Source organism: Jaculus jaculus, chromosome 19 (assembly GCF_020740685.1).
Source record: "Jaculus jaculus isolate mJacJac1 chromosome 19, mJacJac1.mat.Y.cur, whole genome shotgun sequence".
Taxonomy (NCBI): domain Eukaryota; kingdom Metazoa; phylum Chordata; class Mammalia; order Rodentia; family Dipodidae; genus Jaculus; species Jaculus jaculus.
Window position 1 is genome coordinate 57,184,333 of NC_059120.1, and position 119,558 is coordinate 57,303,890.

At 49.9% G+C, this 119,558-nt stretch overlaps 8 protein-coding genes, 2 non-coding genes and 1 pseudogene across 23 annotated transcripts; 6 read left to right on the top strand and 5 right to left on the bottom strand.

Annotated features, from left to right (window-relative positions):
- Positions 1-4,752: 4,752 nt before the first annotated feature.
- On the bottom strand, positions 4,753-12,203 carry S100a16 (S100 calcium binding protein A16). 4 transcript variants are annotated; one of them, XM_045138499.1, is made up of 3 exons: positions 12,184-12,203; positions 6,110-6,296; positions 4,753-5,462 (listed from the first exon to the last, which is right to left on the bottom strand). In XM_045138499.1, exons 2-3 carry the CDS (start codon positions 6,260-6,262, stop codon positions 5,286-5,288), a joined length of 330 nt encoding a protein of 109 aa, XP_044994434.1. In that variant the 5' UTR covers positions 6,263-6,296; positions 12,184-12,203; the 3' UTR covers positions 4,753-5,285. The 4 variants fall into 4 exon arrangements, with proteins under 4 accessions (XP_044994434.1, XP_004667244.2, XP_044994433.1 ...); XM_004667187.3 differs by lacking the exon at positions 12,184-12,203 and adding an exon at positions 11,708-11,865; XM_045138498.1 differs by lacking the exon at positions 12,184-12,203 and adding an exon at positions 11,190-11,329.
- A 965-nt stretch (positions 12,204-13,168) lies between these two features.
- S100a14 (S100 calcium binding protein A14) lies at positions 13,169-15,283 on the bottom strand. Of its 3 annotated transcripts, none has more exons than XM_004667188.2 (4): positions 15,175-15,283; positions 14,713-14,821; positions 14,150-14,296; positions 13,169-13,959 (listed from the first exon to the last, which is right to left on the bottom strand). In XM_004667188.2, the coding sequence occupies exons 2-4, from the start codon at positions 14,740-14,742 to the stop codon at positions 13,822-13,824; spliced, it is 315 nt and encodes a 104-aa protein (XP_004667245.1). In that variant the 5' UTR covers positions 14,743-14,821; positions 15,175-15,283; the 3' UTR covers positions 13,169-13,821. The 3 variants fall into 3 exon arrangements, with proteins under 3 accessions (XP_004667245.1, XP_044994556.1, XP_044994558.1); XM_045138621.1 differs by having other exon boundaries at positions 14,713-14,838; positions 15,175-15,212; XM_045138623.1 differs by lacking the exon at positions 15,175-15,283 and adding an exon at positions 14,950-14,974.
- A 4,618-nt stretch (positions 15,284-19,901) lies between these two features.
- On the bottom strand, positions 19,902-32,710 carry S100a13 (S100 calcium binding protein A13). The gene is made up of 3 exons (XM_045138614.1): positions 32,578-32,710; positions 30,294-30,486; positions 19,902-20,081 (listed from the first exon to the last, which is right to left on the bottom strand). Exons 2-3 carry the CDS (start codon positions 30,444-30,446, stop codon positions 19,938-19,940), a joined length of 297 nt encoding a protein of 98 aa, XP_044994549.1. The 5' UTR covers positions 30,447-30,486; positions 32,578-32,710; the 3' UTR covers positions 19,902-19,937.
- Positions 25,205-27,284, bottom strand: LOC123456061 (annotated as a pseudogene).
- A 1,519-nt stretch (positions 32,711-34,229) lies between the features above and the next one.
- On the top strand, positions 34,230-39,451 carry S100a1 (S100 calcium binding protein A1). Its single transcript, XM_004667189.2, has 3 exons — positions 34,230-34,344; positions 37,139-37,292; positions 39,127-39,451. The coding sequence occupies exons 2-3, from the start codon at positions 37,152-37,154 to the stop codon at positions 39,268-39,270; spliced, it is 285 nt and encodes a 94-aa protein (XP_004667246.1). The 5' UTR covers positions 34,230-34,344; positions 37,139-37,151; the 3' UTR covers positions 39,271-39,451.
- Positions 39,452-44,227: 4,776 nt separating this feature from the next.
- On the top strand, positions 44,228-55,667 carry LOC101615095 (chromatin target of PRMT1). 7 transcript variants are annotated; one of them, XM_045138180.1, is made up of 6 exons: positions 44,250-44,542; positions 45,663-45,744; positions 46,982-47,135; positions 50,733-50,973; positions 51,773-51,910; positions 54,539-55,667. In XM_045138180.1, exons 2-6 carry the CDS (start codon positions 45,680-45,682, stop codon positions 54,742-54,744), a joined length of 804 nt encoding a protein of 267 aa, XP_044994115.1. In that variant the 5' UTR covers positions 44,250-44,542; positions 45,663-45,679; the 3' UTR covers positions 54,745-55,667. The 7 variants fall into 7 exon arrangements, with proteins under 7 accessions (XP_044994121.1, XP_044994118.1, XP_044994120.1 ...); XM_045138181.1 differs by having other exon boundaries at positions 44,464-44,542; positions 50,784-50,973; XM_045138182.1 differs by having other exon boundaries at positions 44,464-44,542; positions 50,787-50,973.
- A 2,787-nt stretch (positions 55,668-58,454) lies between these two features.
- Positions 58,455-61,008, top strand: Snapin (SNAP associated protein). 2 transcript variants are annotated; one of them, XM_045138504.1, is made up of 3 exons: positions 58,455-58,621; positions 58,775-58,965; positions 59,707-61,008. In XM_045138504.1, exons 1-3 carry the CDS (start codon positions 58,479-58,481, stop codon positions 59,820-59,822), a joined length of 450 nt encoding a protein of 149 aa, XP_044994439.1. In that variant the 5' UTR covers positions 58,455-58,478; the 3' UTR covers positions 59,823-61,008. The 2 variants fall into 2 exon arrangements, with proteins under 2 accessions (XP_044994439.1, XP_004667250.1); XM_004667193.2 differs by having other exon boundaries at positions 58,775-58,940.
- Positions 61,009-61,265: 257 nt separating this feature from the next.
- Positions 61,266-74,650, bottom strand: Ilf2 (interleukin enhancer binding factor 2). 2 transcript variants are annotated; one of them, XM_004667194.2, is made up of 13 exons: positions 74,591-74,650; positions 74,125-74,167; positions 71,801-71,905; positions 71,023-71,100; positions 70,689-70,791; positions 68,691-68,756; positions 67,880-67,996; positions 67,020-67,098; positions 64,596-64,683; positions 63,146-63,207; positions 62,961-63,075; positions 61,983-62,073; positions 61,266-61,734 (listed from the first exon to the last, which is right to left on the bottom strand). In XM_004667194.2, the coding sequence occupies exons 3-13, from the start codon at positions 71,897-71,899 to the stop codon at positions 61,574-61,576; spliced, it is 1,059 nt and encodes a 352-aa protein (XP_004667251.2). In that variant the 5' UTR covers positions 71,900-71,905; positions 74,125-74,167; positions 74,591-74,650; the 3' UTR covers positions 61,266-61,573. The 2 variants fall into 2 exon arrangements, with proteins under 2 accessions (XP_004667251.2, XP_044994438.1); XM_045138503.1 differs by lacking the exons at positions 74,125-74,167; positions 74,591-74,650 and adding an exon at positions 72,925-72,944.
- LOC123456122 lies at positions 66,386-66,489 on the top strand. The gene has a single exon (XR_006634341.1). It is a non-coding gene; the product is annotated as a U6 spliceosomal RNA (small nuclear RNA).
- A 1,000-nt stretch (positions 74,651-75,650) lies between the features above and the next one.
- Positions 75,651-75,722, top strand: Trnam-cau. The gene has a single exon. It is a non-coding gene; the product is annotated as a tRNA-Met (tRNA).
- Positions 75,723-87,125: 11,403 nt separating this feature from the next.
- Positions 87,126-107,510, top strand: Npr1 (natriuretic peptide receptor 1). The gene is made up of 22 exons (XM_045138428.1): positions 87,126-87,837; positions 89,000-89,199; positions 89,869-89,982; positions 90,392-90,527; positions 90,819-90,910; positions 91,568-91,703; positions 92,278-92,362; positions 93,611-93,731; positions 94,842-94,916; positions 95,138-95,215; positions 95,598-95,702; positions 95,966-96,037; positions 96,153-96,309; positions 97,472-97,627; positions 97,977-98,142; positions 100,065-100,211; positions 100,347-100,470; positions 100,597-100,665; positions 101,043-101,217; positions 101,575-101,673; positions 106,689-106,780; positions 106,896-107,510. The coding sequence occupies exons 1-22, from the start codon at positions 87,126-87,128 to the stop codon at positions 106,956-106,958; spliced, it is 3,174 nt and encodes a 1,057-aa protein (XP_044994363.1). The 3' UTR covers positions 106,959-107,510.
- Positions 107,511-119,558: the final 12,048 nt, after the last annotated feature.

The window sequence follows — 119,558 nt, forward strand, 5'->3', positions numbered from 1 at the left end:
AGGCCCTGGCATGCCCATTCTTTCTCTCTTCCTCTCTCTGTCTCGTTCTCTCTTTGCCTCTCTCTCTCAAATAAACAAAAATATTTTTTAAAAACCCAATGGGCACATTTCATGGTATATGAATTATACTCCAATAATGTTATTTCTAAAATATATGCATACCAAAAAAATAGACCTATCAACCAGGCATGGTGGCACACTCCTTTAATTCCATACTCAGGAAGCGGAGGTAGGATGATCACTGTGATTTCAAGGCCAGCCTGGGCTACAGAGTTAAGTTCCAGGACATCCAGGGCTACAGTGAGACCCTGCTTAGAAAAAAAAAATAGATCTATCATATGATTCAGCAATTCCAATGCTGGCCATAGCCTAAAAAATATTGAAAAGATTATTTTGGGAACCATCTGGCTATGTAAATCAGGCTCTCCTCAGATTCACTAAGTATCCCAGTCTAGCCTCAAACACAAATCCTCCTGCCTTAGTCTGCTGAGGCCTATGTTACAGGTGTGCACCACATGGCCTAGCTGAAAACAAGGTCTTGAAGAGCAGTTTGCACACCTTTGCTCATTGCAGCATTATCCCCAGCAACCAGGAAATGAAAGCAACCTAGATGTTCATCGGTAGGTGGGTGGTAATTAAAGTGTGACATATACATAGATAGACTATTACTCAGCAGGGGATGAAAAGGTATCATGTAAAAATCTGCAACATGGGCCAAGCCAATCACAAAAGACAAATACTATATAATTCAACTCCTGAGAGGTATCTAAAGTGAATAAACATAGAAACAGAAACTAGAAGAGTGGTTAGTGGGAGAGGAAGACAGGGTTGCTGCTCAATGGGTGTAGACTCTCAGTCATGCAAGCTGAGAATGTTCTAGAAAACTGCTGTACCACAGTGTGCCTACAAGCTTGGTGTGGTGGTCCACACTGACAGTCCCTGATATTCAGGAGACTGTGGGAGGAGGATCACTTAAACCTCAGAGTTCAAGGCCAACCAGAGCAAACCACCCATCTGCCCCTCTGTCTGACAGTCTCACTCTGTATAGTCCAGGCCTCCTTAAACTTGCATTAATCCTCCTGCCTCAGCCTTCCCACTGCTGAGAGTATAGGTAAGTGCTACCACACCCAGGAAAATCCTGTCTCTTGGGCTGGAGAGATGGCTTAGTGGTTAAAGTGCTTGCCTGCAAAACCTAAGGACCCAGGTTCAACTCCCTGGTACGCAAGTAAGCCAGATGCACAAGGTGGTACATGCATCTGGAATTCATTTGCAGTGGCTAGAGGCCCAGCATGCCCATTCTCTCTCTCACTCTCTCTCTCTCAAATGTATGTGTGTGTGTGTGTGTGTGTGTGTGTGTGTGTGTGTACATATACGTGTGTGTGTGTGTGTGTGTGTGTGTGTGTATGCCTCTTTCTCTCTCTTTCTCAAATAAATAAATAATATTATTTTTAAATCCTTTCTCTTAAACTGGGCGTGGTGGCGCACATCTTTAATCCCAGCACTCGGGAGGCAGAGATAGGAGGATCACTGTAAGTTCAAGGCCACCCTAAGACTACATAGTGAATTCCAAGTCAACCTGGGCTAGAGTGAAATCCTACCTAAGGGAAAAAAAAATTCCTTTCTCTAGAGCTGAGTGTGGTGGTGCACGCCTTTAATCTCAGCACTTGGGAGGCAGAGGAATGAAAATTGATATGAGTTCGGGGCCATCCTGAGACTACATAGTGAATTCCAGGCAGCCTGGGCCTGAGTGAAACGCTACCTTGAAAAACTAGAAAAAAAGAAAAAGATCCTGTCTCTTTAAAAATGTGCATTTTGTTAGTAATGTAACTGCAATGTGCCATATATACTTTAAAAATGGCAAATTTGGGCATGGTGGTGCATGCCTTTAATCCCAGCTCTTGGGAGGCAGAGGTAGGAGGATCGCTGTGAGTTCCAAGCCAGCCTGAGACTCCGTAGCAAATTCCAGGTCAGCCTGAGCTAGAGTGAGACCCTACCTCAACAAAGCAAAAAAAAAAACAGAAAGTAAGGGCTGGAGAGATGGCTTAGCAGTTGGGGCATTTGCCTGCCAAATCAAAGGACCCAGGTTTGATTCCCTAGGACCCACGTAAACCAGATGCACAGGTGGTGCATGCGTCTAGAGCTCATTTGCAGAAGCTGAAGGCACTGGAGTGTCCATTTGCCCTCTGTCCCTCCCTCCCTCTCTCTCTCTCTCTCCATCTATCTATCTGCCTCTCTCTCTCAAATAAAGAAAATTTAATTTTTTAAAAAAATAAAAACAAAAAAAATACTATAAAAATTGTTAAAAAGTAATCGAGTTCTGCACCACTCAGGCCAGCATAGTTATATGTGGAATAATACAACTTTGTGTTTCACTTTTGACTAGGAGGTTTCTTACAGACAGCCTTTTTTAAATTATTTATTTATTTATTTGAGCGCGAGAGACACAGAGAGAAAGACAGATAGAGGGAGAGAGAGAGAATGGGCGCGCCAGGGCTTCCAGCCTCTGCAAACGAACTCCAGACGCATGTGCCCCTTGTGCATCTGGCTAACGTGGGACCTGGGAAACCGAGCCTCGAACTGGGGTCCTTAGGCTTCACAGGCAAGCGCTTAACCACTAAGCCATCTATCTCTCCAGCCCTGACTAGGAGGTTTCTATGATGTTGGGTGGTGGCGGGGAAAAAGGAGCCTCCAGGACCTTGACTGACAACCCATCTGAGGCAGACCACTTTTTTTGTTTGTTTGTTTTTTTAAGGGCATGCTCCACCACACCTGGCTTAAATTTTTTTTGATTTTATTTTTATTCATTGATTAGAGACAGAGAGAGACAGAAAGAATGAGAGAGAGAGAATGGGCATGCCAGGGCCTCCAACCACTGCAAACGAACTCCAGACGCATGTGTCACCTTGTACATCTGGCTTACATGGGTCCTGGGGAATTGAACCTGGGTCCTTTGGCTTTGCAGGATAACGCCTTAACTGCTGAGTCATCCCTACAGTTCAGACCAGTTGTTTTTGTTGTTGTTGTTGTTGTTATTGTTTTTTGAGGTAGTGTCTCACTCTAGCCCAGGCTGACCTGGAATTCACTATGTCTCAGGGTGGCCTCAAATTCATAGCGATCCTCCTACCTCTGCCTCCCGAGTGCTGGGATTAAAGGCGTGCGCCACCACACCCGGCTCAGACCAGTTTTTTAATAATGAAGATGTATAAGTAGATTCCAATAAAACTTTGTGTCCGTTCTTAAACTCTGAGACCCCCCGATTCCACCCTCTGCAGACGAGCAGGGATCCCTGTCACGTGCCTACTGGGGCCTCCCTTAGTTCAAAGCAGAGAGAAAAATGGAGAAGAAGCCATGATTTCTACCAACTAGCAAGTCATGATTTTCCTTCCCTCTGGGGCTTCCTTCACTCCTCCTGCCTTACACCTGACCCTACGTCAGAGCCTGGTTTGTGAAGACCAGGAGAGAGCAGCATATGGTCGTTGGTCCTTCGTGAAGCAGGAAGGAGGGAGCTGCTGGCCATGGGGTAACAACCGCTGGGACCCTAAAGTTTTGATTTTTTTTTTTTCTTGTTTTTCAAAGTAGGGTCTCACTTTGGCCCAGGCTGACCTGGAATTCGCTATATAGTCTCAAGGTGGCCTTGAACTCATGGCGATCCTCCTACCTCTGCCTCCCAGAGTGCTGGGATTAAAGGCGTGTGCCACCACACCTGGCCCTAAAGTTTTGAAATTTTTTTTAAAGATTTTATTTTTATTTATTTATTAGAGACAGAGAGGAGAGAGAGAGTGTGTGAGAATGGGTGTGCCAGGTCCTCTAGCCACTGCAAAAGAACTCCAGATGCATGCACTACCATGTGCATCTGGCTTATGTGGGTACTGGAGAATCAAACTGGGGTCCTTAGGCTTCACAGGCATGCACCTTAAGCGCTAAGCCATGTCTCCAGCCCTAACTGGAGTTTACAAATGATGGAGGCCCTAGAGCACCAATATTCTCTCTCTCTCTTTCTCTCTCTCTTTCTCTCCTCTTTCTCTCTCAAATGAATAAATGAATAAAAATAAAATGTTTTTTAATCTATTTATTTATTACAGAGAAATAATGAGTGTTCCAGGGCCTCTAGACACTGCAAATGAACTCCAGCTGCAAGCACCATCAAGTGCATCTGGCTTACATGGGTTCTGGGGAATTGAACCTAGGTCCTTAGGTTTTCACAGGTAAGTGCCTTAACTGCTAAGTCATCTCTCCAGCCCTGAATTTTTTGTTTGTTTGTTTGTTTATTTGTTTGTTCCTGTTGCTATTTGAGGTAAGGTCTTGCTTGAGCTCAGGCTGACCTGTAATTCACTATGTATTCTCAGGGTGGCCTCAATTCTCCTACCTCTGCCTCGAGAGTGCAGAGATTAAAGGGGTGCGCCACCACGCCCAGTGGGCTGTTTTCTGTTTTGTTTTGTTGTTGTTGTGTGAGATAGGGTTTCAGGTAGCCCAGGCTGGCTTTGAACACACTTATGTAGGCAAAGATGATACTGAACTCTGACCTCCTGCTTCTTAACCCCGGTACCACCAGATCCTGGTTCTGGGGTTTCGGCCGCGGGTCACTCACTCACTATGCCTGGCCTGAGTTCCGGCTGTTTTCTTGCTTTACCTTTTGCTTGTGAGATTCCTCAGAGCCTTGAAGCCCCAGAGTGCAGGACAAAGACCTCCAAGGCGGAAAGAGAAACTTCCAGGGAGTGTGAAGGGCTTAGTGAGCACCACAGACGGACCAGGTTGAAGGGCTACGAACTCCAAATCCAGCCTTTATTGCCAGCATTTCAGCGGCTGACCACAGCGAGGAGGCTCAGCCCAGTTTAGCTCATTCCCAGAGAGAGGCAGCTCAAGGGGGAGACCCCGGCAGCGCTTCCCCCCCCCACCCCAACAGCCGCTGCTGTTGCCACCTCCACAGCCACCTAAGGCCACAGCAGGGGGTGGGGGACCTCAAGCAGAGAGCTGACCTCCCAAGATTAGGACAAGACCCAGAATCAGACCGTAGCAGCAGGCACCGGCAGGGTGAACAGACTGCGCAAGTGAAAAACCTCTTAGGGCTCACAGAGGGTCCCCAGCACCTGCCGGCTCCAGGGAGCAGAGATTACAAGGGAAGCGCTCCTGGCGCTGCGACGCTCCCAGAGGGGCCCTGACATGGACCCCTGTGCCGGTCCTCGAGGGTAGGAGACGGTCTGAAGGGAGAAGGTAGGAGAGGGGCCAGGAGGGCCTGAGGAGGCTGAGGCGGGGCTGGGGCCTGGAAGGGGTATGAGAAGGGCTCTCTAGCTGCTGCTGCCCGGCTGCTGTTCCTGCTGGCACTCCTGCTGGCGGATGAGGTTGGCCATGGGGCTCGTGATGCCGCCTATCAAGGTCCAGTACTCATCAAAGCTGATGCGCCCGTCGTGGTTGGCATCCAGGTCCTGAATGAGTTTGTCAGCGGCCTTCCGGTTCGCTGTGTCCTGCAAAGGGACTGAGGGTCAGTAAGGCTGGCGGGGAGTGGGGGGGGGGTGACAGACCCACAGAAGCTCTCACGCATGACCCTAAGCAGAGTTCTAGAATCGGTTCTGGTAGCCAGTGCCAAACAACAGGGCCTCTTCTATTTTATTTTATTTATTTTGTTTTTTCTTTCTTTTAAGATTTCTTTGTTTATTTTTATTTATTTGAGAGCAACAGACAGAGAGAGAGAGAGAGAATGGTCGCGCCAGGGCCTCCAGCCACTGTAAACGAACTCCAGATGCGTGCGCCACCCTGTGCATCTGGCTAATGTGGGTCCTGGAGAATCGAGCCTCTAACCGGGGTCCTTAGGCTTCACAGGCAAGCGCTTAACCGCTAAGCCATCTCTCCAGCCCCCTTTTTTCCTTTTGGTTTCTCAAGGTAGGGCTGACCTGGAATTCACTCTGTAGTCTCAGGGTGGCCTCGAACTCACGGCGATCCTCCTACCTCTACCTCCCAAGTGCTGGGATTAAGGGCGTGCGCCACCACGCCCGGCGACAATAGGGCCTCTCTGACTAGGCCATGGGCTGCTGGCAGGAAGGACAGAGGAGTGATAGAAAGGACAGGGGAAGGGCAGAACAGAAGGGAGAGCAAGCCGCGCGGGGGACCGCACCGTCAGCATGTGGTTGAGCTCTCTCTGGAGCATCTTGCGGAAGCTGCTCTTGCTGATCTTGTTCTTGACCAGGCTGTGCCTCGACACGTATTTGTAGAAGTTGTCCACCAGGACAACGACGGCCTTCTCCAGCTCTGTGTAGCAGTCGGCCATCTCACAGCGTCAGTTCCACTCGGGGACGGGGGGCCTAGGTGTCAAGACGAGAGGCAATGAGAAGAGACGCCCCCCCCCACCGCCTTTTCCTGCTTGTCCTCTGAAGAAAGGAGGGGGCAAGTATATAGGTGGTAGAGCGGGTGCGTGGGTGAACCCTGGAATGAGAACCGTGTGGCTTCTCTAATCCACATGCTCTCCAACCCAACTGCCAAGACAGGTTCTCCAAGCCCGTCCTCTGCCCCGGGGCAACTCTGCCATCTGCCAGTCTTGCTATGAGCAGGATATGGTGAGGAGAGGAGAGTCACTATCCTACCACCCAGGGCCCCTGTCCGGGGGTGGGGCGGGGAGACAAACAGCTACGAACTGTTGAGGACCAGGGGTTTTGACTCTCCCACCCTCAGGACCAGCTGAGACCCCAGCTCCAGGAGGCAGAGACCGAGACCTACCCGAAGCCTTTGCAGCAGGCTCCAAGGCCGTGAAAGCAAGGGCTGAACCCACCGCCCTGCCCCTCTACAGAAGAGAGCAAGACCCGAGCCGTCAAATCGAGTGTGTACGGCTCCCCTGTCCTCCGTGTTAGCCTCTCCTGCCCTCTCCACGATCCCTAAATACACAGCGGCACCCGAGGACACCTCAACCCCATTACCTAAGGAGGAGTCCGGGCAAGGACCCAGTTCAGGCCCAGCCGGACACTGACCCTGGACACAGCAGCCGCCTGGCACAGGCCACAGGCGTCACCCCCTCACCCCAGGACAAAAGGCACTCACATTCCCAGCGGATGCCGCCTTCTGAATAACAGGATGTGAGAGGAGCAGGCGGGCCTACTCTGTCACCGCCCATCGCCAGAGCCCCCCAAGTCGGCCTGCCTCCCCTCCCACCCTCAAGCTCAAGCCAGCTGGTACCCTCGAGGGGAGGTGGACACTGCGGGGCGGGGAGGTGGGCACAGCCACAGAGCGCGCCTGCACCCCCGTGCTCTGATTCAGAAGGGAGAACTCCTTCGCCAGGCCCCGCCACACCTCCAGCCCTTGCCACCTGCTTTCCTGACCCTTGCTGCTTCCATGCCCACCGCCCCACACTCTTCACCCAGCTACAGCCTGCCCGCCATTCTGGCCCTGCCCAAAAGGTGCCTCCTGGGAAGCCTGCCTTGACCCCGGCCCTCTTTCACATTCCTGTTCCCTCCCGCTGTCTGGCTTGGGGTCGGTCACCGGTTTGGTTTGGTCGCTGTCTCTTTCTGGTTCTGCTCTCCTTCCGTGATGGTGGCAGAGGGTTTCTTACAGACAGCCATGTTTTCTGAGCCAAACAGCAGGATTCGTCAACTTTTGTTGTTGTTTTTTTTTTTTTCAAATCTTTTATTTATGTGTTTATTTATTTATTTTAATTAGAGGGAGAGAGAATGGGTGCGCCAGGGCCTCTAACCACGGCAAACGAACTCCAGACGCGTGCGCCACCTTGTGAACCTGGCTGACGCGGGTCCTGAGGAATCGAACCTGATTCTTTACGCTCACGCAGGCAGATGCCTTAACCACTAAGCCATCTCTCCAGGCCCCAATTTTCTTTTTTCTTTCTTTCTTTCTTTTTTTCAAAAAAAAAAAAAAAAACTACCCCTTCTAATCTCTGTAGCTTCCCTGGCCCACATAGCCTGGCCTAGAGTCTTGCTCAAGGGAAATGCTATATGCTACCTTCTTCCAGCCTCTAAGGCCAGGAGTCCAAGGGCCCTGACCACCGTTCTAAGGGGTTGGTTTGTTTGCAGACAGGGTCTCTTATACCCCAGGATAGCTTCAAACTCACTATGCAGCTGAACATTCGGGTAGTGCTCGGGATTCTGTAGAATGAACCCAGGTCTCTGGGCATGCTAGGAAGGCATGCTGTCAACTGAGCCGCACCCCTTAAGGAAGGGTGAGATTGGGACGAAGTGGGTCAGGAGGCAAGAAGGAGAATTGAGGGGGAGGGGGTGACAGTGGGGCACCTTGGACAGGGAATCCTCACCCCCAAGCACTCTGGTTTGTGGCTGGAAGGATGACATGCAATGCCAGAACCACAGGAAAATATTCTCTTTCCCATACTGTTGTTTTTTTTTTAAGGGCGTTACTGTGTGGTTTAACGTACCTTTGTAAGTCATTCATACAAATTCTCTAGCAGTCACCAAGAAGGAGAGAAAACTATTCAAGAGCCGGGCGTGGTGGCACACACCTTTTCCCTGGCACTCGGGAGGCAGAGGTAGGAGGATCGCCGTGAGTTCGAGGCCAGCCTGAGAATACTTAGTGAATTCCAGGTCAGCTCAGGCTAGAGCGAGACCCGACCTCGAAAAACCAAAACAAAAAATTGAAGACCCTCCCCACCCAAGTGAGGAGTAGTCAGGGGTGTTTGGGGTGCTCTGTCTCTGCTCCTCTCCCAGATGGCTCGCCTCTGCCTTCTTGGAGTCTTGCTCCTCCACCAGAACCTGCTGATCAGTACCAGGCCAAAGCCCTACCTGACCTCTAGCAGCAGCCGACACAGAGGAGCCCTCATAGATGACGCAGCCACCTCCCTCGGGAGTGCCGGGCAGCCCCGAGAGGCAGGGGCAGGGTCCCCGGGTCTGCTCCCACACTCTCCTCCCAGGAATCTGCCTCCACCCCCAGCTGCTCCAGGTGAAATGGACAGCTCTGAGATAACCATCTGGATACGGGCTCTGGGACCTTCTTTCTGAAGGCAGGCACACCAGAGTCGGCCAGTCAGGTGTCATTACACTCCTCTCCCTCCACCTTCCCCTGGGGGCCAGGAGACAGGCTCCCCCATCCCACCCCACCCACCCACCCACTCCATCCTGACTCCAGCTAGACCTGAGGACCTCCGGGCATGCATGGGGGTAGGGGCAAGCGTGCACCCCTTCCCCAGGCAGCCCATCCATGAGGTAGTTCTTACACTGACTGCCTGAGGATGGGGGAGGAGTGAGAACGGGGTGCCTTCCAAGAAAGCCATAATTGGGCTGGAGGGATGGCTTAGTGGTTAAGGCACTTGCCTGCAAAGCCAAAGGACCCAGATTCGATTCCCCAGGACCCATCTAAGCCAGATGCACAAGGTGGCTCATGTGTCTGGAGTTCGTGCCCATGCTCTCTATCTGCTTCTCTCTCTCAAATAAATAAATGACTTAAAAAGAGAGAAAGAGAGAAAGAGCCAAGCATGGTGGCACACGCCTTTAATCCTCCAGCACTTGGGAGGCAGAGGTAGGAGGATTGCCACGAGTTCAAGGCCACCTTGAGACTCCATAGTGAACTCCAGGTCAGCCTGGGCTAGAGTGAGACCCTACCTGGAAAAAACAAAAAAAAAAAAAAAAAAAAAAACAGAGGGAGCACACGTCCTCCTGGGAAGGGCCAACCCTGAAGGGCCTCTCACCTTGGGTCCGCCCATCCCCCCAGTGTTCTTCAGTCTACTCCAGGGCTGATTCATCCTTGAGCAAGCAGAGGCTCCCCACCCTGCCCTCCCCCTCCCCCTCCCCCTCCCCCTCCCCCCCCACCCACCTGAGCACAGCTTGCTGACTTCTCCAAAAGCCCAAATTGCCCTGACACCATGCCTTTGGACCTGAGCCACTTCAACCCCACCCTCCCACCCCCAGGATCTAGTCTCCACCCCCTTCCAACGACCTGCTCACCCCTCCCCCGTCAGCTCCCCTCCGGAGCTCCACTGTCTACCACACCCTGCCAGGGTCACTTTTCCAGCCCACCACACACGCGCGCGCGCGCGCGCACACACACACACACACACACACACACACACACACACCTTGAGTTGTAAATTACTTCCAAGTGTCAGGGTTCTCTCCAGAAACAAGACCATTTTCAAACTTAACTTTGGCATTCCACGTGTCCCTTTCACCTGCCTTAAGTTACCTCGCGTATTCGCCACTCGTTCATTTGCGCCGCGGTCATCCGCTCACTGCCTCGTTTGTCCACTCATTCATTCACTTGTTCACTGATGCACTCATTCTCTCATTCATTCATTCTGGGGGCTGGAGGCAGGGCTTCCGCCCACCGAAAAGGGATGACACCAGACACGTTGGCATCCCTTTTTGCACCACACGTGGGTGGCTTGGGAATTGAACTCTGGCCAGCAGGCTTTGCAAGCAAACGCCTTTCACTGCTTAAAACCAATTGTCCCCAGCCCCATTTGGCTGTTTTTGTTTTTGTTTTTTTTTTTGAGGCAGAGTTTCACTCTAAGCCAAGGCTGGCCTCAAATTTACTGCAATCCTCCTACCTCAATCTCCCAAGACTGGGATTAAAGGTGTGAGCCACCACGCCCATTGTCTCCTGTCAATATGCGGAGAAAGCGCAATGTCTCCCCAGCCTCAGAAAGCCCATTCTCTGCTCTCTAGAATGATCTGCTCTCAGATGCAGGAGGCTAATGGTTCATACAGGTGGCCCTGCCTCACCCCTCACACCTTCATAGGGACTTATGACATCTTATTCATGCATGAACACACACACAGGGCAGAAAACTCTTCCGTTCCTGATCCCCTCTGCTTAAGTAACATACACCTTCGATCCACTTTCAGACTGATTAGTTGGTTTCTCAACTAATTTTCCCAACACATTAGGTTGGAGGAGTTTGGTATGGACACACACGCACGCATGCACGCACGCACGCACACACCTGTGCTCTGCTTCCCCAGCATTCACAGGGGTCTTCTCTAGAGGCTGAGCCCACCGCATCATCACTCGTGTCTTTGCCCCCACCTCAACTGGCTTGGGCAGGAGATACTCCTACAGTGCAAGTGGCTTTGCCAAGCAAAGCCAGTCATGCCAGGACCTGCCTGGGTCCTGAAGTGGAGGAGCAGTCAGTTAGAGGCTCAACCTCTTTCCCTGGCCCTCTCTCCCTCCAGGGGACTCCCAGGCTTCCCCAAGGCCTCGCCCGGGCCCCTCCCAAGGGACACCACCCAAAGCACAATAGGGCTTACATCCGGGACCTGCCTGAACCTCAGGTGGAAAAGAAGCTATCTCTACTCCAGACTCCTTGGGATCTCAGGCTCCTTGTGGCCTCTCCGGTGGTTCTTCCTTGGACCCCATTTTTCCTTCGCCAGAACACGGCTCCCATAGCCCAGTGAGGCCAGAGTCTGACCACCCCTACCAATACACACTTGCCCTGATCTGTTAGGAAAAGACACAGCTGCTATGGGTAAAGCTCCGGAAGGTTCTGCCCAATGTCTCAGCCCCTGGAGATGAGCCCAGGCAGCTGCTGGGGGGGATGGGGGGGCGGTCTCGCTACCCCATCTACTTCTCTAAAGACCCAACCCAGCCCCCCAGCAGCAATAGAACTACCCAATCTTCAACTGGCCTTTAGAGAAAGTTAATCATTAACAAAACCTTCCTGCCCAGTATCTGACAGGCCCCTTTCCCCAAGCTCTCTCCCCTAACCCCTTCTCCTGGCCTCCCAAGCCCGCAGGGTCCCTCCGGCAGCCCCATATGGGGTGCTCACCTGCCTCCTGGGTCCACCTCCTCTCCAGCAGGGCTCTGGGGCCTGGGCTCTGGCACTGACTGCTCAGCAGATCCCCGCTCAGCCCAGCCAGGGCTCCTCCCCGCCGCACTCCCAGAATCTGTCCCAATCCCTCCGTCCCTGCCCGCCCTGGGCTGAGCTGGCGGTGGTGGGGAGGTAGTAACTGGGCTCCCTCTTCCCTTGGCCCTGGGGTTGGGCCCTCGTTAAAGGGATACACACCTTTTTTAACACCCCTCTATTCCCATCCCCGAGGGAGTGGTAGAAGCTGGCACTGCCCCAGCCTCACCCTCCAGGGCCAGGGCAGAACCCAAGCAGGTAGAGGAAGAAAGAGAAGAACCGGCCGCCTGCCCTCCCCACCCAGCTTGCTGAGGGCCTGGTTTCAGGGGCCCCCTAACAGACAAGTTCAGTGAGTGTCCCAGGCCAGAGAAACATCCCGGCTGTTGGGATTCAAGATTCACCTGATTTCTGTTGGCTGGAGTCGGAAGGCAAACACTGGGAACCAGTAGCTGGTTCTTCTGGTCTCCTCTTACCGGTTCAGCCATCCTAACCTCTCCTCAGATCCATCCCCAAGACCGACCGTGGTACACACACACACACACACACACACACACACACACCCCTTTCCCACAGGTACCAAGGAAACTGGCCAGCTCGGCTTCCTTACGGTCAGGTCACAGCTGAAAGAAAGGTCCAGTGGCCTATTGCCAGGGTGACTTCTGCAATAAATACTGTGATGGGGCATGTCTGCCCACAGCCCCACTAGGAAACATACCCTGTGAGCATGCCCAGAGTTTCAGAGATGTAAGTATAGAGGAGATGGGATTCAAACTCCGGCCAATAGGGCTGGAGAAATGGCTTAGCGGTTAAGGCACTTGCCTACAAAGCCAAAGGACCCAGATGCGATTCCCCAGAACAGGGCGGCGCATGCATCTGGAGTTCGTTTGCAGTGGCTGGAGGCTCTGGAGCTCCCATTCTCTCTCTCTTTATCTATTTCTATCTGCTTCTCTCTCTCTCTCTCAAATAAATAAATAAAAATATTTTTTAAAAAAATATTTTAAAATTCTATCTATTCTTAAAAAAAAAAACTGGCCAATAAACCTGTTCTCAGTGACCATTCCCCTTGTCGTGAGTCAGCTACGCCCCAGAATACCTGGGTTCATCCCTCTCAGCCCTCAGGAACGCACACATCTTCCTGTCAGAGGACCAGCCCACTGGCCCCTCAAAGAGGACCAGGTCGCCCATCTTTTAACCCGGTACCACCCTCAGCCCCAGGTCATGGAGAAAAGTGAAAAACGGTCCCTTCCAACTACCAACCACTCCAGTCCTGACATATCTTCCACCCACCAGGGATTCTGCCACTTGCCCCCCCACCACTGCCGACTCTACTCCAAGAACCCCTCACAGTAGATGAGGGGCTCTCCAATCAAAACAAAAACTCTTACATTTTCTTTTTATTTATTTATTTATTTATTTTTATTAAATGGATACAAAACAAGAATCATTCTGTAAATGTCCGAGCACCTTGCTGGTCTTCTCATCCTAAAGTTCCTACTCAACTTCTTCCAGAACTCTGCTCTCCCTGCCCAGAGGGACCCTGGGCTGGGGCAACTCTGGGACCAGAAAAGGATAGCTTGGGACATACGGCTACGATTTAGGTTGGAGAAGAAATTAGGAGAGGTAGGTTCTCCTGGTCCCTTTACAGTTCCAAGTATCCAGCCAGATTCCATTCCCAGCCCACGCTTCAAATCATTTCCCACAGCCAAGCTCTTCCCTGTCCTCCCAACTACCAAATCACATGGCCCTTACACCAACCTTATCCATCCAGCATCCCCACATGTCTTCCCCAACACCAACCCACCCTTGAGCTTCCCTGGGGTAGGGACTTCTGAGCCCTGGGGGACACGCCGGATGCAGTGCCCAGAGTCCATGGGGAAGCTGTCACTACCCTGAATTTTGCACAGATGAGAAGTGCAAGGCTGGTGAGGATGGTGGTCGGGATGGGGGAGGCATTTTATTCCCAGGCCCACAGTCTCTGCAGTCCCCTCTCCCAAACAGCACACCCCCCACCCCCACCCCCGAGTTGCAGGGTGACATCCTCAGCTCCCAGGAACCGGGCTCTCCATCTTCACACCCTTGGCTGCTTCTCCAATCAGCGCCCAGAAGCTCCCGAATTCCAGCTTAGAGTCACTGCAGTTGCCCAGGTTGGCAATCTTCTCTTCTAGCCCACAGTTGCTCTGAGGGAAGGGAAGATACCACAGCTCAGTAAGGCCATACCTTCCAGACCTTTCCACCCCACCCTGGCCCTGGGGGAGGGGGGCAAGTGAGGAGGAGACTGTGGGGGGCTGGGTAACCCGCACTAGTGTGGGTGGGGTCTTGATTGGGAAATCAGGGGACTGAACAGGGTGGCCTCCGCTCCCTCAATACCGGCATGAGGTGGGGTAGTTGCTGGGTGACCAGGTCCTGCAGCTCAGAGGGGGTCAGCGTCTCCTTCCCACCTTCCACGGAGTACTGGTGGAAGTTCTTAATGAGGGTCTCAATGGCCTTCTCCACATCGCTGAATTCCTGAGCATCCTGGCGACAGGAGACACACCAGGAAGGCTTCATGCACCCTACAAAACCCTGCTTCCACGGGGGCCTTGGCAAACAAGGGCCACACTCCTCTGCCAATCCAGATCCCCAGAATCCAGCCTCTTCCCTCACCCCCAGGCCAGCCTCCAGGCCACAAGTAGCCTCAGCTGTGAGCCTTCTCACCCCACCGCACACGGCCCCAGACGGGACAGCCCAGCCCAGCCCCGCCAGCACGTGTCCAGACGTCCTCTTTCCAGGAGGACTCCCTCTACATCACGCTGTACGGGGATCAGGGAGGGACTTCTGTCTACGGAGCAAGGCCCAAGTGAGGGGCAGAAGTCGGGGTGGGGGGTGTCACAGACCCTCAGAGCAGAAGAGAGGGTAAGAGGCAAAAACACCAGCCAGGTAAACAGGCCCACCTCAGCGTTGGCTGACCGACACTGTCCCATGGCGCCCGGTGCGGTGGTCTGGTGGTGAGCGTTGTCGTCCTACAGCCTGCCTCTGGGGAGCTGATCACGCATGATCTGCCTGGAGGAGACGCAGGCCTGAGGTGAGGAGAGTTACCATTCCTTCCCAACATGGCCACTGTGGGCTCCACCCAACATATCATTTCACCCAAGGGGTTGGAGTCGACTCCACACAGGCCCAGTCCCTACCCGAACTCCAGGAACTAAGGTCACAGTCCCCCAGGTCAATCCACTTGGAGGGACTCCCCAGGACCTCATTCCTCCTGCCTCCTTCAGCCACCCACCCACTTCTCCTCCAAACATAAATAGGGAGTCGGTCCTTCCTCCTCCCCCGGGAGACGTGGGCAGGATAGGTGCAGAGTATTCCCTGGGCAGGGAAAACCTGCCTAGACGGAAGGCCTGGAGATTTCTTACCTGCTGGGAGCGGCTGAGACAAGACAGGAGGAGCCGGCTCACCTGAGCTCAGCTCTTATACCTGGGGGAAGGGAGGGGGGCTGGGATGGGGGGGCGTGGAATCTCATGCCTCAGCCACCTCAGCTATTACAGCCTCCTAGGCGGTGAGCCAGCTCTGCCTGCCCTGCCCTCCATTGGCCACAGCTAGGGAGACTGTCTCCACCCGTTCCACAAGGGGGCCGTCGAGGGCTGGGTCTGGGACCACCCTGGCCCCAGCTCACCCTGCAGAGCCACAGTGAGGAAAAGGAAGAAAGTCAGCTGGCAAGGGGACTGGAAGACGTGAGGCGGGTCTCACCTATTGCAGGGAGAAAATCGTGAGCTACACTGACGGCCATGTCTTTAATCTCAGAGGCAAGAGGATCGCCATGAGTTCGAAGTCACCCTGAGAGTACAAAGTGAATTCCAGGTCAGCCTGGGCTACAAGTGAGACCCTACCTCAAGAAAAAAAAAAAAAAAAGAAGAAGAAGAAGAAAAAAGAAAAAGGAAGAAAGCTACATTGAAAGGCTGGAGAGATGGCTCTGCACATAAGGCACTTGCCTGAAAAGCCAAAGAACCCAGGTTCAATTTCCCAAGACCCACATAAAGCCAGATGCACAAGGTGGCACATGTGTCTGGAGTTTAATTGCAGCAGAGCTGGAGGACCCAGGTTTCCCATTCTCTCACTTTCTCTGTCTCTCTCTCTCAAATAAATAAATAAAAATATTTTTTAAAAGAAAGGAGAAGAGCAGGGCCTGGTGGCACATGCCTTTAATCCCAGTACTCGGGAGGCAGAGGTAGGAGGGTTGCCATGAGTTTGAGACCACTCTAAGAATACAGAGTGAATTCCTGGTCAGCCTGGGCTAGTGTAAGACTCTACCTCAAAAAAAAAGAAACAAAGAAAGGAGGGCTGGAGAGATGGCTTAGTGGTTAAGCACTTGCCTATGAAGCCTAAGGGCCTTAGTTCAAGGCTGGATTCCCCAGGACCCACATAAGCCAAGGACCCTCATATGCACAAGGGGACACACGCATCTGGAGTTCATTTGCAGTGGCTGGAGGCCCTGGTGCACCCATTCTCTCTCTCTCTCTCTCTCTCTCTCTCTCTCTCTCTCTCTTTCTCTCCCCCTGCCTCTTTCTCTCTCTGTCGCTCTCAAATAAATAAAAATAAGCCATATATATATATATATATATATATATATTTTAAAAAAGAAAGAAAGAAAGGAGAAACAGGCTATCAAGGCAAGGCTTGTGGGGCAGAGGGGCTGAAGTATTTGGAAGAAGCTCACAGGGGTCTCCTCTCTTCCTCTCTCTCCTCCCAACCAGGGCCAACTTGGAAGGTGACACTCAGGCCTGTTAAAAGCCAGAGCCCAACCTTTCCCAGATGGCAGAAATGAATGGAGAAGTCAGGAGGCTGAACCGGGAACAGGGCACCCTGGTACCAGGGAGCCACCCACACTGAGGTCACATGGCTTCCTGCTAATCCGGGCAACACGTGTGCCAGGCTCAAAGGAGCCACCTGGAGCTACCTGGCTGGTAACAGCTTCTCCAAACTGGTCGGACTGAATCCTCCGCCCCGCAGAATCCCTTGCCTTCCCTGACCCAGCACCTGCAGCACCCCTAAGTTGTACTTTCTGGGATTCAGTTCAACCCCAACCAGCCAGACTCTGAAGACTAGGACCTAAAATCACCAGAAGGGCCAGGGCAGGTCCACGTCTCCTTCCCTGAATTCTGTCATCAGAGCATACACCTCAAATCCCTTCCCCACGTCAGCTTCTAAGGGGCTTTGTTTTTGTTTTTGTTTTTTGAGGTAGGGTCTCACTCTAGCCCAGGCTGACCTGAAATTCACTATGTACTCTCAGGATGGCCTGGAACTCATGATGTTCCTCCTACCTCTGCCTCCCATGTGCTGGGATTAAAGAAGTGCACCACCACGCCCGGCTGGGTCCCTTATACTTTTGCTGTGGACCAGGAACCCATCCTCGACTGTCTAACTGAGAAAGTTCCCCTTGAAGGTCTGCAGTCAGGGGCCCTTCAAGGGCTTCTCCGTCAGAGGGCTCCTGAGACATTTCAGAGGGGCTTCCACACTTACAGGGAGGAAACGTGCAATGTCTCAAGAGTCCTGTTCTGGGGTGGGGGCGGTCCCTCTGAGATCCTTGTCTGGGCACTCTTCAGCAAAGACCCCTTTCATGTTGCATGATAGGGAGTTTGCCACAGCTCTTCTGGACCCCTAGCTGCCCCACATGGACCCAGCAAGATACCACAGTGACAACCCGGGAGGCAGCCCTGAGTCACTGCCTGCCCCTGTTCTCTCTGGCAGCAGACTGTGCAACCCACAGGGTCCAGGGCAGAGGCACTGTGCCTAAGTGCCCCTCTACAATGCCTGGGCTCCCTCTCTCCCCACCATCCTTTTTCTTCGTTTCTTTTATTTTTATTTATTTATTTGAGATGGGGAGAATGCACGTGCCAGGGCCTCCAGCCACTGCAAACACATGTGCCACCTTGTGCATCTGGCTTACGTGGGTCCTGGGGAATTGAACCTGGGTCCTCTGGCTTTGCAGGCAAGCACCTTAACCGTTAAGCCATCTCTGCAGCCCTTCTTTGTTTATTTATATGGGGGGGGGAGAGAATGGTCTAGCCACTGGAAATGAACTCTACACATGCGCAACCTTGTATATCTGGCTAACGTGGGTCCTGGGGAACCGAACCAGGGTCCTCTGGCTTTGCAGGCAAGCACCTTAACTGTTAAGCCATCTTTGCAGCCCTTCTTTACTTATTTATATGAGAGAGAGAGAGAGAGAGAGAGAGGGAGAGAAAGAGAGAATGGTCTAGCCACTGGAAATGAACTCTATACATGCTGCACCTTGGGTATCTGGCTAATGTGGGTCCTGGGGAATCGAACCTGGGTCCGTAAGCTTCACAGGCAAGCACCTTAACTGCTAAGCCATCTATCCGGCCCTCTTCCCCACTATCCATAATCAGCACCTACCCAGGTCATCTTGCTTCTGCCTCACCTCTATGAAGGGCAGTGTTCCCAAGCACCCGTCTGGAGAGGGTCTGGAATTTCACACCAGTTTCAGCTACTCTTGTCTTTGTGACCTAAATTCTCTCAAAATCTATTTCCTAAAGCTGGGTGTGGTAGTTCACACCTGTAATCCCAGCATTTGAGACACTGAGGCAAGAGCATTGCTGTGAGTTTGAGGCCTGGGCTACGGAGTGAGACAACAATAGGGTTGTGACTCCTAAAAAAGTACAGGGCTGGGGCTGGAGAGATGGCTTAGCGGTTAAGTGCTTGCCTGTGAAGCCTAAGGACCCCGGTTCGAGGCTCGGTTCCCCAGGTCCCACGTTAGCCAGATGCACAAGGGGGCACACGTGTCTGGAGTTCGTTTGCAGAGGCTGGAAGCCCTGGCGCACCCATTCTCTCTCTCCCTCTATTTGTCCTTCTCTCTGTGTCTGTCACTCTCAAATAAGTAAATAAATAAAATTTTTTAAAAAGTACAGGGCTGGAGAGATGGCTTAGCAGTCAAGGTGCTTTGCCTACAAAGCCTAAGAACCCAGATTCGAATCCCCAGAACCCAGGTAAACCAGACGCACATGGTTGCGCATAATCCCAGCACTGTGGAGGCAGAGCTAGTAGGATCACCGTGAGTTCAAGGCTACCCTGAGACTGCAAAGTGAGTTCCAGATCAGCCTGGGCTAGACTGAGACCCTACCTTGAAGAAGGAAAAAATCCTCAATCTTAACAGCTGAGAATTACGTGGGATAACACGGGAAAGGTGCTTAGCCCCTGTATCTGACACATATGTTGCCTGCTGCCATTTTCAGAAAAAGGACAAACTCCAGGAATAATAATATGGGGAGACCCTGGGGGCCAGACCCAGGAAACAGCCCCAGAGCCACCTCACCTACTTCACATCTCTGTATTATTCACTCATCCATCATTTGTTTACTGAGCCCCTACTTAGTGCAAGACTTGCTGCCCTTGCTATTAGAGATTCTATCCCCAATACCAGAGGCAAATAATAATAATAATAATAATTAATGAATAAATAAGGCCTGGCACTAGATGCTGAATCATATGTCTTCAAAGTGCTCACAATCTCCAGAGTCTTACGTACAGCCACAGTAGACCTTTCCCATTCCCTAGACTTGAGAAAGTAAATCAGCGTGAGGCATGAGTAAGAAACATCTGTGGGGCTGGAGAGATGGCTTAGTGGTTAAGATGTTTGTCTGTGAAGCCAAAGGACCCCGGTTTGATTCTCCAGGTCCCATGTAAGCCAGATGCACAAGGGGCACATGTGTCTGGAGTTCGTTTGCAGTGGCTGTAGGCACTGGCACACCCATATTCTCTCTTTCTCTCTTCCCTCTCTCTTTCTCTGCTTGCAAATAAATAAATAAAAATAAATTAAAAAATAAGAAACATCTGTGGGGCTAAAGGGATTGCTTAGTGGTTAAGGCAAAGCCAAAGGACCCAGGTTCGATTCCCCAGGACCCACGTAAGCCAGGTGCACAAGGTGGCACATGTGTCTGGAGTTCGTTTGCAGCAGCTGGAGGCCCTGGTGCACCCATTCCCTTTCTCTCTCACTGCCTCTTTCTTTCTCTCTGCCAAATAAATAAATAAATAAATGGAAGAAAGAAAGAAACATCTGTGTTTCAAGGATGAAGCTTTATTTGAAGGGAACAGAGCTCGGCTTGCCCCTGCCCGCCCTGCCCAGCCCCGCCCCGCATGCCCTCATCCCAACCAGCAGGCTTTACTTCTTCCGGATTTCCAGAACCTTCTCTTTCCTGATTTCCTTGGCCAGTTCTCCAATCAGTCTCCAGTATTCATTGAACTTGAGCTCCGAGTCCTGATTCACATCCAAGCTCTTCATCTTCTCATCCAGAGAGCCCACATTCTGAGGAGACATGAAAGGGAAGGGGTGGGTTAGAAACCGGGGCTCTCCCCAGGTGTGGTGGCACCCGCCTTTAATCCCAGCACTGGGGAGGCAGAGGTAGGAGGATCGCTGTGAGTTCGAGGCCACCCTGAGACTACATAGTGAATTCCTACTCAGACTGGACTAGTGTGAGACCCTACCTCGGAAAAAAAAAAAAACAAAACTGGAAACCATATGACACTGAATCCAGCGCTGGGAAGGGAGAGACACAGTCTTCTCCTGCCCACAAGAAAGAGCGGGCTCAGCCCACCACAGCATTAGCCTGCAGGCCACACGAGAATACATAGAAAGAGGCTAGAGAGACGGCTCAGTGGTGAGGCACTTGCCTTCAAATTCTCCAGGACCCACGTAAAACCAGATGTACAACGGTACATGCATCTGGAGTTCATTTGCAGTAGCCAGAGACCTTGGTGTCCCCAGTTGCTCTCTCTCTCTCTCTCTCTCTCTCTCTCTCTCTCTCTCTGAGAGAGAGAGAATGAACATGCCACAGCCTCCAGCCACTGCAAACGAACTCCAAACACATGCGCGCCCTTGTGCATCTGACTTACATGGGTCCTGGAGAATCGAACTGGGTTCCTTTGGCTTTGAAGGCAAACGCTTTAACCACTAAGCTATTTCTCCAGCATTTTTTTCTTCTTTCTTTTCTTTTCTTTTTTTGTTTGTTTTTTTTTTGGTTTTTTTTTCAAGGCAGGATCTCGCTCTAGCTCAGGCTGACCTAGAATTCACTATGCAGTCTTAGGGTGGCCTCAAACTCTCAACAATCCTCCTACCTCTGCTTCCCAAGTGCTGGAATTAAAGGCATGTGCCACCAACGTTGCTCAAATAAAAATATTTTTTAAAAATCAGGAGCCAGGGCTGGAGAGATGGCTTAGCCACTAAGCGCTTGCCTATGAAGCCTAAGAATCCTGGTTCGAGGCTTGATTCTCCAGGACCCAAGTTAGCCAGATGCACAAGGGGGCGCATATATCTGGAGTTCCATTTGCAGTGCCAGAGGCCCTGGCGCACCCATTCTCTCTCTCTCTGCCTGTGTGTGTGTGTGTGTGTGTGTGTGTCTGTCGCTTTCAAATAAATAAATAAAAATAAACAAAAATAATTTTTTTAAAATCAGGAGCCACACCAAGCATGGTGGTGCAGAGGTGGGAGGGTCACCATGAGTTCGAGGCCACCCTGAGACTACAGAGTGAATTCCAAGTCAGCCTGCGTTAGAGTGAGACCCTACCTCGAAAAACCAAAAAAAAAAAAAAAAAAAAAATCAGGAACCAGCTGGGCATGGTGCACACCTTTAATCCCAGCGCTTGGCAGGCAAAGGTGGGAGGATCACAGTGAGTTCAAGGCCACCCTGAGAATACAGCATGAATTCCAGGTCATCCTGTGCTACAGCGAGACCCTATCTCAAAAAAAAAAAAAAAAGAAAGAAAGAAAGAAAGAAAAAAATCAGAAGTTAAAGATCATCTTTGTCTACATAGCAAGACCAAGGCCAGCCTGGACTACATGAAACCGTCTCAAAAAAAAAAAAAAAAAAAAAAAAAAAAAAGTGAGGGAGAGGTTGGAGAGATGGCTCCGCAACTAAGGAGCTTGCTGGCAAAGCTAAAGGACCCGGGTTCGATTCGCCAGTGCTGTTGTAAAGCCAGATGTACAAGGCGACACGTGTGTGGGGAGTTATTTCTCTAATAAATCAATAAAAATAAATTTAAAAAAACACCCACACCCACCTGGAACATAGCAGTCCAGGCTGTGCCTGACCTAGATAGCGGCAAATAAAGAGGGGACCCCAAGACCCATCACGAGGACCAGAAGAGGAAGTTGCGTGCCTAGTGTGAGGCAAGTCCTCTTCAGCACACAGGCCAGAGCCCAGGCAGCCTTACAGAGAAAGCGGTCCTCTCAATATGAGGGTTGTCCTTGACCTGGCAGCACGCATACTAAAGTTGGAATGATGAAGAAAACATGAGCATGGCCCCTGCAAATTCATGAAAGCAGTCCATATTTTTAACAATCAAAGGCAAACATCCTGGCCTGTCCGTCAGTGATGTTGCAAACAAATTGGGAGAGCTAGCCGGGAGTGGTGGCGCACGCCTTTAATCCCAGCACTCTGGAGGCAGAAGCAGAGGATTGCCGTGAGTTTGAGGCCACCCTGAGACTACATAGTGAATTCTAGGTCAGTCTGGGCTACTGTGAGACCCTACCTCGAAAAAAAAAAAAAAATGATGCCACAGAAAAAGGAGTTGTGGAGGCTGAAAAGTGAAAACAAAATAAAAGAAGAAGAAGAAGAAGAAGGAAAAGGGTGAGGAAGAGGAGGAAAATGAAGATAATGGTTTTAGTGTAGTTCTTTTTCCTTGCCTATAAACATTTAACTCCCCTGTATACAACTCCTTTTAAAGAAAAATATAACTGCCTGCAAAGCCTAAGGACCCAGGTTCTACTTGCCAGAACCCACATGAGCCAGATGCACACGTGTCTGGAGTTCACTGTAGTAGCTAGAGGCCCTGGCGTACCCATTCTCTCTCCCCCTCTCTCCTCTCTGACTCTGTTTCTTACTCTGCTTGCCAATAAATAAATGAATTTTTTTTTTTTTTTTTTTTTTTTTTTTTTTTTTTTTTTTGGTTTTTCGAGGTAGGGTCTCACTCTAGCCCAGGCTGACCTGGAATTCACTATGGAGTTTCAGGGTGGCCTCGAACTCATGGCGATCCTCCTACCTCTGCCTCCCAAGTGCTGGGATTAAAGGCGTGCGCCACCACGCCCGGCTTAATAAATGAATTTTTAAAAAATCAGAGACAGAGGGGCTGGGGAAATTGCTTAGTGGTTAAGGTGTTTGCCTGCAAAGCCCAGGGACCCCAGTTCGATTCCCCAGGACCCACATAAGCCAGATGCACAACGGGGCACATGTGTCTGGAGTTCATTTGCAGTGGCTAGAGGCTCTGGCATACCTATTCTTTCTTTCTCTCTGTCTGCCTCTTCCTCTCTCTCAAATAAATAAATAAAATATTTAAAAAAAATAAGAGACAGAATGGTGCCGGGCGTGGTGGCACACGCCTTTAATCCCAGCACTCGGGAGGCAGAGGTAGGAGGATCGCCAAGAGTTCGAGGCCACCCTGAGATTACATAGTAAATTCCAGGTCAGCCTGAGCCAGAGTGAGACCCTACCTCGAAAAACCAAAAAAAAAAAAAAAATAAGAGACAGAATGGATCTGCTGGGGCCTCTAGCTGCTGCAAATGAACTGCAGATGCATGTGTCGCTTTTTTAAAATATGTACGATGAACCACTTCATTTATTCTGTGGTACAGTATTATGTTCCCATTTAAAAACACATCCTAGGGCTGGAGAGATGGCTTAACGGTTAAGCACTTGTCCATGAAGCCTAAGGACCCCGGTTCGAGGCTCGATTCCTCAGGACCCACGTTAGCCAGATGCACATGGTGGTGCACGCGTCTGGAGTTCATTTACAGTGGCTGGAGGTCCTGGCGCACCCATTCTCTCTCTTTCTCTACCTCTTTCTCTCTCTGTCTGTTGCTCTCAAATAAATAAATAAAAATAAAATATTTAAAAACAATTCTAGCATGAGTATTGTAGCGTGTGATATAAAGGTAGTTCACACTATACCATTCCCAAAGCATGTTGAATTACAGTTAAGTATTTCCAAGTAGTAGAAATTCCCTGAGTTATATGTTTAAATTCTACATATTTGTGGCTGATCACTTAGTGGAAACAAAAAAAAAAAACACAGAAATCAAAAATTCTTATGATTTCAAGATAAAAATATCTGTTTCACCCCTAATTTCAGTACATAAGTCCAGATACCTATATTATTTATAAGAAGTTACATAGATTAGGGCTGGGGAGATGGCTTAGCGGTTAAGCGCTTGCTGGTGAAGCCTAAGGACCCCGGTTCGAGGCTCAGTTCCCCAGGTCCCACGTTAGCCAGATGCACAAGGGGGCGCACGCGTCTGGAGTTCGTTTGCAGAGGCTGGAAGCCCTGGCGCGCCCATTCCCTCTCTCTCCCTCTATCTGTCTTTCTCTCTGTGTCTGTCACTCTCAAATAAATAAATAAAAAATTAAAAAAAAAGGAAGTTACATAGATTAATCTGTTTTTTTTAACTACATGGATTAGTATACTTAGCAATTCATGAGTTTAAATTTAGCTAGAAGCCCACCTGTAGGTTAAAAAAAAAAAAACCTTCAAAACTCCAGAATTAAAAAAAATATATATGTTCAAGAATTAATACTGTAACGTTCCTTCATTAAAAAAAAAAAACCGCCTTGGCAAGTCCTGTTACAGATGAACACTAGTCTTTGACACATATGCCACAATAAGGTCCAAAGCCTACCACAGGTCAAATCTCAAAATGGCAAATTGAGTCTGTCCAAATTTTCTGCCCTGAGGAGTGTTTTGAAATATTTGGCTCACATGTTCTCCCTCATATGTGGATCCTAGCTACAGATGATTGGGCAGCTACAGATGATTGGTCTTCTGCGTGAGAAGGAAAATACTTGGTAGCAGAGGCCAGTAAGTTAAAAAGGAGACATAAAGGGAAGAGAAAGGAAGGGAGGAGGATACTGAATAGGTTGGTATTGTATGTATGTAATTACAATGATTGTGATGGGGAGGTAATATGATGGAGAATGGAATTTCAAAGGGGAAAGTGTGGGGTGGGGAGGGAGGGAATTACCATGGGATATTTTTTTATAATCATGGAAAATGTTAATAAAAATTAAAAAAAAAAAAAAGAAATATTTGGCTCGCCCGCCAGGACTTGAGTGTTTTTGTCACACAGGGATTTGTTGTGACAGGACTTGACCCGCACATGCGGAGGGTTTGCTTGGTCCCGCAAGGTGTTCGTGGCGCATGGAAGGTCTTCCTGGCGCGAGTGCCGCTGTCGCTTGGGTCCCTTTTCCTTCTGAAGAGTGCTTTACAGAAAGCACATAGTCTGGGCCAGTTATAACCCGAACAAATAGTCACCTCTCAAAACATGGAGTAAACGTGGGTGATGGTCATCTACTTGATGGCTCCCGTTTAGGAAACACTCAGGACTTAACCTCCACTGGTACTGCCAGGGACATCCCAACACCAGTCTGCGCGTGCCCAGCGCTACTTTGAAAGCCGGCAGGACACGTCCTTCGGTACTGTGGACAAGAGGTGCGTGGGGCAGAGCCGATCTGCGGGCAGCTTGGTGGTTCTGGGAGAGGATGGCTGAGAGTGAACTGGCCGCCAGGCTGGGAGGCTGTCTGGAGCACACCTGGCCTATCTGTCCTCTCTGTTCACACCATTATCATGAGCAGCCAATAGCCGCTCAACACACTGCACTAAGAAATCCCAGGAGTGGGCTGGAGAGACGGCTTAGCGGTTAAGCGCTTGCCCGTGAAGCCTAAGAATGATGGTTCAAGGCTCGATTCCCCAGGACCCAAGTCAGCCAGATGCACAAGGGGACGCACGCATCTGGAGGCCCTGGCGTGCCCATTCTCTCCCTCTCTCTTTCTCTCTCCCTCTGCCTCTTTCTCTCTCTGTCTGTTGTTCTCAAGTAAATAAATAAAAAGAAAAAGAAATCCCAGGAGTAAGCAATAAGATGATGCAGTCTTGCAATCTCGTAGGCCACATTGGAAAAAAAACATATAATCTTCAAAGAAACCATACATGCAACAGGACACTTCCAGGAAGTAATCTGCATACTTGCCCATGTAGAGTTTCCTTCTTTATTTTTTCTTTCTTTTCTTGTTTTTGTATTTGTTTTTTGAGGTAGGGTCTCACTCTAGCCCAGGCTGACCTGGAATTCACTATGTAGTCTCAGGGTAGCCTCAAACTCATGGCTATCCTCATGCCTCTGCCTCCCGAGTGCTGGGATTAAAAGCATGCGCCACCATGCCCAGCGAGTGTCCTTTTTTCTAAGCCAATCATTGGCCAGCCATCATGAAGATTCGTTTTATGTATTGCTTCAGAGAGGTAACACTCAGTGAAATGGGCTGCTGTGGGAAGGTTCCACAGAAAAGTTTCTAATAATAATAGTTCCGGGGCTGGAGAGATTGGCTTAGTGGTTAAGCATTTGCCTGTGAAGCCTAAGAACCCTGGTTCGAGGCTCGATTCCCCAGGACCCACGTTAGCCATACACACAAGGGGGCTCACACGTCTGGAGTTCGTTTGCAGTGGCTGGAGGCCCTGGCGCGCCCATTCTCCCTCTCTCTCTTTCTCTCTCTCTCTGCCTCTTCCTCTCTCTGTCTGTCACTCTCAAATAAATAAATAAAAACAAAAAAAATTTAAAAAATAATAGTTCCATATGTACCAAAGTTTGCTTTGCAAGCACTAGATTCATGTTAGTCATACAGCTCAGGCTGCTGAGCCACTCCAACTTTGGCACGCTGTCTGTCTTCCTTTTCTCCAGATTTACTTGCTAGCAACAGACAGGGAAGTGTGACTGAAGGACTCAGGAACCACAGGGACGCCATGACAGGCTTCAGAGTCACCAGTAGGCCTAAGTTTCTGTTTCCCGGCAAGGTTTAAATAAGAATTTAACAGTTACTGAAAAAAGATCACACACTGCTTATGCCATACATTTCTATGGTCATAAGATAAGTCGCTGAAGTTCCTCAAACACACATAACCAATCACAATAAAGGTTACCTAGTCTGCTTGGAATCTCCCAAGCCCCCTGCCCACCAGCTCTGCCCCCCAGCATCCTAAGCCTATCAGAAAAATACAAGTGCAGTTACTGCTTAAGTCTACCAATCATGTAACCATTTCCCTGCTTCTTTGTTCAAATCCCTATAAAAAGCCTGGCCCCCTGCTGCTCAGGGGTCTTGTACGGATCCACCGCATTGGTGAAGTCAAGAGTCCGAGCTTAAGCCCGAAATAAAGCTCCTTGCCTTTGCATACGTGTTTGGTTCTCCTTAGTGGTCACTGGGGGCGCCGAGAACTGGGCATAACAGCGACTAAACGCAGTTGCTGGACAGAGATGTCAGAGCGATGCATAAACAGGTCCAGCAAATAGGTGTCAAGATGTCAAGGGGGGGGGGGCAGAGCGGGAAGCGGGTGCTCACAATGGCAAAAATATGGCCTGGGACTCAGCTGTGGATGGGGACGGGCCTTTGTTAGAGGGCAACTTCAGCTCCTTGTACCACAGCGCCTGGCGGACGTCTGCAGCCAGCCGCCCTCGCCACCACTGCCCCTCCAGCTCCATGGGACCCGGGCAGTGCCTGGCCTGCTCCCCTCCGGTCCAGCGCAGGGAGCCCGGGCACCGCTCATGCTGCCTGCGGTCTGCCGCCAAGCTTGGGCCTCACCTGCCGCCCAGCAGCAGGTGTCATTTTGTGTCTGCCTTTACGTGGGTACTGGGGACTCGAACCCAAGTCTTTACTGGCAAATGCCTTAACTGCTGGGCCGTCTCTCCAGTCCTTAAATAATAATTCTTGTTTTTAGAGACAGAGAGAGAACTGGCACACCAGGTCCTCAGCCACTGATACCGAACTCCAGACACTCACTTGTGCCACCTAGTGGACACATGCACCCTTGCACTTGCCTTTTGTGCATCTGGCTTATGTGGAATCTGGAGAGTTGAACATGGGTCCTCAGGCTTCACAGGCAAGTGCCTTAACTGCTAAGCCATCTCTCCAGCCCAAATAATAACATTTAAAAATAAAAATAAAAGAAGCAGCAGCAGCTTGCTGGGCAGGTGGTGCTCGCCTTTAATCCCAGCACTCGGGAGGCAGAGATAGGAGGATCGCTGTGAGTTCGAGGCCACCCTGAGACTACATAGTTAATTCCAGTTCAGCCTGAGCTAGAGTGAAACCCTACCTGAAAAACCAAAGAAATAAAAACTAAAGGGCTAGGGACTGGAGAAATGGCTTAGTGGTTAAGGCACTTGCCTGCAAAGCCAAAATACCTCAGTTGGATTCTCCAGTATCCACATAAGCCAGATGCACAAGGGGACACTCGCATCTGGAGTTCATTTGCAGTGGCTGAAAGCCCTGGCATGCCCATTCTCCCTCTCTCTCTCTCTCTTTCTCCCTCTTTCCTTCTCTCAAAATAAATAAATAAAAATTAAATTAAATTTAAAATAAAATAAAGGGTGGAGAGATGGCTTAACAGTTAAGCACTTGCCTGTGAAGCCTAAGTACCCTGGTTCAATTCCCCAGGACCCACATAAGCCAGATGCACAAGGTGGCACATGCATCTGAAGTTCATTGGCAGTGGCTGGAGGCCCTGGTGAGCCCATTCTCTCCATCTCTCTCTGCCTCGTTCTCTGTCTGTCGCTCTCAAATAAATAAATAAAATTTAAAAAATAAAATAAGAAAAGTTTCCTGTTTGCTTTTATTTTCAGTGAACCAGAGAGAATGTGGAAAGAGGTACTGGAATCTGAGGAGAAAGGGAAAGCTGTGAATCAATCGTTTGCAGGGAAACATGGCAGAATTGCCAGATATTGCCATGGGTCCTTTGGAGCCTGAGGCTATAGATTTAAAGTAAGACGACTCACTGTACTTGTGCAAATGCCAACCAGCCTGAGTCGGCTATCCAAGCGCAGGCACAGCCCGTAGCTAACCAGAAAGTGAGTGAATGTAGGTGAAATGTTGGGTTTCATCAGGTCAGGGCTCTGCCCAACAAGTAAAGCAGAGAATCCAGAAGACCGTAGGAGTGATCATGATAATGACGTGGGGCTGGGAAGTACAAGCACCAGGACCTGAGTTTGGGTCCCCAGTACACACACAAAATGCTAGATGAAGCCGGGCGTAGTGGCGCAGGCCTTCAATCCCAGCATCCCATAGGCAGAGGTAGGAGGATCGCCATGAGTTCGAGGCCACCCTGAAACTACATAGTGAATTCCATGTCAGCCTGGGCTAGAATAAGATCCTACCTGAAAAACCAAAAAAAAAGAAAAGAAAGAAAGAGAGAGAGAGAGAGAGAGGGCTGGAGGGATGGCATAACAGTTAAGGCTTTTGCTTGCAAAGCCACAGGACCCAGGTTTGGTTCCCCAGGACTGATGTTAGCCAGATGTGCAAGGGGGGGCACACATCTGGATTTCGTTTGCAGTAGCTGGAGGCCCTGGTGCACCCATATTCTCTCTCTCCCTCTTTCTCTGTCAAATAAAGAAATAAACAATAAAATTAATATTTTTTTTTAAAAAAAGAGAGAACTGTTAATGGTTAAACCATCTCTCCAGCCCTTGCGGTTTTTTTTTTTTTTCCTTTAAGTTTTGTTTGTTTGTTTTGTTTTTGTTTTTCAAGGTAGGGTCTCACTCTGGTCCAGGCTGACCTGGAATTAACTCTGTAGTCTCAGGATGGCCTTGAACTCATCGCAATCCTCCTACCTCTGCCTCCCCGAGTGCTGGGATTAAAGGCATGCGCCACCACTCCTTTAAGTTTTTGGTTTCTTTATTTTTGAGGCAGGGTCTCACTCCAGCCCAGGCTGACCTGAAATTCACTCTCTGTAGTCCAGGCTACAGTGAAAACCATGGTGATCCTCCCACCTGGGCCTCCTGACTGTTGGAGTTAAAGGTGCGAGCCACAATGCCTGGCTTTGTTTTTACTTTTCTTTAAATTTTTAAAAAAGATTTACTTATTTATTTGCAAGTAAGGGGGATGAATGGGGACTCCAGGGTCTCCAGCTGCTGCAAATGAACTCCAGACGCATGCACCATTTTGTGCATCCTTATGTAGGTACTGGGAAACTGAACCCGGGTCGTTAGGCTTTGCAGGCGCTTGCCTCAAAGGCTATGCCATCCCTCCAGCCCAGTTTTTACTTTTTTTGAGATAGGGGCTCCCTCTATAACACTGGCTGACTTAGAACTCCCTATGTAGACCAGGCTGGTGAGGAACTTTCAGTGGTCCTCTTGCCTAGGCCTCTTGAGTTGTGGACGCCCCCTTGGCTGGCAATTTTCATGCACTTGAAATGAAGAGTCTGGCCTCCTGGCTCTTACTGTCTGAAAAATCTTCTGGGATCCATTTCTAGGTCCTATGTGGAGAAAATGAGACCAGAAAGGTACAAGCCGAGACAAAAACTCAACAGCACTGATCCGACAGGAGCTCAGAACCTAGTAACACACTCCCATCCGCATAAACACACATCTCTGCCTATCTAGTCTTTACATACGCATACACAGAGGAAAATCCAGAACCATCTATACTTGGAGTAGCTTGCATTAATATGCCTGGAGAATGGTGTCTCATGAAGTCTCAGACGCAGGACCTCTACCCACCTTGAGCAGATGAGGCAGCTGCTCAGTGGCCAGGTCCTTAAACTCATTGATGCTGAGGCTGCCCCTGCGGCCTTCCCGCCCCGCGAAGGCGAAGAAGGTGGTGACCACCGTCTCAATGGCCAGCTCCAGCTCTGTCAGGGGCTCGGATGCCATCAGTGCCCGGGAGCAGGAGCTGGTGTCCTCACAGGCTGACCTGGAGACACGGACAAGAGGAATAGGGACAGTTTGGACTGGCGCTGCCTCCTCAAGGCTCTGCCGGAGGGGGAGGCGGAAAGGACCAGAGCATTCCGCGGTGCACAGGGTCAGGCAAGATATTTCAGCTTAGGCTACGTTAAAGAAATCCCTTTTTTTGGGGGGGTAGGGAGGGGCTGAAGAGATGGCTTAACGGATAAGGTGCCAGGTTCAGTTCCCCAGTACCCACTTAAACGAGACGCGTATGGTGACATTTGCAGTGGTTAGAGGCCCTGGAGAGCCCTTTCTCTCTCTCTCTCATAAATACATAAGTAAAAATACATATAAACATAAAAGATGCAGGGTGTGGCAGTGCAGGAGGAAGAAGCAGAAGAATATGTGCGTGTGTGTATGAAAATTTATCATTTTTAAAAAGGAAATCCTGAGCCGGACGTGGTGGCTCACGCCTTTAATCGCAGCACTCAGGAGGCAGAGGTAGGAGGATTGTTGTGAGTTCGAGGCCACCCTGAGTCTACATAGTTAATTCCAGGTCAGCCTGGACCAGAGTGAGACCCTATGTCAAAAACCAAAAAGAAAAGAAAAAAAGAAATCCCTAGGGCTTGGTGGTTGAGGGGTTTGCCTGCAAAACCAAAGGACCCAGGTTTGATTCCCCAGGACCCACATGCATCTTGCATGAGGGAGCACATGCATCTGCAGTTTGTTTCCAGTGCCTGGAGGCCCTGACACGCCCATTCCTCATTGTCTCTCTGTCTCTCTCCCCCTCTTTCTCTGTCAAATAAATAAAAAATAAAATAAACTGAAGCAATTATTTTAACAGGGCGTGGTGCTGCACACCTTAATCCCAGCACTCAGGAGACAGAAGTAGGAGGATCACCATGAGTTCCAGGCCACCCTGAGACTACATAGTGAATTCCAGGTCAGCCTAGACTAGAGTGAAACCCTACCTTGAAAAAAATTTTTAAAAAGCCTTTTTTGGGCTGGAGAGATGACTCATCAATTAAGGTGCTTGCCTGCAATGCCTAACGACCTGGGTTTGATTCCCCAGTACCAAGTAAAGCCAGATTCACAAAGTGGTGCATGCATCACACGAAGTTCATTTGCAGTGACTAGAGGGCCCTGGAACACCTATTCTGTCTCTCTCCTCTGTCTCTCTCTCCTTGCAAAGGAATAAATTTAAATTTAAAAAAAGAAATCCCAGGGGCTGGAGAGACGGCTTAGTGGTTAAGGCGTTTGTCTGCAAAGCCAAAGGACCCAGGTTTGATTCCTCAGGACCCACGTAAGCCAGATGCACAAGGTGGTGCAAGCATATGGAGTTCGTTTGCCAGGGCTAGAGGTCCTGGTGCGCCCATTCTCTCCCCCTCCCGTCAAAAATGAACAAATATTTAAAAAAGAAATCCCTTTTTCTGTGGGTCTCCCTGTCTGGTGTCTTAAGTGTCTATCTCTCCCCCGCATGCCTCAATGTGGTGAGTCCAGGTCCTTCCTTCGGAGCCCACTGCGTCTGATGAGGTGTCAGCGAAAAGGACCTCTTGATGACCCTCCCAGCCTGGCTGGGTCAGGAGGAGGCTGTCTCGGCTGTTTGTTTATGTTGGGACCTGGGTCTCCACCCACCCACACACACACTGGCCCGATGTTCCCAGCAGAGATGCCCACCGTTGGCACATTTCCAGTTGTGGTCAGGGCTGGCTCACTCTGAGCCGGACCTGGTCCTTTCTGCCCACTTGGGGGAGGGGGTTGAGGGGTGGAGGAGAGGGGAGAAGCTGGGCACAATGCCCGATTTAAGATCCCACCGACCTTGCCCTCCCGTCTCTGGTTGACAGGGTCCTAGAATGGACTTCCTCTGATTGCCCCCCTCCCACACCAAGTCTACAATGGGTGGCCCGGGCACAAGGAAAGGGGCAACCAGCCCGCTCCACCCTCCACCCACACACCCCTGCGGGGAGGGGACCTCGGGACAGTCGCCGGCTCTCCTGAAACCACTTCCTGGATCCCTGGCTGAGCTGCAGGCTCCGGGGGAGGGATCGGGGAGCCGGGGGAGAAGACGGGACGCCCCCAGCCTCGGTCCGGAGCCGGGAGGTGGTGGGGACCAACTCACCCGTGCCGGGAGATGGGGTGCGGCGAGCCGTGGCCCCGGGGCTGAAGCTTATAAGCGCCAGGGGGCGGGGGCACGGAGCCACTCCCAAGCCCCGCGGGTCATGTTTCCGCTGCCCACTGGGGAGCGAGGACCGCCCGGGACAGTGCTGACCCCTGCAGCCCGGCATGCAGCTCCGGGGGAGGGGGCCGATGATGGACAGATCTCTCTCAGCAGGGGGCCCTCAGACAGACAGAAAACCGGCTCAGATTTTCTTTTTCTTTCTTTCTTTTCTTTTCTTTTCTTTTCTTTTTTTTTTTTTTTGAGGTAGGGTCGCAGTCTAGCCCAGGCTGACCTCGAACTCACGGCGATCCTCCTACCTCTGCCTCCCGAGTGCTGGGATTAAAGGCGTGCGCCAGCACGCCCGGCTACAGACTATTCTTTTAATTTATTTATTTAACTGAGAAAGGATGGGGGAGGGGGGAGAGAGAGAATGGGCGCACCAGGGCCTCCAGCCACTGCAAACAAACTGCAGATATGTGTACCCCCTTGTTCATCTGGCTTACGTGGGTCCTGGGGAATCAAACCAGGGTCTTAGGCTTCATAGACAAACGCCTTAAATGCTAAGCTATTTCCCCAGTCCAAATAAAATATTTTTTAAATTTTTTTGCTCATTTTTATTTATTTATTTGAGAGAGAAAGAGGGAGGAAGAGAAAGGGCACGCCAGGGCTTCCAGCCACTGCAAACGAACTCCAGACGCGTGTGCCCCCTCGTGCATCTGGCTAACGTGGGTCCTGGGGAATCGAACCTGGGTCCTTTGGCCAAGCCATCCCTCCAGCCCCAGACTATTCGTTATTCGAGGGATAGTAGCTTTCCGGTATGAAACTGCCACTGTTGAGTTTGAGTATGAGAGAGAGTAGATACAGAGGGTGAGTGTTGGGGGAGGGAGTGAAGAGAATGGGGGAAGGTCAGGCCTTTTCTTTTCCTTACTAATTAGCCTATCCCCATGCCCTGATAGCTCTTGAGACTGGATCTTGGAGAGCTTGCTTGGTAAGAACGTTCCTTATCATGCTGTGGTCCTGGACAGTTTTATGGTCCACCCAGGTCAGTGGTCCTAGGCCAAGTGGTCCATTAACACTTCCCTGGGAGATGCTGTCCCCACCTCACCCCGCAGATAATCGGGAGTCTGCATCTCTTCTGTAGGAGAAAAGCTAACTGAGAAAATTCAGCCCTGAGAGGCGCCATCTGTGAAACCAAAGAGAATGCAAGGGATCCTGTGGTCCAAGGTCACTGGAGAGCCCCAGGCCCACACCCACCCTGAGTCCACAGACAAAAGGCCCTGAGGGAGACCCTTAGACCCAGTTACAGGGACTCAGTGAAGCCATGGTGCTGTGCCAAGCTAAGAAGCCCTGAGCGGACCCCTCCCCTTCCAGGGCTGGGGGGAGGGGTGCAGCCACCCTCAGGGACTCACAGCAGAGCTGGGGGGGGGGGGGGGGGTGGGACACAGGTGAACGTGTCCTCGCAGGACCCATTTCTTCCCAAACACTGGCTGCAGGGACAACCACGACAGGGCTTGCCTGTTCCCGCCCAGTAGATAGAGGGCGCCTCTGTCCTCCGGCTGCTCCTGGCCCCTGGCCCCACTGGGTGGCTATCTCTGAAGGGGAGGAGTCAGTGAGAGGGGAGGGGGGTCGGTGGGGGAAGGCCGGCTAAAGACAGGTCTCCCCACACCGCTCCGCATTTCCAGCCTGAGTCTGTCCAGACCTGCTTCCTACCTCAGGCCCAGGCCAACGGTGAGTATCCATCCTTCTCCACCTAGACTGGGTCCCTGACCTGGCCAGCTTGGGGAGAAAGGGGGCTTCGGAAGGACCCCAAGACACCCCCCTCCTCCAGGATGGATGGCATTATCATATACTAGGGAGGGGTCTCGGAGGAGTTAGGGTAAGGCAGTTGAGGATGTGGGGAGACTAGAGTTTGGACGGCAGTGAGGGAAAAAGCAAATGAAGGTCAAAGAGAGCTGTGGGGAACCTGCCACGCAGCTTCCAGGCCCCCGGGGCTTCCCATCCAACGGGTCCTCTAGTCTCACAGGTGTGTCTGTTGCGATGGAGGAGAAACAGCCGCGCTTCCCATGGGGTAAGAAGAAGAATGAACAGTTATTCCTACCCCCGTACCCCACCCCCACTTCCAGCCTGAGTCTGCCACTCCCACCCAACCCTGCCAAGAACCAGGTCTGAGGGAAGCGTAGGGGCCCCTGAGGAGGGACCCTAGGGTGTGGAAGAAAGGACTTGGCAACTCTGTGTCCTCCTCCTCTCTGTTGTCACAGTTCTCTACTTTTCCAGCTGACCCTCATTTCTTGCTCCCCAAATTCTTTTCTTTCTTTGTGTTTTGTTTTGTTTTGTTTTGTTTTGTTTTGTTTTGTTTCGGGAGGTTGAGTCTCTCTCTAGTCCAGGCTGACCTGGAATTCAGTAGGTAGTCTCAGGCTGGCCTTGAACTCACAGCGATCTGCCTCCCTAGTGCTGTGATTAAAGGCGTGGGCCACCACGCCCGGCCACCAGATTCTTTCCTCTTTGTTTTCCCACTAACCTCCCCTGCAAAAAAAAAATTTCACACTTGTTGGAGGGTTCCAGGTAACCTCCAGGTGCCCCTCCTAGATAGGACTGGTAACTGAGCCCCAAGCATCCCCTCCCTGAACACCCCCTTATCCCTTCCATCAGCCCGGCTTGGGTTCCCTCTCCCCCATGTCTCTGTGACAACCTCTTCTCATGTCTGGAGTTCAGGTGACATTCACAAGAGCTCCATTGAAGAGCTGGGATGTCATCTGATCAGGATCCATTGTCCAGCTCCCCTCCCCCAGGGGTGAGGAAGGATGGGACAGCTGATCTCAGACACTTGAGCTGCCCCTGGGGCTGTGGAGGAGCTGACTGACTATGCCAGGGCCAAAGGACGGAGGCCCCCTGGCTTGGCATTCTCTTCTCAATAGACCACCCCATTCTTCTCTCTACTAACCCCTTGAACTCAAGCACTCTGCTCTTTAAACATCTCCCCCGCCCCCAACACAAATCAGCCCTGTCCTCCGGTTCCCACTGTCCTCCACTGCTCCCACTGTCCCATTAACAGAGCCGGTCTGAGGGAGAGGGGCTTTGGGTTTCCCCTCCTCCTCCCTGGGAGCTCTGGCTCCCAAGACAAAACTCAGACCTTCTGCCCTCCCTCCCACCTGCCTGAGTGATGGAAAGGGATAATTTTGCAGAGAAGAATCAAACTGCAAACAACAAACAATGGGAGGCATGCCCCCGAAAAGCCAAAGTGACATGTTGAGAGACAGGAGCTGGGCATGGTGGCTCAATCATGCCTGTAATCCCAACACACAGGAGTTTCGTAAACTAGAAGCCAGTCTGAGCTACATAGTAAGTTCCAGGCCAGCCTGGGGTATAGAACAAGACCCTGCCTCATAATCATAATAAATAATAAATTTAAAAGCTGGGCATGAGCTGGGTGTGGTAGTTTACACCTTTAATCCCAGCATTTAGGAGGCTGGGGTAGGAGGACTGCCATGAGTTCAAGGCCACCATGGGACTACATAGTGAATTCCAGATCAGCCTGAGCTACAGCGAGCCCCTACCTTAATAGCCCACCACCACCACCACCAAAAAAAGGAAGTTTTGCCAGGTATGGTGGCATGAGACTATATAGTGAATTCCAGATCCTGGGCCAGAGTGAGACCCTCAGGTTAAAAAACAAAACAAAACAGGGCTGGAGAGATGGCTTAGCAGTTAAGCGCTTGCCTGTGAAGCCTAAGGACCCTGGTTCGAGGCTTGATTCCCCAGGATCCACGTTAGCCAGATGCACCAGGGGTCGCACGCCTCTGGAGTTCGTTTGCAGTGGATGGAAGCCCAGGTGCGCCCATTCTCTCTCTCTCTGTCGCTCTCAAATAAATAAATAAAAATAAACAAACAAACAAACAAAAAGGCTAGAGATACAGCTCAGACTGTAGGACACTTGGGTTTTAATCCCAGTACAGGGAGAAGGAGTGAAAGACCCCATGCTGCTGACAGAAAGCTCAGAGTCAGTGACACTCCCCTCCCCAGCCAGCCTAGTCCCATGAGGCTCACCAAGGGCACCAGACTAATTTCCTCCTAGAGTGGACAGTAGAATCAAAGTGGGTAGAGACCCCAGCCCACCACCCCCAATACCAGAGCTTGTCTGCGGTCGGCCTAAACAGTCCAGGGTAAAAATAGAGCTGGGAGCCAGCTTGGTCCTGTGACTACCCCTGGCTGCCCCACCCTCTTCAGTCTCTGCCCAAACAGCCAGGGGAGCCACTGCAGGCTCTCGGGAGCAGGCCCAGACCGGAGCTGGGCCATCCAGCTACCTAGCCGTGCCTCCCATTAGCTGAGACGCCCAAGACTGGACTTAGTTCGGCGCGCTGGGGTCTTTACGTGGCAGAATCAATCCCCGCCAAAGGCGAACTGCGGCTCCCATCTGTGACTGAGCCGGGAAACAAGGGCCAAGTCTGAGGGCTCCCTTCACCCGGACCCCCGCTATCCTGGAGCCGGTCTCTAGCTCACGTCCATCACCACTGGGGCCTGACAGGTCTGCTGCTGCCATGGGCTCTGAGCTGGAGGCTGCGATGGAGACCCTCATCAACGTGTTCCACACCCACTCGGGCAAGGAGGGGGACAAGTACAAGCTGAGCAAGAAGGAATTGAAGGAGTTGCTGCAAACCGAGCTGTCCGGCTTCCTGGATGTGAGCACAGGGTGGAGTGGGGGGGGGGGCACGGGGGGGGGCACCTCCTTGCCATAGCCCTTCCTCTCCTCTAGTTCAGTCAAAGTGGCTTCCCATCCCAAACTCCCTGGTAGAGTCAAACGCCCTAGTTCGACCGATCACCAGTTCCGTGCTGCGCCCTGCACACATTCACCAATGTGCCCTGCAGCGTAGAAGGCAAAAACTGGTGCCTATGAGGCGGGCGCAGTGGCGCACGCCCTTAATCCCAGCCCTTGGGAGGCAGAGGTAGGAGGATCGCCGTGAGTTCGAGGCCACCCTGAGACTCCAGGTCAGCCTGAGCTAGAGTAAGACCCTACCTTTAAAAAAAAAAAGAAAAAAGAAAAAAAAAAAACACCCTGATGCTTACAGGTAACCCGTGAAGGGCATGGCATGGCAGCTCCTGCCTGTAATCCCAGTACTGGGGAGGCTGGAATATGGACACGCATTTGAGGCCGACCGGCCTGGGCTAGTAGTGAGAGTCCCAAGACAGTCAGGGCTAGTTTGAGAGCCTGTCTCCAAAGAAGGAAAAAAAGACAGTAAAACCAGGACTCAGGCGCTCCAAGGCCCTAGCGAGGAGGCCAAGAGGATTGTGGAGATTAGTAATCTGACTAACGTCAGATGGCTGCTCTGAAGAGGTGCCACGTGCGTCATGGGCTTCCAGTGGAAGCTTATAGGGTGAGTTGACATGGTGTAGGAGGCAGCTCCATGCACAGAAAGAAGCGGGGGAGGAAGGATGACATGTCCCTTGCTTCGTTTGACTAGAGAGCCAGGGAAGTAGGAGATACATGCTAACCGGCCCACGTGGGCTTCACTGGGCTTTACTTAAACGCTGGCCCTGCTACTTTTTAGCGGTGTGACTTTGGACACTTTTTTGTTTTGTTTTGTTTCTCGAAGTAGTGTCTCACTCTAGCCCAGGCTGACCTGGAATTGACTATGGAGTCTCAGGGCGGCCTCGAACTCACGGCGATCCTCCTACCTCTGCCTCCCGAGTGCTGGGATTAAAGGCGTGCACCCTCTTAATTCTAATGCAAGTAGATTGGGATCCACTTCCAGTAAAGAAGAAATAAATTGGCAGTGGGTGGTTAAGTGAATGTGCCCAGCTGGGCGTGGTGGCGCACGCCTTTAATCCCAGCACTCGGGAGGCAGGGGGAGGAGGATCGCCGTGAGTTCGAGGCCACCCTGAGACTCCATAGTCAATTCCAGGTCGGGCTAGAGGGAGACCCAACTTCAAAAGAAAAGAAAGAATTAAAGGCGCCAGGCAGGCTTGGTGGTGCACACAGCGCTTTACTACAAGGCGGAAGCAGGATCCCGAGTTGCAGGGTTAGCCTGGGCTACCTGGTAAAATTCTGTCTCTAATAATAATAGTAAGTGAAACTATGTCTATAAAACTCCTAGTGTTGCCGGGTGTGGTGGCGCACGCCTTTTTAATCCCAGCACTCGGGAGGCAGAGGCAGGAGGATTGCCGCGAGTTCTTGAGACTACATAGTGAATTTCAGGTCAGCCTGGGGGCTGAAGAGACGGCTCAGTGGTTAAGGCACTTGCTTGCAAATCCTAAGAACCCGGCTTTGATTCCCTGGGTCAGCCTGGACTAGAGTGAGACCCTACCTTGAAGGACAAAAAAAAATATCCTAGTGTGGTTTTCGTCACAAGACAATCAGCATCCGATAACCGAGGTTAATATTAACTCTGCCAGGCTTACAAACTGGTTCTGTAGGACAACAGGAGCCCACCCCTCTTGCTCTCCGCCTCGACCCCCCCCACTCTCACCAAGCCCTAACTTAGTGGCGTGCGCCTCTCTCTGCCTCTCCCTGCCCAGGTCCAGAAGGACGCGGACGCTGTGGACAAGGTGATGAAGGAGCTGGACGAAAATGGAGACGGGGAGGTGGACTTCCAGGAGTACGTCGTGCTGGTGGCTGCTCTCACCGTGGCTTGTAACAACTTCTTCTGGGAGAACAGCTGAGCGCTCAGCCGCAGCGGGCGGTGTCCCTCCCCTCCACCCGGGCCCCCCTCCTCCCCCTCCCCCCCCCCCCCCCCCCGTGCATTCCAACCCGCCGGTCCTTGACCAGCCCCAGCATTCGTCAAGGGCTAGAGTGGCAGTTTAGGTCTGTAAACTCATGTCATTAAAGGCTTCTGTCTCGCCAGCCGTCAATGCCCGTCTCTTCTGGGTCTGGAAGCGGGTGCAGTGGGCGGGTTGCTCTCTTCTAATTCTCCCTATTTTGGGGAGAATTTATGTAGGAGGGTTGATGTCATCTTCTTTTGGGGACAGTCAAGGTCCAGCAACGCCAGGCTCCGAAGTTTCAGCTGGAAGAGACACCAGCTTCACAAAGATAGAACGAGGAAAAAAAAAAAAAAAAACAATCCCAGCCGTGGGTGGTGGCCCACACCTGCAGTTCCAGCACTTAAAAAAGAATAAACCTGCCGGGCGTGGTGGCGCACGCCTTTAATCCAAGCACTGGGGAGGCAGAGATGGGATGATCTCCATGAGTTCGAGGCCACCCTGAGACTACATAGTGCATTCCAGATCAGGCTGGACCAGAGAGAGACCCTACCTTGAAACAAAAAAAGGAATAAACCCAAGAGGATTATAAACTCCAAATTAGCCTGGGCTACACAGTGAGATCTTGCCTCCCCACCCCCCCCAGAAAAAAAAAATAGGGGCCGGGGACGTGATTCAGTGGGTAAATGCTTACCTTCAAATAGGAGACCCAAGCTTGTATCTCTAACACTCACATAAAAGCCAAGCGCAGCAGGACACACCTGTAATACCAGCCCTGGGAAGGGAGAAAGAGGAATCCTTGGGGCTTGCTGGTGAGCCAGTCGAGCCTCATTGGTAAGCTCTGGTTTAGTGAGAGACCTTATCTCAAAGAATAAGGTGGAAGGGCTTGGGAGATATCTCAGCAGTTAAAGGTGCTTGTTTACAAAACCTATGGGTTCAGCCAGGCTCAACTCACCATTGCTCATGTAAAGCCAGATGCACAAAGCGGTGCATGTATCTGAACTTCATTTGTAGCAGCAAGAGGCTTGGCACGTCCATACACACACACAAACACACTCTCTCTTAAAAGTAAAAGATTTTTTTGTTTGTTTATTTTTCATGATAAGGTCTCACTCTGATCCAGGCTGACCTGGAATTCGCTCTGAATTCTCAGGGTGGCCACAAACTCATGGTGATCCTCCTACCTCTGCTTCCTCTGCGAGTACTGAGGAACTGAACCTGGGCCTGCAGGCTTTGTACCCAAGAGCCTTTTCAGATCATACCATTCTATCCTGATGCTAAATAAGACCCTGGGCACAAGAAGCTGTCCATCATGGTCCTCCACTGTGAAACCTGAACCTAACATCCACTATTCTGGAGTTTGAAGCAGAAGGATCTCAAGTTAGAGGCCAGACTGTGTTATATAATGAAAACTGTCTCAAAGAACAAGAATAGAGGAAAAAAAAGAAAAGGGTGGAGGGGACAAAACTTCTCTTCATAGGTCTACATCAAAATTCACAGAGTTCAACTTTCAAGATCACCATGGGATACTATCAACGTCATGCTGCAGGCTCCAGCCCTGCTTAGCTATAAAAATATATTAAATCAAGGCTAGAGAGATGGCTTAGCGGTTAAGGTGCTTGCCTCCAAACCCTAAGAATCCAGGTTCAATTCCCCAGACCCCACAAGTGCACAAGGTGATGCGTGCACAAGGTTGCACATGCGCACAAAACGGTGCACACGTCTGGAGTTCGATTACAGTGGCTGTAGGCCCTGGCGAGCCAATTCTCTCTCATTAAAAAAAAAGGTCCAGGGGAGGGGATATGATGGAGAATGGAGTTTCAAAGGGGAAACTGAAGGGGAGGGAAGGTATTACCATGGAGTATTTTTTATAATCATGGAAGTTGCTAATAAAAATTTGGAGAAAAAAAAAAGCCGGGCGTGGTGGCACACATCTTTAGTCCCAGCACTCGGGAAGCAGAGGTAGGAGGATTGCTGTGAGTTCGAGACCACTCTGAGACTCCATAGTGAATTCCAGGTCAGCCTGGGCTACAGTGAGACCCTACCTCAAAAAACAAAACAAAACAAAAAATTTGGAAAAAAAATAAAAAGGGGGGGGGCCAGTCTGTTGGGCTTGCCTCAATACATATATATTCAGAACTGCTTGTCATCTTCCTGAGCAACATTCTCACTCGAGGCCAGTATGCGTCCCTCATGCAGAGGTTTGCTCAAGCATCTTCAAAGCTGCTGGAATATGGAGATAAACAACAGTGGACACTGCAAGCCTTAAGTTTGGCCAGCCAGGTCAAATGAGCCAATGGGTGCAAGAGTGGCATTTATATTATGAGGGAAAACAACCACTTACTTATTGTACCCGAGGCCCATTCCACTGGAGGGAATACATGCTTGGTACTGAAAACCAAAAGCCTACAGTGGCGAAGATCATGAACCCTAGGGGTGTAACGTCTGCTGTTGTCTGGCTAAATGTATATACTATGCTCACCAAACTGCCCAGTAAGCACTTCTCTTAATGTTCACACTCGCATATTAATGCTACTCTCACTTTTGGATACAGAAGTTTCTGTTTTCAGATGGCAGTGACCTCCGGGATGACTCAAAAGGCACTGTCGTGCTGAGAAGTGACAGTGAGTATTCAGGACTGAAAGATCTCTATCACACCCCCGAAGGCTCAGAGCCCATTGTAGAAGAGGTGGCACAAAGAGCGCAAGGAATGGAAGGGTAGGGCTGCTCACAATGCAGTCCTCCAGACACAAAGTGGCCTGGATACCCACGACGGCGCAGTGCCTGGCACTACTTATACAAGACTTTCATAATAGGAGGAAAAGAGAGTGACATAAAAATGAAAAGAGAGGCTAATTGAGATGCGGAGGGGATATGATGGTGGGCGGATTTGTGAAAAGGAAAGTGGGGGAAGGAATTATCATAGTTTATTGTCTATAATTATGGAAGTTGTCAATAAGAAAAAGGTTAAAAAAAGATGCGAGGGGGGGGGAGGGAATTACCACGGGATATTTTTACAATCATGGAAGTTGTTAATTACAAAAACTAAAATTTAAAAAAAAAGATGCCGAAATACCCTTACACAGTGAGATTCAGAGCTAACAGAATAAATACACTTTATCCCCAGCCATCTCTCCAGCAGAACCTTTCTCCTTTGTTTCCATGGTCTTGGCTTTTCCCATCATTTCAAGTGTTTATGAGCAAGACACAATGCTGTCACACATCACCAGGCAGCTTTAAGAAGAATGAGAAGCAGGCAGCCCTTCCGCTAGGCCACCAAGTGCCCATCACTTACCACTTGACAGCCCAAAGCCAGCATCCTACATAACTCTGGCAGTGCTAACACTGTTGCTATACCACTGATCGTGGTCACAACAAAGATTTATATGTTCACTTTCTTTTTGAGGTAGGGTTTCACTCTAGCCCAGGCTGACCTGGAATTCACTATGTAGTCTCAGGGTGGCCTCGAACTCACAGGGATCCTTTTACCTTTGCCTCCCAAGTGCTGGGATTGAAGGCGTGCGCCACCACGCCTGGCCCATGTTAAGCTTTTACTCAGATGATTTATGGAACCCAGTTTCCCACCTTTCTTGGGAGGGGTCAGATTTTTTTTTTATGCTGTTTGTTTTCAAGGTAAGGTCTCACTCTAGCCCAGGCTGAACTGGAATTCACTCTGGAGTCTCAGGCTGACCTTGAACTCACGGCAATCCTCCTACCTCTACCTCAGTGCCAGGATTAAAGGCTTGGGCGACCACACCCGGATTAGGATGGGGTTTTACTCTGCCAGAAAGTAGCCCAGCCAAACCAAACTACTTTGGGGATAGCACTACATACTTTTTCCTTTTGCCACATTATCCCAACTGGCTCAACAGGCTTGAGGATAGTCGTGAATTTAGTGACTTTTTTTTTTTGTAGTCAGGAGCCACCAGATGTTATGTTCCTACAGTAGCCTCCTGGAACCACAGCTGGGGTTTTCATGCCACCCACCTATATAAGGAGAAAACATGGGCCAGAGCAAATGGCCCAGGGTCTGTAGTCCAGAAAAGATAGAAGCCACTTGAAGCTTTTTATTATTTATTTATGAGAGAGATAGAAAGAGAAAGAATACGGCCACTGCAAATCAACTCCAGATGCATGTACCACGTTACGCACCTGTCTTTATGTGGGTACTAGGGAACCAAACCTGGGTTCTTAGGCTTTGCAGGCCCTCGCCTTAACCACCAGGCCCTCAAGTTTATTGTTTGTTTTTGGTCCCACTCTAGGGTCAATCCTCCTACCTCTGTCTCCCAAGTGCTGGAATTAAAGGCGTGCAGAAAGAGGGAGAGAATGGGCACGCCAGGGTCTCCAGCCGCTGCAAAGGACCGCCAGACGAGTGCGCCCCCTTGTGCAGCTCATGCGGGTCCTGGGGAATCGAACCTGGGTCCTTTGGCTTTGCAGGCAAACAAACAAACGCCTGAACCGCTAAGCCATCCCTCCCTGTTTAGCCTTTATTTACTTATTTTGTTTACTTTTATTATTTACTTGGGTTTTCCGAGGTAGGGTCTCGCTCTAACCCTCTGCGCCGGGATTACAGGCGTGCGCCACCACGCCCGGGTGGCTTTATTTATTTACTCTTTCAGACCGTCCTCCTTAGCCCGGGGACGCGGACGACAAGCAAGCACAAACCGGGCTTCCAATGCCACCACAGAGCGTAACCATGCCGCCGACACCCCCGCCCCCCTCCCTCGGTGGGCGGAGCCCTCGCGGTTCTCCATCGCTAAGTCCCGCCCCCCTCCTTCCGCCGGGCCCCCGACGCCTGCGCAGGCCGGCGCGCGCGTTCCCGGCTCGCGCCACCCCGCCCCCGGCTTGCGCGCGCATCTGCCCGTGACGTAAGCGCGTCGCCGCCATTTTCTTCAGTCCGCCACCCTCGGCACGGCTGGGCGCGGCGGCCATTTTGTTTTGGACAGCAGCAGGCGGGAGTTGGCGGCGGCGGCGGCGGCAAAGACGAGAAGACAAGAGAAGGCAGGCCGGCGAGCGAGGCGGTCGTCCGGCTGGGCACGGAGCCCGCAAGCGCGAAGCCTCCCTCGTCCCACACACGCCCACCGCGCAACCTCACCGCTCAGGCAGCTAAGCCCACCGCCGGCACCCCGAGCGTCGGCTCCGGCCGCCCGCCCCGCCCCGCCCCGCCCCGCCCCGCCGGCCGCGGCCGTGCTGGTGGCGGCAACCCCGGGAGGAGCTCCGGCGCCCGTTTCCTCCGGTGCGTTTCTGCGGGGACCGCGAGCGCGGGAGGCCGGGAGGTGTGGAGCCGCGAGGGGGCGGAGCCCGGGCGGCGGGGGCGGGAGCGGCCGGTCGCTGCTCCTGATGCTGGGTGGTTTTGGGGGGGTAGAATTTTGGTCTTTTTTTTTTTTTAATTTGAACCCCATGGCCTTTGCTTACGCTGCCCAAGCCTTCTTCATCCCACGTGCCGGCCCTGGAGGGAAGGGCGGGAAACTGGCGGCTGAGCAGCGTTGGTGGGGAGGGGGGGAAGTCTTGGTGGCGGCACTGGAATTGAACCCAGAACCTTGGGATCGCTTAGATAAGCGATCCACCGCTAAGCAAATACATACTTAGCCGGGGTTTTTTTGATTTTTGGTTTTTCGACATAAGGTCTCGCTCTAGCCCAGGCTGTCCTGGAATTCACTATGTAGTCTCAGGGTGGCCACGAACTCACGGCAATCCTAGCTCTGACTCCCAAGTGCAGGGATTAAAGGCGTGCGCCACCACGCCAGGCTTTCTTTCGTTCCTTTTTTAAAACTATTTTATTTATTTGAGAGACAGAGAAAGTGGCAGATGGAGAGAATGGGAGCTGCAGCCACTGCCAGCGAACTCCAGATGCATGCACCACCATGTGCAGCTGGCTTGCATGGGTACTGGGGAATCAAACCTGGGTCATTAGGCTTCCTAGGCAATTGCTTTATCCGCTAAGCCATCTCTCCAGCAGACTTAAACTTTAGCCACAGCTAGTTCTGCTATTTAAGAGTCTTTGGCAGATATTTTCTGTCCGGTGGCCTAGAAGGGCTTTCTTTTTTTTTTTTCCCCAGGTAGGGTCTCATTCTAGTCCAGGCTGACCTGGAACTCGCTATGTAGTCTTAGGGTGGCCTTGAACTCAAAGGCAATCCACCTACCTCTGCCTTCCAAGTGCTGGGATTAAAGGCATGCACCACCACGCCCGGCCTAGAAGTTTGTTTTTTTAACAGATTGAACCAACTGTCATAAGTATAAACGTGTGAAATGATCTACCCATTTTCATTCGTTGTGGGTTTGGGCATGGCCCCTTGTAAAGATGGAGAAAGCGGCTGTTATTCGAATTTTCTCATTATGCATATTGTACTTTGTAGATTCTCGGGATTTGAAGATGGCTGCACAGTCAGCGCCGAAAGTTGTGCTAAAAAGCACCACCAAGATGTCTCTAAATGAGCGGTGAGGCAGCCAACAGCAAGTTCAGCTCCTTCCTAAGAAAACGTTACTTAAGTTGGCCCTGGGGTCCAATGCACAAAACCGGTTGTAAGCTAAATACCAACAGAAGGCTCTACAGACCTCTGTTCTTAGTTGCATCTGTGTGGTACATAAAGCACATTGGGCGGTTGTTTGAAAAACCCCGTACCAGTAGTCTTTATGTTAAGCTGTCTGAAATATTTACTTAGTGGGAAGACTCCTCACACCCTCTCTTTTCAATTTTTTTTTCAACATTGACACAGGGTTGGTGCAGCACGATGGCATGGTATACCCTGGCTGCAGTAGGCTTGCTGCCCAGTCCAAGGCCAGCAGTGTTGTGTCTGGCCTGTAAGAGGCAGGCAGCAAGCCGTGACTATGTCCAGAGGCCCCTGAGCAACACCCCGGGCCTTGTAAGAGGCACTTGCTTTGCTTCATTTCAGCCCTTTCCATTCTGCCTTACGTCTGTCGTGCTTTGATGCTCTGACACTTGTTCTCTTCCATTCCCCTTCATCATAACAGAAGCAAGAGAGGTGTGTCCTCACAGGCTCTTTCGTGATTTAACCTAGCTGTCTCTGAAGTTCTGTGTCAGAAAAAGTGATCATTTGAATGAAAGCAGTTTGTGTTTCTGTTTTGTTTAATGTTGCCTTGACTATTTTACCACATTGGTCTTAGAACTCCCAAGAGATTTGCATGTCTGCTTTCTTGCAAAGCATGTGTGCTTCTCTATCTTAAGATGCGCTGCCCTCATGACCTGTATGTCCGTGTTACCCAGTAACATTTGAAGAGTCGTACATCCCGGAATTTATGTGCTGTCGTATTTCCACGGACTTGGAAGGTGCTCTTGGCCTTTCTACTTGTCCTCAGAATGAACTGGAGAATCATGAAGGCTTAGGCTTTCTGCGTTTGTCTTTGAAACCACATCTCTCCATCTCTTGTCATATCTGCTTATTGCGTGTTTCTCATACTTCCACCTCTCTATGAGCTGTTACCTGAGCCCTTGAGATCACTTTTAATTGTGCTGCACTTAGCTGCGTTTCTCAGTTTCTGATTCTTGCAAGTTTGTGGAAACAGAGGAGTCTTTAACCCACATCAGCCTTGATCTAAATGTACCACTTAAAAGTTCGTGGGATCTGGAGCTCCTGGTCTAGCAAGCCATGAAAATGCCAATAAATGTTTTGTAATAAAGCTTATATTTAAACATCCATTTTGTTCGACCTTGAAGCTTCACTAATATGCTGAAGAGCAAACAGCCGATGCCAGTGAACATTCGCGCGTCGATGCAGCAGCAGCAGCAGCTAGCCAGTGCCAGAAACAGGAGACTGGCCCAGCAGATGGAGAATAGACCCTCTGTCCAGGCAGCATTAAAGCTGAAGCAGGTGAGAGAGGGGGTGTCAGTGCTCCTGAAGCAGCTGGTGCTCTGTTTCAGACTGTCCCAGCACGATGGCTGGTCACACCGTGGCACGGGGCAAAAGCTGAAACTTCTCTGAAACACACCTTCAGAGAATTTCAACTTGGGCAGGTATCATTAAGTAATTTTTTATTATCTTTCTTTCTTAGGAGGTGGTGGCCTGTTTGTGTTATCAGAGGATTAATCTTTTTTATGATCTTTTATCGTTAGATTATTTTCGCCCTACAAAAAACATTTGGGTTAGGAATATAGCTCAGTAGTAGTTAGTAAGGATAAGGCCCCAGTTTCAATCCCTACCATTGCAATAAAAAAATGAAAGAAATTTTATTCAAACATCTGTTACTGTTTGTTAAATGATTTACAAACTAGGATAATTTTATTTCTAGCTCAGAGAGTATGAATGGCTTCAGTCCAAGGTTTTCAGTGCTGACCTGTAGACGAGTGCAGTGACAAGGCACTCCCCGTGTCTGTGGTAGCTTGATCAGTGGTAGAGCCACTGCACTCAGTAACCAGGTGTGGGTGAGTCCTCTTTTAACTTTTCAGTAAGAGATAATCCTATTCAGGCCTGAAATAAAACCTGCTCTTTATTATTCTTAGACTTTATATGCAAACCTGGACAGTGGCTGTGGAAGGATATGTCCAAGCTGTGGCTGGGCGTCTGGAGGGCGATGCCATGCAACTGTAAGGACTTGAGCTGGTAGCACTGCATGGCTGTGCATAAACTCAGCAGTTAAATGTGACGTTCTCTCACCCCGCTCCAAACCACTCACTGACCAAAAAGTAAGCAGAGCTTTCTGCTTTAGCTGTCTTTAAGCCATGGAGAGCTGAGATCTGTTGCCTGACTCAAAGCAAAAGGCACTACTACCAAGAGTACATAGAAGGCTGGAGAGATGGCTTAGTGGTTAAGGCGCTTGCCTATGAAGTGAAAGGACCTAGGCTTGAGTCCCCAATACCCACATAAGCCATGCGTCTGGTGTTCATTTTCAGTGACTAGAGGCCCTGGCCTGCCCATTCTCTGTCTCTCTCTCTCTCGCCTTTCTCTTAAATAAATACATTTTCTAAAAGTAAATAGAAATTGATAGCGATAATAAGTCCTTGATAAAGTACGTTAGGGGGACCTTTCAACACGGGGCCTTGCAGTACAGGGTATGCTGGAAGGACTCACTAGTTTATGGTGGTGGGAATGAGCAGTAGCCACATGTGACTACTAAGAACTTTCAGGACTAAGGAGATGACTTAGTCGTTAAAACACACTTGCTCACAAAGCTTGCTGGCCTGGGTCAGTTCCCCAGTGCCCACATCAAAGCCAGGTGGAAAAAGTGGTAGTCTGGCAGCATTCTTTTTTGGCTCACCCATATATTTACACAAATGTGCCTTCCAAAAAAAAAAAAAAAAAACAGCAACAAAGTGTAATCCCAGCACTTGGAAGGGTGAGGTAGGAGGCTCGCTCTTGAGTTCGAGGCCAGCTTGGGCTAGATCAAGACCCTACCTCAAGGGAAAAAATAAATAAAACTTTACATGTGGTTAGTACAGTTAATGGGGCTTGGTGTTTCTGGTTTGGTTGTTTGGTTGGTTGTTTTTTTTAATTGCTTTTATGTTGGAAGAGTTGTAACCCCAGAACTGGAGGTTGAGGCAGGAACTGCATGAGCTCAAGGCCAATCTGAGCTACACAGCCCGTGTATTGTTGACATTAAGTGTCCTGTCAGTGTTAAAAGGCAGGATTGGTGGCAGCTAAAGATGGAGAATGGAAGACTTTCTTGATACTGTACAGTTCTTCCTAAAGCATAGAGTGCAGAGAGGGAGTGTTTGTGGTGCCTAACGTGCAGTCCTGAGCTTGCAGCTGTGTGCTGGGCTCTGCGAGTGCGCCTGAGTGGTACGCTCAAGGGGGACAAGCCGTAGCTCCCCGAAGGGGCTTAAGAGGTGGTGCTCGAGGTCGTGGAGGTCCTGGGAGAGGGGCCTAGGGCGTGGAGCTGTGGGTATGAGGAATCAGTGGTAGAGGTTAGTCAGCTACCAACTTCAGAGAGAGCTCCCCCTTATTTTCCTCCCTTGAAAATTCAGAGCCACTTTCTTCACAGCATGCATGTGGATGTGAGTTTGAACCCCAACATCACCAAAATTGTGTGCTAATTGGGGAACAGAGACTGACAGGCCTGACCCTTGTGGTTGACTGCTCTGATGGGACTGCATGTTCAATGCGCAGAGCTTTCCCCACCGGTTAGAGGACATTTGTCATTTTATACTAGACAGCCAATAGTAAGGGCTAAAGACTGGCTCCATGGTTAAGCTGCTTGCCTGCAAAGCCTAGCAAACTGGGTCCAGTTACCCAGTACCCATGTAAAGTCAGACACACAAAGTGGTGTCTGGAGTTTGTTTGCGGTGGCTAGAGGCCCTGGTGCGCCCATTTTTTGTGTGTCTGCTTTATTTATTTATTTTTTAAGTTTTTCAAGGTAGGGTTTCACTCTACCCAGGCTGACCTGGGATTCACTATATAGTCTCAAGGTGGCCTTGAACTCATAGCAATCCTCCTATCTCTGCCTCCCAAGTGCTGGAATTAAAGGTATGTGCCACCACACTTTGCTTGAAATATTTAGAAAAAAAAATAGCAATGTCTTCGGCATCTTTTAAATGACTGGAGGAAAGTAGGTATACTCAAAAATTCTTACTATGTTTATTTAGACAGAGAGAAAGGCAGATAGAATGGGCACACCAGGACCTCCAGCCACTGCACACAAACTTCCAGTTGTGTGTGCCACTTTTACACAAATGTGTGTGTGTGTCAGTGGAAGTCACCTGTAGACAAGGACAAAATGTGTTGGCCTCACTGAGTGGCACTATGGAAACCGGAATTACTGGGGTCTTGGCTGTTGCCTTTAGTGTATGTTGTTGTTCTCAGTGTGGCCCTTGGTGGTCACAGCTCACCTGTCTTGTGACATAGCTTTGCTGGTTCTCCATGGAGATATAGTTAAGTTGTGTGCATATTTTGAGTAAAGATCATTATACTGGCTTAGGAAAGATGTTTGTGAGGGGAGACATGGAAAAGAAATGAGAAAAAAAATTTTAGGAAAGAAAGTGACATTTTGTGTATTTGCATCTTAAGGTAAAAAATAATGGGCCATCTGGATATAAATACTCAGGAGAACTGGAGCACAGTGGCCTCTCTGAGAAATCAGTCTTGTTTTTAAGTCACAAGAATTCTAATGACCTTGTAATTTAAGTTTTGCCCAGAATTTGATGAATTTCTGTGGTGTCTTGAGTAAGCCTTTGAAGACAGTGGTAGTCCTTGGGCAGGTATGAATTAAGTCACATCTTTGTGGTTCAAAGTAGCAAAGTGTTCTTAATTTTCAACTGTTGGTGTATGGCTTGGGTGGCCAAATTAGTGTGATTATTTGTAGTAATGCCAATTTTGTGGCCCATATTAAAACTTCTGCTTTTTATATCAAGTTCTGAGGAAAGTCTTCTGGCTTAGGATCTTTATGATACCCACAACAGGTCTCTTTTCCCTTCACATCAGACCTCTCACTTGCTTCTTTTTGTTTTGTTTTGTTTCTGCACTTTGAATCTCCAGATCCCGTTGAATTTCTTTTTTGATCTCAATCCTCAACACCTTTTCTTCCAGAAGAGCTTAAAGCAGCGCCTGGGTAAGAGTAACATCCAGGCACGTTTAGGCCGACCCATAGGTGCCCTGGCCAGGGGAGCGCTTGGAGGACGAGGAGGCCTGCCCATAGTCCAAAGAGGCTTACCCAGAGGGGCACTACGTGGAGGAAGAGCCACCAGAGCCCTCCTGAGGGGTGGAATGTCCCTCCGAGGTCAGTGCTTATCAGTTTTGGGCCCATCCTCTTCCCCCCTTTCTCCTGGGCTGCTATGGACACATTTGTTTAGCACCGTTAATCCTGAATTTGTATTACTATAATTAATACTTTTGAAATCACATTTTTAGTACTGCTGCATGTCTTTATCGATATCATTCCTTTTCTGATAATGTGCAATGGTGAAGGCTATGACCTGCATATCGACAGGTAATTCATGTCATCTCCATTCCATTTGACCCTGCTGCTGCTTGAATCAAAGCACATCCAACTTCTAGAAATGAGTCTTAAGAAAAGTATGGTTAGTGTATGTGAGGCCCTGGGGTTGAATCCTCAACACCAAGAAAAAAAAAATTCCTGGGTCTTTCGGCCTGTATCACGACCAGCTAACTCTTCCCTGGTGCTACATGAGAACTATATTAACGTGGAAGAGACAGGACAAGTTGACCCATAGCACTTAAACCTATGGGTCTGTTTTATACATTTTGAGCACTGTTGTGTAGCTCTTGGGATGTATTGAAAGCACAGATCATAGTTTTTATTTTTAAAATCTGCTCTAATGCTGGATATCTGATTGTTGAGTAGCTACTTACTGAATGCATGTACATGATGTTTAAGGCCCAGCTTCTTGCAGAGGTGGTTCTGCGATGAGAACTGTTCACTCAGTGTGCAGCCTGCCCTACCTGACTACAAGTTAACTGAACTACTCTCGTTTAACCCTCACTGCCTGCCTTTGGTTAGAATCTGCTTTGTCTCTCTTGGATTTACCTGCATATACATTGTATGCCTCCTCTCCAAGGTCAAAACCTGCTCCGAGGTGGACGAGCCGTAGCTCCCCGAATGGGCTTAAGAAGAGGTGGTGTTCGAGGTCGTGGAGGTCCTGGGAGAGGGGGCCTAGGGCGTGGAGCTATGGGTCGTGGAGGAATCGGTGGTAGAGGTTAGTCAGCTACCAACTTCAGAGAGTAGCTCCCCCTATTTTCCTCCCTTGAAAATTCAGAGCCACTTTCTGCACAGCTTCAAGTTGTAGGCAGGCTTGTTTGTTTGTCTTGCTTGTGTTTTTGAAACTGGCTTACTATTCTAAATTCACGTGGAGATTGTGCAAAAGTCTGTTAAATTTCTTTTTGAGATCTAGTCTGTTCTCAAAAATTCCATAGCCACATTTTATTCAGTCTTCTGAAAAATTTTAACTATGACTGGGCATGGTAGTGCATGCCTTTAGTCTCGCACTAGGGAGGCAGAGGTAGAAGTGTGGCCTTGACTTCAGGGCCAACCTGGGCACACAGTGAGTTCCAGGTGAGCCTGGGCTAGGGTGAGATCCTGCTTCAAAAAAATTTTTTTAATTGTACTGTTAGATGACAGAATGGTCAGTTTGGAATTTTTTCTTTTTTCTCTCTTTGCCCCCCTTCCCCACCGCCACCACCACACAGACATCCCATAGCTCAGAAACCAGTTAAAGTCAGATAAGAGACAAAGGACTTGGACTTAGCTCAGTGGGAAGAGCACTTGACTAGCATGTGTGAGGCCCTGGGCTCAATCTTAAGCATCACCGACAGAAAAGCAAATAGAAGCTGGGAATGGTGGCTCATGCCTAACTCTCAGCACTCAGGAGGCTGAGTTGGAAGATGGCTGTATCTAAGTCCAGCCTGGGCTAGAATGAGACTCTGCCTCAAAAAATAAAAATAAATTTTAGAAGGAGGGAAACTGAGGAGATGATTGGGTGGTTAAAGGTGCTTGCCTGCTGGCCATGGTTCAATTCCCCAGCATCTGGGTAAGTGGGATGCAAAGTGGCTCACGTGTCTAAAGTTGGCTTGCAGCAGTAAGAGACCTTGGTGAATACCACAAACCCCACACACATAGTCCTATAAAGTTAAAAAACAGAGAAGAAGCCAGACATAGTGGTGCATGCCTTTAATATCAGCACTTGGGAGGCAGAGGTAGGAGGATCACTGTGAGTTTGAGGGTACCCTGAGATTACATAGTGAATTCCAGGTCAGCCTGAGCTAGAGTGAAACCCTAGCTCGAAAAACCAAAAAACAGAGAGAGAGAGAAGTGAGGTGATGAAGAGGGTGATGGCAGTGTGGGTGTAGCTTTGAGAAACAGCACTGTGCGTGGGGAGAGGCTGAGGCTCGGAGCCAAGCATTGGTTCTGAAACCAAGGAAATGCATTTGTTCCTGAGGAGCCAGTGACCTTTTTTTCTGGTCATCTGATATATTATTGTCAGTTAACCAACTGACTCTTGTTGGTCATCTTACCTTTGGTGCCTTGATGTTTGTCTTGTGACTTAGTAGACCAAATTAGAAAAGAGTCTAATGGCAGGGATGTTAACACCGGATCTTGGGAATGTTCTGGCTTACGTAGACACTCAACACCACCTGTTCATGGCATGGGAAACTTATTCTTCGAGGCTCTGTGAACATTTCCTTTGGTTCTTTTTAATGTATGTGGCAGGTCTTCATGACCAACACCCAGCCTTGAAGTTACCTCAGAAAAGGACACTTCATAGTTGAGGTTTGTTTTTTTTTTTTCTCTGCCACTATTTGTTTTTAATATTTATTTAAGATGGTCGTGGTGGCAGACATCTTCAATCCCAGCACTTGGGAGGCAGAGGTAGGAGATCACTGAGAGTTCAAGGCCAACCTGAGACTACATAGTGAATTCCAGCTCAGCCAAGATTAGAGTGAGAATCTATCTTAAAGGGGAAAAATATTTATTTATTTATTTATTTATTTGAGAGAGAGGCAGGTAGAGAATGAGAGAATGGGTGTGCCAGGGCCTCCAGCCACTGCAAATGAACTGCAGTCGCATGAACCACCTTGTGCATTTGATTTATGTGGATACTGGGGAATCAAACCTGGGTCCTTAGGCTTTACAGGCAAGTGCCTTAACTGCTAAGTCGTCTCTCCAGCCCTTTGTTTAGTTTTAGTTTTGTTTTTTTGGAGTAGGATCTCATTCTAACCCAGGCTGACCTGGAATTCACTATGTAGTCTCAGGCTGACTCGCTTTGAATTCATATTGATCAATCCTATCTCTGCCTTCCAAGTGCTGGGATTAAAGGCGTGTGCCACCATGCCTGGCTCTTACCTACTTATTTTTTGAGGTTAGTTCTTGCACTTCTGATCCTCCTGGCTCCACCACCCAAGTGCTTCAGTTATAGGCATGAATACCCACACCCAGTTTTATGCAGTGGTAGGGATCAAACCCAGGGCTTCATGCTAGGTGAGCACTCTGCCAACGGAGCTACATCCCCGGCCCAGGAGTGCAAGTGAAGGGCAGCGTGGACTACTTACAGAAGACCCTGGCCCTGTCTCAAACAAGAGCATGGGCGGGCCAGCTGGTTTCTTCGTGTAGTGGCGTTAGAGATCAGCGTGCACTAAGGGATTCATTCTGTGTGCTGGCCGCGTGTTGCTTTCCACCCACGTGTTTCTTGTTCTTCCAGATTTCTCCTCTGCCCTCCCCTTTGCTTTTCTCAGCTAGGCCCCACTACTCTAGGGGGGCACTTAACTGCAAGACCCATGAAACCTACTTGTAACTGTTGTTTTTGTTTTTTTTTCTCCCTTTGGACCAGGTCGGGGTATGATAGGTCGGGGAAGAGGGGGCTTTGGAGGCAGAGGCCGTGGCCGTGGCCGAGGGAGAGGAGCCCTCACTCGCCCTGTGTTGACCAAGGAGCAGCTGGACAACCAGTTGGATGCGTACATGTCAAAAACTAAAGGACACCTGGATGCCGAGTTGGACGCCTACATGGCGCAGACAGATCCTGAAGCCAACGATTGAAGCATGTATGCCAGCCCTCCTGTGAGAGACTCTTGTTAAAGTCACCACATCCAAAACAACCTCGACATAACAGATGAGAAGAACCCTGACTGAGGCTGGAGGACCTGTCACAATAGGCTGTGGACTCAACTTGCCACCAGTTTGTGCATTTAGTCTGTTCTTTTACTTTGTGATACTGTGTTGTATGAAACCCTTTTCTTTGATTTGATTGAGTTTGTTGGTCGTTCCTTCCCCCCCCCCCCCCCCCCCCCCCCCGGCACCCAGACTTCTTTTTGAATAGGAATATACTGGCCTTATAGGTTGAACACTTCCAACACCTGCCATGCTCTGACATTCTAATATTTCCTCTTTTTATCTCTGTTCCTCCACAAAAAAAAGTCCCAGAAAGAGCCAGTGTTGCTTCCTAATGCTGGTTTCTGGGGTAGAATTCTGTTGTGTGTCCTCTTTAATAGCTCTGGAAATGTTCAAATTTGGATCTCCAAGCTGTATTCTGCTGTGATAGTGTAGGTAGTGAATTGGGAGTGTTGATATTGCTACAGGGCCACAGGACGAGTTACACATGGTGGCCACTTAGATTTAATGGACGTTGGTACCATCCACACCACATAATGGGACCCAGCAGTAAGCTTTCTTTGTGTCCGAGGGGTCTGGGTGGCTCATACCTGCGTGGTAAAGGCAGATGTGGAAGAAGGGGTGTGGTGGAGAAATGGTGGCAGACAGGGCCTCTGGGAGGGGCCAGAGGTTACCGATGCTGGAATGCAGTTATCTTGGTGTTTGCCCAAAGCCAGTCTTGGTGTAATCCACATGGTTTCTTTGACCTCTATCCCTTGAAAGTTTAAGTTCAACTATTTTGTCAGCTGTTCCAGTTTCAGTGGAATCTTGTATTTCAGGTTCATTATAACAAATTGTTCTCTCAAATTCAACCAGAACTTTCTCTGTATTTGTTACATCCTTACTATGCCATGTACATATATATATATATATATCTATATATAATCTCCCCTTGTTGAAGGTCTAGTTGTGTTAAAATTCTCAGGGGAAATGCGGAGTGAAACACAAGCTGCCCTGCTTTGATGAGGCCTTGAGGAAGCGCTGTCTCCTCTGAGAGGAACAGACTCACCCTCCTGGACCGTGTCACTGGTTGCTTGTGCCATTTAAGGGCAAGAGGATGGCCACCCCTAACCAAGCAGTTGTCATGGAGTTACCTGGCACTGTGAGCTTCTGTGCGTGGGGATGCATTGGGAGCAGGAAGGAAGCTCTGGCCAGGTGTGATGCACACTCTAATCCCAGCACTTAAAAGGCTGAAGAAGTAGGATCAATGCAAATTCCAAGTCATCCTGGGCTAGAGGGAGACATTACTTGAGGGGAAGAAAACACACATAGGCTGGGCATGGTGGTGCACGCCTTTAATCCCGGCATTTGGGAGGCAGAGGTAGGAGGGTCGTTGTGAGTTCGAGGCCACCCTGAGACTACATAGTGAACTCCAGGTTAGCCTGGGCTACAGTGAGACCCTATCTCGAAAAAAAATGTACACATTGATGGAGACAGAACAGGCATGGGCATTCCAGCCTCTTGCTGTTTGCAATTCTCAGGTCTCCTGGGGCTGTCTCCACCTCTGCCAACCTCAGTTTACAGTAAGTGCCCCAGGTAGCATGGGGCCAGGAAAGTGACCAGGGGGCAGCCTTTCACTCATCCAGTTGCGTGAAAAAGGCATCGTGTAGATTAGTGTAATAGTTACCTTGTCATTGCTGGGACTCAGAACAGCCAGCCAGAACAGCTTCTGGGAGGGAAAGTGGTTTTAATTCTAGCTTAAAGTTTTAAGCTTTTTTTCTTTGTAATTTTTGGAGGACTTTGTTTTTTGTTTTGGGGGTGTTTTTTTTTGTTTGAGGCAGGGTATCGCCCAATTTCAGCTTGGCCTCCAACTCTCAGTGATCCTCCAGCCTGTGCAAGGATTAAAGGTGTGTGCCACCTGGCATGACATTAAAAAGTTTTAGGGCCGGGCGTGGTGGCTCATGCCTTTAATCCCAACACTTGGGAGGCAGAGGTAGGAGGATCATCGTGAGTTCAAGGCCACCCTGAGACTACATAGTGACTTCCAGGTCAGCCTGAGCTAGAGTGAAACCCTACCTAGAAAAACAAAAACAAAAAAAGATGTCTTAATATTTTATTTACTTATTTGAGAGAGAATGGGCACACCAGAGCCTCCAACCACTGCAAATGAATTCCAGATGCATGTGTCACCTTGAGCCTTATATAGGGCCTGGAGAGTGGAACCAGGATCCTTTGGTTTTGCAGGTAAATGTCTCTCCAGCACAACCGTCAAATAATTTTAAGCAACAGGGTATGTAGGGTAACTTCCATGGTCCCAATGGGAGATGAACTCCAACGATAAAGCCTCAGCAGCCCAGTCATACCTTAAGAACCCCATGGTACTTCCTAGTCCTTACAATCCCTGGGGCGCACAGCTAAAACATGCACAGGCCTTTTTAAGGGATTCCTTTTTTTTCCATTTAGGCTTGTATTTTCAGCTTGAGACAGACATCCATGGGAAATGAAAAGGCTTCCTGGAAGAATCTTAGATCTGAGAGAGGAATTCTCCCCTAATGTGCTGAGCTTTCTCCTGCTAATGCATTCTCTCAAGTGGTTTTGATTTCAAGGAGAGAGAGCGAGGCTGAGAACAAAGACGCCAGAAAGCTAAGTGAGAAAGATGAAAGCAGACATAACTGTCTATGAGGCCAACTCCCCATCCTTGTTTCTTAACACCTCTGATAAGCAGGAGTCCTGTAATGCCCTGGGAATTCATACGGGCGTGGAGGATGACTATCTGTTGACAAGGCCTCCTGACTCCCGCACTAACCCTTCCCTACCTCATACCACTGTTGCTCCTTCAGTTCTGGCCTTCCAACAAGTAGTGACTTGTCAGACCGGTCTTTAGGTCTTCTTCCACAGCTAAAGCCATCACTAGGGATCATTCTTGTGGCCCACCCAACCCTTGGTGGTAGGTACAGCATGTAGGCAGCCTCTAGGCAGAGAGCATTTTGTGTGTTCCTGGAAAAAGTTTTCTCAAGAACCTACCCTGGATTAAGGCAACCGGCCTGTGCTACAAAGTGAGTTCCAGGTCAAATTGGGCTAGAATGAAATCCTACCTCATAAATAACAAGGTGTGGTGGCTCGCACCTTTAATCCCAGCCCTTGGTAGGCCGAGGTAGGATTGCCATGAGTTCGAGGCCAGCCCGAGACTACACAGTGAATTCCAGGTCAGCCAGAGCCGGAGTGAGACCCTACCGAATAATAACCGAATAAATAAAAATTTTAAAAAGAGGTCTAGAGATGACTTAGCGGTTAAGGCGCTTGCCTGCAAAGCCAAAGGATCCAGGTTCCATTCCCCAAGATCCATGTAAGCCAGCTGCACAAGGTGACCCATGTGTCTGGAGATACTTTGCAGCGGCTGGAGGTCCTGGAGTGCCCATTCTCTCTCTCAAATACAAATTAAAAAAAAATAAAAGATTCCTCCGGAGCCCGTGAAGTTTGGTACTGTTGAAGCCCCTCCCGTCCAGGCCTGTGAGAACTACAACTCCCAGGGGTTCCACGCGCCGCCGTTCCCTCTGGACTCCATTTCCCAGCAGCCCCTGTGTCCGCCGCGCTCTGCGTGTCCGAGCGCCCCCTCGCGACCGGCTTCCAGTTCCCGGCGGCCCTCGCGCCAGGTTCCGGCGTCTGGCTGTGCGCAGGTCGTGATGGCGGGGCTCAGTTCCGCGGCTGTGTCGGGGCCAGGGACCCCAGTGGCGGGTCCCACGGGCCGCGACCTCTTCGCCGAGGGGCTCCTGGAGTTCCTGCGACCGGCTGTGCAGCAGCTCGACACCCACGTGCATGCGGTCAGGTGCCGGCGAGGAGAGGCCAGGCTGGGGGCGGGGCCCGGGAGGAGGCGGTCTAAGTGATCAGTCAGGGACCGGATGGCTCCCTACATAGGAACGGACCACACTATTACCCGGGCTCCGCCAACTGACCGTGTCTTCCTTGGGCTTCTTTGCAGAGAAAGCCAGGTAGAGCTCCGCGAACACATTGACAACCTAGCCACAGAACTGTGCCGAATCAATGAGGATCAGAAGGTGGCTCTGGACCTCGACCCCTACGTTAAGAAGCTGCTGAACGCTAGGAGACGAGTGGTCTTAGTCAACAACATTCTACAGAATGCCCAGGTTTTTTTTGTTGTTGTTTTTCGAGGTAGGGTTTTGCTCTAGTCCAGGCTGACCTGGAATCCAGTTCACTGTGTAGTCTCAGGCTGGTTTCGAACTCATGGCGATCCTCCTACCTCTGCCTCGCTGATACTAAAGGTGTGCGCCACCACGCCCGGCTAGAATGCCCAGGTTTAAAATATGTATATATCCTAGTGGGTGTGGTGGCGCACGCCTGTGATCCCAACACTCGGTAGGCCGAGGCAGAGGATTGCTGAGGCCACACTCTGCTTTGTAAGTCAACACAGTGAGTGAACCAAAATCTGGGCTGTGGAGATGCCTCCGGACTACAAAAGCCTGGTGGCTCGGGTTTGATTCCCCAGTACCCATGTAAAGCCAGATGCACAAAGTGGCACAGGCCGTCCAGTTTGTTTGCAGCGGCAAGAAGTCTTGCCACGGCCCATTCTCTTTTTCTCCTTGCAAATATAAAAAGGTGGGGGGGGGGGGAACGGGGCTAGAAAGTTACCAAAACTTTTTAATGTAGGGGGGAAGAGGATTGTCAACTAGTATGATAACCTCACCCAATGTCCCTTTCCCCACTACTGGGGCCCAAACCTGCATACGTGCTATAAACTCAATTATTAATATCCAGTTGCTGCCATCTCATCTTGCTTATATTTTAGATGTCTGTGAGATCTAGCCTAAGATTTTTTCAGTACTCAGTTGTGGCTAAAGCTAAACTAAAGCCTTTTTTGGCCTTCATTAGATTCCCTATCTTCCTGTCTTGTAGGAAAGGCTGCGGAGATTAAGCCACAGTGTTGCCAAGGAAACAGCCCGGAGGCGAGCAATGCTGGATTCAGGAGTTTATCCTTCTGGTTCTCCAAGCAAGTAACTTGGGGCCTGTGACCTGAGTGGCAGGAGTACTGATCTGGAGCTGCCTTGTTTCAGGAGACAGAAAATTCCAGAAACAATTCCTGTACACCTTGGGACACAAAGGGTACCCTATGGTTTCTGCTTGAATTGCTCAGTCCTTGTCAATAGTAGCCACAAGGAACCTGTAGGCAGCAGGACTGAGGACCTGTTTTACAGCTCCCACCTACTTCTGAGAACGAGCTCCCCTCTCCAGGTTTTTTTTTTCAAAGTATGTTCTTGCTCCAGCCCAAGCTGACCTGGAATTCACTATGTAGGCTCAGGGCGACCTCAAACTCAGAGTGATCCTGCAACCTCTGCCTCCCAAGAGCTGGGATTAAAGGCGTGCGCCACCACACCTGGCACATGAGGTACTTTTTGTTGAGACAGGGTCTGTGTATCAGCCCAGTCTGACCACAAACTTGAGATCCTTCTGCCTCAGCCTCTATATCTACTCCCCCAGAGAACTGTACTTTTAAATAGCTTAGGCATCACATGGAATAAAACTCAGAGGACACCAAAAGGTTTAGGATGAAAAGCGAATTCCCACCCTCCCCTTTCACCTTGCCCATGTTCAGCTTTATTTGTACCCTACAGCTTGGCCCCTGGAGACTAGGATGGATGACTGGAAGGATCGAAGGTCAAAGGTAGAGAGACCTACTAGGAAGTACTTTAATAATTCTTAGAAGAAAAAAAAAAGCTATGTATTCAAGGCTGTCTTCATCAGGCCTGGGTAGCCAGAGTATCCTGTTCCCTGCCCAGTAGCTGTGACAGGTCCTCTACTGTGATTTCTTCTCATGGTTTACATTGGGGATGTAGAGGATAGGCAGTCAAAGTGAATGATCTGTTCTCTAGTGAGTTTCCCTGGCTTGACTAGTTAACATTGTTAGAATAATTAATCCGAGGCTGGAGAGATGGCTTAGCAGTTAGGGCGCTTGCCCGTGCACACAAAGTTGAGGCGAGCACAAGGTCGCACGTGCCCACTAGGTGGCGCAAGTGTCTGGCGTTGGATTCAGTGGCTTAGGCCCTGGTGCACCAGTCTCTCAAAGAAAAATTTAATTAAAGAGTGGTGGCTCACACCTACCTCCGCACTGAGGCAGTTAACATAGGATTACCTGAGTTCAAGGCCAGCCTGAGCTAGAGTGAGACTTTGCCTCCAAATAAATAATTAAATAAATGCTAAGCTTGTGGTCCATTTGTCATCACTGTGAATACCTGACAGAAACACCTTATGATTTACTTGGGTTATGAGAGTTCAAGCAGTAACCCTTAGGCCTGGTCTGGCCAGGGCCACAAGAAAGCAGGTGTCACAGTGCTGGCGCACAGCACAAAAGCATCTCCTCAAGTCCAAGCAGAGAAAGGGGTTTGTCTTCTTCCCCATCCAGGTGCCACCCCTATTCAAAAATGCTTGCTACTTCCTGAGGAAACAAAACCAAGAGCCCTACTAGGAAGTACTTTAATCATTTTTCTTAGAAAAAAAAAATTTTCCAGACACTTGACAGTTCACAACATCTTGACAAAGTACTGGCTGGGCGGGGCTTATAGGAGCCTGACATCTCAGTATTAGAAGACATGGTGGTGTCCTGCTTCCTGACAGGTGGATGACACAGGCCAGCCATGAATGGGAACTTCTTTCTAGCTGCTAAGCCGCTATCCGAAGAGTGGAATGGCATATTTACATGACAGTTGTCCTTGTCGCCACGGGCTGCCCATGGCAGTTTACGTGCCTTCCCTTGGAGGAGTCGGGGTCACTCCTGAGTTTCCATGCTCTCCTCTTCCTCCCCCTGAGGAGGCTCCTCTGTGTTCTCCTCCTCTTCCTCTCCCTCCTTCTTCTCAGGGGGCTTCTCATAAGCCTTTTCTGAGGGCGTCACTATCACTCCGTCCCAAGTAGATATTTCAGAGGCAAGATCTAGAGGGAATGTCAAGTTATCAGCACACAAGTCATGATATGCACAGTGTAGTTACCAGGACTTCCTAACTCTACGGTTTCATCTTCGTTGCTGTTTGAGGTAGGATTTCACTCTAGCCCAGGGTAGGCTGATCCCCTACCTCAGCCTCTTGAGTGCTGGGACTAGAGGAATGCTCCACTGCGCCCGGCCTACAGCTGTTAGAGACCAAAGTACTGTAGTAGCCCCCAGTTCACCAGTGAGCACTCACAGCTGGCATCACCCTCCTGGCCAAGGATCTTCCTAAAGCCACCATGTGACAGGATTCGAACCAGAGTCTGAGCTGTATAGCAAACCATGTCCTGAAGAGGAACAAAGCGAGAGTAATAAGCCATATCATCCAAGGAGCTCATGTGACTTAACAGCCAACGTTCACGTGCAAACAAGAGGACAGTTGTCAATCTCAGGAATCTTCAGGAATCCCAGACCCCACAGACCATATTCCCTTTGCCATTATTTTTATTTATTTGAGGGAGGGAGGGAGGGAGAATGGGCGCACCAGGGCCTCTAGCCACTGCAAAAATGCCACTGCATCTGGGGCACCTGGGGAACCGAGCCTCGAACCAGGGTCCTTAGGTTTCACAGGCAAGCGCTTAACTGCTAAGCCATTTCTCCAGCCCTTTTTTTTTCTTTTTAAAAAGACAGCATCATGTCAAGCATGGTGGCACATGCCTTTAATCCCAGCACTCGGGAGGCAGAGGTTAGAGGATCACTGTGAGTTCAAGACCACCCTGAGATTACAGAGTGAAGTCCAGCTCAGCCTGGACTGGAGTGAAACCCTACCTCAAAAAAATAAAAACAAAAAAAGGCATCAGGCTGGAGAGATGGCTTAGCAGGTAAGGTGCATACCTGTGATGCCCTAAGGACCCAGGTTCAATTCTCCAGGTCCCACGCAATCCAGGTGCACATGGTGGTGCATGCATCTGGAGTTCATTTGCAGTGGCTGGAGGCCCTGGCATACCATTCTCACACTCTCCTCTGTCTCAAAGAAAGAAAATAGATAAATAACATGTTTTTTAAAAAGATAACACTCATGTAGCTCAGGCTGGCCTTACACTCACTGTGTAGCTTGCAGGGTCTGAGCGTGTATTCCGACCCTCCCGTCGTGTGAACCACCACCCCTGGTTTAAGCAGACATCAACTAAGGCAAGTCGAGGCAGGACAGCCGGCTTCTTAGCCATCCTCGTACCTGCTGCTCCAGTGTCATGACTGTGTGAACCCTGAAGTTGCCACTCTCGCAGGGGTCAGTGATGCCCACGGAACCTGGCAGGAACAGGCCCGCAGCCAGAATCTGCAAGCAACGCCTGAAACATGAAGCATGTGTTTAAAAAAGCAAAACAGCTCACAACCCCCACCCTCAGAAACGTGCTGTACCTGTATGCCACATTAAGGGCCAAAGGCTGTCTGGTGGGGTTATTCATGACAGCGTAGTGCCCCTGGAAAAGAAGAAATGTGGGTGTGCAAAGTGGCAGTTCTACGTTGAAACAAGCTAAAACATTGAATCAGAATCATGAGGAAAACCACGAGGTCTAAACAAAATTCTCCTATTTAAGAAGAAATTTGGAGGCAGTTGTCCACTCAGTCATTTGTCTCCAACTGAAGGCAGTAGTACTCTAAAACTGAAAATCCAGGATTGCTTGCCAACTGAATTTTTATTCTTTGAAAGACAGGGCCTCCCTATGTAGCCCAGGCTGACTTTAGACTCAAGAAGCTTCTGCCTCAGCCTCTCAAGAGATGAACCACAGGTTGTATCAGCGTATCTGGCCAGTGTCATTGTCACTGACAAGCACACACAATTTTTTTGTTATTTATGGATTTTCGAAGTAGGGTTTCACTCTAGCCCAGGCTGATCTGGAATTCACTGTGTAGTCTCAGGCTGGCCTGGAACTCAGTGATCCTCCTACCTCTGTCTCCCAAGTGCTGGGGTTAAAGGTGTGCACCATCATGCCTAACACACAATTTCTTTTACCCATCATTGAATTTCTGATTCTGAAAAGTTTATGTTAACTACTGAACTGAGGAGATGGCTTACTGCTTCAAGGCACTTACCTGCAAAGCCTAAGGAGCAAGGTTCGATTCCCCAGAACTCACAGAGCCAGATGCACAAGGTGGCGCATGTGTCTGGCCAATCCTCTATCTCCCTTTTTCTCTGTCTCTCAAATATTTTTTATATTTTATTTATTTGAGAAAGAGAGACAGAGGAAGAGGCAGATAGAATGAGTGGACATGCCAGGGTTTCTAACCACTGCAAACAAACTCCAGATGCATGTGCTACCTTGTGCGTCTGGCTTACATGATTACTGGAGAATAGAACCTGGTTCCTCAGGCTTCCCAGGCAAGCACCTTAACTGCTAAGCCATCTCTCCAGCACTAAAGTATTAAAAAAACAGAAAAAAAAGTATTTTTTGTATACACACACACACACACACACACACACACACACACACGTATGTATGTATATGTATATATATATATATATATATATATATATATATATGAGAAGTAGCCAGGCATGGTGGCACACACCTTTGATACCAGCACTTGGGAGGCAGAGGTAGGAGGATCGCTATGAGTTCGAGGCCACCCTGAGACTACATAGTGAATTCCAGATCAGTTTGAGCTAGAGTGAGACCTTACTTTAAAAAAAGAAAAAAAGGAGTGTGTGGTGTTTAAAAATAAAAGAGTACCAACAAATATGGATAAAAAGTGAAGTCCAATAGCCCCTTCCCTCTTTTTAACCCTCCCCACTTTTTTGCAGCACTAGAGACTGGACCCAGGGCTTCTCATGTCAGGCAGGCCTTCTACCACAAGCTATCTTACTTACAAGTAAGTCAAGAATCCAGGGAGTGAGGGGCTCAAAACCAGGAAAACGAATCCTCAAGTCCTTTAGTAATCTGATGAGAACTTTAACTCTGTAAAAGACACCCAAGGATTCATAGTAGTAAGATCATGTATTTTCAAACCTTTGCTACAAGATGATGCTGACTATACTACTAAAAAAAATCAAGCCAGGTGTGGTGGTGCATGTCTTTAATCCCAGCACTTGGGAGGCAGAAGTAGGTGGATCACAGTGAGTTCAAGGCCTGGGCTAGAGTGAGACCCTACCTGAAAAAAACAAAATAAATAAATAAAGATAAAATCACATGTTCTCCCCAGCACTCAGGAGGCAGAGGTAGGAAGATCCCTGAGTTCAAGGCAATCCTGTGGCTACATAGTGAGTTCCAGATTAGCCTGGGCTAGACCAAGACCCTACCTCTAAAACAAACAAAAAAGAATTACATGGTCTTTTACTCCTCATCCTAAACTTAATTTTTAAAATTTACTTTTTATTTATTTGACAGAGAAAGAGAGGGAGAGAGAGCATGGGCACACCAGGACCTCCAGCCACTGCAAACGAACTTCATACCTCCTTGTGCGTCTGGCTTATGTGGGTCCTGGGGAATTGAACTTGGGTCCTTTGGCTTTGCAGGCAAACGCCTTAACAGCTAACTACCCCTCCAGCCCCTTAATTTTTTAATATTTGAGAAAGAAAAAGAGGCAGGAAGAGTGTGTGTTAGAGTACAGGCACACCAGGGCCTCTGGCTGCTGCAAAGAACTTCAGAAGCATATGCCTCCTTGTGCATCTGGCTTTATGTGGATATTGGGGAATTGAACCCAGTCCTTAGGCTTTTCAGGCAAGTGCCTTAAACACTGAATCATCTCTCCTGCCCAAACCTTAATTTTTTTTTATTTTTTTTATAATTTTTTTGTTCATTTTTTATTTATTTATTTGAGAGCAACAGACACAGAGAGAAAGACAGATAGAGGTAGAGAGAGAGAATGGGCGCGCCAGGGCTTCCAGCCTCTGCAAACGAATTCCAGATGCGTGCGCCCCCTTGTGCATCTGGCTAACGTGGGACCTGGGGAACCGAGCCTCGAACCGGGGTCCATAGGCTTCATAGGCGAGCACTTAACCACTAAGCCATCTCTCCAGCCCAATTTATTTTATTTTTTTTTTTTATTTTTTATTTTTTTTTAAGGTAGGGTCTCACACTTGCCCAGGCTGACCTGGAATTAACTATGTAGTCTCAGGGTGGCCTTGAACTCACAGTGATCCTCCTACCTCTGCCTCCCGAGTGCTGGGATTAAAGGTGTGCGCCACCACGCCCGACCTTAATGTTTTACTTAAGGTAAAAAGCGAGCTCAAACAAAAGATTCCCTCCAAGACAGTTCTGTCAGAGAAGCACGATGTGTCCTGTACTTACTGCAGTTACACAGGTTAGGTTTGTTGGTCTGAGAGGGCCTTTTGTGACCCTGAACTACGGGTCTTCCTGATCAGCTTTCCAGCAAGAAAGGTTATTCATCTGTCACAGCGGTCCTCATACCCCAGCCCTACAAGTGCTGGGTTAAAGGTGTGTGCCACCACACCTGGCTGAGGTTATTCTATTTTTGTTCATTTATTTATTTTTAGGTAAGATCTCACTGTAGCTCAGGCTGACCTAGAACTCAGTCTGTAGCCAAAGCCAGCCCCAAACTCACAGTGATTCTCCTACCTCAGGCTCCTGAGTACTGGAAATTAAAGCACGTGCCACCATGGCTGGTAGGAAAGGTTATTTTAATAGAAATGATCAGTGTGTGCTCGCTTCGGCAACACATATACTAAAATTGGAACGATACAGAGACTAACATGGCCCCTGTGCCAGGATGACATACAAATCTTTGTATGACATTCAATCTTTGTATGATTTATCTTAAAAAAGTCCTTTCAAGAGTTAAGTCTGCAAATTTGAATTTACTATAATTTTAGTACTGTTATGATTACTAAACACGGTTCCCAGGGCACAGGGTACTCCTGAATTTGTAAATAAATTTTTTGTTGTATGTTTCTTCGAGATAGGGTTTCGCTCTAGCCCAGGAATTCACTATGTAGTCTCAGGCTGGCCTCAAACTCGAAGCAATCCTCCTACCTCTCCCGAGTGCTGGGATTAAAGGTGTGTGCCATCATGCCCAGCTAAATACTTATTTTAATGAAAATTTTCAAATTTATATACTTTCAATTAAAACATTCTGCAAAAATCAGAAATCATCGGTTGGGCGTAGTGGTGCACACCTTTAATCCCAGCACTTGGGAAGCAGAGGTAGGAGGATCGTTGTGAGTGTGAGGCTATTCTGAGATTACACAGTGAATTCCAGGTCAGCCTGGGCTAGAGTGAGACCTTACCTTGGAAAAAAAGAAAAGAAAGAAAGAAATGATCAGTGAAACACTCACGTGGACTGGGAAGCATTTTCCTCAAACCACCGGGCATGTCGGATGGCTGCTAAGGCACTTTGCAACACCTTTATGTCCACTAGAAAATAAGCATAACAAGCCAAGAAATGTTCCCATTATTCAACATGCTATTCAATCCTTGTGCCACAGTCCACATACTTGGTAAAACATCCCATGCTATAACAGCAAATCACTTGTCCCAGACTTCTTATTCTTTCCCAAACCAAATCCAAAAGTAAGACCCACATTTGTATTTTTTTGGTCCTTTGAAGTAGGATCTCACTCTAGCCCAGGCTGATCTGCAATTCACTGTGTAGTCTCAGAGTGGCCTCAAACTCACAGCGGTCCTCCTACCTCAGCCTCCCAAGTGCTGGGGTTAAAGGTGTGCACCACTACATTTTTTCCCCCAGAAATCTATTCCCCTTCACAAATGTCTGCAGGGTTTTTTGTTTGTTTTATTTTTAATTTGAGAGAGAGAAAGAGGCAGATAGAGAGAATGGCACGCCAGGGCCTGTAGCCACTGCAAACAAATTCCAGACACATATGCCCCTTGTGCATCTGGCTTATGTGAGTCCTAGGAAATCAAACCTTGGTCCTTTGGTGTTGCAGGAAAGTGCCTTAACCACTAAGCCTTCTCTCCAGCCCTGCAATGTTTTTTAAATCTTCCAATAGTCTGAAATTTTCACTGGGAAGCCTGTAAGACTATTTCCAAATTATGGAGTGTGACAGCAAAATTCAAGGTAATAAGTCCTTAAATTTCCAGAAAGATTCATGTGGAAGAACAGCAAGTTAAACTTCACAGCAACACTACCATGCTTTGGACTTCCCCATGCTCCCCCAAAATGGAATGCAAGACTAACAATGGAGTTCCGGGTCCAGCTTCCGGAGATTGGGTGGCACGGTGGTGATGAGAATTTTCACCGTCGCATCAGAAGAGCTGATCTCAAAGCCAGTTTCGTTGGTCAGCATGGTCAAAACTGAAAGAAAGAAAATAACCCAAGAGCTCTACACCAGGATTTCATTGGATAGCCAGTTTATCTACAGAGTACAGGTGGGAATGTTTGTTTGAGGATGACTCTCATGAAGCCACGCTGCCTTAAGCTCACATGTACTGAGGATGACTCTGAATTTCTGATCCTCTTGTCTGTACCTCCCAAGTGCTGGGGCTGCATGTGTGAACCCCCATGCCCAGTTTATGGGACAGAACCGGGCCTTGTACATGCTACACGAGCACAGCTTGTGCTACTGCACTTGGTGTTTATCTTTTTGTGATTTGTTGTTTCCAGGGGGACCTCACTCTAGCCCTGACCTGGAATTCACTATGTAGCCTCAGGGTGGCCTTGACCTCAGTGATCCTCCTACCCCTGCCTCCTGACTGCTAGGATTAAAGGTGTGTGCCACCGCACCTGGCATCAGAACTGGGTATGGTGATGCACGCCTGTAACGCTGGTTGAGGCAGGAGGAATCTGACTGAGGCCAGCCCGTGCTACTTCGTGAGTCTGTGTCATAACCTGCCTCCCAGCAGGAAAGGAATTTTGAGTTATCAGGCTGATGGTGACTTTGATAAAATCCTTCACCGTTCCCTCTTTCATCTAAACTGACCTGACTTTGTTTATAAATACAAGACCACTCTTGTCCCCACTAAACATTCATTCAGCAACAAACTCGAACCTTCTGAAGGGTCCTGTGCTCTCAGGCTTTCCACCACTTTATTCCCCAGGGCAGCAACCGCTTCCACTACAGGAGAGACAAAGAACATTACGATGACACATTCTACTAGATTTTCAGTATTAATAAGCTATGTGGCATTCCCCCATGCTCAGGATTAAACTAAAAGAACACTTTGCCAAGAGGTAACTAAAGCCTTACCTGTCCAGACAAGATACCTCCAAAGCTCACTGTTTTCTACAGCAGTGCGTTCCAGGTAACTGTCATTTAACTCGGGTTAGTCCTGTGTACCCTTGGATGTTTACCAGCATACCTGGCCTCTTCCCCCACAAGGTGGTGCGTCACTCGAGCCCAGGCTGACCTGGCACTCACATTCTAGTCCCAGGCTAGCCTCAAACTCTGTGATTCTCCTACATCTGCTTCTCGAGTGCTGGGACGAAAGGTGCGCACCACACCTGGCTCTCCCTGCCCCCTTTTTATTTTATTTATTTGCAAGCACAGAGAGGTGTGGAGAGTGAGAAAATGAGAATGACAGAGACAATGGGCATGCCAGGGGAAATGAACTCCAGATGCATGCACTACTTTGTGCATCTGGCTTGCGTGGGTACTGGAAACTGAAACCAGGTCCTTAGGCTTTGCAGGCAAGCACCTTAACTGCTAAGCCATTTCTCCAAGCCTAAAATAATTTTTTTTCAATCAAACTGTAGACACATGCTCCACCTAGTGGGTACATGTGACCTTGCACACGCCTCACCTTTGTGCATCTGGCTTACATGGGATCTGGGGAGAGATCAAACATGGGTCTTTAGGCTTCACAGTCAAGCACCTTAACTGCTAAGCCATCTCTCCAGCCCAGGATAATTTCTTTTCCTGGTTTTTCAAGATAGGGTCTCACTCTAGCCCAGGCTGACCTGGAATTCACTCAATAGACTCAGGGTAGCCTTAAACTCATAGTGATCCTCCTACCTCTGCTTCCCAAGTGCTGGAATTAAAGCATGCACTACCACGCCTGGCCAAAATATTTTTTTTTAACTTTATTTATTAGAGACAGAGGGAGACAGAGTGAGAATGGGCGTGTCAGGGCCTCTAGCCACTGCAAATGTCCAGACGCATGTCCCACCAAGTGCATCTGACTTATGTGGGACCTGAAAAATCGAACATGAATCCTTAGGCTTTGCATGCAAATGCCTTAACACTAAGCAATCTCTCCAGCCCCAAAATAATTTTTAAAAAACTGTAAATTTCACTGGATGTGGTACACACCTCAAAAAACCAACAATAAAAAAGACAGTATCTCATATAGTTCAGGCTGGCTTCAAAATCTCTATGTAGGGCCAGGCATGATGGTGCACATGTTAAATTCCAGCACTTGGGAGGCAGAAGTAGAAAGATCACTGAGTTTGAAGAGCCTTGAAGTATAGAATGAATTCTAGCTCAGCCTCGGCTACAGTGAGACCTCAGGGAAAAAAAAACAAAAACAAAAACGCTGGAAGAGCAACTGTGGAAGACACCCTATCTCAGTCAACCCGTCCCCACCCCTGCCACATATGTCAACACACACACACGCAATCACATCACAATATGAACCAAAAAAAAGCTAGGCTTGCTGGTCATGGTGGTGCACACCAGCACTTGGAAGGCAGAGGTATGAGGACTGCATGAGTTCAAGGCCTCCCTGAGACTACATAGTGAATTCCAGGTCAGCCTGGGCTAGACTGAGACCCTACCTCAAAAAAACAAAAGGAAAGCTAGGCTTGAAAGATGTCTGATGAGATGGTTTTAGTGGGTAAAGCCAAAGTACTGAGGTTCGCTTCCCCAGGACCCATGTAAGCCAGAGGCACAAGGTGGTGCAGGTGTCTGGGTTCGTTTGTAGTGACTAGTAGCCCTGAAGTGCCCATTCTCTCTCTCTGTCTCATAAACAAACAACTGAAGAACCAGATGCTGGGAATGTAGCTCAATGGACAGTGCTCATCTTAACACTACGTGTGGAGACATACTTACATGTGGGCAGAATCTTTAGTATCACCACCAGGTCAGCCACGTTGTGTCCTGTGGTCATCGTTCCCTTTTTATATGACCCTACCTGTCGCACTTCTTCAATTTGCTATTGGAAAGGGATTTCAGGAAAAGACTTAGAATGAAAATACCCAGTTCCTCTCAGCTATAGCCCAGCGCTCTCACCCAGCTCTGAGTAGCAGTAGGGAAAACTCTAGCCCAAAACCACATCCACTGACAGGAATTCCAGAGTCCCACTGTACAATAAACAGACAAAGCTAAGGGAGGTTCTGTACTATCAAGGGTACACTTTCTTAGAATTAGATCATTAAAAACTCACCACTTCAAATGTCCCAGGAGCCACAATCAAATTGTCAATCACGTTGTTGATTTTTGTCACCAGAGAAAGGATAGAGGCCTGAAAAACATCACAAAGTAATACCATAAGCTCAAAAATTATATATAAATCCTCAGAGTTTGAATATTGTCCCAAATCCTTTCCATAAAAGCTAACTCGACATGAATGTTTCAATTATATGATGCTACAGACAGATTCCTCAATGAATTACGAATGCATATGAAACCTGTGTGTGCAGCCACCTATCTGACTTCCAGGTCCGACAGTGGGAAATGAGAGGTCATTTAACATGCCGCGTAGTGCAGGCTCGGACAACACTCTTGCTGGGGGAGCAAACCCAGGGGCTCAGATGTGATAACAAGTGATCTAAGCGTGATCCACAATCCAGTCCCTAGATACTTTCTTTGTTTTGTTTTTTTGTTTTTCACTCATTCACTGCAGTGGCTGGAGGCTCTGATGCAACCATTCTCTATATGCCTCTCCCTCTCCCCCAGCAGAAGAGATGAAGAGATGGCTTAGCAATTAAGGCACTTGCCTCGAAGCCTAAGGACCCATGTTCAGTTCCCCAGATCCTACGTATGGCAGACACACAAGGTAATGCATGCACAAGGTTGCACATGCGCACAAAATGGTGCAAGTGTCTGGAGTTAACTACAGTTGCTAGAGGCCTTGGTGCACCCATTCTCTCTTCCTCTTTCTCTGTCAAAGGTCAGTGTGTTGGGCTTGCCTCTGACAAAGAAACAAAGAACACAGAATATACCTGTTCAGCAGAATTGGGAGCCAGGTCCTGATTTCTCTTCAGCAAGGCTTCACTGAAGGAAGTTTCATCAGGTGCTGGCTTGACACGGGGAAAAGCCATTTCACACTAGACCAGACATAAAGTAGATATTTCTTACCAAAAACAAGCATTAAAAACTTGAAAATAGGAAATTCTAGGTGGGGACAGTGCACACCTGTAATCTCAGAACCTGAAATATAAAGGCAGGAGGACCACAAGTTCAAGGCCAGCCTGGGTTACCTACATAAGCCCCTATCTCAAAATAAAAACAAGCAAATAAACAGAACAGAAAACTCTGTACCACTTTCTCAGGTTGTCCTCAAAGCATGTACTGACATTTGCTCTTTTTTTTTTTTTTTTTTTTGGTTTTTCAAGATAGGATGTTGCTATAGCCCAGGCTGACCTTGCTATTTATTTGAGGAAGGATCTTACCCTAGTCCAAGATGACCTGGAACTCTGTAGCCCAGGGTGGCCTTGAACTCATGGCCATCCACCTATCTCAGCCTCCCAAGTGCTGGGTTAGAGGTATGAGCCACCATGCCCAGATACAACACTTCCTTTTGACTCCTAAGATGTTGAAGTTCACAGGTTTAAGAAACTGGCTCAGGAGTTAAAGGTAAAAGGTACATGCTTCCAAAGCCCGCCAGCCGGGTACAATTCCCCAGTGTCTACATAAAGCCAGATGCACAAAGTGGCTCATGTCTCTGGAGTTTGTTTTCAGTGGCAAGAGGCCTTAGCAAACTAACTGCTCAGAGTAAACATTACAATTATGATCCCAAAGAAGTATCCTCCTACTTGCTCCCACCCTCTGTTTTGTTCTTTGAGATAGTATTTCTCTATAATAGCCCAGGCTGGCTCTGAACCATAGACCTTGGTCCTCATTCCTCAGCCTACCTTGTGTTCAGATTTTAAAAGTGTGCCTGTATTGTTCTTTTCAAGGCAGGGTTTCATGCTAGAATTCACTATGTAGACCCAGACTGGCCTTGAACTCATGGTGATCCTCCCTCCTCTGCTTCATGAATGCTGGGATTAAAGGTATGCACCATACATTCACCCAAAAATCAAATTAGGAGCTGGAGAGATGGATCAGCATTTAAGGCACTTGCCTGCAATGCCTGACGACCCAGGCTCGACTCCCCAGTATCCACGTAAAGCCAGATGCACGAGGTGGCACATGTGTGTGGAGTTCATTTGTAGTAGCTGGAGGCCCTGGTGTGCCCACACTCGCTCTTTTTCTCTCTCTCAAATAAATAAATATTTTTAAAAAATCAAATTACAAGCCGGGTGTGTTGATCATGCCTTTAATCCTAGCACTCTAGAAAGAGAAGTAGGAGGGTTGCTGTGAGTTCAAGGACAGCCTGGCACTTCAGAGTGAGTTCCAGGTCCGTTTGGAGTACAGTGAGACCCTACCTCAAAATAAATAAATAAATATTAAAAAAATCAAATTAGAAGCTGGGGGTGTAGCCCAGTGCTAGTATGAGGCCCTGGGTTCAAATCTCCAGCACCCAAACTAAGTAAAAGCTTAAGCTAGGACTGAAGTGATGGCTTAGCTCTTAAGGCATTTAACTGAAAAGCCAAAGGACCTCAGTTCAAGTCCCCAGCACCCACATAAGCCAGATGCATAAGGTGGTGCATGCGTCTGGAGTTTGTTTGCAGTGGCTGGAGACCCAAGCATGCCCATTTTCTCTCTCTCTCTCTCTCCGTGCCTCTTTCTCAAATAAAAATATTAAAACAATAAAATATTTTTTAAAAAAGCTTAAGCCAAGCTGGAAAGGTCACTGTGAGTTCAAGGCCTACCTGGGAGTACAAGTCAGCCTGGACTAGAGTGAGACCTTACCTCAAATTAACAAAAACTAAAAATTAATAAATAAAAACTTATGCCAGACATAGTTGTACATGCCTGCACTTGGGAGGCTAAGGCAGGAGGGTTCTGAGTTTGAGACCAGCTCCACATATCAAGTTCCTAGCCAGCCAATGCTACAGACCCAAGACCCAGCCTCCATAAAAACTCCACTCACAAACTGCTTTTCTCTTTTTTTTTTTTTTTGGTGGGGGGGAGGGTACAAGGTAGGGTCTCACTCTAGCCCAGGCTGACCTGGAATTCACTATGTGGTCTCAGGGTGGCCTCGAACCCACGCTGATCCTCCTACTTCTGCCTCCCAAGTGCTGGGATTCAAGGCGTGCACCACCACTCCCAGCTACAAACTGCTTTTCCTATCTCAACTACTATTTGACTCCATTAACAGGGAGACGATGGGCTACATCATGGTGAACAGGGGAAATTCCTATCAACCCAAAATACTCACCAAATAGAAGTCAAATGGGATATGTGGAACAAAAGGCCTGAACCTAAAACATGAGAAACAGTCCAAGATTATTCACCAGACAGAAATCAAGTGAGATGTATACAATGCACCACCAGCAATTTATTTTTATTTTATTTATTTACTTGAGAGAGAGATACAGAAATAGGCAGGTGGAGAGAGAGAGAGAGAGAATGGGCACGCCAGGGCCTCCAGCCACTACAAACGAACTCCAGATGCATGCGTCCCCTTTGCACCAGCTATTTTGAAAGTAGGTCTGTCTTCAGAATGGAAAATTTCTTGAGGGCAATCCGTGTTTAGAAAAGAGAGCCAAATTCACTTAGCAAGAAGAAAAGGTTGTGAACCACCCGTGGCTCTCACAAAAATCAAGTACAATGGTCCACTGGAAAGTCCCACTTAAGAGAGATTGAAAGTATCAAGACAAAAGATGCCTACAGCTGGCACTCACCCGCCTCCGGGCCCTCCTCTTGAGCCAAAGCGCCCACCACGACCACGGCCTCTGTCACCCCTAGAAGCGCACACAGATAGATAGATTTATTGATTTACTGATTTATTTATTTATTTTACTCTTATCAACCGTATCAAGTTGGAACTTCCTTATGAAAGTAGAGCCCTGACTACCCCTTTCACTTCTCATTCCAAATGATGTCCTGTCTCACCTCCATGACATCCTAATTCTGGACCTCCACCCGCCCTTTCTGGGCTCTGCCTTTTTTTTTGGGGGGGGAGGCTGGCCTCAAACTCATTATGTAGCTGAGGGTGGCCTTGAACTTCCAGCCTCCACCTCTCGAGAGCTGGGACGACGGACGTGCGACGCCACCACCCCCGGGCTCCCATCTCAGGTAATGCTGGGGTTCAGAAAGTGACACCCCCACACCCTCCTCCTCCTCCTGCCCGGAAGCAAGCCTCCGTCGGTGAGGCACGCCAGTCCCGACACTTTACCAACGACAGCGAGTTCTCATTTACCCATCTGTTTCATTTATCCACAGCGGACACCTCCCAGGCATATCTGATGTCCCAGGGGCTCCGGGGTACCCCCCGGCCCCGGGTCGCTTCCCAGCCCCGGCCGGTCCCCTGGTCCCCGCCCGCTCGGGAGGCGTCGGGCTCGGGGCCGGCGTGCAAAGCCCGCGGCCCTCCGGCCCATGCCGGCGCGCGCCCCGCAGCTCCCGGCCCCCGTCCGTACCTCATGGCGCCCGCAAGCTCGAACAATGGAGCCCGACCAACCGCCCCTTCCCAATCGCGAGCAGGAAAGTAGAGAAGCGTCGCGCCGGCGTGTCCCAACAAACCCCGGCGCGATAGGCTCCCGCCTTGCTCTGTCCTTTATTCCTATTGGCTAACGTAGGAGCCAATAAAAAAGTCCGCTGTGTCAGTAACCAACCAATAAGAACAGATGTAACGGGAAAGGCAATTTTTTTCTGACGAACACTAGGTGGCGCTAGGTGAAACAGTCAGGACAGAGAACAGGAAGAAAGCTTTCTATAGTAGTATTGAACATCTTAGTCTCAAGTAGCAGAGTGGCGCAGCGGAAGCGTGCTGGGCCCATAACCCAGAGGTCGATGGATCGAAACCATCCTCTGCTATCAGGAGTTCTTTTTCTTCTCTCACTGCTTTTCAGAACAAAACGAATAATTCATTGTGTTTTCTTCCTCCGCTAACGTTCTTCGCTTCATTTTGCGAAACAGGGTCTTGCTGTGCTGTTTCCTTGGCTTACGTGGTAGTCGCTATATACTACAAGCAGTCGAAAACTCAGCAAACTTGCAGCCTCCCCGGGAGCTGGCCAGTGTGAGTCACCACTCCGCTTTTAGTTCTCTTCCTCCTTTAAAAAGTTCAACAACCAGCCGGAAGATCGCCGTGAGTTCAAGAACCACCCCGAGAGTACACAGTGAATTCCAGGTCAGCCTGAGCTCGAGTGAGACCCTACCTCAAAAAAAAAAAAAAAAAGAAAGAAAGAAAGAAAAAGAAAAAAGTGCAACCTTTACTGTACTAGGGAGGCAGAGATAGAAGGATCGCCGTGAGATCGAGGCCAGCCTTTTTTCTAGAGCCTCCCTAGAACAAAAATCGCAAAAGCAAACAAAATAAAACACACACAAAAAAATGTTAAGCCTTCAGTAGCTGTTTGTGGAGGAGCCGGGGACGGGATTATTAATGGAGTTTAGACGGCAATGATCAACAAGGTGTATTGACTGAGCACTAAAATCCGCGAGTGCTGAGACAGGTAAACTGAGAAAACCCCAGCAAAGAAAATGGCCAGGACCCGTGCTTGTTGCTGCTTCCCCCCAGCTCTGTTCTCACACTCACTGTACACGCTGGAGGATTTTACGCTGGGCACCTTCACGGATAACTTGCATTGGCCCAGGGTGGCTCCAAGTCGCTATGCAGATGAGCGTGGCCCTTTAGCTCCACTTCCCAAGGGCGGGGGTTGCAGGTGCATCCAGTGTGTGGCTGGGTCCAGACCGTGTTGTGTGGTTCTAGTAATCATTCACTGTCCTATTGAGAGGCAGGGTCTCACTCTGTCCCAGGCTGACCTGGACGTCACTATGCAGTCTCAGGGTGACCTTGAACTCACGGCGATCCTACCTCTGCCTCCTGAGTGCTGGGATCAAAACCGTGGGACAACACACCCGGCTTGGACGACTTCTTCTCCTCCTCCTCCTATTATTATTATTGCTCTCTAATTATTATTATTATTATTATTATTATTATTATTATTATTATTATTATTATTATTGCTCTCTATGTAGCCCTGGCCTAGAACGCATGGCAGCCCTCCAATCTCAGTCTCCCAGGGAAAGAGAAGTAGGAGAAAGGTAGAATTTTTTGTGTTTGTTTGTTTGTTTGGAGGTAGGATCTCGCTTCAGCCCGGGCTGACCTGGAATTCACTATGTAGAGCACTCACGGTGATCCTCCTATGTCTGACTCCCGGGTGCTGGCATTAAAGGCGTGCGCCACCGTTACCTGCAGAGAAAGATTTTTATAGGTCCTATTTGTCCCTAGGACAAAGACATGCCACCCTCCCACCTGCTCTGGCAAAACTAAGAGTCTGATCCAGTCTCACCATGAGCAACAGAGGCCCCCACTTCGTCCCCAGTCCAGCACAGGTGGTCTCCCCAGATTCACCTCTTGAGTCCTGGGACTCTTCAGGTATCTCTCTCCCTTACAGCCTCTCTTAGCTCTCCCCGTCCCCGCTCTTCCCCGCTTCCTAGCCTGGCTGGGAGGAGGGAAGGAGAATTAATATACCTCTCTCCCATTTTGGCTACTCAACCTGGGGTTTGTCACCCGAACACCTCGAACTCACAACAAACACCACCACACCCAGTCAATTATCCTATCCCCCCACCCCGACCCCTATGTGATTGTAAAGGCAAAGGGCCTTCCCAAATGGACTTGTGTTTCTTCTGAATCTTCCGGCCTGGGCTCTCATACGTGCCTCACTCATGGGCTTCTCTCTTGCTACTGCGAATGAATGCCAGATGTATGTGCCATTTTGTGCATCTGCCTTTTCGTGGGCAATGGGGAATCGAACCGGATCCAACAGAAGCCAGCGAGTTTTGAAAACAAGCACCTTTCATCGCTGAGCCATATCCCCAGCCCAAACTTTTTTTTTTTTTTTTTTTTTTTTGGTTTTTCGGGGTTGGGTGTCACTCAAAATCAGGCTGATCTGGAATTCAAGCCTCCCAAGCGCTGGGATTAAAGGGGTGCATCACCACACCCGGCTTCTAAACATTTTTCTTTAATTTTTATTTATTTATCTATTTACTTACTTATTTGAAAGAGGGAGAAAGAGAGACAGAGAGAATGGGCGCGCCAGATCCTCCAGACACGTGTGCCCCCTTGTGCATCTGGCTAAAGTAGGTCCTGGGGAATCGAACCAGGGTCCTTTGGCTTTGGCAAGCAAACGCCTCCAGCTCCACTTGTTTTTGTTTTGTTTTGGTTTGATTTGTTTGTTTGTTTGGTGTGTGTGTGTGTGTCTGTGTTTTGTATCTTTATGTAGTAGAGAGACAGGGAAAGACTGGGCACATGCCTCCTGGGACCCTTCCTGCAAAGTGAACTTCACACACAAGCATCACTCACTTTGTGCATCTGGCTTTATGTGGGTACCAGTAAATCAAACCCAGCCCCAGCAGGCTTTGCAAACACCTTTAATGACTGAGTCATCTTCACGGCCTCTAAAAAATATTTTTAGTTGTATGTGTATGTGTGTGCACAAGTCCTTTGCCATTGCCAGATGCTTGTGCCCCTTCTTTTGTTTTTCAAGGTAGGGTCTCACTCTAGCCCAGGCTGGCTTTGAACTCACTCTGTAGCCCAGGCTGGCCTCACACTCTCAGTTATCCTTTCACCCCAGCATCCTGAAAGTTGGGACTAAAGATGTACACTACCACATCTGGCTTGTTTTTGTTGGTGGTGGTTTGTTGTTGGGGGGGGGGTTGTTTAGTTGGTTTTTCAAAGTGGGGTTTCACTCTAACTCAGGCTGACCTGGAATTCACTACATATTCTCAGGCTGGACTCAAACTCATGGCGATCCTACCTCTGCCTCCCTCCCAAGTGCTGGGATTAAAGGCATGTGCCACCACGCCCGGCTTGGTTGTTTTTTGTTGTTGTTTTTTAGGTAGGGTCTCCCTCTAGCCCAGGCTGACCTGGAATTCACTGTGTAGTCTCAGGATGACCTCAAACTCACAGCAATTCTCCTACCTCTGCCTCCTGAGTGCTGGGATTGAAGGCATGTGCCACCATGACCAGTTTAAAGTCGACTTTTAAATGATTACCAGTACACCAAATAACATGTAAGAAGTTATTGAGTCTTATTATCTAGTATTTTTGAATAAGATAGATTAACAGCAGCCCAAACAAGTATATTATTATTTACTGCTTTTTTTTCCTTTTTTTTTTTTCTTGGTTTTTTGAGGTAGGGTCTCGCTCTAGCCCAGGCTGACCTGGAATTCACTACGGAGTCTCAGGGTGACCTCGAACTCACAGCAATCCTCCTACCTCTGCCTCCCGAGTGCTGGGATTAAAGGCGTGCGCCACCACGCCCGGCTACTACTTACTGCTTTTAACTTATAACCAGAATAAAGTATTTTAAGGCTGGCTGTTGCATACAAGTTACAGTTAACTATTTACTACTTTTAAATATTTATTCGTTATTTGAGAGAGAGAGAGAGAAACGGGTGCACCAAAGCCTCTAGCCACTGCAAATAAACTCCACACACGTGTGCTACCTTGTGCATTTGGCTTACGTGGGTACTGGAGAATCAAACCTGGGGCCTTAGGCTTCAGAGGCAAATAAATGCCTTAACCACTAAGTCATCTCTCCAGCCTTTTACTACTTTTTCCTAGAAAAAGCCCTTGACCTTTAAGAGAGTGTGAGGAAGTGGGGCATAGTGACGCATGCCTTTAATCCCAGCACTCGGGAGGCAGAGGTAGGAGGATCGCCATGAGTTCGAGGCCCTCCTGAGACTACATAGTGAATTCCAGGTCAGCCTGGGCTAGAGCGAGACCCTACCTCGAAAAAACAACCAAGAAAAAAGAGAAAAGAAAGAAAAAGAAAAACAAAGAAAGTGTGAAGGACAATTTTTATGCCTTTCTTTTTTTTTCAAAGCCTTGTTTTGTTTTTTTCCTACTGGACTAAGAATGAAAAGGTGAGCATTGATACATGCTGCCTAAGAAAAGCACACAGGGAAACAGGCCACATAAGCTCAACAAATTTCTAAGACATACAAGGTGACAAGATAAAATTTTTTAGATGAGTACTAAGCTAGATTTGCTACTCTACAAAAAGAGAAGGGATGTACTGCAGCGAAGAAAAATAATTTAATGCCTTTCATAAGAACTCCAGCTTTGCGCGGCTGCCTACTCCGGGGGTTGGGGGGCCTCCAAAGCCAGCCCACGGCATAGGCGCTTCCCTCTTCCTGGTCTGTTTACAGGGTAGTTTCCATGCGTTTATCCACGACTTCAGCCCCGCTCTGCTGGAAGCAGGCATGGAGGACTTCTCCACCTCACCCAGCGCCACAGCTCCCTTGGCCTCCAGTTTTTCCTCCCTGTGGGGGCAGTACTGGTCAGTCTCAGCCTGGGCTGCTTTTTGTTTGTTTGTTTTTGTTTTTCCATGTAGGGTCTCACTCTAGCTCAAACTGACCTGGAATTCACTACATAGTCTCAGGGTGGCCTCGAACTCACGGCAATCCTCCTACCTCTGCCTCCCAAATGCTGAGATTAAAGGTGTGCGGCACCATGACTGGCTTAAATAATCTTTTAAAAAGATTATGTGTGTATATATATATATAGTTACTTGAGAGAGAAAAAAGTGGGCCCACCATGGCCTCTGGCCACATGATGCATGTGCCTCTTTGTGCATCTGGTTTATGTGGATCCTGGGGAATTGAACTAGGGTCCTTTGGCTTTGTAGGTAAATGCCTTAGCCACAAATCCATCTCTCCAGCCCCGTTTGTGTGTGTGTGTGTGTGTGTGTGTGTGTGTGTTGTGTTGTTGTTGTTTGGGTTTTCGAGGTAGGGTTTCAAGTCCAGGCTGACCTGGAATTCACTATGTAGTCTCAGGCGATCCTCCTACCTCTGCCTCCTGAGTGTCTCCAGACCCATATTTTGGGTTTTTTTTTTAATTTGAGAAAGGGAGAATGGGTGCTTCTAGCCACTGTAAATGAACTCCAGATGCATGCACCACCTTGTTCATCTGGTTTTACTTGGGTACTGGGGAATCAAACCTCGGTTCCTTTGGCTTTACAGACAAGTGCCTTAACTGCCTCAAACTCATGACAATCCTCCTACCTCTGCCTCCTAAATGCTGGGATTAAAGCCATGTACCACCATGCCCATTTTATACTCATTCTTTATTTTTATTTTTATTTTTAAATTTTCATGGTAGGCTGACCTGGAATTCACTATGCAGTCTCAGGGTGGCCTGAAACTCATGGTGATCCTCCTACCTCTGCCTCACATAACTGTGCCACCACACCCACCTTCCGACTTTAATTTTTTTAGGATTTAGAGAGACTATTAAAGAAGGGCTGGAGGGATGGCTCAGCAGTTAAGGCGTTTGCCTGCAAAGTCAAAGGACCCAGGTTCAATTCCCCAGAACCCACATAAGCAAATGCACAAGGGGGCGCATACATCAGGAGTTTGTTTCAGGAGTTCGTTTGCAGTGGCTGGAGGCCCCGCATGCCCATTCTCTCCCTCTCTCTCTCTCTTTCTCTGTCAAATAAATAAATAAAATAAAATAACCCATCATGTGGAGGACAGGACGGGGCAGAGAGCCCCTGGGGGAGCACGGGAGGCTTACAGGAACCTGGAAGATTAGGAGAGATGAACGGGCAGCAAAGGGAGACCTGACTTTATTTAATTTTATTTGAAGAACCTTTTCTATGACTACGGAATTCAAAGATTAAAGTTATTTTCTTTTGGCACATTTACAGTGTTATTCTGACTCTAGTTTCCATTTTTGCTGTGATATCAATGCAACTGTTTTCCCTTTGAAATTAATCAATCCAGCAGGGCGTAGTAGCACATGCCTTTAATCCCAGCACTCAGGAGGCAGAGGTAGGAAGATTGCTGAGAGTTTGAGGCCAGCCTGAGACTACATAGTGAATTCCAGGTCAGCCTGGACTAGAGTGCAACTCTATCTCAAAAAGACAAAAAATAAAATAAATAAATAAATAAATAAAAAGAAAGAAAAAAAGTAGAAAGAGAGAAGAGAATAAATTCATCAATCTATAGCCTAGACTGGCCTAGAACTCACTATGTAAACCCAGGCTGGCTTCAAAGTAATGGCAATCTTCCTGCCTCAGCTTTCTACTACATCTAGCTGGAAAACAAGTTTTTTGTTTTTGTTTGGTTGGTTTTTCAAGGCAAGGTCTCACTGTAGCCCAGGCTGACCTGGAATTCACTATGTGGTGTCAGGGAGGCCTCGAACTCACAGCGATCCTCCTGCCTCTGCCTCCTGAGTGCTGGCATTAAAGACCTGTGTCACCACACCCAGCTGGGTTTTTGTTGTTGTTGTTGTTATTGTTGCTATTCTTTTGTTTGTTTGTTTGGTTGGTTTTTCAAGGTAAGGTCTCACTGTAGCTCAGGCTGACCTGTGGAATTCACTATGTACTCTCAGGGTGGCCTCTCAAACTCACAGCAATTCTCCTACCTCTGCCTCCTGAGTGCTGGGATTAAAGGGCATGCACTACCACACCCTGCTTTTTTTTCTTTTCTTTCTTTCTTGCTTGCGTTTTCTTTTTCTTTCTTTTTTTTTTTTTGTTTTGTTTTTTGAAGTGCTTGCGTGTGTGATTTAGGAGTGGACGTGCCACATCCTGCATGTGGAAGTCACAGAATACCTTTGAGTCAGTCCTCACCTTCTACCTCATTTGCTGAAGACAGCACAGGACTCTGAGAAATCAAGATGGACCTGAGCTGGATGCTGCCTCCCTGCTTGCAGGCTGCCACAGTTCTAGAAAGTGCTATGCAGGCTTCTTGGGGAGAAAAGGCAACAGTCTTAATCAGCAGCATACCCTGCAGGCTACACAACCAAGCAGCCAGGAAAGATGCGCCCGTTGGTGCGATAGAGGTACCTAAGTCTTGGGAATAACCAACTGCTCCCTGGTTGGGTCTAGGCTCACTTCACAGGAGGAATTCATGGCTGGTACAAAACCAAGTCAAAAGCCTATGGTTTGTACACCAGGCGTGGTGGCACACGCCTTTAATCCCAGCACTCGGGATACAGAGGCAGGAGGATCACTGTGCGTGCGTTCAAGGCCATCCTGAGACTACATAGTGAATTCCAGGTCAGCAATTCTCTAGAATGAAACCCTACACTGAGAAACAAAACAAACAAGCAAAAAAACCTATGGCTTAGGGGCTGGATAGATGGCTGAGCAGTTAAGGTACCCCTAGTGCACCATCTACCCTCTCAAGTAAATAAATAATAAAAGCCTATGATTTTGGAAGGTCATGTGCCCTTGTGGGAAAGCGGCTACTGTTTTTGGCTAAGTGGATCACTGTACCCTCTAAATGTTTACATTCATGCTCGTAGATTAGTGCCATTCTCTTCTCACTTTTGGTTAGAGAAACTTCTTTTTTTAAGATATATATATATATTTAAGTTTTATTTATTTGATAGAGAGTGTGAAAACGGATGCACCAGGGCCTCCAGCCACTGCAAACGAACTCCGGATGCATCTGCCCTCTTGTGCATCTGGCTTACGTGGGTCCTGGGGAATTGGACCTGGGTCCTTTGGCTTTGCAGGCAAAAGCCTTAACTGCTAAGCCATCTCTCCAGCTCTTTAAACTTTTTTTTGACAACTTTCATAATTATAGACAATAAACCATGATAATTCCCTCCCCTCCCCCATCTTCTCTTCACACTTCCACTCTGTATCATACCCCCCTCCCTCTCTCAATTAGTCTCTCTCTCTCTCTCTCTTTTTTTTTTTTTTGTGTGTGTGTGTGTGTTTTGGTTTTTTGAGGTAGGGTCACGCTCTAGCCCAGGCTGACCAGCAATTCACTATGTAGTAGTCTCAGGGTGGCCTCGAACTCACAGCGATCCTCCCATCTTTGCCTCCTGAATGCTGGGATTAAAAGTGTGCGCCACCACACCCAGCTTTTTGAAATATTTTATGTATTTATTTAAGAGAGAGAGAACAGACATGCCAGGACCTCTAGCCAATGCAAATGGACTCCAGACAAACATACCACCTTGTGCATCTGGTGTATGTGTATACTGGGGAATCGAACCAGGGTCCTTAGAGTTGGCAGACAAGTGCCTTAACCACTAAGCCATCTCTCCAGCCCTTTCTTTCTTTTTCTTTTTTTGTTTTCAAAGATGGAAGTTTTTATTTGGGGGGGGGAAACATGAGCTGCCAGGACTCATCAGTTGGGGGAAGGTGAGGAAGGGAAGGAAATATTTTCTGGGGGGGCAGCAACTCTCTGTTCTTTACATTAGCCATAGGGTGAAACCAGAAGTGACCGGGTGAGAGGTAGGGCCGGTCAATCTAGACCTGCAGCCCTCTCTTTTACTTTGATGTCATCAGCTTTTTCTCCTATTATGAGGGAAGAGAAGCTTCTCTGCAGATGACTGACAACTGGGGAGACTCAACACTCATCAAGGTGATGAGAAGACGTGACATTTCATGCTTGGTACTGCATGAGACATCTCTCACACCTGCCCTGCTCTGGGGACACTGCTGAGAAAAAAAATATTAGCAGAAAAAAAAATATTAGCGTTATGCTCACCGTTTGCCAAAGAAGCTCCTCTTTGGAGATCACAGTGGATATTGGGGAGACTCAAAACCAGAGGCTCAGCCAGGCATGGTGGTGCACATCTTCAATCCCAGCCTGGGTTAGAGTGAGAGTCAGTCTCAAAAAGAAGGTTCTTTTGTTTTCTAAAAAAGGGCTGGTCTGGCCTGGTGGCACAAACCTTTAATCCCAGCAGAGGTAGGAGAGGCCTGAGTTCAAGGCCACCCTGAGACTAAGAATGAATTCCAGGTTAGCCTGGACTAGAGTAAGACCCTACCTTAAAAAAAAAAAAAAAAGGTGTGGGGGGGGACTGGGGCTTAGTGGTTAAGGCACTTGCCTTCAAAGCCTAAGAACTCAGGCTCCATTCCCCAGTAACCACATATTAAACCAGATGCACAAAGTGGTACATATATCTGGAGTTCATTTGCAGTGGCTAAAGGCTCTGGTGCACCCATTCTGTCTCTCTCTTCAAATTAATTAATTAATTATTTTTAATTTTAAAAGAAAAAAAAATATATATATATAAACCAGGTGTGGTGGCTCACACCTTTAATCTCTCAGCACTTGGAAGGCAGAGGTAGGAGGGGTCGATGTGAGTTAGAGGCCACCCCGAGACTACATAGTGAATTCCAGCTCAGCCTGGGCTAGAGTGAGACCCTACCTCGAAACCCACCCACCAAAATATATATTTCATTTATTTACTTTTTTTTTTTCAAGGTGGGCCCGACTTTATTTATTTATTTGTCAAAGAGAGACGCAGGAAGAGAGAGAGAGAGAGATTTCCTGGCCCCTATGCAGGCAGAATTAGCAGCCCTCATCTGGGCAGCATCGCCTCTGCTATATATAAGGGTTCTTTGTCCTCAAGGGTACCAACTACTTGTGGACAGGACATGCTCAAGGGAGGTCCCCTGCAAGGTTTGCTGACCTCAGCCTGCACGGCCGTTCCGGTGCGCGACTCCAGATGGCCGCTAGAGGGCAGCCTGACTCCACAGTGCTCTGGACCTCGGAACAACCAACCAGTCAAGCGCCTGGAAAACCTGCCGTCCCATATACACTGTTCCACTGGTCGTTCCCAACATTGACTTCCACCGCCGTCATCGGTCTCGGGCCACACTTCTATCCCCCTCCCCACAAGCCACCCACCCTCTCCCTACCTCCCACTTTTTCTTTTTTTATGGTAAGGTTTCACTCAGGTCCAGGCTGACCTGGAATTCACTATGTAGTCTCAGGGTGGCCTCGAACTCACGGCGATCCTCCTACCACTGCCTCCTGAGTGCTGGGCCACCACGCCTGGCTTTCCCACTCTCATTTGGGAGCTGAAGGGTTAACTCGTCCCTTCCCACCTAAGTCCTCTTGGTGAATCCGAGCGATCCCGGAGGTCAAGGGAGGAACTGACAGATAGATGGACTCTGGCTGACCACACCTTCGATGCCCTTCCAGAAGCCCTCCAGATCTCTCAGGTCCAGCCGAGATGCCCTGGCCAGCACCCCTGGCTCGCGTCCCCAGAGGGCACCAGGTAGGAAGGGACGGGCTTGGGTGAGGCGCCAGGGCCTCGGGCAGCTTTTTCACACCCCCCTCCCCAACGCCCAGCCCAGGTCACCCTCACCCACACCGCCCGGACGCTGGGCCGCGGGGAGGAGGGCGACCTCGGTGACCGCGCGGCGGGACGGGGTGTCCGGGTGTCCCAGACCGGGGTGGGGGCGGCTGCGGACGTCGGGGCCCGAAGAGGGAAGCGATCCAGGAGCGAGGGTTGGCTCTTCCGAGTCAGCAGTCACCCAGCCTGGGAGGGGACAACGCCCGCAGGGGGAGGGCTCGCCGCTGGGCTCCTGACTTCGTCATCCCCCTCCCCTTACTCCTGGACAGCCCGAGACTGGCGCGCGCCGGACGGACGGACGGACGGACAGACTGACGTCCCTGCTGGCGCACGTCTGAGGCGGGCGCTCACGCGGGGCCTCGAACTGAGACTCTCCTGCGGGTGCTTCCTGGGTCTCTCTCCCTTCCCTTTCCCGCCTTCACCCTCTCTCCTTTTCCTCCTTCCTTCTCTCTGTCTATACCTCTCTCACCCTCCCTTTTCCCTTTCTCCTCTCTCCCTCCTTTTTCTTTCTCCTCTCCCACCTTCTGTCTCTCCTTTCCTCCTCTCTCTCTCTATCTCCCTCCTCTCTCTCTCTCTCTCTCTCTCTCTCTCTCTCTCTCTCTCTCTCACACACACACACACACACGACAGTCCCCTCGGGTCTCTCCTCTCTCTCTCTCCCCCTCTCGACAGTCTCCTCTCTCTCTCTCTTTGGTTTTTCGAGGCAGGGTCTCACTATAGTCCAGGCTGACCTGGAATTCACTATGGAGTCTCAGGGTGGCCTGGAACTCTTGGCGATTCTCCTACCTCTGCCTCCTGAGTGCTGGGATTAAAGGCGTGCGCCACCACGCCCGGATCTCTCTCTCTCTCCCTCCCTCTCTCTCTCTCTCTCTCTCTCTCTCTCTCTCGACAGTGCCCTCGGGTCTCCGTCCTCCTGTCTCCTACCTGCTCTCCGCCGCGCCCTCGGTGCCGCGCCCAGCCTCTGGCGCTCGACGCGCCCGCGGGTCACCGCCCCCGGGGGGACACCGTGCCCGCCCGCCCGGGGTGTGTGTGCGCGCGCGCGCGTGTAGCGGGGATCGCCGCCCGCGGCCCCTCCTCCCGGCAGAGGCGGAGGGTTGGGGGTGCGTCTTCGGAGCCGGAGGACAGACCATGGTGCGCTCCGAGGCCGGCCGCGGGGCGCGCTGACCATGCCGGGGCCCCGGCGGCCGCGCGCGCTGCCGCTCCTGTTGCTGCTGTTGCTGCTGCCGCCGCCGCCGCTCCGGGGTGTCCTCGCGGGTGACCTGAAGGTGGCGGTGGTGCTGCCGCTGACCAACACCTCGTATCCGTGGTCGTGGGCACGCGTGGGGCCGGCCGTGGCGCTGGCCCTGGCGCGCGTAAAAGCGCGGGGCGATCTGCCTCGCGGCTGGACGGTGCGCACGGTGCTGGGCAGCAGCGAGGACGCGACGGGCGTGTGTTCGGACACGGCCGCGCCGCTGGCCGCCGTGGACCTCAAGTGGGAGCACAGTCCCGCCGTGTTCCTGGGGCCCGGCTGCGTGTACGCCGCAGCCCCCGTGGCTCGCTTCACGGCGCACTGGAGAGTACCTCTGCTGACCGCCGGGGCGCCGGCGCTGGGCTTCGCGGCCAAGGACGAGTACCCGCTGATGACCCGCGCCGGACCCAGCCACGCCAAGCTCGGAGAGTTCGTGGCCGCGCTGCACCGCCGCCTGCGCTGGCAGCACCGGGCGCTCGTGCTCTACGCCTACCGGCCAGGCGACGACCGCTCCTGCTTCTTCCTCGTGGAGGGGCTGTACCTGCGCGTCCGAGAGCGCCTCAACATCACCGTGGACCACGTGGAGTTCGCCGAGGATGACCGCGACCACTACGCCATGTTGCTGCGCACCGTGCAGCGCAAGGGTCGAGGTGGGAGCCCTGCGCACCCCGCCCCCCCCCCAAAGTCCAGCTGCACGGACCAAAGCGCTGGGCAACCTCTCTCCCTCTCTCTCTCTCTCTTTCTCTCTCTCTCTCTCCCTCTCTCTTTCTCGCTCGCTCGCTCTCCTCCCCATCTACTTCCCTCTCTTCCATCAGTCTCCTCTCCTGCCCTCCCCCCAACTTGCCTAATTAACTCCAGGGGACTAAAGGCCATTTCTAAGCCTGGTGTGGTGACGCAAGCCTTTCATCCTAGCTGGCAGGAGGCAGAGGCCTTTAATCGCACACTCGATGTAAGTTCGAGTCCAGCCTTAGACTACATAGTGCATTCCAGCTCAGCCTGGGCTACAGTGAGACCTTACCTGGGGCGCGGGGAGGGGGCCGTTCTAGCACTGAGGTTAATTTCCCGCCTTCCCTCCCCCCCCCCAGTTTTCCATTCTTCTATAGCCTTTTCCCCTCCTCCAGCTTCTCCTTCCATTGTTCCCACCAGATTCTCACTGGTCCATCCCCTTACCAGCTGACCTTCTCTCCCTGTCTCCAGCTCTGCTTCTAACCCTTACAGTCCTGGCACCTCCTTCTCCCACCCTTCCCCACCTCCTACCAACACCCAGGCTGAGGCAGGAGTTGCCATTTAACTACTGGCAGCTCAGAATTCCCTGCCCTGGACTCAGATTCCTCCTCTTCTCCTTTTCTTCCTCTCTGTTTATATATATATATATTGAGAGGGAGAAAGAGGCAGAGAGAGGGAGAGAATGGGCGCACCAGGGCCTCCCCAGTCACTGCAAACGAACTCCAGATGCATGCGCCACTTTGTGCATCTGGCTTATGTGGGTCCTGGGGAATGGAACCAGGATCCTTTGGCTTTGCAGGCAAATGCCTTAACCGCTAAGCTATCTCTCCAGCCTATATATATATACATCTACATTAAACTTTTATGTATTTGCGCGAGAGAGAGAATGGGCACGCCAGGACCTCCAGCTGCTGCAAATGAACTCCAAATGCGTGCACCACCTGTGTAACTGACTTATGTGGGTCCTGGGGGAATCGAACCTGGGTCCTTTGGCTTTGTAGGCAAGCACCTTAACCAATAAGCCATCCCTCCAGCCCATTCCTCCCTTTCTTACCCCTGCTCTCTCTGCCTCCCCTTCCTCCCCAGTGATCTACATCTGCAGCTCCCCCGATGCCTTCAGGACCCTGATGCTTCTGGCACTGGACGCCGGCCTGAGTGGGGAGGAGTATGTTTTCTTCCACCTGGATGTGTTTGGGCAAAGCCTGAAGGGCACTCGTGGCCCTGCCTCCCCAAGACCCTGGGAGAGAAAGGATGGGCAGGATGGCCGTGCCCACCAGGCCTTTAAGGTGAGCATTGGGGTTTGAAGCCCAGGCGTGAGACTCTGAGCTGATGACACATTGTTTCTGGGCACTAAACCCTTGAGGGGAAAACTGCCCCTCCCAGGCAAGGTCACAGTCTAGCCCAGGCTGATCTGGAATTCACTCTGTAGTCCCAGGCTAGAAAACTGGTTCTTGATGTTCATTATTGAGCAATAAACTCCGTTGAACTTGGGGGTTTCAGAGTCAGAAGATAACAGAATAGAAAAGTGGAAGGGCAAGCCGGGCGCGGTGGCGCACATCTTTAATCGCACACTTGGGAGGCAGAGGTAGGAGAATCGCTGTGAGTTCTAAGCCACCCTGAGACTACATAGTGAAGTCCAGGTCAGCCTGAGCTAGAGTGAGACCCTACCTCGAAAAAAAAACAAATTCAAAGAAAGAAAAGTAGACGCGCAGCCTAATCCCAGCACTCGGGAGGCAGAGGTAGGAGGATCACTGTGAGTTCGAGGCCAGCCTGAGACCACATAGTAAATTCCAGGTCAGGCTGGGCTAGTGACACCCTACCTTGAATAAAGGAAAATAAAAGTGGGAAGACATTAAAGACCATAGGCTGGACAGGAATGAAGTCCCTTGCTCAAGAGCAAGTGCCACCTCACGCGTGACACGGGTCCCCTTTCCACTGACCGACCCCTTTCTTAGGCTGCCAAAATCATTACGTACAAAGAGCCAGACAACCCTGAGTACGTGGAGTTCCTGAAACAACTGAAACTCTTGGCTTACGAGCAGTTCAACGTCACCATGGAAGACAGCCTGGTAGGAGGGGTCCTGGGACCCTTCAGCGTGGAACTCCGGCCCCTGCTTCATGGCTCTGCCACTCTCTGTCCTGTCCTCTAGCCATTCCTGTAGTCCTCCGCGCCCCTCAGCTCCTTCCCTGTCGTTTCCCTGTCTCTCCCGATGATGGAGGGGGACAACGGCAAGTTCAACCCCTGAACCTGAGCTCCTCGTCAGGAAGATGGGGAAGCTACGTCCTGCCTTACCCGCCCAGCATGGTTCCGAGTGGTGATCAGTGGTGGATGTGACGAGACTGTTTAAGTAGAAACACGTCTCCGAGGTGGCTGTTGTTTTGCACGTCCTTCTGAGCTCCTGTTCCCTCCATAGCACCTCGCTGTCACTCTGAGCCCTTCCTCTACCCGCCCTGAGTGGGCTCCGCTTGTCCCAACAGGAGAACACCATCCCAGCGTCCTTCCACGACGGGCTCCTGCTCTACGTCCAGGCAGTGACGGAGACTCTGGCCCACGGGGGAACCGTCACTGATGGGGAGGACATCACTCAGCGGATGTGGAACCGAAGCTTCCAAGGTTAGTGACTGGAAAGAGCTAGAATGGACTGCTTGGTGGTGGTGGGGGGGTGCTCCAGGAGGGGGGCATGAGAGGCCTGCAGCCTCGCAGTACAGGTTGACCGTGGCTCAGGCCCGTCTTTCCATGCCTTCTGCGAGCAATCGCCACAGACTCCTCCAGGCCCTCCTCCCTCATTGCCCATCAAGTCCTGTGCGCCCAGTGTCCTCACTCCTGCTGCAACATGTCCCTTCCCTTCATATCGGAACTTGGCAGTCTGGAAACACAGCAGCCGTCTCCCCTCCATATCCCCAGGTGTGACCGGATACCTGAAAATCGATAGCAATGGAGATCGGGAGACTGACTTCTCCCTCTGGGATATGGAGCCTGAGACTGGCACCTTCAGGGTAAGTTTGTTCGTGTAACTAGAAGGCAGTGCCAATGCAGGATGATGTCTTACCCTCCTACAGCCCTGGCAAGTCTCTACTTAGGAGAACCCTAGATAAGACAGATCCAGCTACAGTCTAGAGAGCAGCCAAAATGAATACTGCAAACTCCAGATGCGTGCACCACCTGTGTATCTGACTTACGTGGGTCCTGGGGAATTGAGCCTGGGTCCTTGGGCTTTGCAGGCAAATGCCTTAACCACTAAGCCATCTCTCCCTCTTCTGGGTAGTTTTAAGTCAGGCGGATCCTCATCCTAGCAAAGACAGATTCAAGACCAGCTTGTGTCAGTGCAGCGAGGACAGGAAGGGACTGAGGTCAGATCATCCAGGGAACGCTTCCTGGGGGAGGCGTACAGGTATTAGGCCCAGGTGTGTGGATTGAGTGGCTGTGCCTCAACCAACATCATAAACTCATTGCTGCGTGTGGGGATGGTGTTTCCTTTCAGAGGTTTCTTTTGAGTAGTATTCAAGTTCATGCCCTTTAGTATCATGGATGTGGGCTTTGAAGTGTGTGTATCGTCACAGCAGGAGCCAAGATAGAGACAGAGCTGGGCCAGTGAGAGGCAGGACGGAGCTGGGGGCTTCAGGCAGGCGCGCCCCACTCCCACTCTCCCCCAGGTCGCACTGAACTACAATGGGACTTCCCAAGAGCTGGTGGCTGTGTCGGAGCGCAAACTCTACTGGCCCCTGGGGTACCCGCCTCCTGACATCCCCAAATGTGGATTTGACAACGAGGACCCAGCCTGCAGCCGAGGTGACTGGCCCCTATTCTGGAGTCATTGCCTGCTCCCTAGGGGAGTTAAAGGGACGCCCCATTCGTTCTTTTCTTTTCTTCTCTTTTCTTTCCCTTTCTCCCTTCCTTTCCCCCTTCTCCCTTCCCCCTCCCCCCCTCTTCTTCTCTTTCTTTCTTTCTTTCTTTCTTTCTTTCTTTCTTTCTTTCTTTTTTTTTTCGAGGTAGGGTCTCACTCTAGCCCAGGCTGACCTGGAACTCACTATGGAGTCTCAAGGTGGCCTCAAACTCACAGCAGTCCTCCTACCTCTACCTCCCGAGGGCTGGGATTAAAGGCGTGCGCCACCACGCCGGGCCTTTCTTTCTTTCTTTGTGGTTTTTTTCGTGGTAGGGTCTTGCTCTAGCCCAGGCTGACCTGGAATTCACTGTGGAGTCTCAGGGTGGCCTCGAACTCACAGCAATCCTCCCTCCTCTGTCTCCTGAGTGCTGGGACTAAAGGCGTGCACCACCACTCCCGGCCTGACTTTTCTTCATCTATTTCCCTTCTTCCAAGAGTCTAACCCAAATCTCTGTGCCACACTTGGATTCTCTCCCGCAGACCACTGGTCGGCTCTGGAGATACTGGCTCTGGTGGGCAGCCTGGCCCTGCTGTGCTTTCTGGTGGTGTCCTTCTTCATATACAAGTAAGCGACGGAGGCTGGGGGACAAAGAACCAACCACAGAGCAGGTGACAGGGACCCTGGGAGAAGAAGGGGCAGCAGGAGAAGTTTGAGGGAGGAGGAACAGAAAACATTAACTGTCCATGGGATGTGAGGAGAGACGAGGGGGAGCGGGGAGAGGTGGACGGGGATGAGGGTGGCCTGAGAGGAAGCCCTGGGTGGGAAAGGGACACCTATTTAAATTTCCCTGGGGGAAAAAATATTTCCCCGGAGAGGAGGTACTGGCTCCAGACAGGGGATCAGAATGCAGACTGGGTCCTCATTGTCAAAACTGCATCGAGAGATGTCAGAGAGACCAGAGAAGTTGAGGAGTGACATCATAGCAGAGTGGATTTCTGGCTGTTCCAAGGCCAGGTGGGACGCTATGGCTCAAAACTTCGGGAATTGGGCCCCGATAAGTCGAGCCTGGACAAGGCGTCCCGCTGTGGACCAGGTGCTGACCACAAAATAGAGAAGAGGGATGAGCGAGCCCTACCCTTGCCCTCCAGTGCAGTCAGAACTGAAAGCACATGGGCTGTGAAGCCTTAAGACCCAGGTTCGATTCTCCAGGTCCCACGTAAGCCAGATGCACGTGGTGGTACATGTGTCTGGAGTTTGTTTGCAGTCGCTAGAGGCCCTGGTGCACCCATCCTCTCTCTCTCTCCTCTCTCTGTCTCAGATAAAAATAAATTTAAAAAGAGGTGGGTGTGGTAGCACACGCCTTTAATCCCAGCACTTGGGAGGCAGAGATAGGAAGATCACTGTGAGTTTGAGGTCACCCTGTGAATTCCGGGTCAGCCTGACTACAGTGAAATCCTACCTTGAAAAACCAAGGAAAAAGAAAGAAAGAAAGAAAGAAAGAAAGAAAGAAAGAAAGAAAGAAAGAAAGAAAGAAAGAAAAGGAGCACAGGAGAAGATAAGGAAACAGGAAGGAGGAGGAGGGGAGACAGAGCAGGCACTGTGACTGGCACTTCCACCAGCGGATCTTTTCTTTCTTATAACAGTTAGGAACGAGGTAGATAGATATGGAGGGTCCCATTTCCAACAGAGACTAGCACGTGACTACCCTATGGTCACCCCATGAGGCAGAATTTCTCCCGGGGCCTCCTGACCCTCAGCCCAGGGAACAGAACAGAATCATCTCTTAGCACATGGAGTATCCCAGGGCTCTGAAGGGGGGCTGCTAAGCACCCCATCAGGGTCAGGGGCTCAGGTGGAGGCTTCATACCCCAGGAAGATGCAGCTGGAGAAGGAACTGGCTTCGGAGCTGTGGCGGGTGCGCTGGGAAGACGTGCAGCCCAGCAGCCTAGAGAGGCACCTCCGGAGCGCAGGCAGCCGGCTGACCCTGAGCGGGGTGAGGACACTGCTGTTCACGGGGAACGGAAGGGGTCTGGGGCCCAAGGGCAGTGCCTGATAAATTAGGTGGTGGAAAAAATAAAAGAAAATAAAAAAAGCCGAGCGTGGTGGCGCACGCCTTTAATCCCAGCACTCTGGAGGCCGAGGTAGGAGGATCGCTGTGAGTTTGAGGCCACCCTGGGACTACATAGAGAATTCCAGGTCAGCCTGAGCTAAAGTGAGACCTTACCTCAAAAAACCAAATAAAATAAATTAGGTGGTGGTTCTAAACTAAGCGAGGTGGGGCACATCTAGAACCCCAGCACTCTGGAGGATAGGGCAGGAAGGTTGCTAAGCCTTCAGGGCCAGTGTGGGTGACAGAGTGAGACCCTGTCTCGGACACATAGACATGCCACACGAAACAGTTCTGCTGGGCATGGTGGCTGGGTAGGAGGATCGCTGTGAGTTTGAGGCCAGCCTGAGACTCCATAGTGAATTCCAGGTCAGCCTGGGCTAGAGCAAGACCTTACCTTTGAGGAAAAAAAAAAAAAGAACAAAAATACAGTTCTATCCCCAGCTCTGCTTCCAGTTTCTGAGACTACTGATGATGACTACATCTATAAAGCCTCCCTCACAGGCCTCTTTCAATGGACAAAGGAGCTAATATAAGTGAACATCGAAATATGAAATAAGTAGCCAGGCGTGGTGGCACACACCTTTAATCCCAGCACTTGGGAGGCAGAGGTAGGAGGATTGCTGTGAGTTCGAGGCCACCCTGAGACTACATAGTGAATTCCAGGTCAGCCTGGGCTAGAGTGAGACCCTACCTTGAAAAAACATAACAAAATGGTGAGCCTGGCATGGTGACGCACGTCTTTAATTCCAGCACTTGGGAGGCAGAGTTAGGAGGATCACCATGAGTTCAAGACCACCCTGAGACTACATAGTGAATTACAGGTTAGTCTGAGCTAGAGTGAGACCCTACCTCAAAAAACAAAACAAAGCAAAAAAAAGTCAAAATAAGAAGGTAACACAGATAGAGGCCAGGAGATCAGAGACCAGAGCTCCAGCTCCCCGGACGTAGACTCGACCCTGGGCTGACTGTTCCTTCTGCTGTCCGTCCCTGCAGAGAGGCTCCAATTATGGCTCCCTGCTAACCACAGAGGGCCAGTTTCAAGTCTTTGCCAAGACAGCGTACTATAAGGTGGGCCTGGGGCCAGGACTGGTGGGGAGGGGGTGTGCTCTGAGGACCGAGGGAGGGTCCTGAAGTAAGCTGTCCAGAGCACGGGGGGGGGGGGTGTCCAAGGGGCAGGGGTGCGTTATTGGGAACAGATGGGGGTTCTGGGAGTAGGGTCATCCGTCTGGAGCAGGTGGACTTCCCGGGCTCCCCCCCACCCCAACAAGAAGTCTCCATTCCTTGCTCAGGGTAACCTTGTGGCTGTGAAACGCGTGAACCGGAAACGCATTGAGCTGACGCGAAAAGTCCTGTTCGAGCTAAAGCATGTAATGTGGAGCGGTCTGGGAAGGACTCCGTGGGGGTGCCAGGGAGGGTGGCCAACAGCAGAGCTGGTTACGGAGGGGTCTGTGGGCCTGGGGTGGTGCCCTTACATCTTGTGCGTGTGTGTGTGTGGGGGGGGATCAACTGTCAGAGGAGATGCAAGATCACTGAGGATTCCCTAGGAAGGTCCTTGAAGAGCCATACAAACCGAGGGCCAGAGAACGTGGGTGCCAAGGGAGGAGGGAGCAGATTCCAGGAAGCGTGACTGACAGTCACCAGAGAGGTCCCCGGTGGTGTCTGTAGAAAATGGATAAGGAGTTTAGGGGGAGGGGTCTCTGAGGCCAGGTGCGAAGTCTATCAGTCTCCTGACGCTGCTCCTGCCAGCAGATGCGGGATGTGCAGAATGAGCACTTGACCAGGTTTGTGGGCGCCTGCACGGACCCCCCCAACATCTGCATCCTCACAGAGTACTGTCCCCGTGGGAGTCTGCAGGTGAATGAGACAAGGGGGCTGGGGTCTTGAAGCCCGGGTTCTAGCCCTGGTTCTTCCCCGAGTGGCTCTAGACGCCTAAGGAAGCTCCCCTCTTTCTGGCCATTCTTGGCCTTGTCTGTAAAACAGGAGTTGGGGGGGGCGGGGCGGGGCGGTAATGACTCTAGATTAATTCCAGAGTGTCATCGTCTACTAGTTGATGTCAGTAGGTCCCTTGCCCCCTCCTCCCGCTCTCGGGGGGGTTCTGACTCTCGCCGCCCCGGCAGGACATTCTGGAGAACGAGAGCATCACTTTGGACTGGATGTTCCGGTTCTCGCTCACCAACGACATTGTCAAGGTAGGCCAGGGGAAGTCACTGCTGGGTGTCTGTGAAGACCTGGGCATGCTTCTCCTTGGGCCTTGGATGTGGTTCCCACTCATACCCAAGACCTCTGGCTCCCCGAATTTCCCAGGGAATGCTGTTTCTACACAATGGGGCTATCTGTTCTCATGGGAACCTCAAGTCATCCAACTGCGTGGTGGACGGGCGCTTCGTGCTCAAGATCACCGACTATGGGCTGGAGAGCTTCAGGGACCCTGAGCCAGAGCACGGACACACCCTCTTCGCCAGTGAGCCTGACTCTCCACTCCTAAGCCCTGTTTCCACGCATAGCCTAGCAGGGAAACTGAGGCACGACCTTGGCTGGGCTTACCTATGCTTCACCTGCCCCCAGACTCAACTCTCATCAGTGAAATGGAGGCATCAGGCTCAGTGGTCTCCAGAGCATTTTAGCTCTCAAGGCTGTGTGACATGTCCAGGCCAGTCCCAGCCTCATTCCAAGCTTTTCTTTCCTTCCTTCCTCCTTTCCTCTCTCTCTCTCTCTCTCTCTCTCTCTCTGTCTCTCTGTCTCTCTCTCTCTTTCTTTTTCCAAGGTGGGGTTTCACTGCAGCCCAGGGTGACCTGAAGCTCACTCTGTAGTCTCAGGGTAGCCTCAAAGTCACAGCAATTCTTCTGCCTCTGCCTCCCGAGTGCTGTGATCAGAGGCGTGCGCCACCACGCCTTGCTCCAAGCTTTGCTGAACACTCCTCCTGAAACTTTCTTTTCTCTAACGTTATCACACTATTCTATGTTACTCTTTTTTAATTTAATTAATTAATTTATTTATTTTTGAGGTAGGGTCTCACTCTAGCCCAGACTGACCTGAAACTCTATAGTTCCAGGCTGGCCTTAAACTCACCATGACCCTCCTATCCCTGTCTCCCAAGTACTGGGATTAAAGGCGCTCAACTTTCTATTTTACTTCCCCCCCCCCCAGGCAGGGTGTCACTCTAGTCCAGGCTGACCTGGGATTCGCTATGTATTCTCAAGGTGGCCTCAAACTCACAGGGATTCTTCTATCTCTGCCTCCCAACTGCTGGGATTAAAGGCATGCACCACGCATGGCTTATTTTACTTTTATTATAATTTTTATTATTATATTATTATTTTGCCATGAGATACAATATTTATTTGTTTTTATCTTATTTTATTATTATTTTTATTTTTTGAGATAGGGTCTCACTCTAGCCCAGGCTGACAGGGAACTCACTATGTAGTCTCAGGGTGGCCTCGAACTCACGGCGATCCTCCTACCTCTACCTCCCGGGTGCTGGGATTAAAGGCGTGCGCCACCACGCCCGGCTACAATATTTATTTGTTAGGTCCTTTTTCCTTTCCCCACCAAAATGTAAACCTCCTTATCCCTTGGCCTTGGGGCCCTCAGTCCTGTGACTCCTAATCTCTGACCCACAGAAAAGTTGTGGACAGCCCCTGAGCTCCTTCGAATGGCATCCCCCCCTGCTCGGGGGTCCCAGGCCGGCGACGTGTACAGCTTTGGTGTCATCCTTCAGGAGATTGCCCTGAGAAATGGGGTCTTCCACGTGGAAGGGTTGGACCTCAGCCCCAAAGGTGAGAGGAGCCCCTGATCCCCAGCCGCGGTCGGTCTCAACGAGCCCCGCCTCCAGGAAGAGGGACTGTGGGAGCCTCGGGCTGCGGGCCGCTGCCCCCCACCCTGTGCTCTGGTCCCAGAGTGCCCCCGGCTCGCTGCCCCCCGGCTCGCTGCCCCCGGCTCGCTGCCCCCGGCTCGCTGCCCCCGGCTCGCTGCCCCCCGGCTCGCTGCCCCCGGCTCGCTGCCCCCGGCTCGCTGCCCCCCGGCTCGCTGCCCCCGGCTCGCTGCCCCCCGGCTCGCTGCCCCCGGCTCGCTGCCCCGCGGGCTCTGGGCAACGCCTCCCCTGAGCCCCGTCCCTCCCCCACGCAGAGATCGTCGAGCGTGTGACTCGGGGTGAGCAGCCCCCCTTTCGGCCCTCCCCGGCCCTGCACTGCCACTTGGAGCTCGGGCAGCTGATGCAACGGTGCTGGGCTGAGGAGCCGCAGGAGAGGCCGCCCTTCCAGCAGATCCGCCTGGCGCTGCGCAAGTTTAACAGGTCGCTGGTGTCGGGGGACTTCTCCCCCTCCCGCCCCTCCCCACCACAACTACCGTAAACCCCCGCTTAAGTCTGTCCCCAGAGTGGCGGGGGAGGGGAGGGGGGATATCCACCGCAGTCTGTGCTAGCCTCACAGGGGTCTGCTGCCCCCCCCACCTTCTCGGTAACTATGCCAGCCCCTTCATGCACCCACGTTGGAACCCCGCCCGCTTCCTGCCCACTCTCTTCCCTGAGCCTTCCACTTTGCAGTGATATGTACACAGGCCACAACCCCAGCGCCCCCCAACTCCTCCCCAAAACCTCAGCCTTGCTCAGACTTTCCCCCCCCCCAGCCCAGTGTCTCCAGTTCCCTGTGTGCCCACTGGGGTCCAGTCCCCCTAGACACGCCCCTCTACTGCCCATCCGTCCCCAGGCAATTCCTCTCCACGCGCCTCCTTACAACTCACTCGTTGCACAAGAACACAAAAAGTATCCGTATTGTAAGCTTCATATTTCACTCTGTCATCTCAGAGATGAACTCATCTCTCTTCCGGGCTCTTCTGCTTTCTTACCACTACCCCCTTGGGTATCTCGTCCTGACCCTCTGCAATGTGGGTGGGCTGACACGAAGTTTGGGAAGGAAGGAGCTGGGTCTGGTGGCACAAGGTTATAATCTCCGTGATATGGGAGACAGGACGCTCCCAAGCCTGCGTGAGCCTTGGAGAGAATTCTAGGCCAGCTCTGGCAACTTAGAACCTGTCTCAAAAATAGAGAGCTATACATAGTGGCGACAGCTCCGTAGCATAGCACTTGTCTGGCACGCAGGAGGCCCTAGGTTCAGTCCCTAGTCGTACAAAAATATGTTTTTTCTTTAGAGGAATGATCTCACGCTAGCCCAGGCTGACCTGGAATTCACTCTGCAGTCTCAGGGTGGCCTCCAACTTACAGCGATCCTCCTACCTCTGCCTTCTGAGTGCTGAGATGAAAGGCGTGTGCCACCGTGCCCGACTTAAAAATAAATGTATTTTAAATGCCTGGGGTCTGGAGTGATGGCTTAGTGGTTAAGGATCTTGTCTGTGAAGGATCCGGATTTGATTCCCCAGGACCCATGTAAGACTGATGCACAAGGTAGCAAATGTGTCTGGAATTCGTTTGCACTGGCTGGACACCCTGGCATACTCATTTCTCTTCTCTCTCCCTCCCTCTCAAATAAATAAAAGTATTTTTATTATTATGTTTTAATTTTTTTATTTTAATTAATTTTTGTTTTGTTTTTTTTGAGATAGGGTTTCACTCTAGCCCAGGCTGATGTAGAACTCACTATGTGGTCTCAGGGTGGCCTTGAACTCACGGCAATCCTCCTACCTCTGCCTTCCAAGTGCTGGGATTAAAGGTGTGCACCACCACTCCTGGCTATTTATTTATTTATTGGGGGGGGGGGAGAGAATGGGCTTACCAGGATCTGTAGCCACTTCAAACGAACTCCAGACACATGTGCCACCATGTGCATCTGGCTTACATAGGACCTGGAGAAATCAAACCTGGGTCATTAGGCTTCGCAGGCAATGTGCCTTAATTTCCCAGCCATCTCTCCAGCCCCGAAATAACATATTAAAAATGGGGTGGGGGAGGGAGAAGGGCTGGAGAGACAGCTTGGTGGTTAAGCCTTTTGCCTGCAAAGCCAAAGGACCCTAGTTCGCTTCCCCAGGACCCATGTTAGCCAGATGCACAAGGGGGCGCGCGCATCTTGAGTTCCTTTGCAGTGGCTGGAAGCCCTGGCGCGCCCATTCTCTCTCTCTCTCTCTCTCTCTCTCTCTCCCTCTCTCTCTGCCTCTTTCCCTCTCTCAAATAAATAAAGGGAAACAAAAGCCTGGGTCGGGCGAGCGGCTGAGTGCGGGCACAGCAGTCCGCGCAGCTCACCAGTCGCTGCCCGGGGCCCGCAGGGAGCACAGGGGCAACATTCTGGACAACCTGCTGTCGCGCATGGAGCAGTACGCAGACACCCTGGAGGAGCTGGTGGAGGAGCGCACGCAGGCCTACCTGGAGGAGAAGCGCAAGGCCGAGGCCCTGCTGTACCAGATCCTGCCGCAGTGAGTGTCCCCACCGCGCGCGGGAGCGCGCACACACATGCACACGCGTGCACACACACACGTGCACGCGCGCGCGCGCACGCACACCCCGCCCAGGGCCTGTCCCGTCTTACCGCGCGTGCCCTCCCCCCTCAGCTCCGTGGCTGAGCAGCTGAAGCGCGGTGAGACGGTTCAAGCGGAGGCTTTTGACAGCGTGACCATCTACTTCAGTGACATCGTGGGCTTCACGGCCCTGTCGGCCGAGAGCACGCCCATGCAGGTGAGCCGAGGGTCACCCACGGGTGACAGGCCAGGCGGGCCGGCCTGGCCCTGCGGATCGCGGTTTCCAGTTGCCACCCGTTCCGTTTGCATTTCCATTCCAGCTGCAATCTCTTGCTTTTTCCAGGTGGTGACTCTACTCAATGACCTCTATACCTGTTTCGACGCTGTCATAGACAACTTTGATGTGTACAAGGTGAGGGATGGGAAGGGACAGGACCAGATTGCACACAGAATGGCAGAGGAGGCCAGGGGACATGGGCAGAGAGTGACCTAGGGGAGCCCAGCGTGGTGGCACACACCTTACATGCCCGCACTCGGGAGACACAGGTAGGAAGGTCGCCGTGAGTTCGAGGCCACCCTGAGACTACAGAGTGAATTCCAGGTCAGCCTGGGCTAGAGTGAGACCCTACCTCGCAAGAAAAAAAAAAAGAAGAAGAAGAAAAAGAGAGTGAGGTGGCGAGGATGGGGGATGGGCACGGGCAGGCTTATGAGGAACAGAATGACAGTGTAAGGTGGTGATACAGGGAGGGTTCCAGCCTTCCCGGCTCCATTCTTTTGGCGCCTTCACAGGTGGAGACTATAGGTGATGCCTACATGGTGGTATCAGGGCTGCCCGTGCGGAACGGGCAGCTCCATGCCCGCGAGGTGGCCCGCATGGCACTTGCGCTCCTGGATGCTGTGCGCTCCTTCCGCATCCGCCATCGGCCTCAGGAGCAGCTGCGTTTGCGCATTGGCATCCACACAGGTGAGGCCAACAAAGGCTTCAGGGAGCAGATCTGGGAGGCTGGAGCTAGGAAACAAAAGATTTGTCACTGCCCAATTCTTTTTTTTGGGGGGGGGAGGGGGTTTCGAGGTAGGGTCTCACTCTAGCACAGGCTGACCTGGAATTCGCTATGTATCCTCAGGGTGGCCTCGAACTCGTGGTGACCCTCCTACCTCTGCCTCACGAGTGCTGGGATTAAAGGCCATGCGCCACCACACCCAATTCTTATATATATACTGGGACCTCATATCCCACCGCCTGCCTTGCCTGTTGCACCCCTTAACTCCCTCCTCCTGGATCCTGCTGAGGGGGTCTGTTCCCTCCCATCTCCCCTCCTAGGACCCGTGTGTGCTGGTGTCGTGGGGCTGAAGATGCCCCGGTACTGCCTCTTCGGGGACACAGTGAACACGGCCTCAAGAATGGAGTCCAATGGGGAAGGTAGAACGCCCCTCCTGGAGGGAGAGGGCAAGGCAGCTCACCAAGGCATTCTGCCCCTGCTTATGCCTGTCCAGGCCCTGAGCTACATCCAGCCTTCTCTTCTCCTCCTCTCCTCTTGCCTTCTCATATTAGTTACAAACTGAAAATGTCAGCCTATAATCCCAGCAGTCAGAAGGTAGAGGCAGGAGGAACACGGGTGCAAGGCCAGCCAGCATCAGCTACATATGGAGTTCAAGGCCAACCACTACATGGGCTACATGAGACTCCGTCTCAAAGGAAATCTATCATAAGTCAAAAATGCATTTAGGTAGGGTCTCGCTGTGGCTCAGGCTGACCTGGAATTCACTATGTAGTCTCAGGGTGGCCTCGAACTCATGGCGATCTTCCTACCTCTGCCTCCCAAGTGCTAGGATTAAAGGTGTGTGCCACCACGCCCAGCTTTAAGAAATATATATTTAAAGGCTGGAGGAGTAGCTCAGCGTTTAAGGCTGATCTGGAACTCACTCTGTATTCCCAGGCTGATCTCGAACTTACAATGATGCTCCTACCTCTGCCTCTGGAGTGCTGTGATTAAAGGTGTATGCCACCACCACATCTGGCCGTTTTATTTATTTTTATTTATTAGATACAAAGGAAGGGAGGGAGGGGGAGACAGAGAGAGGGAGAGAAGGCGTACTAGGGCCTCTAGCCACCGCAAACAAATTCCAGATGTATGCGCCATGATGTGCATCCGGCTTACATGGAACCTGGAGAATCAAAACTGGGTCCTTAGGCTTCGCAGGCAAGCGCCTTAACTGCTAAGCCATCTCTCCAGCCCTGGCCTATTTATAATTCCATTACTCAGGAGGCTGAGGTAGGAGGAGTGCTGTGAGTTTGAGGCCAGCCTAGGGCTACAGAGTGAGTCAGCCTGGGCTAGAGTGAGGCCTTATGCCTTGAAACCACACGTGCACACACATACACACGCACACACACACACACCAAAACCAAACCTAGTACAACCCTGGGCCTGGGAAATGCTTGTTCCCGTCCCTTTCCGTGGTCTTGGTTTCTGTTTCTCTTCTGTCTGTTGGGCTTTTGTTGCTGTCATTGTGTATTTTCCTAAAAGTTTTATTTTTATTTATGAGGGACAGAGAGAGGGAAGGAGAGAGAGATTGAGAGAGAGACAGAGAGAGAGAATGGGTGTGCCAGGCCTCTAGCCGCTGCAAACGAACTCTAGACGCATGTGCCACCTTGTGCATCTGGTTTACCTGGGAACTAGAGACTCGAACCTGGGTCCTTAGGCTTTGTAGGCAAATGCTTTCTTAACTGCTAAGCCATCTCTCCAGCTCAGCTTTTTGTTGTTGTTGTTGTTGTTGTTTGTTTGTTTGTTTGCTTTTGAGACAATGTCTCAGGCAGCACGGGATGACTTTGAAGTCCTGACTCAGTGTTTTGTTTTTTGTTTTTTTGTGTGTGTTTGGGTCTCACTCTAGTCCAGGCTGAGCTGGAATTCACTATGTGGTCTCAGGGTAACCTTGAACTCATGGTGATCCTCTCTCTCTCTCTCTCTCTCTATATATATATATATATATATTTTTTTTTTTTTTTTTTTTTTTCTTTAAGATAACCTTGCTATAAAGCACAAGGTGTTCTCAAACTGAAGGCAATCCCCCTGTAGCAAGTGCTCGGATTCCAGATGTACCCCACCATGCTCAGCTTCCTGCTGGATCTGACACAATTCAATTCAATGTGCATTTACTGAACAGTTAGCAAGTGCCAGGCCAAGAGTTAGCTGGGGAAGCCCCAGTGGAGCCACGGGGAGGAGGGCTGCTTGGAATCCAGCTGCACCGTTCCAGAGAGTTCTATGCAGCAGCTGCTCCTCGGGCCCCTGTTTGGGGCCGTGTGGTAGGAGAGCGTCTCTCTGAGGGCCGTCCCTCAAGGAACACATTCTCAGAAGTGAATGAGTCAACGGCACAGGACACCAGGCAGCAGTAAGGTCATGAGTTGAGAGAGTGGCCCCAGCAGGGGTGTGGGAAGTGCGGCTCCCAGCCCGGCCCTGACCTGGACAGCTCAGGCAGACCTCCTGCCCCTAAGCCTGAGTTCTGGAGGCAGAAAGGAGAGCACTGAGCAGGCAAGCCGGTGGCGGGCTCCTGCCGGTTCCAGCCTACAGACTGAAACTATGTCTCCAAAAGAAAGAAAGAAAGAAAAAAAAAAGCAATCAACCAAAAAGAAGGAGCCAGGTGTGGTGGTACATGCCTGTAAGGCCAGCGCTTGGGAGCCAGAAGCAGAGGCAGGAGGAGGAAGGATCACTGCCAAGTCAAGGTCAGCCTGGTTTCCAAAGTGAGTTCTAGGCCAGCCAAGACCCCACCTCCAAAAAAAAAAAATTATTTTTATTTTTATTTTTGCCAGGCATGGTGGTGCACGCCTTTAACCCCAGCACTCAGGTGGTAGAGGTAGGAGAATCACTGTGAGTTCAAGGCCATCCTGAGACTGAATAGTGATGTCCAGGTTAGCCTGGGCTACAGTGAAACCCTACCTTGAAAAATAACAACAACAAAAAGGTTTATTTATGTGTGTGTGTGTGTGTGTGTGTGTGTGTGTGTGTGTGTGTGTGTTTTTAAAGGAGGCTGTAGAGATGGCTCAGATATTAAGGCATTGGCCTGCAAAGTGTAATAACCTGGGTTTGATTCCTCAGTACCCACATAAAGCCAGATGTACAAAGAGAGGCACATGCATTTGGAGTTGCAGCAGCTAGAGGTCCTGGTGTACCCCTTCTCTCTGTCCGTCTCTCTGCTTGCAAATAAATAAATAAATAATGTTTTTTAAAAGAGAAAAAGGTATTGAGTCAGTTAACAATGATAGCAACAATTTATATATTTCCTAGGTGTCACTTTATTTATTTACTTATTTATTTATTTATTGGTTTTTTGAGGTAGGATCTTGTTCTAGCCCAGGCTGACCTGGAATTCACTATGTAGTCTTAGGGCGGCCTCGAACTCACTGCGATCACTCTACCTCCGCCTCCCTAGAACTGGATCTAAAGGCGCGTGCTACCATGCCTGGCTTTGTGTGTGTGTGTGTGTGTATGTGTGTGTGCGCGTGTGTCAGGGTCTCCCTCTATCCCTGACTAACTGACCTGGAACTCACTCTGTAGCCCCAGGCTGGCCTCGAACTCAACTCTTGGTAATCGGCCTACCTCAACCTCCTGAGTGCTGACATTTTATCTAGATACTTTGTGAATGTCTTATATTACTTGAGATGCTGGAGATCTAAGCCAGATGCATGTTAAATTCAATCCTCATGAGGGGTTTAAATTCTCTAGCTCCTAAGTAAGACGCTGCACTTTCTGTGAAGCTGGGCGAGACTCCAGAGCAGGGCTGTGGCCAGCAGTCATGTGTGGCCACTGACCACTTAAAAGGAGTGCAGCAGCCGGGCGTGGTGGCTCACGCCCACCTTCAGTCCCAGCACTGCAGAGACGCTACCTTGAAGAAAAAATGTGTTTAGTGAGCTTGGCTTCCTCTTTCTTTTTTTGGCGGGGGGGGGGGGGGGGGTTCAAGGTAGGGTCTCACTCTAGCCCAGGCTGATCTGTAATTCACTCTGTAGTGTCAGTGTGGCCTCGAACTCATGGCGATCCTCCTCCCTCTGCATCCTGAGGGCTGGGATCAAAGATGTCCACCACCACGCCCGGCTTAGTGAGCTTGGGATGCAGCTCAGTGAGTAGCGCGCTTGCCTCACACCCACGGAGTCCTGGGTTCCGTCTCCAACACTGAATGCAACCAGGCATCAGGTGGAACAGGCGTATAACCCAGCATACTACAGGAAGAAGAGGCAAGACAATCAGAAGTTTAAGGAGCCGGGCGTGGTGGCGCACGCCTTTAATCCCAGCACTCGGGAGGCAGAGGTAGGAGGATCGCTGAGAGTTCGAGGCCATCCTGAGACACCATAGTGAATTCCAGGTCAGCCTGAGCCAGAGTGAGACCCTACCTTGAAAAACCAAAAAAAAAAAAGAAGCTTAAGGATATTATTGAGAATTTTAGGCCAGCCAGGATATTTGACCCTGTCAAAGAAGGAAAAAAAAGGGGGGAGGGCTGGAGAGATGGCTTAGTGGTAAAGCACTTGCCTGTGAAGCCTAAGGACCCCGGTTCAAGGCTCAATTCCCCAGGACCCATGTAAGACAGATGTACAAGGTGGCACACGCCTCTGGAGTTCATTTACAGTGCCTGGAGTCCTTGGTGTGTCCATTCTCTCTCTCTCTCTCTCCCTCTTTCTCTCTGTCCGTCGGTCTCAAATCAATAAAAATAAAAAAGAAAATAAAAAAAAAGAAAAGGGCCAGATTTGGTGGTGCACGCCTTTAATCCCAGCACTTGGGAAGCAGAGGTAAGAGGATCACCATGAATTCAAGGCCACTCTCTGAGACTACATAGTGAATTCCAGGTCAGCCTGGGCTATAGCAAGGCCCTACCTCAAAAAAACAAAACAAAACAAAAAAACCAGGCGTGGTGGCGCAGGCCTTTAATCCCAGCACTTGGGAGGCAGAGGTGGGAGGATCATTGAGAGTTCGAGGTCACCCTGAGACTACATAGTTAATTCCAGATCAGCGTGGACCAGAGTGAGACCCTATCTCAAAACTCCCCCCCCAAAAAAGGGGAGGGGCGCTGGAGAAATGGCTTAGCAGTTAAGGTGCATGCCTGCAAAGCCTAAGGATCCAGGTTGGACTCTCCAGGTCCCACGAAGGCCAGATGCACATGGTGGCACCTGTGTCTGGAGTTTCTTTGTAGTGGCTGGAAGCCCTGGCCACTCACTCGCTCTCTCTCCTTCTCTCTCTGTCTCTAATAAATAAATAAAAATAAATCTTTTTTTAAAAAGCCAATATAGTCCCAGATTACATGGTCAAGGAGGGCCTTGTAGGAATTCAGATGTTTCCTGAGCCAGGGAAGGAGGGCTAGCAGCTATGCCACCCCACATTCCCTGCTCATGTCTGCCTGGACCTTCCCGCTCCCATCCCGACCCTCACCTTTCTTCTCCCCTGTCCTACCCAGCCCTGAAGATCCACTTGTCTTCTGAGACCAAGGCCGTCCTGGAGGAGTTTGATGGCTTCGAGCTGGAGCTGCGAGGGGACGTGGAGATGAAGGTGAAGGAAGAGGCTCGTGCCCTCACCCCCCTGGGGCCCCTTCCTTCCCTAAGCCCATCACCTGACTTGGAAAGTGCTGCTTCCCACCCCGGCCTCCTCTTTCTGTTTCCTCCAGGGCAAAGGCAAGGTTCGGACCTACTGGCTCCTGGGGGAGCGTGGGTGCAGCACCCAAGGCTGACCTGCCTTCCTTGCCGTCCCTCCTCATCTCCTTTCCTGTGCCAGAGATGTCAGAGGTGTGCCCACCCTTTACCTCTCCTGTGGCGGCCCCACCACTGTGGAAGGATGGGAGTGCCTGAGCTGTCTCCCAGTGGGGTCACCAGGTGTGCCCTGAGAGTGGAAGAGGAAGGAGAGAGGCCTCAGCGCTCGCGGGGCTCACCCAACGACACAGTCACCCATAGTGGCACGCGTGTGGGCACGCAACCCCAGCCTCACCCTTCTCCGGGCTGGTCGGAACGACGAAGGAAATTCCGTACCCTCTTCCCTCCGCCTTGCTCCGCCGTGACTTTTATTGGGAAAGAATTTACTACTTGATGGAGGAATGTGAAGAGACTCCAGGTGAATGGGCGGGGTGGGGCAGCCCAGGTCTGGGCCTAGCCCGCGTAGCCCACAAATCTCACCCCTGCCCCCAGCTCCCCACCGATGGACACACTGCAGTGAGGAGAGAAGAGGGGCGGTGAGCCCTCGAACCTTGCTTCTCCTTTCAGCAGAGACCAGTAAAGTCTTAATTTCAGTGATAGTGTCTCTTCTTGAGGGAGACAGAGCCATGGTCTGTCTTCAGCCTCTGCTTCCAATACCCCTTCTCCAGCCGCGTCTTTTAGGGCCAGGTTGTGGTCACCTTCAACTATTCAACTAGCTCACTGTCTTTCTTTCGTTCGTTCTTTTTTTTGTTCTTTCCTTTTTTGGATCTTCAAGGTAGGGTTTCACTCTAGCCCAAGCTGACCTGGAATTCACTCTGTGGTATGGCAATTCTTTCTTCCCCTCCCACTCCATTCCCTTTATCTGCAGCCAAATATGAATTTGCCTCTCCGGGGGGGCTAAGGAGATATCTATGTATGTATATGTATAGGGTATATGTATAGAATGCTTGCTTATGGTACACAGAACCCTTGGTTCCATACGTAGCACCTCATAAACCAAGCATGGTGGCACAAAGCCACAATCGCAGCATTTGGGAGGGGAACACAGGAAAATCAGAAGTTCAAGGACATTCTGGACTATGGAGCTAGAGGCCAGCTTGGGCTACAGAAGCCTGTATTAAAAAAAAAAAAAAAAACAAGAGCACCCAGTATGGTGGAGCACGCCTTTAATCCCAGCTCTTGGGAAGCAGAGGTAGGAGGATCTCTGTGAGTTCCACGGGAGACGACATAGTGGATCCCAGGTCAGCACCTGGGCTATAGTGAGACCCTGCCTCAAAAATCCAAAAGGAAAAAAAAAAAAAAAAGGCCTGAAAGCTGGACAAAACTCTTCCTTTTTTAGCTTCTGGAGCCACCTGCTCCTGCCTTCCCTAGGCAGGCAGGAATGTGGGGGAGAGACGTTGTGGTTCCACCTCCCCCACAGGGAAGGAAAGTGCCAGGCATTGCTTCAGGGCCATCCATCACATGCAGACAGGCCTCTCCCATGACCCCCTGGCCTCTTCTCGAAAGCCATGCCAATAGGACCTGGAGGTAAAGATGGCCCATCACCACTGGCCCCTCAGGAGGTCTGGCTACAAGGCAGTCATTCCCGACCCAGCAGAGGTGGTCTGGGGGGGGTGGGGGGCAGCAAGCTTCTTGTCTGCTGACGTCTGAGGTTCTGTGCTTCCTGCCCACCCTTTTTGGCTCCAGTCAGGTTTTGATTTATTGGGAGAGGAAGCTTGCCTGGTCAAGCTGTTTTCACCAGCCAAGAGTGAATATGAAAACTTCAGCGAGAGGCCTAAAGGATGTTGACTCCCATGGCCCCCAGTGCCTCCCCCAGGACACAAGCACACGCACACACACGCGCACACCCACACACACGCGCGCACACACTCAGCCAGCTCCCAAAGGAGGCGCTTGGGACCAGAGAACTGCGGGGCCTACGAAGGTGGATCGCGGCGGTGGGGGCGGGAACACCTACAGCGACTTCGGGTTTGGGGGGGCAGGAAGACAGGGATGAGGTTGGGGGGGCGGGGCGGGGAGCTGGGTGACCTGGGAGCTCCTGCAAGACAATTCCAGGAAGTGGCCGGTCAGATCCTCTGGGGCAGCCTGGCTCCACGGCGGGGCCACCGGGAGAGGAGGTGGCTGGGAGGGGGGCCCCAGGACACCGCCAAAGGAGCGGATGATTTCAGCAGTTCCAGAGCTTTCACTGGAACCGAAGAGACTTCCTTCCGCAGATAGCCACCGGCGGCCCCCCCCACCCGGTTCCCTCACCGCCCCCTTAAAGCCAGGAAGACCTGGGAAAGCCATTAGGAAGGGGAGGGAGGGTAGGAGGCAGCTATAATGCTGTGGGTGGGGCAGGGGGGCACATCCACTTGTGAATCCCCCCATTCACACACACACATGTGGGAGGGGCTGTCTAGCCTCAGAGTTTTCCCCACCCAGAAAGCAGGTTTTGGGGGGGGCGGGCGGTGAGGGTCACCGGGTTTCCCCTAGAGTGTGATAAGAGCAGTAACTGCAGCAATCGTTGGCATTCAGCTGTGCCTTGCAGTGCACAAAGCCTCCCACATCTATGAGCTCATCAGACCACGTGACACCTGGAAGAGAGGTCCTCCTCCCCCCCCCCCCGCACTGAGCAGGCGCCCAACTGGGGGGCAGGAAGGCTCCCCCTCACCCCCCCCCCCGCAGGCCTGGGGAGGCCAGGACCTGGAAAAATTCCAGCAAGCACCCTCCCTCACTCCCAGCGTGTTTTCTCTTACGTCAAAACCCTTGGGTGATTTATCATGGCAGTGCATTTAGCAATCGTCGTGAAAAAGTGATTTCTACTTTTTAGGACAAATCTTTGAACTCTGGAGCTAGGGAGATGATGGTGCAGGGGTTAAAGGTGCTTGCTTGTGGGCTGGAGAGATGGCTTAGCGGTTAAGGCGCGCTTGCCTGTGAAGCCTAAGGACCCAGGTTTGATTCACCAGTGCCCATGTAAAGCCCAAGTGCTGCAGGCTCCTAGTTTGTTTGCAGCGGCTGGAGGCCCCGGTTGCCCATTCTCTCCCTCTCTCTCAAATAAATAAATAATACTTAAAGAAAAAATAAAGAAGGTGCTTGCTTGTAAAACGTGCTGGATGAGGGTCACTTCCTCAGCACCCAAGAAAAGCTGGATTCAAAGTGGCCCATGCATCTGTGATCCCCATGCACTTACAATGGGAGGCAGAGCTAGGAGAATCTGAAGCTATCAGGCCAGCTAGTCCGACATTCCTTTACAGTCTAACGGTTTGCTTGCCCCCAGGTGGAAAACCTGTCTCAAAGAAGGTGGGGCATAGGCACCTCAAGGTTGTTTCTCCCCTGACCTCCACACCATTCTGTGGGAAGCGCACACCCACAAGCACACGCAAATAAATAAAAATTGTGAATATCTGTGAAATCTAATTAATAGCAGAGATCAGTTTTTGCAGCCTTAAGATCACTTTAAATTAAGTTGCAAGGACTATTAAATAGAATTTTTAGGGCCTGGCATGGTGGTGCCTGCCTTTAATCCCGAGTGCTCAGGGAGGGAGGGGCAGGGGGATCACCACAAGTTTGAGGCGAACCTGAGACTACACAGTGAATTCCAGGTCAGCCTGGGCTAGAGTGAGACCCCGCCTCAAAGCGTACCCCCCACCCCAGAGGTAGGTTCTTACTCTCCAGCCCAAACTGAACTGGAACTCACTCTGGAATCCCAGGTTTGCTTCCCTAAGCAAAACTGAAAGTAGCATTAATATATAGGCATAAATATAAGTGCTTAGAGGGCAGTTTGGTGGGCAAAATATATGTATTTCGCTAGACAATGGTAGTTGCTACTTCCCTAGGGTCTCCCCAGCCATAAGCTTTTAGTATGAGGCATATGTTCCCTCCCATGGAGCAAGCCTCCAATCCAATCAGAGAGAGCAGTTGGTTTCCCCACCAACAGACAAATGCACTATTGTACCAGTTGGCATATTTGGCCTAGCTAACCAGTCTTAAGGATTGCAGGGTCCACTGCTGCTTAACATTGTTGGTGGCTTCAAAAAGGCTTCATGTTGCAGAGGTCCTTTTATTTATTTATTTGTTTGTTTGTTTGAGAGAGAGAAAGAGGGGGGGAGAGAGAGAGAGAGAGAACGGGCATGCCAGGACCTCTAGATGCTTGCACCCCCTTGCGCATCTGGTTTATGTGGGTCCTGGAGAGTCGAACCGGGATCCTTTGGCTTTGCAGGCAAGTGCCTTAACCACTAAGCCATCTCTCCAGCCCTGCTGAGCTCTTTTCAATGTGCTGACAGCTAGTCAACAGGGAGGAGGTTTCCAGCTCAGCTCCAGCTTGGTTTCTCAGTGACCTGCGACCCAAGCATGTAGAGTCTTCAGCAAGAGGGTCTGACCATCGAGCTCCTGGCCTGCATTAATGAAGGTCGAGTCAGCTTACTTGGTGGTGATAGGGCATTCCTATACGCTGTTTTTTTTAATTATTGTTTTATTTATTTGAGAGAGAGAGAGAGAGAGAGTCAAAGAGAGAGAGACAGAGAGAATGGGCATGGTAGGGCCTCCAGCCACTGGAATCCAACTCCATGTGCCACCTTGTACATCAGGCTTATCTGGGTCCTGGGGAATTGAACCTTGTTCCTTTGGCGGCAAGCACCTTAACCACTAAGCCATCCCTCCAGCTGCCTATAAGCTGTTTTTTTTTTTTGTGGTGTTTTGCATGAGGATGGAAATTGGAAATGGATACACACGCCCCCACACAGACTCCACAGAACTCAAATTAAATACATTAGTCCAAACGCCTGGAGCTGTGCATACAGAACAGGTTTATTTTGGCTTCAAGTGTTGGGTGTTGACCGTGAAGCAGCTGCATCTGGTGATGGTCTTTGTTGCTGGCAGAGTTCCGAGGAACACAGGGTGTCCTGCACATAACAAGAGAAAGTAGCACTCACGGGGCGGGGGAGAAGGCGCAGTGGTTAGAGACCCTTGCTTGCAAAGCATTCAGGTCCAGGTTTGAGTCCTCGGTACCCACATAAAGCCAGGTGGACAGCATGGCACGCACATCTGGAGTGTGCAGCAGCAGGAGGCCCTGGCACAGCCACCCTCCTCTCATAAGTAATATATTTTAAAAGAGAAAAAATGGGGGGGGGGATGAAGGGATGGCTTAGCGGTTAAGGCATTTGCCTGCAAAGCCAAAGGACCCAGGTTCTATTCCCCAGGATCCACATTAGCCAGATGCACAAGGGGGCGCATGCGTCTGGAATTCATTTGCAGTGGCTGGAGGCCCTGGTCCTCCCATTCTCTCTCTCTCCCTCTTTCTCTGTCAAATAAATAAATAAGATTTTTAAAAATTTTTTTTCTTTATTTATTTGAGAGTGACAGACAGAGAGAGAAAGAAGCAGAGGGAGACAGAGAGAGAATGGGCACGCCAGGGCTTCCAGCCACTGCAAACGAACTCCAGACACGTGCGCCCCCTTGTGCATCTGGCTAACATGGGTCCTGGGGAATCGAGCCTTGAACGGGGGTCCTTAGGCTTCATAGGCAAGCGCTTAACTGCTAAGCCATCTCTCCAGGCCATAAATAAGATATTAAAAAAAGAAAGAAAGAAAGGAAGAAAGGAAGAAAGAAAGAAAGAAAGAAAGAAAGAAAGAAAGAAAGAAAGAAGGAAAGAAAGAAAGAAAGAAAAGAAAAAAATGGTGGTGGCACACACCTTTAATCCCAGCAGATTTGAGGCAGAGGTAGGAGGATTGCCATGAGTTGGAGGCCAGCCTGAGACTACGTAGTGAATTACAGGTCAGTCTGGGCTAAAGCAAGACCCTAAGGCACCTATCTGCAAAGCCTAACAACCGAGATTTGATTCCCCATTACCCATGTATAGCCAGATGCACAAAATAGGGCATACATGTGGAGTTGGTTTGCAGCAGCTGGAGGCCCTGGCATGCTCATTCCATTCTGTCTCTCTCTCAAATAAATAAACAAGTATAAAATATTTTAAATAAATGAATAGCCAGGCGTGGTGGTGCACATCTTTAATTCCCGCACTCGGGAGGCAGAGGTAGGGGGATTGCCGTGAGTTCGAGGCCACCCTGAGACTACATAGTGAATTCCAGGACAGCCTGGGCTAGAGTGAGACCCTACCTTGAAGAACCAAAAAAAGAAAGAAAAGAAAAGAAATAAGTAAAGATGTAGTGCCTGCTTAGTGTCTACTTGAGTTTCATCCCCAGCACTGCAATCAGTGAACCAACCCCAAACAGAGCATGAATTCCTGAATAAATTGCACTTTGGGCAGGCTGTCTAAGTGTCCACGGCCACTCCTGTCATATGCAACAGAGAGAAGGGAGGCGTAAGTGGGAAAACACTGGTCTTAGCCAATGAAAGTAAAAACATCTGTTTGGCCAGGAGTGGTGGTGCAGGCCTTGAATCCCAGCACTTGGGAGGCAGAAGTAGGAGGACCTATCGCCATGAGTTCAAGGCCACTCTGAAACTACATAGTGAATTCTATCCAGGTCAGTCTGGACTAGAGCAAGACCCTACCTCAACAAACCAAAAGGAAGAAAAAACAAACAAACAAACAAACAAAAAACCTCAGTTTGGGCTGGAGAGATGGCTCAGCGTTTAAGGCACTTGCCTGTAAAGCTTGATATCACCTGGGCTTGATTCCCCAGTATACACACAAAGCTAGATGCATAAAATGGCACATGCATCTGGAGTTTTCAGTGGACGGAGGCCCTGGTGCACCCATTCTCTCTGTCTCTGTCTCTCTCTGCTTGGAGATATATATTGGTTTTTCGAGGTAGGGTCTTGCTCTAAAATATTTTTAAACAAATTTTTAAATCTCAGTTTTACAGCTAGGCATGGTGGCACACACCTTTAATCCCAGCATTCGGGAGGCAGAAGTAGGAGGATCGTCGTGAGTTCAAGGCTACCCTGAGACTACATAGTGAATTCCAGATCAGCCTGAGCTAGAGTGAAACCCTATCTCGAAAAACCAAAAAAAAAAAAAAAAAAAAAAAAAAAAAAGTTAAGGCACTTGTCAGTAAACCCTAAGTCCTGGATTTCAATTCCCCAGTACCCATGTAAAGCCAGATGCATGAAGTGACATGTGTCTGGAGTTCATTTACAGAGGCAAGAGGCCTTGGCGTCATGCCCTCCAACGTATGCAATTAAATAAATAAAAATGAAAATGGCCGGTTGTGGTGGCACACGCCTTTAATCCCAGCTCTCGGGAGACAGCAGTAGGAGGATCACCTGGTGAGTTCAAGGCTACCCTGAGACTAAATAGTGAATTCCAGCTCAGCCTGGGCTAGAGCAAAACAAAATCAATAAAAATGAAAGAAATAAAAAAACTGAAAACAAAACAACAATTTTACTTTTTTTTTGTTGTTTTGTTTTGTTTTGTTTTCAGAGGTAGGGTTTCACTCTAGCTCAGGCTGACCTGGAATTTACTTTGTAGTCTTAGGGTGGCCTCGAACTCACAGTGATCTTTCTACTGCTGTCTCCTGAGAGCTGGAATTAAAGGTGTGTGCCACCATGCCTAGCTATCACTTTTTTTATTTTGGGGGGGGCAGAATTGGTGCACCCAGGGGCGCATGCCTCTGGAGTTTATTTGCAGTGGCTGGAGGCCCTGGTGTGCCCATTCTCTCTTTCTCTCTCTCTGCCTCTTTCTCTCTCTGTCACTCTCAACACTCTCAAATAAATACAAAAAAAAAAAAAGAAATATACATTAAAAAATGCCTTTAATCCCAGTACTCAGGAAACAGGTAAGAAAGAGAATGGGTGCACCAGGGCCTCGAACCACTGCAAACAAACTCCAGACGCATGTGCCACCTTGCGCATCCAAATCACATGGACTCTGGGAAACTATACCTGGGTGTTTTGGCTTTGCAGGCAAGCATCTTAACTGCTGAGCCATCCCTCCACCCACACACACTTGTAAATAAACAAACAAGCAAACATCTCATGGGCTGGATGTGGTGGTCTCTGCCTCCATCTCAGCACCCTCCAGATGCTGAGGCAGGAAAATTGCTGTGAGTTTGAGGCCAGCCAGGGAAACACAGGGAGTCTTGTTTCAGAGAAGCAAAGCTAAGCTAAGCTAAACAAAACATCACCCCACAGTGGCTGGAGGAATGGCTCTGTGGCAGGAGCTTGCTCAAATGGGGAAGCACTGGGTTAGATGTCCAGTAACAGAAAAAGAAAGAGATGCAAAGCCATACTCAAAGCAGGAGGCTCAAAGGAAAGCTAGATAAAGCTTATGTACCCTACAGAGAAATTTAGGAGTCCTGGTGTGCGCTGGCAACAGACTGTGAGAGAAACCCATTGAGCAAAGGTTGTCTTTAAATGTTGCAGATAAAGTTTCCCAGGTAACACGCATCAGATGGCCGCTGGTGCTAATCTCTGTCTGGCCAGGGGTCATACCTTAGTCTCTCTCTCTCTCTCTCTCTCTCTCTCTCTTTTTTTTTTTTTTTTTTTTTGGTAGTGTTTCACTTTAGCTAAGGCTGGCCTGGAATTCACAATGATGTAGTCTCAGGGTGGCCTCCTACCTCTGCCTCCCAAGTGCTGGGATTAAAGAAGTGCGCCACCATACCCAGGCAGTTTCTTCTTCTTTTTTTTTGAGGTAGGGTTTCACTCTAGCTCAGGCTGACCTGGAATTCACTATGTAGTCTCAGGGTGGCCTTGAACTCATGGTGATCCTCCTACCTCTGCCTCCCGAGTGCTGGGATTAAAGGCGTGCGCCACCATGCCCGGCAGTTTCTTCTTTTTAAAATAGATCTTTCCTACATGGAGGAATGGAATACCACAGAGAAAGCTTACTGTTTTCTTCCTTACTTTTTTGAAATAAGGTCTCACCAGGTGTGGTGGCGCACACCTTTAATCCCAGCACTGGGACGCAGAAGTAGGAGGATTGCTGTGAGTTCAAGGTCACCCTGAGACTACATTGTGAATTCCAGGTCAGCCAGGGCTAGAGTGAGACCCTACCTTGAAAAACAAAAACCAACAAACCCCAAAACAAAAGTAAACCAAGATCTCATTCTGGGGTAGCCCAGGCTGTCCTAGAACTCACTATGTAACCCAGACTTGCCTCAAACTCACGGCAATCCTCCTGCCTCAGACTCTCCAGTGTTCGGATTGTAATGAGCCACCTTACCCTAGCTCTATTAAACTTCCTTGTGTATCAGTTTCATCACCTGTAAACTGGGGAACATAATATTTAATTTGTCAATGAATTAAACAGGCAAAGTTATTTGTCATGTTGCCTGCCATGTAGCAAGCCTTTGGTACACGTAAACACTTGTTTTACTGATAGTTACAGAAGATCAGAAGAGATTGCTTAGTGGTTAAAGCACTTGCCTGTCAAGTCTAAGGACCCATGTTCGACTCCTTAGTACAAGCTGGAGCATGAGTCTCGAGTTCATTTGTGGTGACTAGAAGCCCTGGCATGCCCATTCTCTCTCTCTCTTTCTCTGCCTCTTCCTCTCTCAAATAATAAATAAATAAATAAAATGTTTTAAAAATATCTGATCTGGGCTGGAGAGATGGCTTAGCAGTTAAGGCACTTGCCTGCGATGCCTAAGGACCCAGGTTCTATTCTCCAGGTCCCACCTAAGCCAGATGCACAAGGCGCCGCACACATCTGGAATTCGTTTGCAGTGGCTAGAGGCCCTGGCATGCCCATTCTCTCTCTCCCTCTATCTGTCTCTAATAAATAAAATAAATAAAATTATCCGGTCTGATATACTGATAATAATATAAGTTTGTTTCCTGCCAAAGTGCAAGTTTTAGAGAAGGGGGCGTATATTTCACTCGTGTGCATGTGTGTGGCGTATGCATATTTCACATGTGTGTGGTGTATGCACGAGTATGTTTCACTCGTGTGCATGTGTGTGGCGTGTGCATGAGTGCATTTCACTCGTGTGCATGTGTGTGGTGTGTGCATGAGTGCATTTCACTCATGTGCATGCTCATCTGTAGCTGGGGTAGATCGCTTGTGGAAGCCACCAGATCTTGTTTTGAGCCCGAGTCTTCTCCCTTTACTAATTACAGTGTCTATGGGCTCGAAAGATCCCTGCTCCTCTTCTGAACTAGCTTCCAGGTGCATGGGGCCAACAAGTCCAGCTGTTTTACATGAGATCTGGAAATTTGAACTTAGGCAGTCTCAGGCCCTTGTACCTGCATGCTTTAACCATTGAGCAATCTCTCCAGCCCATGTTTTTTAATCAGAGGGAGAAAGAGACAGGGAAAGAGAGAGAAGGAGGGAGAGGGAGAGAATTGGAGGGCCAGGGCCTCCAGCCACTGAACTCGACCTCCAGGTGCGTGCGCCCCCTTGTGGGCATGTGTAACTTTGTGCACGTCTTGCTTCTATGGGACCTGGAGAGCGAACATGAGTCTTTGGGCTTCGCAGGCAAGCTCCTAAACTGCTAAGCCATCTCTCCAGCCCTGTTGTTTTTAAAATAATAAGCACTATATCTGAATGGTGCCTATCTAATTATTATTATTATTATTATTATTATTATTATTATTATTGGTGGTGCTGGAGGATTGAGGTTAGATTAGTACTTGGGGAGGACTGAAGAGATGGCTCAATGGCAGTAAAGGTGTAATATGTATATATATACTGGACTGCTCCCCTTGTGCATCTGGCTAACGTGGGTCCTGGGGAATCGAGCTTTGAACCAGGGTCCTCAGGTTTCATAAGCAAGCGCTTAACTGCTAAGCCATCTCTCCAGTCCTTTTTTTTTTTTTGAGGTAGGGTCTTACTCTAGCACAGGCTGACCTGGAATTCCCTATGTAGTCTCAGGGTGGCCTTGAACTCACGGCAATCCTCCTATCTCAGCCTCCTGAGTGCTGGGATGAAAGGCATGTGCCACCATGCCCAGCTGTAATATATGTTTTTTTTTGTTTTTTTTTTTTTCAAGGAGAGAGAGATAGAGAGCTGGGAATTCCATGTCACCCTGGGCTAGAGTGAGATCCTACTTGATAAACCAAAAAGAGAAAGAGAGAGAGAAAGAGAGAGAGAGGGAGGGGGAGAATGTGCATGCCAGGGCCTCCCAGTCCAGTCACTGCAAAGGAACTGGAGACACAAGTGTCACTTTGTGCATCTTGTGCATCTGGCTTTACGTGGGTATTGGGAAATGAACTTGGGTCATTAGGCTTTGCAGGCAAGTGCTTGAACTACTAAAGCCAAGAAGTTTTTGTTTTTGTTTTTGATTTTTTTAAACAAAGTCTGATGGCCAGGGTTTGATTCCCCAGTCCCCACATAAAACCAGATGCACAAAGTGGCACATTCATCTGGAATTCATTTATAGTGCCAGAAGGCCCTGGCATGCCTACTCTCTCCCTCTTTCAATATATTTTTAAAAATTGTTTTGTTTATTATTTTTATTTATTTATTTGAGAGTGACAGACAGAGAGAGAGAAAGAGGCAGATAGAGAGAGGGAGAGAGAATGGGCACGCCAGGGACTCCAGCCACTGCAGACGAACTCCAGATGCGTGCGCCCCCTTGTGCATCTGGCTAACGTGGGTCCTAGGGAATCGAGCCTCAAACCAGGGTCCTTAGGCTTCACAGGCAAGCGCTTAACCACTAAGCCATCTCTCCAGCCCTCTTTCAATATTTTTATTTATTTATTTATTTATTTGGGAGAGAGAGAGAATGGGCACACCAGGCCAGGGCCTCCAGCCATTGCAAAGGAGCTCCAGACGCATGTGCCCCCTTGTGCATCTGGCTTACATAGGTTCTGGAGAGTCGAACAACGGGGATCCTTGGCTTTGTAGGCAAGCACCTTAGCCGCTAAGCCATCTCTCCAGCACTCACTGTCTCTTTATAAATAAATAATTAGAATGTGAAGTAATATCTCCCTGCAAAAGGGAGAGGTCCTGAAAGGAGTTGGCAAACAGCACTCTGGACTGGAGGCTTTCATATCTTTTTTTTTTTTTTGAGGTGGGGTGTCACTCTAACCCACCCTGACCTGGAATTTACTATATAGTGTTAGAGTCTCAGGGTGGCCTCAAACTCATGCCTCCTACCTCTGACTCCCGAGTGCTGGGATTAAAAGCGTGTGCCACCACGCCCGGCTGGAGCTTTTCATCTCTTAAGAGTGAGCCCAGGGCTGGAGAGATGGCTTAGCAGTGAAGGCACTTGCCTGTGAAAACTAAGGACCCAGATTCCATTTCCCAATGCCCACATTAAGCCAGATGCACAAGGCAGCACATGCGTCCGGAGTTTATTTGCAGGGGCTAGAAGTCTTGGTGTGCCCATCCTGTCTCATAACTAAATAAATTATTTAAAAAATATATATAAATAAATAAACCTTCAAAAAACAAAAATCCTTTAGGGGCTGGAGAGATGGCTTAGCAGTTAAAGTGCTTGCCTGAGAGGCCTAAGAACACAGGTTTGGTTTCCCAAGACCCACTAAGCCAGAGGCACATGGTGGCGCATGTGTCTGGAGTTCCTTTGCAGGTGCACCCATTCTCTCTCTCTCCCTCTCTCTCTCTTTCTCTCTCTTAAATAAATAAATAAATAAAATACACATTTTTAAAAAAAAAAATAAACCTTACCAGGCGTGGTGGCACACACTTTTAATCCCAGCACTCGGGAGGCAGAGGTAGGAGGATCACCGTGAGTTCAAGGCCACCCTGAGACTCCATAGTGAACTGCAGGTCAGCCTGGACTAGAGTGAGACCCTAT

Excerpts from the sequence above, each read along its gene's own strand:
- S100a16 (XM_045138499.1), bottom strand. The coding sequence starts at position 6,262 with ATGGCCGACTGCTACACAGAGCTGGAGAAGGCCGTCGTTGTCCTGGTG. Across the intron at positions 5,463-6,109 it reads AGCTCAACCACATGCTGACG|GACACAGCGAACCGGAAGGC; the intron begins GTGCGGTCCCCC and ends GTCCCTTTGCAG.
- S100a14 (XM_004667188.2), bottom strand. The coding sequence starts at position 14,742 with ATGGGACAGTGTCGGTCAGCCAACGCTGAG. Across the intron at positions 14,297-14,712 it reads GTCGGTCAGCCAACGCTGAG|GATGCTCAGGAATTCAGCGA; the intron begins GTGGGCCTGTTT and ends TCCTGTCGCCAG. Across the intron at positions 13,960-14,149 it reads AACTACCCCACCTCATGCCG|AGCAACTGTGGGCTAGAAGA; the intron begins GTATTGAGGGAG and ends CCCTTCCCTCAG.
- S100a13 (XM_045138614.1), bottom strand. The coding sequence starts at position 30,446 with ATGGCATCCGAGCCCCTGACAGAGCTGGAGCTGGCCATTGAGACGGTG. Across the intron at positions 20,082-30,293 it reads AGCTGCCTCATCTGCTCAAG|AATGTGGGCTCTCTGGATGA; the intron begins GTGGGTAGAGGT and ends ATGTCTCCTCAG.
- S100a1 (XM_004667189.2), top strand. The coding sequence starts at position 37,152 with ATGGGCTCTGAGCTGGAGGCTGCGATGGAGACCCTCATCAACGTGTTC. Across the intron at positions 37,293-39,126 it reads AGCTGTCCGGCTTCCTGGAT|GTCCAGAAGGACGCGGACGC; the intron begins GTGAGCACAGGG and ends CTCCCTGCCCAG.
- LOC101615095 (XM_045138180.1), top strand. The coding sequence starts at position 45,680 with ATGGCTGCACAGTCAGCGCCGAAAGTTGTGCTAAAAAGCACCACCAAG. Across the intron at positions 50,974-51,772 it reads GGGTGGAATGTCCCTCCGAG|GTCAAAACCTGCTCCGAGGT; the intron begins GTCAGTGCTTAT and ends CTCCTCTCCAAG. Across the intron at positions 51,911-54,538 it reads TGGAGGAATCGGTGGTAGAG|GTCGGGGTATGATAGGTCGG; the intron begins GTTAGTCAGCTA and ends CCTTTGGACCAG.
- Snapin (XM_045138504.1), top strand. The coding sequence starts at position 58,479 with ATGGCGGGGCTCAGTTCCGCGGCTGTGTCGGGGCCAGGGACCCCAGTG. Across the intron at positions 58,622-58,774 it reads ACCCACGTGCATGCGGTCAG|AGAAAGCCAGGTAGAGCTCC; the intron begins GTGCCGGCGAGG and ends GCTTCTTTGCAG. Across the intron at positions 58,966-59,706 it reads TTTTGTTGTTGTTTTTCGAG|GAAAGGCTGCGGAGATTAAG; the intron begins GTAGGGTTTTGC and ends CCTGTCTTGTAG.
- Ilf2 (XM_004667194.2), bottom strand. The coding sequence starts at position 71,899 with ATGGCTTTTCCCCGTGTCAAGCCAGCACCTGATGAAACTTCCTTCAGT. Across the intron at positions 70,792-71,022 it reads CTCCTGGGACATTTGAAGTG|CAAATTGAAGAAGTGCGACA; the intron begins GTGAGTTTTTAA and ends CCTTTCCAATAG. Across the intron at positions 67,997-68,690 it reads AGCACAGGACCCTTCAGAAG|TTTTGACCATGCTGACCAAC; the intron begins GTTCGAGTTTGT and ends TCTTTCTTTCAG.
- Npr1 (XM_045138428.1), top strand. The coding sequence starts at position 87,126 with ATGCCGGGGCCCCGGCGGCCGCGCGCGCTGCCGCTCCTGTTGCTGCTG. Across the intron at positions 90,528-90,818 it reads GTGGAACCGAAGCTTCCAAG|GTGTGACCGGATACCTGAAA; the intron begins GTTAGTGACTGG and ends CCATATCCCCAG. Across the intron at positions 95,703-95,965 it reads GTCCCCGTGGGAGTCTGCAG|GACATTCTGGAGAACGAGAG; the intron begins GTGAATGAGACA and ends CCGCCCCGGCAG.